This window comes from Muntiacus reevesi, chromosome 5 (genome assembly GCF_963930625.1).
Source record: "Muntiacus reevesi chromosome 5, mMunRee1.1, whole genome shotgun sequence".
Classification (NCBI taxonomy): Eukaryota; Metazoa; Chordata; class Mammalia; order Artiodactyla; family Cervidae; genus Muntiacus; species Muntiacus reevesi.
In genome coordinates this window covers 94,353,483-94,497,661 of record NC_089253.1, presented here as the reverse complement: position 1 = coordinate 94,497,661, position 144,179 = coordinate 94,353,483, and positions in this window count along the sequence as shown.

Genomic DNA, 144,179 nt, shown 5'->3' with positions numbered 1-144,179 from the left:
CAGACCTATACTCTCAGTCCTGTGAGGGCGTGCAGTGGTCACCAGTGACTCAGAGACATTAAGCATTTCATATGAGGTGAAATTTCACCCTCAGTGAGAATAAAAGGGCATCTGGAGGGCCCGATCCTGAAGATTGATGAGGATCTGAAGGATGGTTCTCCTCAGTCCTGCGCTTGGAGCAGCTCGCTGACACCCGTTTGGTCATTTAGGAAAGGCATCAGTCAGGGTTTGACCAGAGAACTGGAACCCACCGGAGGTAGAGCTTCATCTCCATCCACACCTGCACCTGCATCTGTCTCTCTATCCAGCCCTGCATCCGTATCCGTGCAGACGTCAGTGTGTGCATTCTTATCTATATACAGATAATAGAAGTATATACAGGTATGGATATGGGCATGAAGATGTATTTTATAGCTCTAAAAATGATAGATAGGGGACTTTCCTGGCAGTCCAGTGGTTAAGACTTCACCTTCCATTGTAGGGGGTGTAGGTTGGATCCCTGGTCAAGGAGTGAAGATCCCACATATCTCATGGCCAAAAAGCCAGAACATAAACAACAGAAAGAAGCAATATTGTAAGGAATTAAAAAAGAGTTTAAAATGGCCCACATTAAAAAATACATGGACAAGTAGGTAGATAGATAGATATTTATATTTTTGGGTTAGTCAGTTTAGATAACTATAACAAAATACCACAGACTGGGTGGTCTATATACAACAGAAATGTATGTCTCACATCTCTGGAGACTGGGCCACCAGGATTAGGCCCCAGAGAGGCTGGGCTCTGGTGAAGCCCTCTTCCGGGCTGCAGACAGCTGTCCTCTCCTGCATCCTCACATGGTGGAAGGTGGGAGGAGGCTCTTTGGAGTCCTTTTCATGACAGCACTGACCCCATTCATGAAGGCTGCACCCTCATAACCTAATCACCTCCCTAGTCCCCACTCCTATCCATACCATCACACTGGAGGATAAACAGGTATTGTATCCCTATAGCTGTATCATATCATCTATCTATATCTATAAGATATACATATCTATAATCTGTAAGATATATCTTGTGTATCTATAAGATATAGATATAGAGATCTAGATAGATACAGGCATATTACATCTCTGTGTCCACATCTATATATCATATTTCTATACATATATCCATATCAATATCACTATATCATATCTCTAGATCTATATCCACATTCATATAGATATATATCTCTCGACTCTAAGTATCTTTATCTATATATGATTTTTAAATTATCAGATACATATATCATATATGTACATCTCTATATCCATCTATCTCTATCTCTATATATGTATATTGTGCTATGATTAGTCACTCAGTCATGTCCAACTCTTTGTGACCCCATGGACTGTAGCCCGTCAGGCTCCTCTGGCCATGTAACTCTCCAGGCAAGACTACTGGAGTGGGTTGCCATTTCCTCCTCCAGTGGGATCTTCCCAACCCAAGGGTTGAGTTGAACCCAGGTCTCCCACATAGCAGGCACGTTCTTTACTATTTGATCCACCACCTTGGATATACATATCATATCTATTTATACAAATTGGCAGCAGGAAGGGCAGGTGGGGGTTTCACATGGGAGTTTCAGTCCAGAGGCAGAGCTGCCTCTTGCTCAGGGAGAGTCTGGTTCTGGTCATGAAGACTTTCAGCTGATGGAACCAGGCCCACCCAGAGCACAGGGCAATCTCCCTGACCGAGAGTCACCTCACTGAGAGGTCAGTCACACCTGCAAGACGCCTTCTGAGCAGCACTCTGATTAGTGTTGGGTTGAATCACTGGGAACCTCCACTGGAAACTGACCATCAGACTGCCCATCACAGGAATGAATAGATCCCTCTTTAGGCTGGAGAGAGTGGTAGGTGTCTTGGAAAGTTAATTATGAGAAGACAATTTGGGGAGGAATATCTATTAACTTTACAGAGTATTGTGTGTGTTATAGACATCTCACTAAATCAACATCACCTACCCAGGAGCACAGACCCATGCATTAGTCCATGCATCATGACTACCCATGCACCAGGCGCTAGTTCATACATCCACAAACTAGCCCATGAACCACACATTAACAGGTGAACCACACTTGTTAGTACCCGTGCGATATGTACTAGCCTATGCACCCACACACTAGCCTGCTCACCCTACACTCACCCATGCACTATGCACTAAGCCACGAACTTACATACCACACACTCGCCTGTGGACCACACGTTGGCCCATGTACCTAGGTGCTAGCCCATGAACCACACAGTCCTGTGCACCACTGGCTCCATCCTCCCCTGTGCTGGGCTTGTCTTGCTGAATAACCCACAACTCTAGGAGGGTGACCCCCTTTCATCCCCATTTTCCTGATGAGTAAACACAGGTACTGTTCATACTGTTCATGGGGTTCTCAAGGCAGGAATAAAGTGGGGTCCTGCTGAGGTCCTACGTTTAACTCATGACAGAGACAGGACTCGAGTCCAGTGTTTAATCCCCCTTTCTAGAGGCTTCCCAGTGATCTCTGTATTTTGAGTCAATCCTGAATTGTTCTTGAGAGGTGGTAAGAGTCAGCACCGACTTTGCCAACATCCACCTGTGAAGTCTGAACATGTCAGTTTGCCTCTCAAAGCCTGTTGCATCATATGGAAAATGGGGGTGCACACCCCATTTTAGGCAGTGCCTATTTGCTAGCGTGAAATTCTAGAAGGCATCTCATATGCAGATATATTTCTGTAAACTGTACAAAATGGGAGGGATTCATTTTCCTTATTTCTCTTCTGAATAATTTTACTAACTACTACATCTGTGTTCAGCTTTGCTTGATGAATTGCCCCGTGTAACAGGCGGCAAGAGTTCCACGGCACACGAGCAAAATTTTAAAAATGCCATCTCTAAAATGCCTTTATTTTCAGCTAAGGTTAGAGAGAAAACCTCTGCCATGCACTTTTGGGCTCTTTCCCTCTCTCCCATGTGTCCTATAACAAGAGGCTCTGGGAGACTCCTGAGCAGAGCCTGATGGCCTTTATTACTTCTTGCCCTGGCTCAGAGCCTAGTTCCCAGGAATCTTTCCTGCCTGAGCTCAACCACCGGCATCTTGCAGAGACCCCTGTTCAGAACCTCACCATCAACAGGACTTGTGGGACTCTTGTCCCCACCATGTCTCAGGGAGCTGGCCACCCTTGGGTTTCCCTCTCCTGGGCGTGGAGCATCCCATGTCCAAGGTTTGGGACATTCTCTTATCGCTCTAGTCATAGTCTACAGCATCTTCCCTTCCTTCCAGGAGAATACAGACCCACTGGGCTTCCACCTTCAAGCCTGCTCATGCTAGCATCCTCCACTGCCCTTCTTCACAGGACTGCTCCTCAGGAGGAGAGGAGCCGGCATCCTTGGAAAAGAAAGGGATGCTTTCTCCTCCTGTTCCCTTTCCTCCTTTTTCTCTTTTCTTGCTTAGTCCACAACACCTCTTCTTTTCTTCAGCGGGCAGCCCACCCTGTCACGTCTCTTGGCTTAGACACACAGGCATAGAGAGCTGCAGAGGAGGCAAGGTCTGCTCACACGCACCATCTCTCACCCACGACGTTTGGGGTGGAACCTGAAAGTGAGGATCAAGTCCAACTGAGGAGTTCTCTGAGGAAGCCTGTTACTATGGAAACTCCAGCTTGGCTTCGTATGCAAATACCTGTCTCCCTTGAAATCTGCCTGACAGTGATGCTCAGCAGAAAATGTGAAACACGGTGAAACGGCTTTTTAACTTTTATGGAGGGACCGTGCGAGCCGTGCCTGCTAATTATGCACAAGCACTCACAGGCGCACCTGGTAGACACGTCTGCAGGTAATGGCCTTTTGACAAATCCCCTTCAACTCTTAATTCTTTTCAAGGGAAGCTTTCTTTTTTTTTTTTTTCAGTAAATAGACTAAGAGGAGGAGAGGCAGTTCATTTAGAGCTGGCTGCTCTGGGCACCCATTAGTGGAGCCCTCACTGCAAAACTTCTTTCTCCTCCTCATTAGTGTGACGGCAACAAGACCTCGGGTGCCACCTGGCCTGCCTCCTGGGCTCGGGTAAATTCCTTGGGGCCGTCTCTAATCAGTGAAAGGCATGTCAGGAGCCCCTGTGTTAGTACGAGCCACTCTCCCCGGGGGGCTGCCATCTGAGACCACCTGGGGGCTTGCCAGGAGGGAGGGACCAGATCCCCGTTCAGTCCCTGGAAGCGAATCTCTGCAGAGCTCAGAGACGTGGGATGTGGAGTGTAGGTCCTGAGCCCCCCAAGGCTTCCAAGGAGACAGAGGAGAAGCATCCGGGGCCAGGTGGCCTCCCTGTGCAAGGTCACCGAAGTCTGTCACTGCGCTAGAGGAGGAGACCAGTGAAGGGGGCGCGAAACTTTTGGGAACAGAGTGGAAATCAGCCAAAGGGAATGACATAAACAGAGAAGCTCTGAGGGCCTGTCCAGACGGAGGTGGCTCTGTCACCAGGACCCTGGGCACGCCCTGGTGAGAAAGCCTCCAGAAGCAGGCTGGGATGCACTGGGCCCTTTAGGCCAACCCTCTAGGGTCTGGGTCCTTCCCACTGGGTGAGCAGAATGTGAAGGCACAGCCTGCGGGGACCCAGAGGCTGAGGCAGTGCAGAAGTCGGGCAGATGGGCGGGATGTGTGGAGGAGGCTGTGGGGTGGATGGCACAGGGATCTGGGGGAGGGGGCCAGGGAGGGAGTCTGCCTGGAGACCAGGAGGCAGGTCCCGGCAGTTCCGGGAGTCTGTCATTTGTGCCCTGACTCCCTGCGGTGGTTCCAGATCCCTTTATGGATGAACAGACTCAGGCTGGAGGAGGTGGGGGACCTGCCCTGGATGGAAGAGAGCAAACAGCAGCAGCTCGGGCACCTCCCTAGTCCTTTCCTGAAATCCCCTGGGGCAAAGCAAGTGGGTGCTAATGCCTGGGAAGGGAGGGGGCGGCCCTTTGGGAAGCAGTTAGCTAGATCGGAGCCATTTGCTGTTGTTCAGTCACCAAGTCGTGTCCAACTCTTTTCGACCCCATGGACTGCAGCGCACCAGGCTCCCCTGTCCTTCACCATTTCCAGGAGTTTGCTCAAACTCATGTCCATCGAGTCAGTGATGCCACCCAACCATCTCATCCTCTGTCAGCCCCTTCTCCTGCCCGCAATCTTTCCCAGCATCAGAGTATTTTACAGTGAGTCAGCTCTTTGTCAAATGTGTCCCCCTCCCACATGGGTCCTAAGCCTGCCCAGGCTCCTCTGTGGTGAATGAAGTGGGAGGGGGTGGGTTACCTTGTGGGTGGAATTGTGTCCCCCCTGAAAACTCATATATTGGAGTTCTGACTCTGAGGACCTCAGAATGTGACCTGCCTCAGAGAAAAGGTCCTTGCCGATGTAACTGGTTGAGTTAAGATGAGGTCGTACTGAAGTCAGAGGCTCTGATCCAGTGGGACTGGGGTCCCCATGAAAAGGGGGGGCTGGAACACAGATGCTCACACAGGGAGATGCCACGGGAATGTGACGGCAGACACGGGGTGTTGTATCCACATGCCAAGAAGCACCAAGAATGCTGGCAGAGCCCTGGGAACTGGTTGGGGGTTGGGCACAGATCCTCCCTCACAGGCTCAGGGGAGCAACCCTGGATCTCAGGCTTCCAGCCCCCAGAGCTGGGAGATGAGTTTTTCAGGTTTGAGCCACCCATCTGGGACTGTGCTGATAGGGCTGACATGAGACCTGGAATGAACCCAACGTTTCAAGGTTGGTGGACCACAGCTGCGGAAGAACACACTGGCATCACTACCCATCCCTGCCCCCCGGTTTCCATGGGGCTAGGAGAGGCAGTGAGGTCACAGGCTGGGCGCCGGGAGGAAGTGGGCAGCCAGGTTGCACATTGCTCTCTGGGCCCCCGGGACTCCACAGGTGACCATGGACCATGGTGCTCCATGGGGCTACGGGCTCTCTCCCAGCATTTCCCCTTTGGTTCTCACCACAGTGTGGCAATGCTGGGAAAGACTGAGGGCAGGAGAAGGGGGTGGCAGAGGATGAGATGGCTGGATAGCATCACTGATTCAGTGGACATGAATTTGAGCAACCTCCAGTAAAAACAGAGGAGCCTGGTGGACTGTGGTCTGTGAAGTCCAAAGAGTTGACTTGGCGACTGAACAACAGCAAGATGGCAAAGAAAACAGAAAAAAAAGCAATATTATGAAGACTTGAGGGCCTTGCTCCCACAGCCACAGAGCAGAGAAGGGATCCTGCCTTCTAGGGGTGCAACAGCCACCCCCGGCACATCACACCTGCCACTCCGCTCTCCCCAAGTCTCTATTGGAAGGTGAGAGCCTTAGTCAGTGACATTTCTCCAGGGGAATTTCGACTGACAACTGTTTAGTAGGTGAAATTCACTTCCTCCATAATTGAAAACCCAAACAGAAGTGATTATAGGCTGATTTGTAGCAATTTGGCAAATTTAAGGAGTGCGCCATTCTGCTGGAACAGAGGCTGGCGCTGGGGGCTCTGCCTGCTTGTGATGGACTCAGGGGCTGCGCCAGGGCAGCCTGGGTGAGAGAGGTGGATTCGTGGAGGGAGCTGTGCGGGCCAGTCGTGACCTGGCTGCAGGATCCCACGGTTAGGGAGGGGCGTTAGAGCTAAGACTCAAGACTGTGGCTACCACGGACACACAAAGGAGCTATCTTGAACCACATTGAACACCAGGAGCTATCTTGAACCACACTGAACACCCAGGGTTGGTTGTTCATACCTCTCTCTACCCCAAAACACACACACACTCACCTGTGCACAGTCACACACACGTGACACACATATGAAAGCCCACATCATGTACAAGCATGTACCACACCCCCACCATGCACACACACACCACTGCACATATCATATACATGCACACAGACACACATGCACACACACACACATACACAAACCCCATCACACACACACTCATGCACACACACCTCTTCTGCCTCCCTGCTCTTGCTCCATGTTGTTCCCCCATGATATTCACTCAGCTCTGTGGGGTCACAGAGAAGGCCATGGCAACCCACTCCAGTACTCTTGCCTGGAAAATTCCATGGACGGAGGAACCTGGTAGGCTGCAGTCCATGGGGTTGCGAAGAGTTGGACACGACTGAGTAACTTCACTTTCACTGTTCACTTTCATGCATTGAAGAAGGAAATGGCAACCCACTCCAGTGTTCTTGCCTGGAGAATCCCAGGGACAGGGGAGCCTGGTGGGCTGCCGTCTACAGGGTTGCACAGAGTCGGACACGACTTAAGCGACTTAGCAGCAGCAGCAGCAGCTGTGGGGTCAGGACCCCCATGCAATCCCAGGGATGCAGGATGCTGGCGGCATGGCCTCTATTTACTGGGTGTTCCTTACATGGCCAGGACTATGTCACATCACCCTGTTTCAGCCTTTCTCCAGGAAGACAGAGGAATCTGTGCTTTTGAGATGCAAAGTGGCCTATCCACGGTCTTGCAGGGTCGTTCAAGGTCAGGTAAGGTGTGCATCTCCTTGGCCCAGTGCCAGTATCTATGTCCCATCAGCCTACCTTGGAGCGCCCTTACCCTCCAGCCTTGCTGAGTCCCCAAGTCCATCCTTCCACTTGTTCTTTCAGTTTTCTAAGAAAAGTTGATGGGGAAGCCAATTTCCTCTTGGGGCTTGGGTGTTTGGTCCCTACTGGGTCCCATTCCAACTCTTGGACGGAGGGGTCACTAAAGGCTTACATCCCTGCCTTGCCGACCCCAGTGAACTCGGCCTGTGGCATTACTTCTGCAGTATTTACAAGTGTGACGCAGAGGCCATGGTCTAAAACCGAGGAATTAATCTGTAAGGGGAGAATTCCAAGTTCTGAGAAGCCTGGCCATAAAGTCTGGAAGATAATATCTGATATAACGACTGTTGGCCTTCCTGTCTAGCTCCCAATATCAGAATACCCCCTGCCCAAGCCACTGACTTCCCTTCTCGTGACTTAAAACCAATGCCTCTCCCGCTCCCCTCCAGCTCACTCCCCACTCCCCAGGCCTGTGTCTCTTGGTCACAAGAGGAGGGAGTCAGCTGGTGGCTCCTTAGGGACCCTTCCAGCTCAGGGATTCTCATATGGACACTCTCACTCCAAATGGTCCTCCTTCTGGGCCCGCAAAGGTGCCAGGCTCAGTACTGTCCCCACATGCTCACCTGCTGAGAGGCTCCCCGGCATTCCCCCAATATGACAGCCTGCATCCTTCTCCTTTTTCAACCCCAGAATGCCACAAGGAACTAGTCCCACGGAGATTAGACCCTACCTATCACATATTTGGACAACAGTATACTAAGCATGTGCCAATCGAAGGTGCAGAAGTGATTAAGAAGAGAAATCGAAGTGAGAATGATTTTTAAGAGCTCTGCATTGCTGAAGTCTTGGTCTTCAGTTTGGTCTCCTCCGGTATATATTATGCAAATCTCTCCCTCTCTCTGTCCCTCTAATGGAAGAGTCTGGCTGGGTTTGCCTGGATTTTTAAAGTGGAAATTTAAATACAATATCTGAAGCTTTTAGCCTTACTTATGGCAACACAAAAAAATTCAATTATCAATTAGAACTGATAATGCTTTATAGACTGTTCTCTTTATTAGAGCCATATTGCAGCTAATTCGAGAGAACGATTTCTCGGAAATGTCCCTGGGTTATGGTTTCACTGACTCCATTTTGCAGAAGATTTAAGATTTCGGTGAAAGCCAGCCTGAGCACGCAGCAGGGCCCTCCACCGCCATCCCTGGGTGGCCTGGACAGCTCCTGTCTGGGGCTTGAAAGGCGACCGCAGACAGGCCCTGAGGATAAGACTGGCCCTAGTTAGGCAGTTCACCAGCCCCTTTATGTGTTTGGTTTAGGTCTTCCATCACTAAAAGGTGCACCCCTAAGTATCTGCCAAGAGTCTGCAGAAACAAGAGGAAGCAGCACCCTTCCTGGCTTTCCCAACAACATCTAGGACACCAGATAACTATACCCAAGCTCTGGGTGGGACACATCAGCAAACCCACCATTCCCAGCCCCTCTGCCAGGCCCATGAGAGTCAGTCTCACAACATGTGGTGCTGCCTCTGAACATATCCCAGCTATGCTTGTCTAACTTGGCTCTGGGGCCAGCAGCATCTGCTCTGCACAGGGTCATCCTTTTAGGATGAAGCCATCAGGGAGAATGGCCGGTTTACACCCCAAATGCAAACCCTGCTGGACCAGAGGACAGGAGCAGTAGGAAAGGAACTTGTCTGGAAGCCAGGCCTTTTGGGAAGACCTCCCCCCCTCCTCCGTCCATGTCGGCATCTGACACATCCCTGGCAGCACCCAGGGGTACATCATTCCTGGTTTCTGGTGGAGGAACCCTTGGGAAGGCTCAGAGCTTGCTTCAGATGTCAGAGCAGGACTCAGACTCGCATTTTCTCTGCATGGAGTCTGGACTCTCCCAGGAGGCCCAGATGCTGGCAGAGATGATTCCCTTTCTGAATGGAGTGTTCTGCTCATGGCATCTCTGTTCCAGCCCCAAGGTCTTGGCTGAGCTCTTGGGTGACCCAGAGTCACGTCCACATATCTATAATCATCAGCGCTGATGGCTTTGTCCCCACTGTCGTTACATGACTGATTGGTAATTAGGACTGAGCTTAAATTAACTCACTGTCCCCAAAGCCTAGCACAGCCACCCCTCTCCCCCTCCCAGCCAGCCTGGGCTCATTGGCTGGTGGGTGGTGGGTGAGTCATCCTCCGAGGGAAGACAAAGCTTAGTTCATTCACTCACTCATTCATTCAACACACTGTCACTGCGTTCTAGGTCGATATAACCTCTGTCATTAGGACCCTTAGAAGGTATGAAGTGTCATCCCACCCATGAGGTATAAGAGGGGCTGAATCTTGATCTGGGGTTCTCCCACCTCCCTGGGTTCCCCACCAACCCTCATGCAGGACACTCAGTGGTGGTGGCTGTGAGGATGGTAGAAAACCTGATCTCCTTCAGCGGAAAGGGGAAGCTGTTAAATCCAGCCAGCCAACACTGGCATGGTGTGCTGGGTGTGGCAAAGCCAAGATCAAGACCACCCCCACCTCCCAAAGCGATAGGCTGAGGAGGGGGCCCGTGAAGACTGTTACCCAGCAAATTCCATGGTCGCCCAAGTCCAGGGTTGTTTCCTGTGCAGCCCTGCAGTGGGTGTTCCACCAAGGGGAGGTCTAAAGGCCATGCCCCCTCTTCCTGGGTAGTCTCTGGTGTGGTTCTCTCCTTGATGGGGGGCCCGGGGAAGACACTCAGACTTTGATTGCTGGCAGTCTTATAAGGCAGGAGTGAGAAGGAGTTTGTTATTAAATAAAGTTGCAATCTTAGGCAAGTCCCAAGGAATCTGAGAGAGGAAGGAGGGGAAAATAGGGAGTCTGGGTGACAAACTGCAGGACGGGAGTGGTCGACCAGGAGGCGGCAGTCCTCTGCTGCCACAGATGTGAGTGCCCCTCCCCACCCTGTCCTCAGAGCTGGCAGGGCTGGTGTCCCTGTGATCAGGGTCAGCTCACTAACCAAGGCCAAAGGGGAAAATAGACTTAGGCCTTGGGAAGTGTAGTGAGAGGACACATACTTCTTGATCATGCACCAGTCACACACCTGGCCTCTTATAGAGCAGATGGAGAAAGCTTCTGCATGTGGAATGGAGGCTCAAGTCCTAAGGGAATTTGCTCTAGGGACCAGCCAGTGTCACTCCTCCAGCCTCTGGAACTTTCCTTGGAAAGTGGAGAGCAGAAGGAAGCCCTATGCAAATCCTGCTGTGTTTCTGCTCAAGGCAACGAAAACTGAACTTGCATCTTAGTGAATAAATTAGTGGTGAGGAAGGAAGTTGGAACCTGAGAACTTGCCTTCAGTTGATGGAGAGCTTCATGCATGTTCTGAAAACTCCAGAGGTGAAGCTGTTCCATATGAATTTTCTTTGTGAATTTTCCACAGACCTCCCTGGCTGATCTTAATCAGGCTCTATCCCAATGAATTTCAGGTAGATCTTCAACTGCCCAAGTTCTCTGAGCTGAGAGAACCTTGAGGGCTTTTATAAGACGGCAGGTCACAGGAGGACCAGCGAATGAAGCCCTGGTCTGTGAGAAGTTGGGTTTTTTCTCTCTTTAACCCAGGGGTCTGTCCTGCTACAATGTTACCATGTCCATCAAAGCTTCTCCTCTGAGTAAACACACACCACTTAATAAAGAAAATGTGGTACATATATACAATGGAATATTGTTGCTGAATATTGTCATGTCTCTCTTTGTGACCCCATGAACTGCAGCCTGCCAGGCTCCTCTGTCCTCCATTATCTCCCAGAGTTTGCTCAAATTCATATTCTTTGTGTTGGTGATGCCATCCAACCATCTCGTCCTCTGTCGTACCCTTCTCCTCCTGCCTTCAATCTTTGCCAGCATCAGGGTCTTTTCCAATGAGCTGGCTCTTCACATCAGGTGGTCAAAGTATTGGGGATTCAGCTTCAGTATCAGCCCTTACAAAGAATATTCAGGGTTGATTTCCTTTAAGATTGACTGCTTTGATCTCCTCGCTGTTCAAGGGATTCGCAAGAGTCTTCTCCAGCACCACAATTTGAAAGCATCAATTCTTAGTTGCTCAGCCTTCTTCACAGTCCAACTCTCACATCCATACATGACTCCTGGAAAAACCATAGCTTTGACTATACAAACCTTTGTCAGCAAAGTGATGTGTCTGCTATAACATACACTGTCTATGTATGTTATAGCTCTCCTTCCAATGAGCAAGTGTCTTTTAATTTCATGACTGAAGTCCCCATCTGCAGTGACTTTGGAGCCCAAGTCACTGTTTTCACTTTTTCCCCTTATGTTTGCTATGAAATGATGGAATCGGATGCCATCATCTTAGTATTTTTAATGCTGAGTTAAACGGAATATTATTCAGCCATAAAAAGAACAAAATATTGCAGCAATATGGATGGACCTAGAGATAATCACACTAAGTGAAGTAAGACAGAGAAAGACAAATATCAGATGATATCACTTATATGTAGAATCTGATTTTTAAAAAATGATACAAATAAACTTATTTATAAAGCAGAAACAAGCTTACAGATTTTGAAAACTAACTTATGGTTACCAAAGGGGAATTGTGGGAGGCCAGGATAAATAAGAGCCTGGGTTGAACCCACACACACTACTCTATATGAGATAATCAACAAAGCCTTACTATATAGCCCAGGGAGCTCTACTCAATATTCTGCGATAACCTATATGAGAAAAGAATCTGAAAAAGAGTGGATATATGTATACATACAGCTGAATCACTGTGCTGCACGCCAGAAACTGACACAACATTGTAAATCAACTATACTCCAATAAAATTAAAAATAAAACCCAAATTGAAAAGAAGAAAAAAAGAGCCTGAAATTGCAAGCTCATGGCTTTCAGGTACCACAGAGGGCCTGGGGGAACTTCTGGGCATGGTGAATTGTGGGAGGAGCCTAAATGGACACAGACCCTCCAGGCAAACAGGAGGGCCATGGAACACACCACATCTGGGAAGGGACCCACACGTGGCCCAGAAACTGTGGTCAGAAGAGTAAGGGAGCCATGTTCAAATCGACTCATCACTTGTAGTTGCAATGGCAGCTCTCACATCAGCCAGTAGAGGATGAATAAATAACCCAGGGATGCAGAAATTCTGCATGGAGACCTAGTGGGGGTTTCATTGCCTCAGGATTGAGGGTAGAGGTTCAAGGAAGGTAGAGAGCAGGGTGTCTCTACCTTAATTATCGTCCCCAGGGCCCCAAGGTCACAGAGGTCACATCCACCCATTTTCATCTAGAGACAGTTCCAGAAGCCAGATCCTAACAGCTGAGTAGGGAAGATGCCTTTGAAGGGTTCCCTAATGAAGACTCCTGGAGCTGTTTTTATTTAGAAGTGCAATTCATCTGATCAGGCCAAGGAGGGCCTGGAGGCGGGCAGGCAGGGCATCATTGCTCCCAATTACTGCATTTGTTCCTTTTAAGCTGGTGCTGGGACCCTGACTTCAAGTGAAGGTCAGAACCTTCAGTCCTAAGAACCTCCCAAGACATGCCTGGCAGGACAGGAAACTCTAATGAGCTTGTGCTGTTGTGTCTTATTAACCAGGAACAGAAGGCATTTCATTCTCTCGCTCAGGATCAGGATAATTTGAACCCCATCTCTTGCTCCCATGTCCCTCCTGGGGGTTCAGAGAAGCACTGAGGACTGGCTTCCTGATGTGGAGATGTGGGGTTATTGGTTAACCTTCTCTCCATGTAATGTGTTCCTTTGTGTTGAGCCTGGGCAATCTGAAGAGCACATGGGCAGGACTTTCTCTGCATGACTGTTTGCAAGCTAGGTGACCATAGGGAGGGTCAATGGAGGCTCTTCCTCAGAGTCAGCATGAAAGCATCAAGGAGGCAGCATGGAGGTGGGGGCTGGGCAGTGAGACCTCAATTTGACTCAAAGGCCTGGGTAGAGATGTGGAAAAGCCAGTGCATCCCCCACACAGACACCCTCATGCTGGCTATTTCTAGACACCTGGCAGGAAAGAAGGTTAGAAAGCACCCCCCTTCCAAAGCTGTGGTTTTTTACAGTAGTCATATATGGATGTGAGAGTTGGACCATAAAGAAGGCTGAGCACCAAAAAACTGATGCTTTCAAATTGTGGAGCTGGAGGACTCTTGAGAGTCCCGTGGACTGGAGATTAAACCAGTCAATCCTAAAGGAAATCAGCCCTGAATATTCATTGGAAGGACTGATGCTGATGCTGATGCTCCGATTCTTTGGCTACCTGATATGAAGAGCCAGCTCATTGGAAAAGACCTTGATGCTGGGAAAGATTGATGGGACAAGGGGAAGGGGGTGACAGAAGATGAGACAATTAGACAGCTTCACCAACTCAATGCGTATGAATTTGAGCAAACTCCAGGAGATAGTGAAAGACAGGGAAGCCTGGCGTCCTGCAGTTTGTGGGGTCACAAAGAGTCTGTTGTTAGTGGCTGTACAACAACAACTCTTTCCAATATTGCTGGCCAAAGGGGTCTAGGCAGGAAGCCAGAAACAGGACGCTGAGACCTCGAGGCACGGGGCAAGCCTGGGGCCTCTGTGCCTTATGGAGTTTTGAGGCTAAAATGCTTGATCTCCAAGCAAATGGATTAGCTGTGCCTTTCTTATTGTCTTAATTTCACTTTATTTAAAATATGGACTGATGGGCCCAAAACATACTACTCTAAGGTATGGCACCTTGAGATATTGAAAATTTTAACTGAAGAAATTTGAGAAACACCAGGGATAGGAAGGACTCCCTGACCTCCCCTTGAAGCAGGTCAGGAGGTCCTTCTGTGCAATGTGTTCTCCCAGGCTGAGACTGGCGTGTCCTCTTCTCCAAGAGAAAGAGATGTCAGGAGGAATCTGAAGGTGCAGGACTCCCTAAGGCCCCCAGCTGGTTCCCTCCCCTGAGCTCAGAGCCGTTCATGTTTTCAATGACTTCTTAGCCTTCATCAAACCTGGTATTTTATGCTTGGCGGTCACTATGCACATGGGTCCTCCTTTCCTCACGGAAGCTGTCATGTTACATAATACTAATATTATGCATACTTGCATGCTTTTCTCTTGTCAATCTTCATTCAGACCTCAGCCAAGAACCAGTCTAAGAGGATAGAAGGAATTTTTTTTTTCCTCCCCTGGGAATGTGAAGTCAAGTGGATCTTAGGAAGCATCACTATGAACAAAGCTAGGCTAGTGGAGGTGATGGAATTCCAGTTGAGCTATTTCAAATCCTAAAAGATGATGCTATAAAAGTGCTGCACTCAATATGCCAGCAAATTTGGAAAACTCAGCAGTGGCCACAGGACTGGAAAAGGTCAGTTTTCATTCCAATCCCAAAGAAAGGCAATGCCAAAGAATGCTCAAACTACCCCACAATTGCACTCATCTCACATGCTAGTAAAGTGATCCTTAAAATTCTCCAAGCCAAACTTCAGCAATACATGAATCGTGAACTTCCAGATGTTCAAGCTGATTTTAGAAAAGGCAGAGGAATCAGAGATCAAATTGCCAACATCCGCTGGGTCATCGAAAAGGCAAGAGAGTTCCAGAAAAACATCTATTTCTGCTTTATTGACTATGCCAAAGCCTTTGACTCTGTGGATCACAATAAACTGTGGAAAATTCTGAAAGAGATGGGCATACCAGACCACCTGACCTGCTTCTTGAGAAACCTGTATGCAGGTCAGGAAGCAACAGTTAGAACTGGACCTGGAACAACAGACTGGTTCCAAATAGGAAAAGGAGTTCGTCAAGGCTGTATATTGTCACCCTACTTATTTAACTTATATGCAGAGTACATCATGAGAAACGCTGGGCTGGATGAAGCACAAGCTGGAATCAAGATTGCCGGGAGAAATATCAATAACCTCAGATATGCAGATGACCCCACCCTTGTGGCAGAAAGTGAAGAATAGAAACTAAAGAGCCTCTTGATGAAAGTGAAAAAGGAGAGTGAAAAAGTTGGCTTAAAGTTCAACATTCAGAAAACTAAGATCATAGCATCTGGTCCCATCACTTCATGGCAAATAGATGGGGAAACAGTAGAAACAGTGGCTGACTTTATTTTTCTGGACTCCAAAATCACTGCAGATAGTGATTGCAGCCATGAAGTTAAAAAATGCTTACTCCTTGGAAGGAAAGTTATGACCAACTTAAACAGCGTATCAAAAAGCAGAGATATTACTTTGTCAACAAAGGTCTGTCTAGTCAAGGCTATGGTTTTTCCAGTGGCCATGTATGAATGTGAGAGTTGGACTATAAAGAAAGCTGAGCATAGAAGAATTGATGCTTTTGAACTGTGGTATTTGAGAAGACTCTTGAGAGTCCCTTGGACTGCAAGGAGATCGAACCAGTCCATCCTAAAGGAGATCAGTCCTAGGTGTTCATTGGAAGGACTGATGATGAAGCTGAAATACTTTGGCCACCTGATGCAAAGAGCTGACTCATTTGAAAAGACCCTGATGGTGGGAAAGATTGAAGGTAGGAGGAGAAGGGGACAACAGAGGATGAGATGGTTGGATGGCATCACTGACTCAATGGGTATGGGTTTGGGTGGACTCAGGGAGTTGGTGATGGACAGGGAGGCCTGGCATGTTGCAGTTCATGGGGTCGCAAAGAGTCGGACACATCTGAGCGACTGAACTGAATTGAACTGAACTGATAGGGCTACATGTTTTCCTCAGCCAAGAACGTATCTAAAAGGATAGAAAGAAATACATATATTTCTTCCTCCCCTGTAGGGCTACATATTTCCCTCTCATTGGGAAACATGACCTCTCATTGGTCATTTATTTTCTCTTTCTCTCTCTCTCTCTGTTACTTTTTACTGCCCAAGAATCAAACCTGGGCCCCCTGACTTGGAAGCACAGACTCTTAGCCACTAGACCCCCAGGGAAGTCCCAGGGTTATTTATCCTCTTAAATAGTATTTTTGGCTCTGTCCTTCCTATAGCTGGGATGGATGCCACTTTTTCTTAAGGAGAAGGATCACACTTCCTGCTCAGTAGGAGGTGGCCATCGTGCACAGACGAGGCCACACACACCTTGAGAAGCCAAGGTTACCATCACAATAGGCTCCTCACTCAAGTGGGGGCTGCGGGAGCATTACTAAGTTCCTCTGTCCCTTGTGATCTCACGCACACTGTGGACATAATAACATTAACCTGCATCTCACGGAGCTATGTGGAATTAATGAGTTAATGTACAGAAAGTATTGAGATGGGGCCTGGTGAGAAGGAGGTTTGTGTTTTTGATTATTGCCCTAAGATTGGACAACATTTAATTAGCTATTTTAGAAACAATTGATAGAAGATTGATAAAAGAATTGATAAAATTTATCAATTGATAAATGAAATATTTATCAAACTGATAAAACAAATCAATTGATAAAAGAGATAAAGAAAAAGATTATTCTGACATGAGTTAAACCCATAAGGCAGACTTTATCCAGAATCATTGAGAGATAGGTCTAGGGAGCCCTGCACTGGGGGAACTGAACTCAACTTGTAACACAGGAACCAGATGGGGGCAGTGGGTGGTGGGGTCGATGGTGGAAACTTACTAAGAGGGAAGGGTAATTCTCTGCAGAATTCACCTAACAGGATTCTTGCTGAAGGCAGGCCAGGGTGAGCAGACACCGCTGGGGGATGAAGAATGTGGTCAGATGTAGAGGGTGGGGGGCCTAGCTAACCCAACTTGGGATTTTTGCTGAAATTGGGTGGGTCCTGCACATCTTGTCATATATATGACATTCTTTGAAACAATTTGATGGCTTCCTAAAGTCCTTGTAATAAAGATTAATAACTCACCTGCCAATACTGGAGACATAGTGACATGGGTTCGATCCTTGAGTTGGGAAGATCCTCTGGAGAAGGGCATGGCAACCAACTCCAGTATTCTTGCCTGGAGAACCTCATGGACAGAGGAGTCTGGTGGCTAAAGTCCACAGGCTCTCAAGGAATCAGTCATGAATAAAGCAACTGAGCGTGCAAGCACATACTGTTCAATATTTATGCTGTTTTGATTTTTTAAATAATATAATTAGTGTTTGAATGAGCATTGTTGTAGCTAAAAATTAAATAAAAAATAGAGTCCTACAAAGATAGGAAGTTCCCAAAGTTGTGACCTCATTGTGGGGAGGGAACAGAGGGGCCTACTGAGGCCTGATCAGAGGGACACTCTGTCAGACAGAAATCTAAGTAGTTATCATATATTTCAGAGCAGATACTTGGCATCAGCTCTGTGCAACTCTTAGCTTATTTTGTAGCTAATGATTCTTGAGTACCTTGTTGTTGTTCAGTTACTAAGTCAAGTGCTATTTTTTGCAACCCCATGGACCAAAGCACGCCAAGCTCCCCTGTCCTTCATTATCTCCAAGTTTGCTCAAATTCATGTCCATTGAGTTGGTGATGCTATCTAACCATCTCATCCTCTGCCAACACCTTTTCCTTTTGCCCTCAATCTTTCCCAGCATCAGGGTCTTTTCTAATGAGTCAGCTCTTTGTATCAGGCGGCCAAAGTATTGGAGCTTCAGCTTCAGCATCTGTCCCTTCAATGAATATTCAGGGTTGATTTGCCTTAGTATTGACTGATTTGATCTCCTTGCAGTAGAAGGGTTTCTACTTCAGTCTTCTCCAGCATCACAGTTCAAAAGCATCAGTTCTTTGCTACTCAGCTTTCTCTATGGTCCAACCCTCACATCCATACATGACTACTGGAAAAACCATAGTTTTGACTATATGTACTTTTGCTGGCAAAATGATGTTTCTGCTTTTAATACTTTGTCTAGGTTTGTCATAGCTTTCCTTCAAAAGAGCAAGAGTCCTAATTTCATGGCTACAGTCACAATCCACAGTAGTTTTGTAGCCCACGAAAATAAAACTAGCCACTGTTTCCACTTTTTCCCATTTATTTGTCATGAAGTGTTGGGACCGGATGCCATGATATTAGTTTTTTGAATGTTGAGTTTTAAGCCAACTTTTTCACTCTCCTCTTTCACCCTCATCAAGAGGCTCTCTGGTTCTTCTTTGCGTTATGCCAATAGAGTGGTATCAACTGTATACCTGAGTATCATCTGCATCTCTTGAGCACCCAGGGACAGGGGAGCGTGGTGGGCTGCTGTCTATGGGATCACACAGAGTCGGACATGACTGAAGTGACTTAGCAGCTTGAGCACCTACTGTGTGCCAAATCCTTGCTTGAGTGAAGCCTTGCTACACACATTGGCTGTTTGCTCCTCTCTGAACCCCTGGAGGCAAGTCCTGCATGGTGATGTCAGGGGACTAAAGTCTGAAAGGGTTAATTCACATTAGAAATAACCTGGATTCAAATATTTCTGATCTGAAGTCCTGACTTAGAAAATCAGACAACCCAGCAGCCCTTCCTCCTTCTGACCTGGTGGACATGAAAATAGGTCTCTGAGGACCTGCAGTGTGCAGGCCAGCTGGTGACTGCTGCAAGGAAACAGGTTTATGAGATCCCATCCTTTTGGCAAATGCTGGACTAAACAGAGCTCTTTGAACCACATGTGTATTCACCGTTACTGTCCTAAAGAGCCTGGGAGAGAGTTGAGGTGTGGGGTTTTCATATGGAGTTGACTACAGAACATTATTCTTATGGGATCATCTCCTCACTGACTTTCAAAGGAAAATGGTTGGAAAGTATTGTCCTGAATGCCCTCAAAGGCCCTCTGCAGCCATCAAGGATCTTTGATCCGGTAATTCCAGAGACTTAGTAGCACCATGTGCCTAAGGAAGTATACATTAAAAAAAGAAAAGGCCTTTCTTGCCTATCGACAGCATGTGTGTATGTGTGTGCTCAGTCACTCAGTCTTGTCTGACTCTTTCAGCCCCATAAACTGTAGGCCACTAAGCTCCTCTGTCCATGGGATTCTCCAGGCGAGCATACTGGAGTGGATTGTCATTTTCTTCTCCAGAGGATCTTCCTGACCCAGGGGTTGAACATGCATCTTCTGCACTGCAGACAGCTTCTTTACCACTGTACCACTTGGGAAGCATAGATGGCACAGGGAGGGTGAATGAATGATGGTCTTTCCTGGTCCCTTCGGCGTGTCTGAATCTGGGCAGACAATCAGTGCTGTGCCAACACCTCCTGTCACTCAGACGAGATCCATCATCCTTGGCATTTCGGCCTCTCTGCTGGGCCTTTGAAAAATTGGCCCTTGCTAATTGTCAGAGGCTATGGCTTCCCTCCTCTTCCCCCAAGCAGAAGACAAGGGCCATTGCCTTCACTTCACAGCAACAGTTGTCAGAAAGAAAGACAGCTCTCCCCCAGGATGGGGACTCTGCCTCTCAGGCCCCAGAGTTTTCCATCTACAGGAACCACGCAGAGCCATTTGACAGTTGAGTGCCTGGGATCTCAAAGAGAAAATCTGCTTGAGATATGCAGGATGGAAAGAAATTTATCATCTTGGCAGGAGCCTGACTATGTAAATCAGGAAGTGCTCTGCCCAGACCCTTTGTTGTTGTTCAGTTGTTAAGTCATGTCTCACTTTCTGTGACTCCATGAACTGCCACCTGCCAGGCTTCCCTGTCCTTCACTATCTCCTGGAGTTTGCTCAAATTCATATCCATTGAGTCAGTGATGCCATCCAACCATCTCATCCTGTGTTGCCCCCTTATTCTTTTGTCTTCCATCGTTCCCAGAATCTGGGTCTTTTCCAATGAGTTGGTTCTTCACATCAGGTGGCCAAAGTATTGGAGCTTCAACTTCAGCATCAGTCCTTCCAATGAATATTCCCGGTTGATTTCGTTTAGGATTGACTAGTTTGATTTCCTTGCAGTCCAAGGGACTCGTAAGAGTCTAGCAGCCTTGGCACACTACAGAAAAGTAGATGAAATGATGAGACACAAGGTATGTGTGTTAATGTGCATGTGTTTGTCGATCAAATTAGAAGTGATCACATACATTCCTAGTAACCAGTGAATGAAATAATGAATGGCCATATAAACTGATTTGGAGGGGAGCCAATTTATCAAAGATTTTATAAAACCTCGTAAAAAGAATAGTTAACATTTATCAAACACCAGGTTGAAATCTAAGTGTTGTAGACACTTTAAAGCAGGTACCCCCCCCCTAAAAATTTCTCTCCATGGTGGATATAGCATCATCTTTATCCTCATCTCATGGGTAGAGAGAAAAAAGGAAAAGTCTTCAAGTAATTGGTCTGAGGTTACACAGCTAGTAAGTGACAGACAAAATTTGAACTCAAGACATATAGCCCCATCCACCTCACTCTACTGCCCTGTGTGACTGACTCAGAGGTTCCACATTTATGAAGAAGCCTAAACACATATTCATATGGCCTCTTTGACACTAAGATGTTCATCGGCTTATCTATGAGAGTGAAAACTTGGAAGCAGGTCAATGAAATAATGCTCTGTCATTTTTTTAAAAATCAAGATTTCAGGTTATAGAAGTCAAAATGTACAAAACACAATCAACTCCAGTGCCTGCTTAAATCTTACCAAAAAGGACAGTAAGTGGAAACTCACAAGATCGTGAGGACAATGAGAAGAGAAAGGCAGACAATATATTATTCTGGATGCTGAGAGGCAGAAAGAAGTGTTTTTCAGCTCAGCCATCCAAGAAAGCAGAATCCAATTGCATTATAGGAGTCACATAAGATAACACAGAAGATGGATGGGCATTGAGGACCTTCAATGGATGCTGCTGAAATTGTGGGAGCAACATGGAGGTGTGTTGAAGATGAAGGTTGGCTGACGGTCCATTTGAAAGTGTTTGAACCACTCCCTTACGCAGCGTTGCCTCCCCCAGCTCAGTGTGCTGAAAGACTGGCCTCCACCACCCTGGCAGGAGGCTAGAGGTCTGTTTTTGAGATAGAAGCTCAATAAAAGCGTGAGGATTCAATGAATGGCCAAATTAAAAATGTGGTAGTTAACTGGATATTTTGCCCTGGTTGAGTTCCTGGGATCCTGATGGTCAGACCTCTCCCTCTCCAGGCAGAAGACTGGAAGATTATTCTTTGGGAAATCTGACCAACTGAAGAGAAAAACCCTAAAGACAGTAACAGCAGAGTCTCCTCAGTGAAATCCCAGGAAAATCATGCCATAGCAAGACCACAGTTGACAACTGCCACAATTACTTAGATTTGCCACTCAACTTTTGAAGGCTTATCTATTAAATATGAGAAAGCTTTCAAGATCACCAAATACTTGAGAAAATCTTGTAATGTAGACAGATACCAAACAAGTCAACAGTACCCCAGAAGGGAAACAATTGTGTAAGATGATGAAAACCAAAGCCAAATAAAGAGGAAACATGTCAATAATATCCCCAGGGTTATAAGAGAAGATGCTACATCTATGAAATATGGACAGGATGCTATTAAAAAGGAATATTTAGAAAAGAGAATGAAACAAAACAAACAGTGTTTAGGAGGACATTAAAAAGATAAAGGCAAAAATCAAAACTCAGGAAAAAACTTCTAAGATAAAGCTAAATAAATCTGCCAGAAATGAGCAAACTGACAAAGTGATTAAAAAGGAAAAAGAAATTGAAGACAAAGAAGTAGAAGGGGAAGAAGGAGGAGAAGGGAAAAGGGGAGGACAAGAGGTGGGGAAGGTGGAAGGGAAGGAAATAGAAGGTAGCAGGAGGAGAGAGGAAGAAGAGGTTAGAGAAAGAGAGGGCATAATCAAGGGGACACTAAATCATACAGAATAGCAAAGATACTGGTGATTATGTAGTAATTCTATGTGCCTAAAACTATTGCCAGAATTGCCTGTTAACTTAATAATTAAATGTTAACTCATATAATTGTCACAAAACTCTTGTAGTAGACACTATTTCTATCCTATTTTAGAAATTATGACACTAAAGCACAGAGAAGCAAGAAGACTGATTACCCAACGTCCCTCAGCTTATAAAAGTCAGAATGAGGATTTGAACTTGGGCAGACTTACTCTTTCATCTAAGCTCTTAACATCCCAATAAGGATGTCTCTCAGTAAAAGAACTTCATAAAATTCAAGAATTACTTAAAAGTTGTTTTCCAGATCTGATGTTTCCAAATTAAAAGGACCTTTAAGTGTTTGTGAAAATAGGTAAAAAATTATCCTTGATAATTTATAATATCATGGCACTGTGGGACTTCAGAACCCTGAAGAAAAAGTTGAGATCCTAAAAGCTATGACAGAAAAGTGAGAGGACAGAACAAACTGCCTGTATATCAAAGATTAGAATGACATCTGACTTCTGAAGGGCAATACTGGAAATGAGGAGAGAATGGAATAATGAAACATCTTTCAGTTCAGTTCAATTGCTCAGTTCTGTCCAACTCTGCAACCCCAGGGACTGCAGCACTACAGGAAGCCAGTCTTCCCTGTCTATCATCAGCTCCTGGAGCTTGCTCAAACTCATGTCTGTTGAATCCATTGATGCCATCCAGTCACCTCATCCTTTGTCATCCCCTTCTCCTGTCTTCAATCTTGTCCAGCATCAGAGTCTTTTCCAATGAGTCAGTTCTTCACATCAAGTGGCCAAAGTATGGGAGCTTCAGTTTCAGCATCAGTCCTTTCAATAAATATTCAGGACTGATTTCCTTTAGGATTGACTGATTTGATTTTTTGCTCTCCAAGGGATTCTCAAGAGTCTTCTCCAACACCACAGTTCAAAAGCATCAATTCTGCAACTCTCAGCTTTCTTTATGGTCCAACTCTCACATCCATACATGACTATTGGAAAAACCAGAGCTTTGACTAGATGGACCTTTGTTAGCAAAGTAATGTCTCTGCTTTTTAATATGCTATCTAAGTTGGTCATAACTTTTCTTCCAAGGAGCAAGCATCTTTTAATTCTGTGGCTGCAGTCAACATCTGCAGTCATTTTGAAGCTCAAGAAAATAAAATCTGTCCCTGTTTCCCCATCTATTTGCCAAGAAGAGATGGAACTGGATGCCATGATCTTTGTTTTTGAATGTTGAGTTTTAAGCCAACTTTTTCACTCTCCTCATCTATAATTCTTAGCAAAAAAAAAATCTTTAATTCTGAGCAGAAAATAGTAGAAGAGCAGTCTATACTCAGCCACATGGTCAAGAACGAGTATAGGGTGACATTTTTAGACACTGAGTCCCATGTCCCTTTTCTCTGAAATCTGCTGGTGGAGATCAACAGGAGGGAGTCAACCATACAGAAGAAGTCATGATGTCAGGAAATGGAGATGGACACAAGAGAGCTGGGTCCCTAGGGTGTTGTTTCCAGAAAGACAGATGTGTGTCAGGACAGTGTTAAGACCAGAGCACGTTGGAAAACTGGGAAGATGTCTCCAAGAAGATGAAGGTCACCAGATGCAGTTGAGCAAACTGGCAAGAGATTGTGAGAAATTTTCTATAAAAGAAGGTGGAAAAGTAGACAAACCACAGGAACCAAGAGACAACATGGAAGATAATTAACTCTGTTGAGAACAAACAGTTGTTTAGGAAAAGAAAAATCATCTTCTGGTGTTCAGTGTATTGGATTCATACCTTACCATTCACACTTGCCTGGATGTGAAAATGTAAATACTGAATGTGGATCTAACCAGACTGTAGACTCATGGTGAGATGATGGGTGATGGAGGGTGGGGAGTGGATGTGTGTGGAAGTTAGAAGGATGAGTGACTAAGCATTTCTTTTTTTAAAATTTATTTTTAATTGGAGGATAATTGCTTTACAATGTTGTGTTGGTTTCTGTAAAACAACAATGTGAAACAGCCGTAAGCATACATATGTCCCCTCGCTCTTGAAACTCACTCTCACCTCCCAGCTCATCCCACCCCTCTAGGTTGTCACAGAGCACCAAGCTGTGTTCCCTGTATTACGCAGCAACTTCCCACTAGCTATCTATTTCACATATGGTAATATATATGTTTCAATGCTGCTCTCTCAGTTTGACTCATCTTCTCCTTTTCCTGCTGTGTCCACAAGTCTGTTTTCTATGTCTGCATCTCTATTCCTGCCCTGCAAATATGGTCATCAGTACCATTTTTCTAGATTCCATATATGCATACATTAATATATGATATTTGTTTTCCTCTATCTGACTTACTTCACTCTGTGTAACAGGCCTGGTTCATCCCTCACTAAAACTGACTCAAATTCATTCATTTTTATGACTGAGTAATATTCCATTGTATACATGTACCATAACTTCTTTATCCATTTTTCTGTTGATGGACATCTAGGCTGCTTCCATGTCTTGGCTATTGTAAATAGTACTGCAATGAACATTAGGGTATATGTGTCTTTTTGAACTATGGTTTCATCAGGGTATACGCCCGGTAGTGGGATTGTGGGGTCACATGGTGTTTTATTTCTAGTTTTTAAGGAATTTCCATACTGCTATCCATAGTGGCTGTGTCAATTTACGTTCCCACCAATACTCAACAGGAATTGAGTATTTCTTGTTCTTAGTGGTAAGACAATCAATAATGACTCAAGTTGAAAAATCACCAAGTATAGATATGCTATTTATGAACATAGGAAAAAAAACTAAAAGAAATACTAAAAAATGAAAAGTAACCTTGGGAGTGGAAAGTGGGCAGGAATTTGATTATTGATTTTAATAATAAATCTTATGGAATTAATTGACACTACAGCTATGTGCCGGGTCACGACAACAATAAAACTCAATTAAAAAAAAAGAAATACTGATGAATATGAATACTGTGTAATAACATAAAAATATGTGATGTTGGGTGAAAAGCAAGATTCCAAAAGATGTGAGCAGTATGACTGCAACTGTGTGAAAAGTCATAGGAAAAGTGGTTGAAGGAAATGCACCAAATACTGGAGGTAGTTGCTGAGAGAGCGGAGTATTTTAAAGATTATTTTGTCAGTGATTTCCATATTTTCGGTACTGTAATGACATCCCTTTTATAATGGAAAGTGGAGAGGAGAATAAGTGGTGTCTGCCTACTTATCCACTGCTGGGTGTGGAGTAAACAAGGTCTCTGGATTTGCTTGGAGCCGGGAAAATCCTCTTCCTTATGAAATCTGATGATATCCATGGCAACTCACTGGCCAGAGGAGCCAGAACATAAACACCTGGGATGGTAGTCAGTACATAGACCTGAGAAGAGCTGGCAAAAGAAAAAGCTGTGACAAAGAATCAAAAGAGAATGCTATGGTAGGTTGCATATGCTGATGACACTTGGCTGGTACCAGCCTCCCCAACTCCCCCGCACTGCCTTGGACCAGCAGAAGCACCTGGATGTGAACTGTCCTCTTATGTTGCTTCTGGACACATCTTTACTGTGAGAGGACCAGTGTGGGGCAGTTCATAGTGAGTCGCCCCCTCCCTTCCCTTCATCCCACACTCCTGCATCTGAGAGGGGCTGAATCTAAGAAAGACACCTCATTATGGGATGTCCAAGGAGCCTCACCCTCATGGATACAGCTGAAAACTCCTCTTCCACTGCCATGTAATCAGCTCTACCTCCCTGTCTCCTCTGTTATGCTGTTAGCGTCTTGGGAGAAACCGGCTGAAGTTATACACATGGGAGAGACATTCAGTAAAGGAGCAGGTCTGACCTCAAGGCCAAATAGCTGATGGGAAGTTTCCAAAGCAGTGAATCTGGAGAAAGCAGATGCTCCCAGTGGCTGGGACGAGCTCACATCGGCCTGCAAGGACTGATGGTGAGCATCTCTTGATGTCATGTGGGTAACTTAGAATTAGCCAATTAACTGCTTGGTGGGAATATTTACACCAGTTTAATGGGGGAAACACTACAAGTAAGCTCCCAGCTCAACTGGATTGCTGGCTGGTAAGTGCTCACTCCTATATCACTGTGGATCTGGACCCACTTACTTGATGGCCATGAGCGTTTTTCTTGGAAGCAATCAACAGTCCAGTGATGCTGAAAATGGTTACATTGTTAGTCCAAAAAGTATGCCAGGGACTGGACTCAAGCATCCAGAAGGACTTCTCCAGCTGGGAATTGTTAAGATTCTTTATATGTGAGAGAATTGGAAAGGTAAGGAGGATTTTCATTCCCTGACCGTTCTGAGACTTACCTCTGAGTTTCTACGTGAATCTCAGCCACAAACATGGGTAAGGGTAGGGAGGAGTGTAGGGTCCACATCCATTGTCTAATTCAGTGGCAGGACCAAAAAACATTCCACAGCAGACTTTGGAATTTCTAGAGAGCAAGTTAAGCATTGAAATATTTCAGAATTCTTTTTTGTGAGTGTGCCTCGAAGGAAGCTGCAGATCACAGACTATCCATCTCTGCACCCCATTGCCTGGTTTAAAAATTTTTTTAATGTGGCAAATGAGTCCTGGGTGGAACTGCCAACACAGCATAATAAAGATTGATACCCTCTAGAAGTTGTCATCTCAGAATGCAAATGTTGTCTCTATGAATCCAAAGTATAATCACAGTAAGTGAATGGACAGGGCTAGGTGTAAGAAACAACAAGTCTTGGAGTCAGGAGTCACGGGGATCTGTGGGAGACTTTGTGTACTCAGGAGGGCCAACCCTGGTGCTTTTTGAACCCCAGAATTGAGGCATTGACTAGGTTTCTCAAGGTTTTCTCCTTTTTATTGACAGAGTTTCACAATAGTCACACCTTGCGATAACCTATCATTCATTCATTTTATTCAACCAACACTTAACTATCACCTACTTTTTGCCTAAATTTTGTGCTGGCTCTTTCCATAGCAATAGTCTTATTTAAACTGTTAACAGCTCCCTGAGATGGGTACCACACACTCGGGATGAGGAGATGGAGGCTTTGAGCATCACAGGGCAGCTGATTGACCTTCTTCCTCTCCCCAGGGCATCCTCACCTCCCTCTTCAGCCTCCAGACACACTCTTCTCTCTATACTTTGTGCTTCTGTGCTTCATCCATGTCTCAGGGCCTTGAGACAAGCTCTTCTTTCCTTCAGAGGCTATGATTTGGCACAGCTTCACAGAGCTGGCTCTCAGCAGAGCACTTGGCCCCGCCAGGCTCCTCCTCCTTCATAGACTTCCATTCACTTACTCTCTGACCCTGCCCTCCAGGGTATAGACCTTCCACTGACACACACCTCTGCCTCCCCAGACCCACCTGCAGGAGTTGATAAGGAGAACACATGTGACTCAGGCTATGTTGGGTGCATAGTCGTGTATGACTCTTTGCAGTCTCATGGACTGTAGCCTGCCAGGCTGTGCATGGAATTTTCCAGGCAAGAGTACTGGAGTGGGTTGCCAGTTCCTACTGAGGGGATCTTCTTGACCCAAGGAGTGCACTGGTGCCTCTTGGGTTTCCTGTATTGCAGGCAGATTCTTTACTGTTGAGCCCCTGGAGAGGCCCCGGGCCCTCGCTATCCCCTAGTAAAACAGGATATAGTCTCTCAAACCCCACCCCTCCTTGGGCATTCACCTCTTCCTATGCTGCCCCTGCACATGTCAGATTAAAAAATGAACAAATGTGCCTGCCTTTTCTCCCACTAAATCTGTCTGTTGTCAATCTTAATTTACAGGATCGCCAGCCACTGAGCCTAAGTAGGCAGAGAAGTTATTCCTCCCCTGTGAGCACCTATGTGTTGAGAAGTCAGCTACCGGCAGCAAGAAGAGAGAGTGTGTAGGATTAAGAAGCGGGGCCCAGAGGATTTTATTTGGTTTTGCTTGTAAATAATTCCAGGTTCAACTAAAAGCACTTTGCATCCACATCTGACTTCTCCCCAGTGAGAAGAATCCCTGTGTATCCGGCTCCCTTTCCTCCTCCAGCGGCTCACAAAAGCCAGAGCCTGTGATTTATAAGGACATGATGCTTAATGAGGCCAGAGGTGCTGAGAAGCCGCACTTGAACTGTTCGCACAGAGAGCAGGAGGCCAGTAGCGGGCGGTAGAGATGGCAGCTGCTGTTTTGACCATCAATATTAGTTAAATTTAATAGTAGAGTCTTATTGACTATAAGAGTCTTAATTATCAGGAAGAATGGCCCTGTCTGTTAACAACAGAAAAATGATCAGAAGTGAAACCACATGAATTAAATTGTTTGCTCATCCTTTTATAAATAAGATTAATTGGCTAAATGGATCCTATAGGTTAAAAAGGATAAGTGGCTGGTTTTTTCCTCCTGACAATTGCCTTCTTAACACTCTCAGATTTCTGCTCTGGAGGTTTGATAAGGAAACATTCATCAAAGAGTGTTATTGTTATTATGTTTTAATGTGTCTCTTATCTGAATTTCTCCCACCTCAGCGCTTTATCTGCTGCGGTTGGGTAGGGGGTAGGATGGGGTTTAATGGGCCTGTGGGCTATTAGAATAGGATATTCTGAGAAGGTGGGTGTTATGGACTTCTCCATGGAAGCTAGCCCTGCAGGTGTGCACACCCACATCCTTGTGTGCACACATCATAGCCTGCACACATCCTAGCTCACACACCTCCTGGCACACATCCTGCCCACGCCCTCGACCAGGATGGGTGGAGCCTGGAAAGATGTAAACCTTTTGTGTGAGCAGATCAGTGTCCGGCTGAAACATCCCCCAAAGAGGAAGCCACGCAATGCATTCCTCAGAACCTAAGAGCTGGGGACTTGCTATTGAGACCAAACTGGTACTTCTCACCCAAGAGAGATGATGTGGTGGGGCAAGAAATAAAGATACTGTTTGGAAAGGCAGAAGACTGAGAAGGCAGTGGACTAGTGTTCCAGAGACTTCTAGTTCCAGACAACTAGAATTCAGGTTTCTTTCATACTAAAAGGGAAGCGGGTGTGGTTAGGTTATTACAAACCTTTTGGTGTTGGAATTCTTTGTTCTCACAGCTCTCCACAGGTCAGGTCACCATGTTCCTTTAAACCTCCAACAAGACACATGTTATTCTCTATTTTTCAACTTTGTATCTCTCTATGAATGGAAGTGTTATACCTTTAAAAGTCAAAGGTCAGAGCTTTGTGGAGTGGCTGACCTATATATTTCAGGCTATAGACAACATTCTTAACTTGTAGCAAAATCAACAGATACAAATGTTTACGTAAAAGAGACAGATTAGCTATGGAGTCAGATTTGTTCTTCCCTATTACAGCATTAACTGTAACCATGCTGCTGGCCACTCAGGGATTCAGGTTTTCTGTTATTGCTCTTCCCCATGAGATATCATTGGAGAAGGGGACGACAGAGGGTGAGATGGTTGGATGGCATCACTGACTCAATGGACACGAGTTTTGAGCAAGTCCAGGAGTTGGTGATGGACAGGGAAGCCTGGCGTGCTGCAGCCTGTGGGGTTGCAGAGTCGGACACGACTAAATGACTGAACTGAACTGAATGAGACATCAGGTGTTATGAGTTGGATGGTGTTCCCCCAAATTTGTATGTTGACAGTTTCGGCCCCTCAGAATGTGACAGTATTTGAAGGACACTTAAGGAGGTAATCAAGTTAAAATCTGATGCCCTTTAAGAAAAGGAGATTAGGATTCTGACCCAGACAAAGGGAGGACCATGAGCAGACACAGGGAAAAGTCTGTTATCTATAAGCCAAGGACAGCCTGGCTCAAAAAACTAAGATCATGGCATCTGGTCCTATCACTTCATGGCAAATAGAAGGGGAAAAAATGGAAACAGTGACAGATTTTATTTTCTTGGGCTCCAAAATCACTACAGATGGTGACTGCAGCCATGAAATTAAAAGATGCTTGCTCTTTGGAAGGAAAGCTATGACAGACCTAAATAGCATATTAAAAAGCAGAGACATCATTTTGTCAACAAAGTTCCATATAGTGAAAGCTATGGTTTTTCCAGCAGACATTTAAGGATGTGAGAGTTGGGCCATAAAGAAGGCTGAGTGCCGAAGAACTGATGCTTTCGAACTATGGTGAGGCAGAAGACTCTTGAGATTCCCTTGGACTGCAAGGAGATCAAACCAGTCAATCCTAAAGGAAATCAGTCCTGAATATTAATTGGAAGGACTGATGCTGAAACTGAAGCTCCAATACTTTGGCCACCTGATGAGTCATTGGGAAAGACCCTGATGCTGAGAAAGATGGAAGGCAGAGGAGAAGGGGGCAACAGAGGATGAGATGGTTATATGGTATCACCTTCAATGGACGTGAATCTGAGCAAACTCCAGGAGATAGTGAAGGACAGTAAGCCTGGCATATTGGGATTGCAATGAGTTGAACATGACTTACCCACTGAACAACAACAACATAAGCCAAGTAGAAAGACTTCAGAAGGAAACACCTCTGCTGACACTTTGATCTCAGACTTCCAGCCTCCAGACTGTGAGAAATAAATGTCTGTTGTTTTAGGCTCCTGGTCTGTGGTGTTTTGTTGCAACAGACTGAGTCCACTAGGACAGCAGGTCCCTTCTGACCTCTGCAGGTTTTCTGAAGCAGAACTGCTGGGTCCAGAGGTGAGGAGGAAAGCAGGTGGGCCCTGCCTGCTTCTTGTCCTACAGACTGTCTCCTGTGGTCTTAAATCACAAGGCATTTTTAAGGCATAGAAAACATTCTTGCCCTTAAATCAAAGCATTATATTTCAAAGGCAATTTAATAAAGCTTGCTTTTGCTGCCTCATGGAAATGTGTCTATGCAAACATAGGAGATCCTTGTCTGAAAGTAATTCTCTCCTGGCTCCTTCAGCCACCAAGGGAATGAAATCAAAAGCTGGGCAGTGGTTCCGAGCTCATCATTTGTCAAAGCAAGGTAGAGTTCAAAGTGGCAGGCTTCTGTGTCCCAGGCTAAATTTAGCTAGTCACCCCTCTGAATTCTGTTCTCCATCAAGGACCCCAGGCATCCCTGTGAAAGGATTCATCATGCTGTCAGCAATAATGATAGTTTGTGCTTTTAGTTCCTTGCTCCAGACGATTTTCAAAGGACTCATCCACCCCACTCTGCTCAGGTAACAGTGTTGATGCGGAACACAGCTGATTTGCAGGCTCCTGACCCATCATCACCAACTTTGCTGAAATGACTCACAGGTAATGCCCAGGGGTCTGTATATGTGGTAATGATGGTGATGGACAGGGAGGCCTGGTGTGCTGCAGTCCATGGGGTCGAAAAGAGTCGGACAATAGGCATCACTAGAAAGCAGGTAACATGACAACTGAAGGCAAAGAGAAAGTAGATCTTAATAGCATTAACTATCTAAGTCAATCAATACAAAGTGACCCACAGCAGCTACATTAGTTTCAGAGAGTGGGGCAGCCTTTTCTTTGCTACTTTTCCTTCCATTCTGGGTGTGTATTTTGCAGGGGAGTATGGAAATTTCTTCTCTCCTGATGTTCCCTTACATGGTGACAGGTAGAAGTGACCTTCTCCAATATGGACTCAACCTTAATCCTAACACTGCTTTTTAATTGTTTTAATCATTTAAACCATTTCTTAAATGACTCAGAATATAGGCAGGGAGAAATATGATATTCAGTGCTCCCCCCACCACCAAACACACACTCTGTCATTCTGCCCCACGCATCTCGACTCCTATTGGAAGTAAATGTGGAATCTGAACTCTGGTTCTAGATATGTTTAATTATCCGTGTGTTTGCAATGATTCTGGCCAAAAGAAAAGTGTTTTACAGCCTTAAAATCTGAAGTAAATGCTTCCAGGGACTGGACGATGTGAGCTGAGGCCTTGAGGGAGACTCGGGTAACCTGGGGGAGTGGGTCAAGGAAGTCTCTGGAGCTGCTGCCCAACCTGTGACCCCACCTCCTCTGCCCCCACATTGTGGCAACACACACCAGAATGATATGCAAGGGCAATGGAGAAGCCTGTGAAAGGGCATATACAGGTCCTGCATGTGGCTCATGTTCAATCCATCAAAGACTCTTGTCTGTCTGGGAACCTGCCAGCCCCCAGCTCTACCAGCTCTGAGTCCTCAAGGTCACGGTGACTGGGGCCATACCAGCCGGCCCACACAGGAACCCTCTGCAAGGGGCCACCATCCATTTGCCAGCTTCTTCTCTCAGTGGTCCTCAGCTCCTGCATGGTTCTGGGGATGTCAGGATGCTGGAGATTCCATCTCCATTCTCAAGAAGCTCAGCGACCCATGTGGGGGAGGAAGGACGCATGTCAGGGGCATGATCGTGGCTCCATGGGTGTGTCTCGAGGTCCAACCTGGCTAGGCTCTGCCCCTCTGCTCCCCTGTGGTCCCCCGGCTCCCTCTCTGCAGCCACTGGCCTCCTCCCTACTGTCCCAGGTAATTCTTGCTCCCTCGGTCCCCAGATGGGCTCCTGGCCAGCTCCCTCCCTTCCTCTAGTCTTGGGTTAGATGTTCTCTTCTCAATGACCATGATGCAGCTCAAGCTGTCATAACAAAGCATCACACACTGAGCTGCTTCAACAACAGAAATTTATTTTCTCAGTTTTAGAGGCTGGGAGTTTGAGATTCAAGTGTGGTCAGGGTTAGTTTCTTCTGAGGCCTCTCTCCTGGGGGTGTAGATGGCTGTCTTCTCCCTGTGTCCTCACATGGTCATCTTCCTGTGCATGTCTGTGTCCTGATCTACTCTTCTCATAAGGACACTGGTCCTGTTGGATCAGGACCCACTCATATGCCCTCATTTTGCTCATTGTTGTTGTTCAGTCTCTCAGTCGTGTCTGACTCTTTGTAACTCCATGGACTGAGAATGGCAGGCTTCCCTGTACTTCACTGTTTCCCCGAGTTTGCTCAAACTCAGGTCCATTGAGTTGATGATGCCATCCAACCATCTCATCCTTTGTCATCCCCTTCTTCTTCTGCCTTCAATCTTTCCCAGCAATAGAGTCTTTTCCAATGAGTTATCTCTTCGAATCAAATGGCCAAAGTATCGGAGCTTCAGCTTCAGCATCATTCTACTTTAATCATCACTTAAAGACCCCATCTCCAAATGTGATCATGCTGGGGGTTAAGTTTTTGCTATAAGGATTTGGGGGAGACACAAGTCCATCCGTTACAACCACACGATGCACAGATAGAGCATCACTGCTCAGGCACCCCACTCTCTCATCCTAGTCCCCCTGCCCCACTGTGGCCATCACCCCTGACCTGCCATACGACTCCCTCATTTGGTATGTCCTGTTCACTGTCAATCTCCCCATGTGTGTGAGCTCCAAGAGGGTAGAGGTATTGCCTTTTTTGTTTGTTTGTTTCCCCACTGTGTTTATTAAGCCTTTCTCCAGGGTTTGGCTTGTAGCTGGAGCTTAAAGAATGAGATAAATACACAAACTCTTCCTGGAGAGAGGAGGCAGGCTTACTGGGAAGCAGACTCAGAAGAGGCTCCTTGGCCTGAGTATCCTTGAAGTCCTACAGACACCTGCCAGAGGAATCATAAGCATTTAGAACAAGAGGGCAAATTGACCCTGGGAGGAAGGATTGTAGCCAACGTGCTGGGAATGTGGGGTTGGCACAGAGACAACACAGGGGCCCTGGGGACCTCGTCAGCAACAGCCTTGCACCCCTCTCCTGTCCACTCCTCTCCATCTGCAACTACAGCCCTTTAGAGCTGGGGAAGGACTATGTGTGGAATTCCAGCAGAAACCCTGCAGCACAAGTCCTGATCCTGTGAGCAAGCCAGGCTTTCCCCTCGTTGTCTGACATCTCAGTGAAAGCGAGTAGGACCCTGCAGGGCTCTTGGGCACAAAAGTCTTTGTGCCTAATATTTCTTTTGATTACAGGAAATAGGCTTCTGTCTTCATGACCTTCCCTGAGTCCCAAAGGGCAGTTTAAAACAGTTGTTAATTAGGGAAGGGAGAGGATGCAGAGACAAGGGAGGAGCAGTCAGGAAACACTAGTGCAGCCTTGGTGCAGAACCTGGTTCCCCCTCAAGGGAAGCACACAACAATATCTTTGTGCTGTTTTGCAGATACTGAAACCCCCATCAGATGAGAGAAGTCACAGACCCCAGGCCAGTTGGAACCAAAAGGTTAATTATGCTGACTCCTGACTACCTCACCTTCAACCCATCTGAAGAATGTCCACAAGCTGATTATGCCCTCTTTAACCATGACCATAAAGCTCCTCACTACCCTTTCCAGGTCGGGACTCACAGTTTTGAGGGTGTTAGATCTCTATGACTCCATTTTCTTGGCAAAGCAATAAAACTATCTTTTCTACTTCACCCAAAACTCTGAGTCCAGGAATTATTTCAGGGTTGGGGTACAGAGGCTGGATTCAGCTTCAGCAGGAGACACCACTGTCCCTCTGCAGAGGGCCGCCAACTGGGATCTCTTGCGGAGAATTAGCTGGGTTGATGAGAAGAGAGAAATGAAACTGGAGTCCAAAGCCTGGGAGAAATGAGGCCACATATCTACTTACTAGCCTGGCAAATCTTTTGAAGCCTCAATTTTCTCATCTTTAAAATGGGGATATATTTCCAATTGAGGCTTTGAATTGCAAAGCCTGGAGAAGACTCTTGAGAGTCCCTTGGACAGCAAGGAGATCAAACAAGTCAATTCTAAAGGAAGTCAACCCTGAACATTCATCGGAAGCTGAAGCTGAAGCTGAAGCTCCAGTACCTGATAGTCACCTGATGTGAAGAGCTGACTCACTGGAAAAGACCCTGATGCTGGGAAAGATGGAAGACAAAAGGAGAAGAGGGTGGCAGAGGATGAGATGATTGGATGGCATCATTGCCACAGTGGACATAAACTTGGGCAAACTCTGGCAGATAGTGAGAGACAGGGAGGCCTGGTGTGCTGCAGTCCATGGGACTGCAAAGAGTCGGACATGACTTAGTTACCAAACAACATTTCCACTCATCAGTTATCCATTAAAAATGAATGACATGAGTAACATGGAGATTTACAATACCATATGTAAAATAGATAGCCAACGGGAACTGGCTGCATGGCTCAGGGAACTCAAACAGGGGCTCTGTAACAAGCTAAAGGGTGGGATGGGGAGGGAGATGGGAGGGAGGTTTGGGAGGGAGGGGACTTGGGTGTACCGATGACTGATTCTTGTTGATGTATGATGGAAAACTACAAAATTCTGTAAAACAATTATCCTTTAATAAAAAAGTTTAAAAAAATGGGTGACATGTGAACATGGCTGACACTTAGGAGGCACTTAATGAAATGAAACACTCGTCATCGTTAATAAAATTTGTGGCTGAGTCAATACATGGATCAAAGAGTCTAGCCATAGGGGGTGACATTGAAATTCAGACAGGCAGGTGGGTCAGATGGTCCCCTGGTGTCACAGAGGAGGGGATTCATGAAGGTTGACATTCAGTTGTTTTAGATCACAAAGTAACTGCTGCTCACTCCCTCCCAATCTAGAGTTAAGAGGACGAGTGAGCCAGGAATTTAGGACACATTTTGCTAAAAATAGGGGATTATTTTTTTAAAAAACACAAAACAATAAAAAATCTGTCTAACACATTTTAAGGATGACTGCACACCACTGAAATTATTTAGAACAGTAATTTTCTTTCTTCTTTCCTTTCATATCTCCTATTGTGTAGACATAGTTTTCTTTATTCCTCTTTTTTCCCCTGCCCATTGGTTTTATACTTACATTTTCTAGTGCTTTTTAATTTTTTCTTTAGTGGTTTCTAATATTAAATTTTAGCATGTCTATTACCAAAGCCTAATAACACTAAACAACATTTCTATATGTCACCATGAGTTAGAATACTTCAGTTCCAAACTATCTTAACATCCCACTTTGTGTTTCTGTTGGCTAATATTTCAGTATCATCTTGTTTGTAAACCCTCCATTTATTCTTTAATATTATTCTTTATGTAGAGTTACCAGTGTGTTCACAACTTTATTTACACAGGTTTTTGTGCATTCTTACTGCTTTCTTTGGCTTTAGTTTCCTACTTGTTTAGGTGTATCCCTTAATACTTCTTTCCAAAAGGGTTACTGACCCACAAACAATGAATAGTAAACTCTTACAATCTGCCTCTGAAATTGTCTGAAGGATATATAACAAGATGTAGGATTTCTAGGTTAATAGTTATTTCCTTCCTTGTTTAAGGACTTGTTTTATTGCATTCCACCATGCTGCTAATGAGAAGTCTTCCCTTCAGTATTATTATTGTTCTTTTGTTATTTTTTTCTTGCCTCTGGTAGAGTTTAGGATTTTTCCCTTTTTCTATGAAGATATGAGGATTTTGCAGTTTTCTGTTGATCACTGAGGTTTGATAGTGTCAACTACAAATTGGAACTTGCCATCTACGTAACTCTATGGCCTTCCCTGGTGGCTCAGTGGTAGAGAATCCACCTGCCAGTGTAGGAGATGTGGGTTTGATCCCTGGGTTGGGAAGATCCCCTGGAGAAGGAAATGGCAACCTATTCCAGTGTTCTTGCCTGGGAAATTCCATGGACAGAGGAACCTGGTGGGCTACAGTCCATGTGGTTGAAAAAGAGTCAGGCATGACTCAGTGACTAAACAACAATGATCTACCTTTATAAGGATTGAATCAGGTGCTTCTGCAACTGCTGATTTTCAGCAACTCCTGAAAGGAGTTCAGGGTGGAGAACAGAAACGAGGCCCCTCTGCGCTCTGGAAAATTGGCAGATATATCTTCAGGTAGATATTTTTAAAAGCCAATTTTATGAGCCCGATTCTTGCATTTCCTCATATCCAGAAAAGCAGGAATTTCCTTCATGGTGACATATGCTCCTCGTGACCAGCAAAGAATTTCTGCAAAAAATATGTGTTTGATTGCATGTAGCCCCTTCACCAAAATCACATATATACTAACCTCCCCCTGTCTCTTTAGAGCAGTTTCTAGGAGCTATGTGAGGTGCTGTCCCCAGGCTATAGAACTGTTTTTGCCCCAAAGAAAACTTCACTCATGATACTCGTGTTGTGCAGTTTTGCTTTTTTAAAAAAGTCAGCAGTGGTTTCACTATAACGTGTGCATCTGTCTTATCTCTTTTGCTCGGGATGTTTGGGTTTCATAAATCTGAGTTCTCACTTCTTCCTTCACTTTTGAAAACAGGCAGTGATTTTTTTACTTCAAATAGTTTCTCTCCTTCATATATCTTTAGATAAATGCAAGAGTCTCTCATCCTGTCCTCCCCCATTTCCTAGCAGGTTCTGTTTCTCTCTCTCTGTCTCTGAGCTGCCATCTCTCTAATTGCCCTGTTTGCTGTCAGCTGAGTCAGTCTGTCTGCCAGAGTCTCTTTCCAGAGGTAACAGTCTGTGGCTACTCAACCTGTAGCTACGTTTGCTTTCTTCGGTTCTCCCCACTTCTTATACCCTCTGGAATTACACAGCATCCTGAAATCGCTTCCTCTTTTCTTATCATCTCCACTTCCCATTGCGGATTCTGTGCTTGCCGGACCCACAGACTTTGGTCTTGGACTGGAGTCTCTTCTTTCTGGGGATGTTTTCCCCAGAGTTTGGTGGGGCTGCTGGGTTCCCCTTCTCTTCTCTTTACCAGCAGAAGCTTGGTTGTGATCTGCTGGCATTCAGCTCAGGCAAACACATTCATTCCCAGACAGCCAGCGACTGGCAGTGACTGGGCCACACAGAGGCAGACAGTATGGGTGGGCGAGGGACATCTGTGAGTGGGCTCTCGTCTTGTTGGGTTCTTGATGACCCACTGTGGCCACCCCTGCCCCACTGATGGATGTGTGACACAAACAAATCCCTTACCCATTCAAACCCAAAGAGAGAGTTCTATTAATTTCTCCCTGGGCGTCTGCAACAGAACCAAGTATGCACATGAACACCACACCCTGTGTGACCATGGTCTGGGGTCTCAGTGTTCGCTGGTGATGCTTTTTCCGGCTACTGTCCAGTCCCAGCACCTTCCTCATCCTTCCCCAGGCTAGCAGGCTGCCAGGCTCCAGGCCAAACTCAGGAGCCCCTCTCCTGTCCCCAACAGCACAAAGTCTTCGATGCTCCTGTCAACTACACATGGCACTTGTCATCTACCTCTACAAGGATTAAATCAGGTGCAGCGGCAACTGCTGATTTTCAATACCCCCTGAAGGAGTTCTGGGTGGGCACCAGAAATGAGGAACTCTGTGCTCTGGGAAAACTGGCAGGACAGGCCTTCAGATAGTTAGATCTCTCAGGAGCTGATTTTATGAGCCCAATTCTTGTATCGCCTCATATCTAGAAAGGCACTAGAATCCATCATGGTGACACTGTTCCTTGTGACTAGTGAAGGCTTCACGAGACTAGTAGAAACTTTCTGGAAAAAGATGTGCTTAATTGAATGTACCCCCCCCCCTCACCAAAATCAGATATATTCTGACTGTTCTCCCCTGCCTCTTTTGCAGTTTCTCAGAGATATGTGAAAGGTGCTGTCTCCTGGGCTGTTCTGCATTTTGCACCAAATAAAACTTGCAGCTCTCACGTTGTGCATTTTTCCTAAGTTGACACTCCCTGAGGATGCCAAATGCCAGCCCTCAGGCTCTGGTCCTAGCCCCACAAAAGGCACCCTCTCACCCTCCCTGTTCCCTTGGACTTCCTTCCCCATTTCTCACCTGTGATTTTATTTTACTTTCTGTCATGGGCCCTGGTTGGTATTTAGCAATTTCTTTGCTGTTATTATTAATTTAATTTTTATTGAAGTATGATACTGCATTAGTTTCAGGTACACAGCATAGTGAGTCAGTTTTTTTTTTTTTTTTTTGCAGGTGATATTCCATTACAGGTTATTAGACGACACTGGACATAATTTCCTGTGTTGTACGGTAAACACCTGTTGGTTATTTTTGTTATTTTTAACCTGTGAGTAAGTACTTCCTACATCTCTGCTATTAGGTATGTTCACCTGAAGTCTCAACAGTAAGGGCCTTTATAGTCCAGTGAAAGCTGGAGAGCATCCCCCCAGAAAATTGTGTTTATCGCCATGGGTATTCAGGGTGACTCCCCTGGGAGAAGAATCAGTATGAAAGAGACTAGACCATGTGGTCCAGCAATCCCACTTCTGGGTATTCACCTACAAGAACCAAAGTCACTGTCTCTGAGGTAAGTGTCCATCATAAGTGACCATCAACCGATGATTAGGTAGGGAAAACGTGGTCTCTATATATGATACATTATTTTCATTGTTTAGTCACTAAGTTGTGTCTGACTCTTTTGCAACCCCATGACTGTAACCCACCAGGCTCCTCTGCCCATGGGATTTCTCAGGCAACAATACTTTAGTCGGTTGCCATTTCCTTCTCCAGGGGGATCTTCCTGACCCAGGGATCAAGCTCACATCTCCAGTTTGGCAGGTGAATTCCTTACCACAGAATTACCACGAAAGCCCAAAAGAATATTATTCATATTATTACTCCATATTATCCCATAAAAGAAGGAAATTCTGCCATTTGCACAACATGGATGGACCTTGAGGGCATTATGCTAAGTGCAATAAGTCAGAGAAAGACAAATACTATATGGTGTCACTTATGCATGGAATAAAAGAGCTGAACTCATAGAAACAGAGAGTAAAGTGGCGCTTACCAGGGTCTGAGCGGGTGGGGATATTGGGTTATGCTGGGCAAATGTGCCAATCTCCAGTTATAAGATGAAAATGTTCTGGGGGTTTGAGGTACAGTGTGGTGATTATAGTTAATAATACTGTATAAGATACTTGAAAGTTGCTATTTAATAGACGTGAAAGTGAAAGTCGTTCAGTCCTGTCCGACTCTTTGCAACCCCATGGACTATAGCCTGCCATGCTTCAACCCAGGTCTCCTGCATTGCAGGCAGATTCTTTACCTTTTGAGTCACTAGGGAAGTCCAAGAATACTGGAGTGGGTGATCTATCCCTTCTCCAGGGGATCTTTATGACCCAGGAATCAAACCAGGGTCTCTTGCATTGCAGGCAGATTCTTTACCAGCTGAGCTACCAGCGAAGTCCTTTTAATAGAAGAAGCGATCTTGAATGTTCTTGCTACAAAGAGAAAGATTGTTATGCGAATAAAAGGAGTTGGCTAACTTTATTGTGGTAAACATTTTGCAATGTATATACATATCAAATCTTCATGTTGTACATATACATATCAAATCTTCATATTGTACATATACATATCAAATCTTCATATTATACACCTTAAACTTAGGCGATGTTACATGTCAATCATATTTCAGTAAAACTGGGGGAATATTTATTAGTAAGGGCAGATCATCATTTCATATCATGTTTTTGAAAGGTAGATCACAAATCTATTCAGGGGGCCATGATCCCACAGTTGAGCACATACCTGTAACTACAAATAATAACTTTTCCAGGTGTGACCAACTTCCTTCCATTATGTAAATGTGCTTGCTGGAATTTCATGATAAACATTTACGTATTTTGAAGTATGAAAAACTGGACTTCTTGAACATTTGTGAGCAGGTATTGGAAGCAGGAAGTCTCCAAGACAAGAACAAATCCCACTTTTTAGACGAATAGGACTGATTTGCCCAACACGCAGTGGCTACTCTCAGAAGGGTCCTAGGTCTGGGCTGACTATTTCATCAACCCTGAAAACTAGGCCGGCGTGCTCTCTTCGGAACGTACATTTTGACTCACTATATGGGACTCCTACATGTAAGCCAGGGACCCACTACCCACTCCTCCCCATAATCAGCCTGGATGTCTTGGCCTAATTTCACAAGACCAGCGTGAAAATCTGAAGCTCTGTTGTCTTGGAAACTGCATCCAAGGAAAGGGTACATGACCTCTGGGGGAAATTCCCAAAGACGGGACCTCCTGCCTGAACCACAGCTGACATCATTCTTCTGAATCCCCATGGAAGTGTTTCGCTGGACTTGCTCTGGTCCATTCCCAGGGGAATGCAAATCCCACCGGGTGGCCCCCTGGCCAGGCCTTTTCTAGCACAGGTATCCAGCAGAGGGTGGGGGCTATGCTCTCTGAGCTGCAAGGTTGGAGGACCCAACTGGAGAACCCATCAAGCTCCTGGGCTGTGAATCCAGGCTCCTTCTAGCTCATCAGCTCTCACACGCCTCCTTACCCATCTTCCTGTGTGGATAGTTTGAGTTTCCGTTTGCCCCAGTCATTACAGATGGTGATCACAAGCCCATCACAGGCCAATTTAGATTCAGAAGGCTGACCCAAGGCCACCATGGGCCCATTAGAACAATGATCTGACTATAGATGGTTTGTTTGACCACGTGAAGGGTCCTTGGGACTCATTCTGTCTCAGCTAATGAGGTCTTTTTTGATTTCCTGGCACTGCTTTTTCTTGATGGATGATAGATTTATGATTCATAGAGGGTTTTAATATTAATGTTGGCCCGATGGAAGATAAATCGGACACAGAATTTATTGATGTAGTAAAGAATTAGATGTTCCCTCCCCTGTGACTGTGAAGGAATTCATGAACTGGCCACCCTGGCCTGTGGTTCAGGAATCCTCAGGTGGCAGTTCTTCCGAAGAAGCTAAGTCCCCACCCAGAAAGAAGAGGTCAAGTGAGGAAGCTACCTGGGCTTCAGGGCTGAAACCAGAGGCGGAGAGGGGAGCTGCCAGGGAACTGGTTAAGTCCGCACCTGTTGCCGCGGCCTCCATTTCTGTCAGCTTTTATTGGACCCGTAAATATCGCCTTGCAGCTCAAACGGCGGGTGTATTATGCGGAGTATTCGTGCAAGAATTCGGAGAGGGAGTAAAATTGATGGATGTCCTCAATGTCTCCCGCCGGCAGTGGGAAGTCGTGTGGGAACCAGCAGCCCATTTCCTGGAGCTCTCTGTGCTCTGCTGGCGTGCTCTGTATTTCAGCTACAAGTTCCGTAGCTGAACATTGAGATGCAGAGTTGGATGGCCATATGGCCTTCCTGGTTTAAATACAAAGATAAAGCAAGCAAAGCATCTAGCGAGTGCTTACTACATGTCAGGCCAGTTCTGAAACTTTCTCTTGTCATCTCAAACCATCTTGGAAACAACACTACTTAGTAAGAGATGCTATTACTGACTACATTGTAGCTATTAGATATGGCCTGCCCCCTACCCCACCCTGAGGTTCAGAGATGGACCCAAGGTCACCAGCAACAAAAGAGCAAAGCTTAGATTCGAAGCTGCCTGGCTCCAGCCTTAGACACAATGGCTGTCAGGAATAAGCCCCCTCCCATTCACCTCTTGGGCTTCGACCCAGCTGTAAGCAATGAGCTGCCCCTATGCAGTGGTGGATGTGGTGGGGAATTTGTTCTTTAAAATTCTATACGAAATCCTCAGGCAAGCACTTATTGTCTGTACTCCCAAACCCTCAGGAACAAATGTCATCCAGGCATTCAGCTACCAGGGCCAATGAGGACCACTGGCTGGTAGACACAGACTCTCTTTGTCCCGCCTCCTGCCTTCAGTGGCAGAGCTGGTTTTGCAGGACTGTTTCTTCGTGAAGATGGTTTGAGGACTTCCCTGCCCTCCAATGGCACGGCTCAGACAAGGGGGAAATGCAAAGGCTGACGACTTCCTAAATGGCAGAGAGGCAACCCCGCCCTCTCTGCAGAGCGAAGACCCCCAAGCGGGAGGGCAGCAGCCCCTCAGAGCAGTCAAGCCCTTCCGTGTTTTATGCCCACACAGCTTTCTTTCTTCCTTTGTTCTCTGAGTCTGTACTGTTTCCACCCCTACTGGGTGGAGTGCAACACAGTTCCGACTCCAACCATCCAGCTTAGCGTAGACCCCACAGATGACGGGCTGGGTTTCTCCAGCTTCAAATGCACCTCCAAGAGAATTCCCCAAGCCACTTGCTCCTCTGACCGACTGGTTATGAGTTCAAAGGGCTTCTGAGACCCCTCCTCAGAGGAGATTGGATAATTCACTAGTGGAAGAACTCAAGAAATCACTGCACTGCATTGTAAAGGACACACAGAGGGACAAGCATACTAAAGCGGCCTAGAGGGCAAGGGATGGGGACAGAGTTCAGAGCTTCTGGACCCTCTCCCTGGGGAGTCCAAGTGTGCCCCCCCAGCTGGTGCATCAATGTGTCCATCAACTAAGAAGCTGCCTGGAGTCTGAGTGTCCCAGAGGTTTGATTGATGTTTTGTTACATAGAACAGATGGATTAAATAATTGGCTCCGTGATTAGATGCAATCCCCAGGACCATTCACTCCTGGAAGCCGGGCTGATTCAAAACCCCAATCCTTTAATCACTTGGTTGTCCTTTCTGGTGACCAGTCCCTATGTGAAACTATCCAGGGGCCAACCTCCATCACCTCATTATTATAAACCCAAACTTCTGACACTTAAGACAGTCCAGAGATTTCTAAAGTGCTTGCCAAGAACCAAAGGCAAACGTGAAATATATTTTTTATTTCATCATAGAATCCTGTCTGGAGAACAGAATGGCTACGCTCCAGTATTCTTGCCTGGAGGCTTCTATGGACAGAGGAGTCTGGTGGGCTACAGCCTATGGGATTGCAAAGAATTGGGCATGACTGAGTGACTAACACTTTCACTTTTCAGAGCCCCATACTCAGGCAACTCTGTGTCCTGGCCTTGGTATTAAGATAGAATTACTGATGCTAACTATTGTCTTCCCTGCAGGTAAAACTCTAAGCCACACCTGCCCCATGGACTTAGTCCTGATGGGTGAGATGCTGCAGGGCCGGAATGGGTTCTCAGCCTCCATCATCAGTAAGACTCTCATCAAAGAGCCCTGATCACACAAGAGCTCAAGATCTGGGCTCAGAACAAGGAAGACTTGTGCTGAAGCAGGAGTTTCTATTACATTTACTTTGTTCTCATTTTTCTGCTGGTGAGTAGGTCAAGGGGGTCACTGTCCCTGAACATACTCTGCATTTTTAAACTGCAGCCAGAGGAGGGTGAATCACAGGCATTATTAACTATTCAGGACAGACCAAGCCTTAGCCCACAGCATCGCTTTCCTGCATAATTACAGAAAAGATGAAATGTAGAAAGAGCCCGGCAGCCCTCATGCCCTTTCAGTTCTGCTTCCTTCCTTGTTGACTTTTTGACTCTCTGGGCTTAAACAAACTCCTTTCAGAGGAATGGAAGGGCATTTCCTGGAGGCCAGCCCACTTCAATATTCAGTCAAATGGGGAGAAGGTGTATACCAATGAAAGGAGACACAGAGGTCCTGGGATATGCTAAGCCTGGCTTGAATTGTGGAATCTCATCCCACCATCTGTGTCTACTGGGGGCTTCTGCTTGCTGCAGGGTCTCAGAATGAGGTCCGGGATGGAGCTCAAGGATGGCCAGGCATGCTGTCGGAATTAAAGCCAGTTTCTGGTAGGTGGGAACTAAGGAAGGAGCCATGGGCCTGAGCTGGTATCACTCAGTCTGCTCTGGCTGCCCTAATAAAATGTCACAGACCAGAGGCTTAAACAACAGACTTTTATTTCTCACAGTTTGGGAGTCTGGAAATCCAAGACCAAGGCGCTGGTAGGGAGAACTTTCTTCTTGGCTTGCAGATAGCTTGTCTTCTCACTGTGTCCTCACATACGGGCAGATAGAGATGACTGTCTGGGATCTCTCCTTTTCTTTTCAAGACTTTTTCTTGATGTGGACCATCTTTAAAATCTTCAAGTTCACACTTAGGGGTTAGCACTTGATTATATAAACTTGGGGAGATAGGGTTCTGTCCATAGCACCTCTTCATGGGCAGGGTCATAGGAACCGTGTAGAAACCCTTTTTAACCTCTTCCTTATTCTTCCTTCTATATTATAAGAAAAAACCACTTTTTGCCCTTCCTCTCAGTTCTCCTGACACCGGCTATGTGTGGGGTTTTCCCACACCAGGGCATCCTCTGATGCCAGTGGATACCAGTCTCTGCAGCTGGCTCACCCCCATCCCCTCATTCAGTCTTGTACTGAGTTAAGAGAACACGTCTTTCTAACCAAATGTGCATCATTTCCACTTTCAGCTTGAAGGGCTGCTTCAGGACATGATTTACATAGACTTTCAGGTTTTCAGAAGTAGAAGAAATCCGCGACACGCTTTTGCTGGAAAATACACGAGAGTCTTCTAAGGGTTTTTAAGCGCCCAGAACATAAAAGGGAAATTGGCCCGACAGAGGCACAGCGGTTGATTCGGCCAATAATACATATAATATTGCCTTCCCGAAATGCTAGCGCCTCCCGGGCTATCTCATCAATAGGCACGACTTTAAATAAGACGCTTTGTTATTAAATAAAGCCTTCTCACAGACAGGGACCATAGGGCTGCAGGTCAGTCATTGGGGTTTGAAATCTCCTTTAATATGAATTTCCAGAGGATATTACAAAAGGGCCTACACGGGCAATAAAACACATTGTGCGCAGCAGTTAAATATGCATTTCTGCAACGGGCTCTTTCACGTCCGTGAATACAAATGCACAAAGACATAAAACCGCCGCCTGTTCCTGCTCTGGGAAGGAGGCTCAGGGAGACACAGTGATAAGCCTTGTCCTCTGCATCCGGCTGGCAGCCTTACCGAGGCCAGCTCCAGTGTTCAAGGGGGAACAGACAGGTCTTGTCTCACAGGCTGGAGGCCCAGGGTCCTGGAGACAGTGGACAGACCCCTGGTCTTCTGGAAGGAAGTGGCCCTGGGCCCCCAGTGACCCGGTCAGCCTTCTATTCCAGACCAGCTCTGTTTTCATTTCCATCTCTTGGTAGGAACTTCAGAGATGGGACTTCCTGCCCTGATTCTTGTGGTCCCCTCCCAGCACCCCAAAGCAGTCATGGCCTTCTTGTTCCCAAATACGTGTGTACATGGTCATTTGAGGGAGGATGGTATGAAAGTCCTAGGGAAGCCCTAACAAACATCAACTAGTTGGCTGGAAACAACAGAAATGTATCATCTCAGAGCTCAGGAGGTCAGGAGTCCATCTGAAAGCCTCTCCCAGCTTCTTGGCATCTCTGGGCTGGTAGAGGCATCACTCCAGGCTCTGCCCCATCGTCACATGACCATCTTCCCTCCAAGGGTCTGTTTTCTCTTCTCATGAGGACATCAGTCAAACTGGATTATGCTCACCTTGGTCTGGGATGATCTCATCTTAACTGGTTGCATCCTCCGTCTCCAAGTAAGGTCATATTCTGAGGTCCTGGGGGTAAAGACCCCAACATATCTTTTGGGGGGACCAATTCAACCCATAAGAGATGCCTTTTCCTCCTGGTAGCTGAGGACATTTCAACCACGTATTCAAGGCCAGAAATCCATTTACTTATCTGCTAATTAAACTCACCAATAGGAGTGAAGCACCTGCCAGGTATCAAGCTGAGCTTGAGGACTGAGTGGGGTGTTAACCTGAGAGTGGACATGTAATGCAGGCAGCACTGGACCGGAAGCCAGGATGGAGTCAGGGACGTGGTGGGGGAGGGGGAACGAGCCTGGAGGGAGGGGAGGGGTATGACGGGTGGGTTGAAGAAAAGAAGGAGTGAGAAGGGAGGGGGCACTTGACTGCAGGACCACGAGGACACATGAGGATTCATCTTCACCCCAGGAGCAAAGGGGAATCATTGCTGATTGCAGCGGCTTGTAAATGCTATCAGATTTGTGTTTTAGGGAGACAACTGGGCAGTGGGGGAGGGGAAAGCTGCTCTGAGAGCCAGCGTGATGGATGCGGGCACTTAGATAAGGAAGCATGGCAGAGGTCCAGGTGAAGGGCAGAGGGGGCTTGAGCCAAAGAGATCTCAGTGACTTGGCCAGAGAGCAGAAAATGTAGTCCAGAACCCTCAAGCAACATGAAGATGTGGAGATGCTGTACAGGACCTAGAAGGTGCCAGAATGCTTGAGAACGCCTAGCACTGCCCGAGGGCATCCGGCACACCTGGCGTTCACCCAGCCACTGGGAGAGGAGCTGGTCAGCTGTGAGACAGAGGACAGCAAAGCAGGGGTCAGTCACTGAGTCCTGTGAACTCCTGAAAGGCTGCAGGAATGTAAGTGAGAAAACACCGAATCTTCACTTACATTGGCCAAAACAAACAAACCAAAAAAGGAAAATAGTATTCAGTGCTGAAGAGCCTGGGTGAGATATCACAGCCATGCCCTGCTGGTGGGAATGGAAATTAGCGAACGCTTTGGAGAAGACCATTTGGCAGGAAGATCTCCTCTGGCAGGTTACTGCTGGAATCCATCCTGAAGCCATGTTCTTATCTGTGCAAAGACTTACACCGGTGGGTTCTCACAGCAGCTTCCTTTGGGAGAACAAAACACCCACTACTCACCTGTGTAATCAGCGATAGGGAAACAGCTTAAAATTTCAGTGATGTCTCCATTTAAACTGTGGTTTGAAAACTATCTATTAGGGAAACTAACACAATAGTAAATAAAAGATGCTAAATGCCAAACTATAATACACTATAGTATGCTTCCATTCCAATTTATGGGGAAAGGTGTGTAACATAGTGTGTGTGTGTGTGTATGTGTGTGTGTGTGTGTGTGTGTGTGACTCTGCCACTCAGTCACTCAGTCGTGGCCAACTCTCTGCAGCCCCATGGATTGTAGCCCACCAGGCTCCTCTGTCTGTGGGGTTCTCCAGGCAAGAATATTAGAGTCAGGTTGCCAATTCCTCCTCCAGGGAATCTTCCTGACCTGAGGATCAAACCTATGTCTTGCATCTCCTGCATTGGCAGGCAGATTCTTTACCACTAGCACCACCTGGGAAGCAACTGGCAAATGCTGACAAAGAAATTATGTACAACATGATCTCATTTGAAAGCATGAACTTGTATGTTCGTGTGTGAGTTACGCAAATGTGTGTCTACTTAGAAAACAGAGTGAAACAAAATATATCAAATGTCTAACAGTAGTTATTTCTGTCTGGTGGGGTTTGGGGTCAAATTTTAAAAATTCATTTTAGTTTTATATATTTATAACTGGAGAATACTCTTGAGGGTACCATGGTAAGCAAGGAGATCAAGCCAGTCAATTCTGAAGGAAATCAACCGTGAATGTTCATTGGAAGGAGTGATGCTGAAACTGAAACTTCAATACTTTGGCCATCTGATGCAAAGACCTAACTCATTGAAAAAGACCCTGATGCTGGGGAAAGATCGAGGGCAGGAGGAGAAGGGGGCGACAGAGGATGAGATGGTCAGATGGCATCACTGACTCGATGGACATGAGTTTGAGCAAAGAATCCCTAAGGTTGTAAGAAGCAGGTATAGAGCACATGCACAGTAGCTCATGACCCCTTGCTTAACCATACCCTCAGGGAGATAATAAAGAACAGCGAAGCCTGGCGTGCTGCAGTTCATGGAGTTGCAAAGAGTCAGACATGACTTAGTGACTGAACAACAGCAACAATATTTATAACATGGATGCATCATAGAACATGAAGACGATACAGGAAAAGATGTATAATTTTAGAGCATCTAGAGTAACAGAGATTGCTGGATAGGGTCCTTCTTAGACAATTTTGCAGAGTCCTACATCTTAATTCTTCCTCTGGGAGACAGCCTTCCCACTTTTTCTCCCCCAGGAGCCAGTTCTCCTCTAAGAATCCTGAGAAGGCACACTCCAAGGACAGTCTCCTTGGCTCCACTGGCTTCTTGCTTTTGCTCTGTGGGATCACCTCTGGCATTTGCTGGCACCTGCCCAGGTGAGCAGACATGACAGAGCAAAGAAATTGAGAATGAAAAGTGGGAACACAGAAGAGGCATCGTTCCTCCGTGTCTGTATGAGAGAGAGAGAGACAGCGAAAGAGAGAGAAAGAGAGAGAGAGAAAGGGGATGTGAATCAGATCAGGAACTGGGTTCAGGCTGATTCATCTGGACAGAAGGAGAGCATCTTTTATCTCCAAGGACCATCAATCTGGCTATTTTCACAGACACTTAATTCCCCTGAGAGCAAGGCAAATATTTTACCATTCTTTTAAATATGTTTTATATATATATATATATATATATATATATATATATATATATAAGGTTTGGCTTTAAAACCTGGAAGCCAGGAAACCTAAGCTCAGGCTTAAATTCCCTTTGCAAGCAGGTCTGGGGCCGTGCAAATGACATGAATTATACCCACCATTACCTCAAGACACACTGCTCCGAGTTGGCATAAAATTGCCCATTTCCTGCAGTGATATAAGGGGCCTTATTCTGGACGCTGGGTCGATACCTGGAGCTCCTATTTCGTGCCTGACACATTGGTCATTCTAATCACCGGCCCCTGCATCTGGGCCATGCCCCCCCTCTTCTTTGGCCATATTTTTGACTCTGTCTGCAGTTTTCACCACCTGGGTCCTTTGGAGGGATGCATATTATCCAGAAAAGTCGAGGGCCTCATCCCTCTAGGGCATGTCAAGAAGTGGAGGAAACTTTATAAGCAGACAGAATAAATAACAGAATGATAAGGGCAGTGGTGAGGGGGTGAGGGCTTGGGAGATGTAACTGAGCGAGGACCTGTGTGCGTGCACATGAGTGTGTGTGTGTGTGTGTGTGTGTGTGCATGCACCCCCTGCCTCCCGCCCAGCACACAACGAGCCCTGCTTTTCTCCTGCTGCCTGACAGCCAGTGGATTCTCCAGGCAAGAATACTGGAGTGGGTTTCCTCCTCCAAGGGATCTTCCCCACCCAGGGATGGAGTCCACATTTCCGGTGTCTCCTGCATTGGCAGGTGGACTTTTTACCCCTGAGGCACTGGGGAAACCCACAAAAGGAGAATTTGTTCCACTTCGGTTGATATAATAGGAACCCATCTTAGCCTGATGTGGTGCTAGAGGTAAAGAATCTGTCTGCCAATGTAGAAGACACAAGAGATGTGGGTTTGATCCCTGGGTTAGGAAGACCCCCTAGAGATGGGAATGGCACCCACTCCAGTATTCTCACCTGTAATATCCCAGAGGAGCCTGGTGGGCTACAGTCTGTGGGGTTACAAAGAGTGGGACACGACTGAGAGGCTGAGCACCCAAACTTGTCTGGAAGAGACAGAGGAACAGAACAGGAGATGGACGTTCGTGAATGCAGTGAGCACTCTGCAACCCACACACGCCCCTCAAACACCTTACTCAGTGCACCGTGCCCTCTGAGTCACACCCATCCGATCAGGTGTTCGAACTTCTCATCTGATTCCAGACCACCTTCCTTCCAGCCCCACCACGGCTGGGGAGCTGCAGTCCTCCCACATCCACATCCACGGCAAATTGCAGGGCTTCTCCAGGGTGAGGAGCCATATCTGTTGTAGTGTGTGAGGAAGAGCCCCTGAAGAAGGAAATGGCAACCCACTCCAGTATCCTTGCCTGGAGAATCCCATGGACAGAGCAGCCTGGTGGGCTACAGTCCACAAACTTGCAAAGAGTCAGACACGGCTGAGCGACTAAGTACAGCACTCATGCATTTCCCAGCCACTTGACACGGTTAACAGGCACTGCCCTGTTTATTATTTTATTGCTTGCTTCTCCATTGAGGTTTGGGCTGTCAGGCCCCTGCCCCATCTCTACTCCCACCCGGTCACAGCAGGTGAGTTAGTCCAAGCCATGGCTTTTAGGGGCATGTATATTGCACAACAGCAAGACTGACTATGCTCTGAAAATTCTTCAACCTGGGAGAGGTTACAGGCGAAGCTTCAAATTACTGTGGCCATTTTATCCCCCAGGAAGAGCTGGGGGTGGTGCTGAGAGGAGATTGACGGTCGCTAGCAAAGTGTGGGTCACTTGTTGCGCTGGGCTGAGGGATGCCCCTCAGTGGTCCCCACATCCGAATCCCCCAAATCTGTGTTACTTTATGTGGCAAAAGGAATTTTGCAGATGTGATTAAAGGATGCAAAAGTATTCAGAAGGATCTTTGGAAGATGGAGATAGAGGCTGAAATGATAGCGGAAGAAGGTGGAGAAAGATCTGAAGCAGGTTATGACTCTGCTGGCTTTGGAGATGGCAGGAGAGGCCATACAGCTCGGAACTCGGCTCTAGAAGCTGGAAAAGTCTGGGAACAGCCTCCCCTGCCCCCAGCTGAGCCTGAGGAGGGAATGTGGCCCAGCTGACATCTTGATTTGGGGTCAGTGAAAGGGATTTTGGATTGATGACCTCTGGAACTGTAAGAGAACAAATGTGTGTTGTTTTAAGCCACCAAGTTTGGGATGATCTATTATAGCAGCCATGGGGAAAGGAACTCACAAGCTTTTTTGGAGGAGGTACAGCCTTGGAAACAGCCTGGGGCTGGAGACGGGGCTACTGGCACCTCCGGATAGTTTTTGTGTCTCCCTGCTTCCTGGATGTCACCGTGGTAGAACGGCTCTGGCAGCGGGTGTAGCTACTCCGTGACAATCTGGTCTCTTTGGGATACTCAAAGCATTATAAGGAAAAGCATCAGGGGAGGCAACGTCCCCACATCTGACCCAGAGCAGGCGGGTGATGCAGTTGGCTTTTTCCAGCATCTGAGACGTGACCAATTTCCTTTCTTCTCAACTTCCCTAAGCCTGGATCTCTCCTGCCTTCACTGCACCCTTCACCTACAGGTCAGGGCCACAGAAGGAAAGCCTTTCACGCACTCCGTCTCCACCCAGCATCCAGACACCAGCATCCTGTGCCCCTCCTGCCCCCTTCCCAAGCACACTTCTGACTGCCCACTTGGGCATGCCTGTTGCTTCTCGGTAACCCCTTTAGTGTAACTCAGAAAAGCATCTCAGAATGTAGGTTGCTGGAGAGACATCATCTGAGATAAAGTCTGATGGCATCAGACTGCTTTTTCCAGCATTCATCTTCCAAATGCCATTAATCAACCTGCTGTCCTCAGGAGTGCAGACGGCACATGGGCGCTCGCTTCCATTAACCACGTTACCACCTGCCCGGGCTACTTCCTGGGGCTGCAGCATGGCTTTAATTCCACTAGATCTAATTTGGGGGGATGTCTTGTACCCCTGAACTCTGCCTCAGAAGGCTCTAAGCACTTGGTCTGCTTGCTCTCAGATGACTTGGAAGCTGTGGGATGGGGTCACACAAGGTCCTTGGACGGAGAACAAGGTCTGGCCTGGACAGACAGCAGGGGACAAGCCAGGCATGGCCTATGGACTCCATACTCTCACCGGGGTGCTGAGTTCCAGGAAGAGCAAATTTCCCTAACTGATTAACCCTGGGAATGGATTCATCAGTCAGTTTACCCTTTGCCCAGACAATGCCAGGTGCTATCTGTGGAGGTAAGACAACTTTTGGGAGCCAGCACCCCTAATCTGGAGGCAGAGGGGGCCGTGCAAACAGACAGATCACCAGGAAATTGTCCTTCCATCGGGAGACAGCGGCCATGTATCCAGAATCTCACAAAGAACCCCATGGGAATGGGGACTTCTGGGATCTCATCATTCTGAACCACCGAGTCCTGGAGGAGGACCCATGAGCCAGAGTGACTCAATCAGTGCTGGTCTCAGATGCATCCAGAGTACGAACAAGAGAATCTGTTGGCATAAAAGGAAGAGGCGGAGGAATTTGGGGCTTTGTTGGTGGCTTAAGCGGTAAAGAATCAATCCCTGGGTCAGGAAGATCTCCTGGAGAAGGGAAAGGTAACCTACTCCAGTATTCTTGCCTGGAGAATCCCGTGGACAGAGGAGCCTGGTGGGCTATAGTCCATGGGGTTGCAGAGAGTTGGACACGACTGAGCGACTAATGCTTTCACTTTTCAGAGGAATTCAACTTATTATTAGTGTTGTTGTTAAAGTTATTATTGTTGTTTGTTGTTGTTAGTATTGTGTATAATTATTCCTGGCATACAGCCTCACGATTTTGAGTACCACGTGCTGCTGTGGAAATCTTTTAAAGGTGACTTTACAATATAGTACAGTGAGTAGGACCATTCGTATTCCCCTGCAGGGGATGAAGACAAAAACCACCCTCATGTTATCAGAGGAGCCTGTGGCTTCATACATGATTTCCAGTGATAGGCAAATCAGAATCCCCAAATCTCCAAGGCTCCACTGCTCAGACAGGAAATGGTTAGATTCCCAAGGAATGGCTTCGCTCCAAAGATGCCACGTGTTGTTTCTGAATATGACTGCCTGATGAATTATGAGCAGGGGTAAAAAACAATGATTATGATTAATACATTGTTTAATTCTACATATGGATTATAAAGAAGAAATTTAGTAAGCAGGCATTTCATTATTTAATCTTCATCCAGAAATAGTAAATATTTAAGATGCCCACAGACTTATTTCCTTGTCTGGAAGACCAGGTCACTTACAGGTGGACATGTATCCTGGACACTGTGTGCAGTGTCAGAGGTCAAGTGATGTCAGGGTTGGCTGAGGCCAGAACCTTACGGGGGCACCAGGGTGGGAAGGGAAAATGAGTACAGATCAGGAAAGGGTTTCTGGAAGAAATGATCTCTGAGCTGGGACTGGAGACGAGGCTGGGTAAAGAAAGGAGCAAAGAGAGAGTTCCCCCATGAATCAAGGCAGGGGATTCCACATCCTCTGAGAGTCTGGGATTCTAACTCAGGGATGACCCAAAGCATAAGCTTGCAGAGACTGACGGAGCAGGTGTGAGGAGTCTTGCAGGCTGGACGGAGGCATGTGGGATGTTTTCGCTGGACAAGGGTGGTTGACAGAACACTCTGTAGCTCCTCCTCCCTCCAGGATGTCCCACTTGTGGTTTTGGGTTCTTCTTCTCTGAAAATTACACTGAGGTGGAAACTTTCAGATGAACAATGATGAAAATGCTCAACATAAAATGCCCCAGGAATTGTCTGGGCTCACACACCACCTCTGTGAGATGGTTTAAACAGGTCAGTTTCAGGTTTTAGGGAGAAGTTTGGATTTGAAGCACAGCAGGGTGGGTTTGGGAACAACAGAGTTAGGTGGGGTGGCGGAGGAGAGAAAGTGACTTTAGGGCACTGGACACCTTGAAGAGGGGGGTGAGTGAAGGCTCATGGCAGGGGAGCTGCAGGGAAGTGGGAGGAAGGGGTGTAAGAGGCCTGGTGGCAGGAAAGGGTGAAGTCCTCATACTTGACATGCACAAGCCTCACCTTGATGGTTCTGGGGCTTCCTGTCCATTACAGCATCTGTTTACCCAGGGCCTTGGACCAGGCCAGAGAGTGGGATTCTTAGTGGGGGCCTTGGGTCAGAGGATATCAGTTTGGCCCCTGGGGTCCTGGGTACTGGGCAGTTCAGGTCAGCCATGTGTGTGCTCTATGCCTACAAGATAGACCCCCAGGATAACCCCCAACACCAAGGCACCGAGGGCTTTTCTGGCTGTTGACCTGGCTTCTTACGTGTGGTCACACTTCCTTCCTGGGCAGAGGCAGCTCTGTCCACACACCACCACTGGGAGAGGCCAACCAGAAGCCTGTGTCTGCTTTCTCTCCAACTCCATCCTGCATGCCTCTGCTCCTTGCTGATTTCAACCTGTATCCTTTCTCTGTAACTGTAAGCATCATGGCTTTGTTTGAATTCCATGAGGCCTTCTGGGGAATCATGGAACCGGGGGGTACAGTGGACCCTCTCTGCAAAGGACAGTCCCAGAGGCATAGTTCTCTTGAGGTCACACCATAAATTACTAGACGTGGGAGAAAGCTGAGTGGTTTTGGAGGAAACCTAGAAAGGACATGGCAGAAGACACGGCTGCAGAAACAACGAAGCTTGGCATGACCAAGGTCCCCTTCCAACTCCTCTTTTCTGCCCCCAGGGGTCTTGCTGCTGCACCTGTTTCTGGACAAGCCCTGGTCTTTCTCACCTGAATCACTGCTTCCTTGTTTCTATTCTCTTGAGTCTTCTCCTCCCCTCTTCTTTGGCCAAAGAATTTCTGCTCCTGCCTCAAGAGTCGACTTACACATTCCACTGTGAATGTTTCTCTGACCCACCAACCCCCAGAAAAATAATTTACACTTAATTCTATGATAGCATCTTCCCTTGCTTCCATGCATCTTAAAGAGTGGGCTTAATCACATCTTATTCATCTCTGTAATCCTATCATCTAGCCTACTGCCAGGCACAACAGAGGTCTGGATTCTTATGTGGTCAGCTAAACAATTTCCAAAATCCCAGAACAATTTCCTTTACTCACAATTTCAAGACTATATTAAACAACAACCTTGGTTTTGGTGTTTTAATCATGAAAAGCCGAAGTGTGAATGTAATAGAAGGGCCATTACAAGTTGAGAGCTTGAATATAAATGCTATCCAAATTGCAGGGCACCTATTTGTCATTTCCCCATTCTGGCCACCAGTTTCTATTAGAGATTTCCATCAGGCCAGGATTGGGAGTTATAAGATCTAAGTGCTACCATTCTCATCCTGCTTATGGCAGGCATCACTAATCATGTCATGATTAACCACCTACCCTCATGTCTTTTCAAGCAGGAGAAACACACTTGGTGTGGAAATAAAACCTCTTTGCCAGCCCAGGGTTAGACCATCCCCAAGGTTTTTGCCTTCAGTTTTTCAATCCACTGTGTATGTTTCCCTGAATTTAGCAATGATACTGAAAATGGAAAAGCAGTGGGTAACTTGGGCTCCATTTGAGTCAATAAACAGTAAGAACTCTGCCAGAAAATTCCCCATGGTTATGTCAGGAGGTCAATAATGTTGATCTACAATTCATCTAGTCATCACTGGGCAGGATGTCAGACCATGGAATAAATCACATCTGAGCAGGAAATTCCACAGTCCTGCCCGCACCTGTTATGGGCTGACTTGTGTTCCCTCTGATTTATATACTGAAGACCTAACAGCCAGGATCCCAGCATGTGACTGTATTAGGCGATAGAGCCTTTAAGAGATGATTAAATAAGAATGAGGTTCTGTGGGTGAGCCCTAGTGCAAGCCGACTGGTGTCCTTACAAGAGCAGGTTGGGACAGAGACCCTGAGGGATGACTATGTGGGCCCCTGGGGAGGAGACAGCTGTCTACATGCCAAGGAGAGAGGCCTCAGGAGAAACCAACCCTGCAACACCTTGATCTTGGACTTCCAGCCTCTAGGATGGGGAGAAAATAAATTTCTGTTGTTTAAGCCTTTCGGCTTCCCAGGTGGCGCTAGTGGTAAAGAACCTCCAAGCTAATTCAGGAGACTTAAGAGATAAGGGTTTAATCCCTGAGTCAGGAAGATCCCCAGGAGAAGGGCATGACAACTCACTCCAATATCCTTGCCTGGAGAACCCCATGGACAGAGGAGCCTGGTGGGCTACATTCCAGGGGGTCACAGAGGGTCAGACATGACTGAAGTGACTTAGCACCCAAGCCTTTCAGTTGGGAAGTCACAGGCAGCAAATACAGAACTCATTTCCATGATGGAATAACACCATCATGGGTGGTGTCTGGGTAGAAAATGTGCCAGGGGCTGTCTTCTCTTTCTCTGCCACTGTTTCCAAATCCCACCTTCTGTCATGAAGGACTGTCTCAGCAGGATGGGGAGGGACACAGGTGGGCTCCTGGATCACACCTTGAGGGTTTTTGCTGGAGGTTTCTTATCATTCAACACCTCATGCTCACCTACATCACTCTGAGCTGGAACAGGAGGCCTGATGCCTTCACCAGTGAACGGTCATGTCAACTTAGCTCAGTTTCCTGAGCTAAGAAAGTTTTCGAGTGACTCCTGAGCAGAGTAATTTCATTTGCTGTGAAGTAAAGTTAGAAGTAAATGGCACTAAATTAATATTGATTCAAATTAAGCCATTTATCTCTTTATGCATTTCAACTCCACAGCAAATACAATCATTGCTCAAGCTCCTCCACGGCAAATAAAATTACACGTTAAATTGCATCTCGCAGTGGTTTTCCTTTTCTGGGAAATAAACAAAAAATACACATGTATGCATGCAGCCCAAAGCTTACAGCTGAACCAGCCGTGGTTTTCCAGCTGACTGAAAGCGGAGGGGAAGAGAAAGCTCACTCGAGCTGTTCACAGTGATGAGAGTTGCAAGGTGGCTGGATCATTTCACCTTAAGATGGAATGCCTGCCTTAATTGCTCCGAGAATGGCTCCCCTAGTTCCAGCGAGGCTGCAGGAGCTGTGAGTTTGTTTCCAGACTCAGGCAGCAGTATGCTGAGTGCACACCTTCTGTGGATGTGTCTCCCAGGTGGCCAGTCTCTGCTTCCCCTGCCCTCCTGTTGGTGTGCTAGTTTCATTTGCTTCTCGATTCCTCTTCAGGGCAGAAAGGAAGAACAGCTCTGCAGGGGATCCTGGAGGCCGAGACCAAAACCACAGGTAGGAGGCAAGTCCCAATGCCGGTTTCCAGAGTTGGGCACCAGAAATGCACACATGGGCACACACACATGTACGTGCTGGCCTGGCCTCTGCCCATCTGAAACCTGGGATGATACCAGTCGGTGTGGGATGCTGGTGGCCATGCAGGGTGTCCCTGCTACCCAAAGCCCAGCCAACTGTGACATCCCCACCCTCTCCTCCTTGCTGATGAACAAGTGTTTGTGACTTATGGTAAATAAATATCAGGGGCATGTCTGAGTGAGAGGCTTCCAGTTCTTCAAGGAATAAAAATATGATCCTCCCAAAGAAACCTGTGGATCCCTGAGTCATGCTCTCAGTGAGTTTGTCCCCTCACCCAGGACTCTAGCCTATAAATTCCCTGCCTTGATGCCCCTGGAGGGAAACTGAACCCTCCTTTCTGGTAGCTATGGCAACAGGAGGCTGGTCTGGGTCCATTCAGGCAGCTGTAAAAGGGCACCTGAGGCTGGGGACTTATGCAGGGGCCTTATAAACAAGATATTTATTTCTCACAGCTCTGGAGACCGAGGTCCAAGATGAAGGAGCCATAGGACAACATGTCCCCATCTGGTGGAAGGGATGAGGGAGCTCTCTGGGGTCTCCTAGGCACCTGTCACCTCCCTAAGGCCCCACTTTCTGATACCATCACCCTAGGGCTTAGGTTTCAACACATGCCTTTAGGGGGACACAGTTGTTCCGTCCACTGCCAGGTGAAACTGGGGGGCCCTGAGGCTCCGCCAGGACCTACCAAGCTGAGAGCCCATCTCCAAGGAGGTGCATCCAATTTCCATCAGAATCAGGATCTTTTGGTTAAAGAGGGTAACTCATTTCCTAAGATGGGTGTTTGAGGTGGTTACTCTTCTTTACAGATCAGGGGAAAAGGACACGCAGAATCCGGATAAATACACAGGAGCAAACGCCAAGATTTCTGCCTCGTTCTTTAGCCAGCAGGGCTGAATGGACAGATGGCCTGACCTGCTGGCCACAACTGGGGTCTCTTAGAGGCGTCCGTCAGGCAGGAAACCCGGCACGGGCGTCAGTCCTGGGTCCCGCTGCCCTCCTGGGGAGAGAGAGGCTCAGTTAGGGGAGGTTTCCCTTTGTGTACACCTGCCTGTCTTTTTCTTTCCTTTCTATCTTTTGATTTTTGGCTCTTTCAAATTTTTCTTTAAAAGACTGCTTTGGCTTTTTTTCCCCCTCTTAATAATTTTAATAAATTACTTAATTTTTGGCTGTGCTGGGTCTTCACTGCTGTGCAGGCTTTTCTGTAGTTGTGGTGAGTGGGGGCTACTCTCTAGCTGCAGTGTGCAGGCTTCTCACCGTGGTGGTTTCTCTTACTGAGGAGTACGGGCTTTACGGTATGCATGCTTAGGAGTTGCAGCTTGAGAGCTCAAGCGCACAGATTCAGTAGTTGCGGTGCATGGGCTCTCAGCTTGGTAGGTCCTGGCGGAGCCTCAGGGCCCCCCAGTTTCACCTGGCAGTGGACGGAACAACTGTGTCCCCCTAAAGGCATGTAGGATCTTCCCGGATCAGGGATCGAACTCCTGTCTGCATTGGCAGGGGTTGCTGTTATAATTGCAATTGTCCCCCATTGGCAGGCAGACTCTTTACCACTGAGCCACCAGGGAAGCTCTGGCTCTTGTTTTTAAAACTGAACTTTGCCAATAGCAATAGGAGAGAAATTCATCAAGTGTGAGTGACTTGGTTGAATTTATTTCTCTCCCACAAGACTCAGGGAAGGGCGTTGTGGAGACCTGAGAGGAAGTTTCCAGAAGAGTGGGAGGGGTAGCTGGAGGAGGTGGAAGCAAGGGAGACACACCTGGTGGTTGCCCAGGACAGTGAAATCCCTTTCTCCTTCAGACCAGGCTTCAGCCCACTAACTTCTCAGAGACCCCTTCTCTGGGGGTGTGACCTCATCCCCTGGGTGTGTGATGCCGATACCAGCAAACAGTCACAGCACAGTCACCACGGGTTGGAAGCTGGGCTCCCTCCTCTCTGTCCCTTTGGAAGAGCCCTGGATTAGTCGCTGAGCCCCATCCCCAATCCCCACACACAGGGCGCCTTAGGCAACAGAGCACACCCTCCCTGTTCTGAAGGCTGGAGGTCTGAGATCCCAGTGCAAAAGAGCTGGTTCCTTCTAATGCCTCCCTCCTGGGGGTCAGATAGCCCACAGCATCTGGTGATAACTCCTCCAGATGAGGGACTTGACTCTTCCTCCAGGGGAGGGAGCTGGACTGGGAGGGGAGAGATCTGATGTCACTCTCAAATGCTAAGATGGGATCTGAACAGCTCACAGAGCCAGCCACAGACCCACTTTCTATCCCTGAGGAAGGACATCAATCTCGTGGGCTGCCCACATGGGACCCCATAAGGCCACGGGAACACAGAGCAGTGGTGACCGCATAGAGGTGCTGGAGGGTCAGGCTTGCTGATCTCTCTCTGCCCTCCAGAGAACGCTCCTCAGAAGTGCCATCTCCATGCTCACACTTGAATGAAAGAGTGAGCTGCCCATATATCCTAGGTAAGTGGCCATGGAAGAACAACAAAGATGTTTCTATCTTCTACTTGCAAGTTCTTCCCATGAATGGAAGCCTTCCACCACCAGAAAAACATGAGACATCAAACCCAGTCCTCCAGGAGCCCTTTCTCAGAGCAAGACCTGTTGGACAAGAAAGCTAGCAATGGGGTCATTTTTGTTTCATCAAAAATGAGTCACATTGGAGTGACTCTTTACCTATTGAAATACCTGCTTGATTGTTTCAGGTTTTATCTGTTGACACAAGCGCTCTGCAGGTCACACATCCATGATGCTCAGATTCTCAGCCTTAAGGGAGGGATGATGCAGAGTGCTCAGGAGTCCAGGTGTCACAGAGGTCCATGCAGGGCACGTGATCTCACGGAAGCTGTCAGCAAGTGTGTCTCTTCCGGGTCTTCCTGTAAGTGCTCACACACAGGAGATGGGGGGACACTCTGAAACTATAGAGGTGCTGGACATAGGGGCTCCTCCATGACCGAGCAACAAGGAACCCACGAGATTGCCCACCACCCAATGCCACCTGAGTGCGAGGATGGAGTGACCTTTACAATGTAAAGTAACCAGCTCATAATAAAGGTCAGTTCACACCATTGACTCATGATTCCAGGCCTCGAGGAATCCGTTACCCCTTTCATGTCAGTTCTGCTGGTTTATTCCACCCCCTCACTGGCCTCTGAGCTCTTCCCTGAATACATCCAGGGGTTGGTGGGAGACGTTCATCCTCCAGGTATTTTCTCTGGCATTTTCTCAGAGTCTCCCTGGGCCCTGCATACTAACTTGCAACCTCCGGGCCTCTGGCACCTCCCTGCTTGACTGCTCTTGTCTCCTCCTTAGCGCACATCACCGTTTAACCTCCTATGTATTCTGTGTCCTTATCTTGCTTAATACATCCATCTGCCTTACTAGAGGGCTTCCCTGGTGGCTCAGATGGTAAAGAATCTGCCTGCAGTGCAGGAGGCCTGGGTTTGATCCCTGGGTTGCGAAAATCCCCTGGAGGAGGGCATGGCAACCCACTCCAGTATTCTTGCCTAGAGAATCCCCATGGACAGAGGAGCCTGGAGGGCTGCAGTCCATGGGGTCACAAAGAGTCAGACAGGACTGAGCGACTAAGCACAGCATAGCCCTAATAGAATGTAAGCAAAGGAGGGCAGGAAGTTTTGTCTGATTCCCCACAGCTGTGTCCCTGGAACAGTGCCCGTCACAGGGTGGGCGTCTGTTAACCCCTAAAAAGGACTGAAAGTACCGGTGAAAAGGTAAATAGAGAGATGCCCCGGGAATAACATAGGATACGGTTGCTGACAGATGCAGTGAGGGAACCCTCGTCTGCCAGGCCTACTGGAGACATTGCTTTTCCCTTGAGGAAATATATTCTGCTTTTCATCGCATAGGTGAGTTGGAAAATATGATTTTTAAATACAGATGCTCAGTTTATAGCCAACTTTATTGGAATATTTCTGTTCAGTAAATTAATTTGCATCACAGAGCATTTTAGTGGCTGGATGGGATTTCTGAGAATACTTAGAATTCTGTGGGCGGTCTTGTACTTGCTTAGATGTACATTGATGGCTATATTTTTCTTTTGATGGGAGAGATCGTTGTAATCACAGCTTGGCCATGTACAGACAAGAACGTTGGTATAATTGGGCTTCATCAGCCATTGTGGAGGATTTGGGATTAGACTGGAGATTGAGGAGATGTCTGGGGTCCATCAGTGTCTCTCCCAGGTCGATTTGTCCAATGTTAATTGGCATCGAGAGAATCACAGCCCTTAAAGAGCCTGATGAGAGTGTATAAACTATTTCCTCCTAATATTTTATGCCGAAAGTTGATGGTGCAAAATTTAAGCTCCCCGAAGCCTGACAACTCGTTTGCAATAAATTCTAGAAGGAGAAAAATAATGACTCCAGGGTGTTACCTCATCCCATTTCAGCGTAATTTCTTTGCTCTTCCAAACCATGGCTGCGGGGATATATGTACAAGGCCAGGGATGGTCAGCAGGGCATCTCCTGGACCACAAACTGAGTCCCACGTCCTTTTTCCTAATGTTGAACTGACTTCCTGGGAACAAGAGCTTCATCTTCTGGGGGCCCAGATCAACACTGCCCAGCATCTGTTCGTGGGCACATCCTCTGCATTAATGGCTGTGACCAGGAGGGGCAGGACAAAGGGATGGACTGTCATTTGGAGCCTTGTGATATGAAGTCTCTGCAGCCAGATCACTGCATTGGCAGACAACCCACAGAAAATGGGCTTTCTAAATTATTCCACACAACTGGTATTGTCACACTTTTTTCAAATGTAATTTCAAAATTAAATTAGGCTGGAGGCAGACTGGAATGCGGTGGGCACTGCTCCCCATGGACTGCAGCCAGGTTCTTCTCAGGCCATATAGAAGGGAAGGAAACTCATTAACTTTCTAGAACCCCAGAACTGGGCCCGTGTGAGCTGATCCACTCCCAACTGCCTCCCTGCTGGAACTTTCCTGCCTTTCCCAAGGACACAGTCAGGCAGCATTGGTAGGGTTCCCAGGGAATCGATCCTCTCCTGGTGGTCACAGTTTGCAGGGGCAGGAGGGCAGGGACAGGTGTCCGGGGAAGGGGGAGCCGAAGGCTGTCTGGTTCTGAGCCTAGATTCCCTTGACTGACCCTCTCAGCCTTTACTTTCCTTACAGGGTCTTGCCTACTTGCTTAGACTTTGTCTTAGGAAAAGAAAATCTTTACAAAGAGGTAGCGTGTCTCCTCAAAGCCTGCATGTGTTATCTCCTTGGTGACCCTTGTCCACCTTGCGTGTTATGAGTCTGAGCACATAGTGGGAACTTTGTGTGTTAAAGGTCATTCCACAGACAGCCTGTGAGCTCTTCCTCTGTAGACAGGAGTGCTGGAATGTGTGGGCGAAGGAAAATTCACCCCTTATAGATCCTGAGCCCAGGAAGCTTCCAGCAAAGAGGGAGATATAATACAGGGGCTCTTCAGTTCTCAGCCCGAGGCAGAGTACCAAACACAAGGCTAAGCATCCAGCTGAGGACATGGTACCCAGAAAGGACAAAGTACCCAGCTCAGGACAAAGTACCTAGCACAGAGCAGCATACTTGGCACAGGGCAGAGTCCCAAATACAAGGCTAAGCACCCAGAAGAGGACACAGCACCCAGCTCAGAACATAGTACCCAGCTCAGAACAGATACCCAGCAGAGGGCATAGCAGCCACCAATCAGGACAGTCTCTGCATCCCAATAGGGGACAGAAGCTGCGCCCAAAGTGCTCAGAAGATACTGCTGACTCTTGAAGACAGCCATCTGCAAGGCAGGGAGAGAGGCCTCAGAGGGACAGCGCTGCCCACACCTTGATTCCCAAAGCCCAGCCTCCAGGTCTCTGGGAAAACAAATGTCTGTTGTTGCTGCCACCTCGGCTGCGGTACTTGTTACTGCAGTCCCAGAAAACGAATACAGTGAGTTATACGTGGGTGTCAGTTCCCACTGGTTTCCCTTCCAAGAACCATCTAATAACTTCATCAAGGCCAAGAGTGACCCACTGAGGGCAGCCAAGATTTGGTGGAGAGTGAGGTCAGAGGGCATGTGGAGTCCTCTAACCACCTAACCGTGGATCGTAAATTACTTATCTTAAAGTGGCTCCATCACTGCTCTTTTCAGCAAATTCCCCCTGGCCTATGGGCAAGTGCAGTGTAACTTTCACCCAAGTCTTCATCTCTACTGTTGACTCTTAGGACACTGCCTGGGGATTGAAAGGGGCTTTACTCTCATTTTACAGGGAGGGAGCTGGCCCACGGAGTGCCCAGGGATGTACCCCGAGGTCATGGAGCATCCTTCAGCAGGTCTGGATGGAGCTGAGTGAGGAGAGTGCCAGTGAGGATAGTGCCAGGACACAGAGAATGCTCCAGAATCACTCAGGCAGCAAGAACCAGGCCGGGAGGGAGGGAGGAGGGAAAGAAGAAGGAAGGAGGGAAGGGAGTACTCTCCCCCCAGCTCCAAGTTATCAGCTATGCATTTGCATTGCTGACTTGGAAGAAAGACTAAGGTTTTTGCAGAGACCTTAGAGGCAGTTAAGGGCCTGGTCTCCAACTTCATTAGCTGTGCTGGGTTAGCGGGAAACACAAAGTGCCCTCCTAGGCAAAACAGAGGGCTGGCCCCTTTTCCCACCACCTCCGCTCGCAGGACACAATGCGCGCGCGCGCGCGCGCACACACACACACACACACACACACACACACACACACACACACACACACACACACACACACACACACACACACACACCCCATGCTGCCCCTTCCAAACCACAATCTTCCAGACTGGCTTCTTTCCAGATACTGAGTCTACCTTCCCTGTTGACACAGGTGATGCTATGAAGACGCGTGTCAGCTGTGATCTATATGAATTACAGCTACATCTGCTTTCCTTACTGGTCAAAGGGATGAAAACCCCTGTTCTGTTCATTTTTAGTGCCTGCCTAGCATCCACCTCATTTCCCAACATGCAGTAGGCAAATTACAAGGACACGTGTAGTTTAAATTGAATGAAAACTTTTTCCAATGTTCATCAGCATCACCAAGGGATCCCGACACTGGGAATTCCATGAGTCAGGGGTGGAGAGGACTCTGGTTTCAGAATATCAGCGTAGGGGAGCCTTGGCAGCTCATAGACCTCCAACCTCCTCGGAATCACTAGCCTGTTCCTGGGGTTCCTGCTCCCCACTTAATTCTCCTTTTTGACTAATAATTTATCAACAGGCTTGAATAGGGTTCGACTGCCACCTGGTTTCTAGCAGCAATGGGTTCTTAAACAGCATCCAGTGCTTATCTTTGTGGGAAAAAAAAAATGGATAAGGGCTTTGAACATTGATTTCTGCCTTCAGGCTAAGGTTATTTCTTTGAGGAAACAATGGTAGAATAAAGGATATTTTGATCTGTTTTGCATTCTCCTTAAAAAATAAAAATCACTCCCAAGGCTTGACAGCTCATTCATTACACCCACCCCTGTCCTCGTGAGGCGGATACCCAAATGAAGGAAGTCTCTCTGCTATGCAATGCACTCCCCTCACTCTGCAAAGGCTCTGGGGAGGAGGGTGCCTGGAATCCTAGTGACCAGGACATGTCAGGATGGGGGAACACAAAGCTGCAAAACAGGCAGACCTGGTGGAAACCCTCAGTCTGCTGTTTCCAACTATGGAACCTCAGTTCAGAGCTTAACTTCTTCCCTGGTTTCTGTTTGTGTGTGTGCATGTTACTCACTCAGTCATGCCCAACTCTTTGCGACCCCATGGACTGTAGCTAACCAGTCTCCTCTGTCCATGGGTTTCTCCAGGCAAGAATACTGGAGTGGGTTGCCATTTCCTCCTCCAGGGGACCTTGCCAACCCAAGGATTGAACCCAAGTCTCCTGCATTGCAGGTAGATTCTTTCCTGTCTCAACCACCAGGGAAGCTTAGCTTCTGTTTATTGAGGCCAAAATGAGCAGGTGCTTGGACCAGCCCAGCAAGGCTGCTAAGACCACATTTATGGAAGAGCCTGGAACAGAGCAAGTTGCTCTTCATACTGTTGTTATATTACTATTTTTAACCTTTAAGACACTGGGGCAGAGCTAAGAGGCTGATACACTTGAGGTTTTGGGCCATATCAGAGGTTTGGGTGCAAGAGGCAGGTGCTGGGGCAAGCTTAGAGAAAGGGTTTGGATTCATTATTTAAATGAGTTGGTGTGAAATGCATATGAAGTCCCCTGGCCGTTGTCCCAGTTAAGCAGACATGCTGTTTATTAAGGGAGCAGTGATTATGTGGATCCTACTGTATTAATAACAATAAATCTGAGCCTTACCCTCCTTCCCAATGCACCCAGTCTGCACCACCCTGTGCACAGAATACCGCAGTTCAGTTCAGTCGCTCAGTCGTGTCCGACTCTTTGCGACCCCATGAACCGCAGCTCGCCAGGCCTCCCGGTCCATCATCAACTCCCGGAGTCTAAGCAAACTCATGTCCATTGAGTTGGTGATGCCACCCAACCATCTCATCCTCTGCTGCCCCCTTCTCCTCCTGCCCTCAATCTTTGCCAGCACCAGGGTCTTTTCCAATGAGTCAGCTCTTTTCATCAGGTGGCCAAAGTATTGGAGTTACAGCTTCAACATCAGTCCTTCTAATGAACACCCAGGACTGATCTCCTTTAGGATGGACTGGTTGGATCGCCTTGCAGTCCAAGGGACTCGCAAGAGTCTTCTCCAACACCACAATTCAAAAGCATCAATTCTTCGATGCTCAGCTTTCTTTATAGTCCAACTCTCACATCCATACATGACCACTGGAAAAACCATAGCCTTGACTAAATGGACCTTTGTTGGCAAAGTAAGGTCTCTGCTTTATAATATGCTGTCTAGATTAGATCCCCATCAACAAATTCCTTCTATCTCAGCCAGGAAACCGTGCCTCTCTGTTCACAACCAGTGGCACTGTCAGCTTGGGATCAAAAAGCAACAAGCCAGTCTATTTCTGATGACATTTAAAGGTGAGCTTGGACCAGCTCATTATGGAAACGAGACAAAGAGGGAGGGTGGAGGCAAGATTGGGCGCCGACTCCTTTCCAAAAGTTGGACTGCCTTTCATCTGCCTCCCAGCCACACTTCCATCAAACCCAGAAGTGTAGGAACTGATTTGTGTTTTGAATCAAAACAGTAAATGCTTTATGGCAGACACTTACTTGCTTATTCATTAGATTTTCATTTACATAAAGAACATTTCTCTCAAAAAAAAAAAAAAAAGCAGAACTCTTCCCTATTAAAATAAAAAAAAAAAAAAAAGTGGCAGCAAGTATAGATATAAAAGAAGGCTGTGTTGTGTCCTATCCTTAGGAGAGAAACTATGCAGGAAAGCATTCTGACCAGAGGAGAGTAAGATGACCAGAGGCTGGTCCAGGGATAAGGATTCAGTGAACAGAGGTGCTAGAACCACCTCTACCGGAGTGCTTTATTGTGGCTAAATGACAAATGGGAATCTCCACAATATGACTCAGCTGCCCATGCCCAGCCCCAGAAATGGAAAACCCTGGAAAAACTGGGTATGGGCGAGAAAGAAAGGTCAGAGACTTCCCTGGCAGTCTAGTGGCCAACACCTATGCTCCCAGTGCAAGGGGCCCAGGTTTGATCCCTGCTGGAAGAACTAGATCCCATGTGCCAAAACTAAAGATCCCATACGCCAGTTAGACTCGGCATAGTCAAATAAATGAAATAAATTTTTTTTTAAAAGAAAGAGATCAAAGGGAGTATGCCAAGATTTCCACCCCTCCTTTTCTCCTTCCTCTTTCTTTCTTTCTTTCTTTTTTTTAAATTTTGGATTTAGAGTAGGAGTTGGAGCTGCCATTGGTGCAGGTAGAGGAAGGGGTGGGACCCTGAGTGGAAATGTCCAGAGGTCAGGGTGGGACCCAGGAGGAGAGGATGAGGTGGACACCTGTCTCTGGGATGCCTTCACCAAGGGTTACAGCCGAAGATGCCACTTTAGGAGAGAGAAGATGGCGGTGATGTTGCAACTCCTGGGGCCCTGGGTTTCCAAGGAAAGGTCTGTAACAACCTTGTAAAAGCAGAGAAGTAGGAGAGGTAGAGAGGTTGTGGGAGTCCCATCCCTGAGCCTGCTCTGCTGACCCACGTGGGTGCTGGGCGGGCCCCTTTTATATATACGGAGCAGGGTTGAGCGCATGTGTAAGAAGGAAAGGTAAACCTCGGAAGACTGACAGACCCTTAGTTCACTTTGCCTTAGACCATTCATCTTAAAGGTGACTCTGAACAGAGAGCAATTGGGAAGTAGACAGAAGGAAGTTAAGCAAAAGATTTGCTGTTTTTTAAAATAATGATCAGTTTATTATCATAAGTCTTAATAAATTCTCGACAAGTGTCACGAAGACTAAAGCAAGATAGCTGGACAAATATATTGTTTATATACTTCAGTAAAGCCTCCAGTCACAGGTAGCCAGTGGGATTGGAGCATGAATAGGAAGTGGGTGAGTAGGACAGGAGAAGTTGGGAGAAGGGGTATCCAGAGGGGGTCATCAGGAGTGGCATTTGAGAGGAAACCCCAAAATAAGAAGACTGTCATGGAAAGGACCTTCCAGAAAGAGGTGACAGCATGTGCTAAGGCTCTGGGGCAGAGGGAGCTGGGCTTGTTAAAGTGGAAGGAAAATGGGCAAAGGAATAGAGTAGACATTCCTCCAAAAAATTCGTAGGAATGGCCATCGGGCACAGAAAGAAATGCTGAACATGACTAATCATCAGGGAAATGCAGATCAGGACCACAATAAGATGTCACTTCCCACCTGTTGCGATGACTATCATTAAAAATCAAAAGATAGCAAGTGCTGGGGAGGAGGTGGAGAAAAGGGAGCCCTCATGCACTGTTGGTGGGCATCAAAATCAGTGCAGCTGCTCTGGAACACAGCATGGAGATTCCTCAAAAAATTAAAAATAAAACTGTGGTATGATTTATCAATTCCACTTTTAGGTATATATCCAAAACAATTAAAATCAGGATCTCAAAGAGTTGTCTACATTGCAGCACTATTCACAATAGTGAAAACATGGAAATAGCCCCAATGCCCACTGACAGATGAATGTATAAAGGAAATGTGATATGCAATGGAATATTATTCAGCCTTTAAAAAATGAGAAATCCTGATGTTTGTGACAATATGGGTGACCCTGGAGGGCATTATGCTAAGTGGAATAAGCCAAATAGAAAAAGACAAATACAGTAAGATCTCACTTGTATTTGGAATCTAAAACAGTCAAACCCATAGAAGCAAGAGAGTGAAATGGTGATTGCCAGGAGCTGGGGGGAGGTGATGGCCAAGGGGTACCAAGTTCTAGTTATGCGAGATGAGAAGTCCTAGAGATTTATAACACTGTGTCTAGAGTTACCAATACTGTATTGTTGACTTCAAAATATATTAGAGGGCTAGATCTCATGCTGGCTGAAACTCCCATATTTTAGCCACCTGATGCAAAGAGCCTAATCATTGGTAAAGACCCTGATGCTGGGAAAGATTGAGGGCAGGAGGAGAAGGGGATGACAGAGGATGAGATGGTTGGTTGACGTCACTGGCTCAATGGACATGAGTTTGAGCAAACTCTGGGAGATAGTGGAGGTCGGGGGAGCTGCAGTCCATGGGGTCACAGAGTCAGACATGACTTAGTGACTGAACAACAACAAAGATCTCATATTAAATGTTCCTACCCACAACAAAAACAAAAGCTATAAATAAGGAACACAAAAAAATTTTTGAAGTGATGGGTGTGTTTGGTACCTTGATTGTGGAGGTGGTATCCCAGGTGTTTGCTTGTGTCCAAACACATCAAGGTGTATGCAATTGTATATCCTTCTTTTTGTATACTTTCATTTGTACACTTCAATAAATTGTATGATTCAGTAAAGCTAAAGGCCCCCAATCACAGGCACCCAGTGGGACTGGAGCATGAATAGGAAGTGAATGAGTAGGAGAGATGAAGTTGGGGGAGGGACACGCTCCCCAATTCCTATGAGGAGTGTGGATTCAGGTCTAAACTTGCGTTGGTGGGAGGAATCGCTGACTGTGGTTGAAGAACAGGAGCCGCCAGCCGGAGGAGGAGATAATGAAGACACGAAGACTGCTGTGGGCCAGGAAGAAGAAATCTCTGGAAAGGCAATTAGGAATTTCATGGCCTCTCGGTAAATGGGCGATCATCCCTTCCTTTCAAAGCAATCGCTCATAAAATTAAACCTAAAAGAAAGCGGGAGAGATGGAATGCAAATTGGTTTTCAGAGGGTGAAACCTTGCAGTTCTGGTGCAGAGAGGTGCTGCAAGGATGGGTCTTCAGCAGGAAGCGGCCACGGGTTATGCCAGCAGCACATTTGCGATTCTGACCCCCCGCTTTGCTGCTCTGCACTAAATTCTTCACATGGAACTCCACCTCATGCTCCAAGATGGACTTTTATTACCTCCAAACAGGCAATGCATAACAATCCAGCTTTTCAACGTGAGCTGCACAGCCCTACAGGTAACAAACAAGCTGCTACCTGGAGTCACTCTGCATATATGTGACAGAGATAGGATTGCTTAGTCAAGGTCAGGGCACGGTCAGCCTTAAGTATTCAAGGCCAGGAAGACAAGCGCAAGGAGAATAGGAAGGCATCTCTGGGGAGACAAAGTGATGCCATCAACATTCTGCCCCGAGTCCCTGGGGACACCTGCTTGCTCACAAGGAGGAATTCCATCCCTGGACACTTGCAGGGCACTGACCACTCCTTTTGTCGCTTTTAACAGCCTGGGAGAACCACCCCTCACCCTTGCAGCCTCGCCCTTAGGAAGGATTGGAGGGACCTGGGGCCCATGAATAGGGGATCTTTCAAAAAAATTACTCTCCTGCTGAAGCCTGGAATGCTACCACCAGCCCTCTGTGCCTTGAGGCAAGAGTTCTGTCTCTTAACTGCCTGCAGTCAGAGGAAGGGTGGTCTGTTAAGTCTTTGACACCTCCGTGTAAATGCTTTTATCCAGTGGAACACAGCCTTGAAGGTGGTGCTTGAGAGTCCTCTTTGCCTAATCAATTGTTCTTCAAGGATAAATTGCTGACACTTAAAAGAAGTTAGATCCCAAGCAGATACATATTGCCATGCATAAAGTAGACAAGCAAGAAGGATATATTGTATCAATACAGCATGGGGAATACAGCCTTAACACTCTACACAAACACTGGATCCCTACACCCTATACCTGAAACTAACACAATGTTGCAAATCAACTAAACTTCAATTTTTTTTTTTAAAAATTGTTCTTGCATCCTGGTAGTCAGCCCTGTTTCATGCTTCGGGTCTTCCACTTGCCTGGTCACTGAGGAGTATATGAAGATATCCCCTTCTTACAGATGGCACAACTAGGAGGGATGCAGCCTGGACAGACTCAGGTGTAGGGGGCTCGCAAGCTCAGGGTCTCCTCAGCTCCAGCAGGCATCTTCCAGGCCCCATCATTGCATCCACAGTGTCAGGGGGCTCGATTCCAGCCACTCACTCCCCCTTTGCTGGTCTCAGGGCGTAGTGTTACTTCCAGGACCCGCCCTACCAGCTACTGCACCAAATGGTCCCTGACTTTCTCTTCCATCAGCACCCCATAATAGCACCCTCTTTATTTAACAGGGGCATTTGTCCCTGATAAGTCATGGAGCAGTGCCGGGGCACCTGTTGGAGGGGACACAGGCGAGGCACATATTCCCCTTTTGTGAAGGAAATTTGCTGATGTTAATCTAACCCTAACCCTAACCCTAACCACAGGGTTAATCTAATCTAACCACAGGGTTAATCTAACCATAACCCTGAGGAGTTTGCAGGACAGTGAGGCAAAGCCTCCAGAAAACAGGGACAGAATAAATGCAGAAGCAGCCACAAAGCCTCTGAGGATTTGAGAAGTACCAGCATTTGCCACTCTAAAATATAACTCTTTGGCACATGGACAACTTTGAGCTAAAAGCCAACGAGAACCAGCAGACACTAACAGCAGTCCATAGATTCCCGCTTTTGTAAAGAAATCTTGCTTAAGTAAAGGACATCGCCGATTGTGGAGATATGTCCCCTCTGCACCTGGACCAGGAGGGCCCTTCACAACTCTTATCCTGGAGAAAGCACCTGCTTTATCTGGTGCCTCACTGAATGAATCTCACTGAAGAGCCCTTGTTTACCAAACTTTCCCCAGTCACCCTACTGCAGCTTGACTCCCCTGTCCAGAAGCCCCAAACTCTTTTTATTTTGTTAGTTTAAAGTCCAAGTTCTATCTGTCCCTTTAGGTCACTTATTGGTGGGTGCTCCTGGATGCTTAGGCCAAAGGCACATGTTAATATACTTCTGCTTGTTTTTCTCTTATTGATCTGACTTTGGTCCACCCTTTGGTTTGGTCCTCAGTAGGAGAGCCTAAGATATGTAGACTAAAAAGTATTTTCCACCTTCAACTCCTTCTGCACAGACTCACATCCCCACTTCCTTTCTCTGCAAGGCATCCTTGACATAAGGTGCACACGTTGAGCTGATGTGTCCAAGATAAAAATACCTTGCATCTCTGTAAGATGCATCTCTGCATCTCTGGGATGTACCCACAAGAGTCCTTCGATCTCCTTGACTTCTCCCAACAATCTCATGAGGAATTATTTGCCCCATTTGAGAGGTGACAGAGGATCCAAGTGATTATATACCTTATCCCTCTCTTGAGACCCTTGAAAATGAGACAGAGCCAAATGTAACTTCCTTTCCAACCAGCTCCAAAGTGACTCATCCAGGTTCACCCAGCTCATACGTGGCTGAGCAGAGACACCCCTGGGATGTTTGAACTTTTGTTGCCCTGCAGTCCTGCAGCCTCTGGACACTCCACTCTCCCTGGGAGTGACGGCCCCTTTGCAAGAGGTGACCAGGCACTGTCTGCAGTGAGCACACAGACTTGTCTTTACCTTGGCATCCCTTCCCACCCCACAGTGGCTCCATGACCCCCACATGCCATGGTCTTTCTCCTCTGGCAGAAGAATCGAAGGCTCAGATGAGCTGTGATTTGTGACTGGACATGTTTCAACAACATAGTTCCAAATCAGATGTTTCATTTACTCCATTTATCCTGAATTCCATGATGTTCAGAGCCTAACAGTCTTCAGCTTGGGCAATTGACACATCTAAATGGACTATTTGGAAGGAAGCTTCCATATGACCAAGTACAGCCAGAGCACCAGCAAATGGAATACGCAAACATATGGCAGAAGGAGAGGAGCAGATTTCCAGGCATATTACAAGCTCTGTGACAAATGGAGCTCTTGCAGGGGACAAAACATTGATCGTTTTTGTTCATGGTGGACAGCCTTTGGGGCAGAATACTGATAACTGTTCCTGGAATATTGATTCAAGTTAACTCTTCCAGGTGGTGCAGTGGTAAAGAATCTACCTGCTAATGCAGAGGATGCAGGAGACACAGGTTCGATCCCTGGTTTGGGAAGATCCCCTGGAGGAGGGCATGGCAACCCACTCCAGTGTTCTTGCCTGGAGAACCCCATGGCAAGCTACAGCTCCTCCTACAGAGGAGCCTGGCAGCTACAGTCCACGGGATTGCAGAGAGTCAGACACAACTGAGAGAATGAGCACACAGCACACAGCTCTTAAACTAGCAAAGCTCTTGAATATCAACATTTCACATTTATTTTCACATAGACTTCTTTTTAAATGAAACACTGCTGGAAGTTGTGTTTCAATACTTTGGCCTGATGTGAAGAGCCAACTCATTGGAAAAGACCCCGATGCTAGGAAGGATTGCAGACAGGAGGAGAAGGGGACGACAGAGGATGAGATGGTTGGATGGCATCACTGACTCAGTGGGCACAAACTTGAGCAAACTCTAGGAGATAGTGAGGGAGAGGGAAACCTGGCGTGCTGCAGTCCGTGGGGTCGCAAAGAGTCAGACACAACTGAGCGACTGAACAACAACAGTATTAGTTGTATGTTTGGTAAAAATCATGAGCCTGGGCATAGTTCTGGCTGCAGGAAAGCCCAGCTCTACTGACGACAGCATCAGCAGAAAGATGATGGTAGAAGCCAGGGGTGAAGTGCCCTGTGCTACCAACACCATGCCCATGTGTCCTACAGGTCCTCTCTCTGGTTGCAGACATCCTTGGATTTCTGAGCAGTTGAGGGAGAAACATGATAGAATTGGGTTTTAGGATGATTTCAGAACCAACAGATGGTATTCTGGGGGGCGGGGGGCAGTGCCTCCTTCAGAGCCTCCTGCTGTTGTCAGAGGTCTGTTCAGAACACAGAGGCATTCCACAGCCAGAGCAAACTTCACCAAGATGGGAGTGAAAGCTGTCTGAGGGCTGGTGCGGGGAGACCAGGATGTGGCTGTGGGGTCTGTATCAGTCAGAGTCCCCCTAATAAACACTAACAGTAGGGTGTCTGTATCAGCTCTGTATCTGTATCTCCAAATCCGTCTCCTTCTATCATCTCTCTGACATTCTGAGATGGGCAAGTCCTAAATCTTCATGGCAAGCAGGCAGACCAAAGACCCAAGGAACACTGAAAATGTGCTGTTGTTCCAAAGGCCATCTGAAAACTGTAATTCAAAAAGATACATGCAGTCCTATGTTCATTGCAGCAGTATTCACCATAGCTAGGACAAGGAAGCAGCCCAAATGTCTGTTGACAGAGGAATGGATAAAGAAGGTGTTGTACAAATACACAATGGAACATTGCACAGCCATAAAAAAGAAATAAGTGATGCCATTCTCAGCAACATGGATATTTCCAAATTCAGACTTAAATTGAAGAAAGTAGGGAAAACCACTAGACCATTCAGGTATTACCTAAAGTAAATCCCTTGTAATTACACAGTGGAAGTGACAAAAAGATTCAAGGGATTAGACCTGATAGACAGAGTGCCTGAAGAACTATGGACAGAGGTTTGTGACATTGTACAGGAGGCAGCAATCAAGACCATCCCAAAGGAAAAAAAATGCAAAATGGTTGTCTGAAGAGGCCTTACAAATAGCTGAGAAAAAAAGAGAAGCAAAAGGCAAAGGAGGAAAGGAAAGATACACACATTTGAATGTAGAGTTTCAAAGAATAGCAAGAAGAGATAAGAAAGCCTTCCTCAGTGATCAGTGCAAAGAAATAGAGGAAAACAATAGAATGGGGAAGACTATCGGTCTCTTCAAGAAAATTAGAGATACTGAGGGAACATTTCATGCAAAGATGGGCACAATAAAGGACAGAAATGGTATGAACTTAACAGAAGCAGAAGATATTAAGAAGAGGTAGAAAAAATACACAGAAGAACTAAAAAAAAAAATCTTCATGACCCAGATAACCATGATGGTGTGATCACCCATCTAGAGCCAGACATCCTGGAATGCAAAGTCAAGTGAGCCTTAGGAAGCATCACTATGAACAAAGCTAGTGGAGGTGAAGGAATTCCAGCTGAGCTATTTCAAATCCTAAAAGATGATGTGGTGAAAGGGCTGCACTCAATATGCCAGCAAATTTGGAAAACTCAGCAGTGGCCACAGGACTGGGATAGGTCAGTTTTCACTCTAATCCCAAAGAAAGGCAATGCCAAAGAATGCTCAAACTACCGCACAATTGCACTCATCTCACACACTAGGAAAGAAATGCTCAAAATTCTCCAAGCTAGGCTTCAACAGTACATGAATCACAAACTTCCAGATGTTCAAGCTGGATTTAGAAAAGGCAGAGGAACCAGAGCAAATTGGCCAACATCCGTTGGATCATCGAAAAAGCAAGAGAGTTCCAGAAAAAACATCTATTTCTGCTTCATTGACTATGCCAAAGCCTTTGACTGTGTAGATCACAACAAACTGTGGAAAATTCTTAAAGAGACGGCAATACCAGGCCACCTTACCTGCCTCCTGAAAAATCTGTATGCAGGTCAAAAAGCAAGTTAGAACTGGACATGGAGCAACAGATTGGTTCCAAATTGGGAAAGGAGAACATCAAGGCTGTATATTGTCACCCTGCTTATTTAACTTATATGCACAGTACATCATGACAAATGCTGGGCTGGATGAAGCACAAGCTGGAATCAAGATTGCAGGAAGAAATATCAATAACCTCAGATATGCAGATGGCACCACACTTGTGGCAGAAAGCAAAGAAGAACTAAAGAGTCACTTGATAAAAGTGAAAGAGGAGAGTGGAAAAGTTGGCTTAAAGCTCAACATTTAGAAAACTAGATCATGGCATCTGGTCCCATCACTTCATGGCAAATAGATGGGGAAACAATGGAAACAGTGACAGACTTTATTTTTGGGGGCTCCAAAATCACTGTAGATGGTGACTGCAGCCATGAAATTAAAAGAGGCTTGCTCCTTAGAAGAAAAGCTATGACCAACCTGGACAGTATGTTAAAAAGCAGAGACATTACTTTGCCAACAAAGGTTCTTCTAGTCAAAGCTCTGGTTTTTCCAGTCATGTATGGATGTGAGATTTGGACCATAAGAAAGCTGAGTGCTGAAGAATTGATGCTTTTGAACTGTGTTGTTGGAGAGGACTCTTGAGAGTCCCTTGGACTGCAAGGAGATTCAACCAGTCTATCCTAAAGGAGATCAGTCCTGGGTGTTCATTGGAAAGACTGATGTTGAAGTTGAAACTCCAATAGTTTGGCCACCTGATGCGAAGAGCTGAGTCATTGGAAAAGACGCTGATGCCAGGAAAGATTGAAGACAGGAGAAGGGGACGACAGAGGATGAGATGAATGGATGGCATCACCAACTTGATGGACATGAGTTTGAGTAAGCTCCAGGAATTGGTGATGGACAGGGAGGCCTGGTGTGCTGCAGTCCATGGGGTCACAAAGAGTCGGACATGACTGAGCAATGGAACTGAACTGATACTAAATGAAGTAAGTCAGAGAACAACGAATATCATATGATACCACTATATATGGAAGTTAAAATATGGCACAAATAAATTTATCTATGAAACAGAAACAGACTCACAGATATAGATAATAGACTTGTGGTTACCAAGAGAGAAAGTGATGTGGGAAGGATGAAGTGGGAATTTGGGGTTAGCAGATGCAAACTGGTTTATATAGAATGGATAAACAGTGAGGTCCTATTATATGGTACAGAGAACTATATCCAATATCCTGTGATAAATCATTAACAGAAAAGAATACAAAAAAGAATATATATTATATTCTATAACTGAATCACTTTGCCATACAGCAGAAATTGATGCAACTATAAATCAACTATGCTTCAATAATATTTTTAAAAGGCCATCTTCCTTGGGGGACCTGAGTCTTTTTCTCCCAAAGTCTTCAACAAATTGAACTAGGCCCACTCACCCACACTCTAAGGGATGTGTATTCTGAAAGTGAAAGTCGCTCAGTTATGTATGACTCGTTGCAATTCCCCTAACCCTAACATTTACAGTCCATAGACTTCTCCAGGTGAGAATACTGGCATGATTAGCCTTTCCCTTCTCCAGGGTATTCTTGCAACCCAGGGATCGAACCCAGGTCTCCCACATTCCAGGTGGATTCTTTACCAACTGAGCCACAAGGCAAATCCTAGGTGTGTTCTACTCAGAGGCTATTGATTTAAGTGTTAATAACTTTAAAAATACCTTCATCAAGACATCTAGATTACTGTTTGACTGAAAGTTGGGCATAGTGACCAGTCAAGTTGCCACCTGTAATTAACCATCATGGCGGTCTCAGGACTCCAGTGGACTCTCTTCTTCAACACAGAAGGCCCAAATGTGGCCAGTCAGCTTCACACCACTCTTGTTTCTGGGCCCAACATGGGAGTTCCCAGGGGACTAATTGGGCAATTCTACTGCTGGAGACAAGGGAGAAAATTTGCTCTAGTTCAACCACTGGGCACAAATTTCCTGATGCCACAGGATCCAATAGGATGACTCCTTTTCTTCTTCTACATTCCTCATCAACTGGACTATTAATCAGGCTGTGAAGGATGCAGGGCTATTCCAGTTCAACCATTATTATGGCCTGGGGCATGGTCTTAGAAGGATGCAAGACTATTCCTGTTCAACCATCATTAGGGTTCTGGGCACAGTCTTAACCTGGACCTCGGAGCTGTGGTGTTCCTGATACTTCATCAGCTTGGGGAATCTGTGTTTTCACAGAAATTAGATTTTGGTGGTATAACAATTACTCCTGGTTGTTATTAGGTGTTCATTTGTTAATTCCCAGAGAATAAGCATTTCCCTGCTTAGCATCGGTAGATCCTGAGCTGGTCAAAGTTGTACTAATTAGGACTTTGGAGGACATTTCATGGGCCTGCTGGCTGGCACCCAGGTGGTATCTGTGGGTCAGAGCTTGGCTGGGTTTACAAGTTGTGGTTCTCTGTACCTGGTGCCAAAACAGCAATTGCTATAGTGAAATAATTCTAGAGTGCGGTTTACTTTTTCCCTTGCTAGTCAGTTTTCATGGGGAAATTGACTTTAATTGATAAGTGTGTCTCACGAAAGGGTGGACTTCTTGCATTTACCTGAGCCTCCGATGGGGCATAGTCAGCATGTTTTGCTATATTCATGGGCCAGAGTTGCAGAACATGGATTTACATGTGTTTCCCAAGGAAACGTCTAAGTACATGGAAACTTCTAAGTTCTCTCCTGAGGAGCTTGATCTCAGCACAGTGAGGGTGGGGAGTCCCTCCCAGATCTGGGAGGAGAGGTAAATAGTGAAAACCTCAGAGGCTGGCTCACAGGTGGGCTCTAACGGACAAATCCCTGGCCCGGGAACAACACAGGCTGAGTTGGGCTCAGATCCAATCTCTTCTACCCTTTTTGTTCTTGTGTGTGTTTGCTTGTTCAGCTCAGAGAGTGCATTGTTGTTGTTGTTTAGTCGCTAAGCCACATCTGACTTTTTTTTGACGCCATGGACTGCAGCCCGCCAGGCTCCTTTGTCCAGGCAAGAATACTGGAGTGGTTTGCCATTTCATTCTCCAGAAGATCTTCTGGACCCAGGGATTGAACTCAGGTCTCCAGGGTTGGCAGGCAGATTCTTCACCACTGAGCCACCTGGGAAGCCTGAGAGAGTGCATAAAAATATTTCAACAAGAAGGAAAATTGACCAAATAACTCTGCTATCCTGTCTCGTTCCTCCCAACACTTAACGTCACTTTGATCAGATAAAGCCCAGGACACTCTGTCTCCCCCTAAGAACATTCACAATGATCACTAGGAACCAATTACATTGATAGTTATGAACTATAAAAAGTGCTTAAGAATAGAATACATGAGACACAATTTCATATTAAAGCACTCTCCTGCCTGGCCCATCCCATGGCTAAGCTAGCAATGTCCAGTTCTGATACATGGCTGAGGAAGCCAGATTTGGTCAAGGATGAACACCAAACTCAGATCTCTGGTTCCAGCTCTGGAGCCCATCCACAAGAACCGGGAGCTTCACAAAGACAAACAAGGGCAAGGGAGTGTCAGATTTAAAGCTCGCACATTCTAAGTCTCCTTGCTTTGTTCCACAGAAATAGAGTGTCAACCTGAAGATGGTTATCACTGATCACCACGGGGACCTGCCAAGGCATCCCACTGGGAACTAGCTCCAAGCTTATCTTTCATGCGTAATGAAGCCAGCAGGGTCATCTTAGACATCATAGGCACAGGTCTGTGACAAATAGCTTTTCCAAGACCTATGGGAAATGGTCTTGTGCAAGTTAATTTTGCACAAGGAAGAACCACGAGGAAAAAATTGTGGGTCAGGGAGGGAGCGAGCAGGCAGGGACTCAGACATCAGAGTGTTCTGAGAATATCTTCAGCACCTCGGGAGGGTGTGTGCATGCTGTAGGTGCAAGCTATGGGTACTTGCATGCTGGAGGTGCTTGTTATGGGTACGTGCACAAAGACTGAGGGCAAGAGGAGAAGGGGGCCACAGAGGATGAGATGGTTGGATGGCATCACCAACTCAGTGGACATGAGTTTGAGCAAACTCCGGGAGACAGTGAAGGACAGGGAAGCCTGCCATGCTGCAGTCCATGGGGTCACAAAGAGTCAGACTTAGTGGCTGAAAAACAATGTGCATGTGTTTCACTTCTCAGATCATGCAATGAACATTTGCAGTGACATCAGTTTAAATATGGTGCATAGAATGTGTATGTTTCATACTTCAGAGTCTGTCCCTTCTTGATATGAAAATGGAATCCACAGGTAGGATGCTGGTATGCTAACATCAATTTCCCAGAGCTCATCTGCAATTAGGAGAGTGGGGTGTGATGCAACTCTTAACTCTGTAACAAGGAAGGGTGTCATGGAGTTGGTGACTCATGTGATTGGTCAGGTGGCTCTTAGGTCTGTCTTCCATTCAGCTAGTGACAAAGATTGCAATCAAGACTTGACCTTCATCTTAAATTTCAATAGGAAAAACCTTGGGAGTGTACCCTCCAGGTTGATTTGAACAGACATTCGAGTTTTCCAGCAGGGCTTCCCAGATGACTCAGTGGTAGGGAATCTGCTTGCAATGCAGGAGACATGGGTTTGATCCCTGGGAGAAGGAAATGGCCATCTGCTCCAGTATTCTTGCCTAGGAAATCCCAAGGATGAGGAGTCTTGTGGGCTACAGTTCATGGAGTCGCAAACAGTCGGACAGGACTTAGTGACTAAATCAAACATAGCACATCTCCCGAGAGCTTCTTGGTCTACCCCTGGGACACTCTCTTACCTGTAAAAGCGGGTCCTACAATTAATCCCACATGCCACAAATGCTAAGTCTGTGCTCTGGAGCCCAGGAGCCTCACTACTGAGCCCATGTGCCACACCTACTAAAGCCCAATTGCCCTAGAACCCATACTCTGCAAGAGAAGCCACCACAATGTGAAGCCTGAACACCACAACAAGAGAGTAGCCCCTGCTCGCTCCAACTAGAGAACGGCCCAGGCAGCAGTGAAAACCCAGCGCAGCCAAAAGTAAATAAATAAATAAATAAAATCATTTTAAAAAGCAGGTCCAAATATATTGGTGAAATTTAATTGGAGAGTGGGCTTGTGGAATCAAACCATCTGACTGAAGCAGAGACATGAACGTCAGCCACACGGTCAGCCGAAGATGCCTTTATCCCTTCTGGGTCGTTAACCCTGGTGTAAGATGAGAGAAAGCATGTGTTTTTCCTCTGGTGAGATAAGAAGGATGTGTTAATTTAAATAAGGAATTAACTTTGTCAAACGATGTGCATGGGGCCAGCCAGGGTAAGATAGGAATTTTATTATGTTCTGTGGCCCAAGGTCATAGCACATTCAACTCCTCAAGAGAAGCTTTGTGGTTCTCTATTCAGATGGGACTTCTGCTTCTTCCCGTGTTTCGGGATCCACTCCCTGCAGTCACCACTGGGAGCTATAGTTTTGGCTCGCTCCTGAATGATGCTATGACTCAACAGAATCATGACCGTTGTGGTTTGTTTTCCTCCCCTGGCTTTTTATTATTCCCAAGATGGCTAAGTGGATTAAGTTCTAAAAGCTTTTGAAAAGGAAAGAAGAAGAGTTTGTTTTCTGGCCAAGACCAACAGGAAATGATTTAGGCCCCAAAGACACTTTCAGAGTGAGTTATATCGATCAAAAAGAAACTTATAATAGAAACTGTTTTCCCACTATTACTATAATGTGAGCTACTAGGAATGCAATTGTCCTTATATATGGAGATGTGTTTTTTATTTTAGAAAAATGCCTATAATTCTCTTGCATGCAATCTGGTTGGAATTGGATTGTAAACTTGCATTTGACCACAAGGCAAAGGCCCAAGGACAGTGTGGGGAGACAAACAGCACAATCAGGATGCCTAAGTTACAGCCTCAGCAGTTGTCTGAATCCATGGAAAATACTTGCTTTGCTGCTGCCCTTGTAGCTGTAATTAAATGGAAACGCACACTCTCCTATGGGCGATGCCACATCTGCTCTGCGGTTTAACCAGTGCTTTCCCAGAAAGACTGCCTTAATTAAAGACATAAATCCGTCCAGTGATCTGCACAAACACTGAATTGTGAGAGCCTGAGGAGTCTCCTCCTCCAGGTGCCACATCACGGATAGGATGAAAATGATGAATTGGAACATTCACAAAGCAAGGGCTATAAGGAAGAGATAAAGTAAGAAAAAAGTGTGGATTTGGGGATGTGTTAGAAAACCAGGAGGCCTTTTTTTTTTTTTTTTCCCCTCAACATGTTTCCTCTTCCATCATTCTAAAGTTTCTTTATCAGGGACTCCCCTGCTGGTCCAGTGGCTGAGACTCCAGGACCCCAGTGCAGGGGGCCCGGGTTCCATCCCTGGTCAGGGAACTAGATACCACATGCTACAACTAAAGATACCATGTGTTAGAACGAAGATGCCACAGCTAAGGCCTGGTGCAAACAAATGAATACTAAATAAATGCATGTTCTTTATCAAAGTGTGGGTTCCTAGGACATGAATGTGGCCTGGGAGATCAAAGTCCCTTCCTTGTAAAGTAGTGAGGGGACCCTCTGGAGTGCTCCTGGTCACTGTACTCCACACCCTCCTACACCCTGACTGCTAAACATCCCAGAGAGATGCTCAAAGCTTCCCCCTGGAAAGGCTACCTTCCCCTCCTATGAGTGGGTTTAGAGAGGGGAGCCTAGAGGATGCTGGAAGCTGTGTAGGACCTCAGAGAATGACAGTTCTAGAAGGAGTAAGGCCTCCTGGTCTGTTTTTGGAGGCAGCTGCCAGTCTCAGCCAGGCTTGTGCTGTACCACCCAGCTTCCTAGAAGATCTTGGCCTGGTGGTGGAGACCCTCTTTTGGAACCCCTCCTTTCTCCTTTGCACAGTTCTCCCTCCCCTATCACTGTTTCTTTCTTGGGAGTTCTATTTCCATTTCAGAAAACAGAGTAACTTGATACATGAGAGGCTCAATGGACTCTGGTCAAGGGAAATGAGACTTTTTCTTCCTTTGAGATGAAAGTGAATGACCTGGGCTGAGGGACCAAGGGGGTTAGGACAGGGAACCTGAGAGGGACATTGATGCTAGTTTGTGTTGGCCGGGGCCTCGAGGGGGAATGTGTAGATAGAGGGCTGGGCCTAATGTTCCCTCCTCTGCTGATAGAGGCTCCTGTTTGCACAGAAGGACCAGTGCATCCCCATCACTAGGAATAGAGGAAGTCTTCATGACCCTCCTCCACCAGACCTCTGCCTCAACCCACATCATTACCATGCAAGAGAAAGGCAGGACAGTGTGGCTCGTTTTGTGAAATGGCCCGCAGCAGCTCTGCCCGGCCCCAGCTTTCTTGGCAGAAGAGGTGACATCCCATGGATGTCTCTACAAACGTGAGTTGCTGTGCACTTAGCTGGATGCCCACAGTTACCGCTCAGCACATGACCCCGTGACCACTCACAAGATGGACCCTCTTGTTATAGTATCGTGAGTTCATATCAGAAGTTGTAGGTGAAGCAGAACCTTCTTCTCTTGGCTTCACATTTCCCTGGGAAGGGACAGTAACACCCATGGCCTCCCCCGACCTCTAGACAAGAATCACTGGTGAGTTTGGGAAAGGGAAGTGGCTCAGATGGCTTAGTTCTGTCTTCATCTTGTTCCGTTTACAGCCTGCCTGTGGTGACCCAGGGGTAGGTAAGTCTCACTTGGAGGCTGAAAATCCAGATGTCCCCTGTGGCTGTAACCCTAAACCACATTCTCCAGTTTCTGGCTTATCAGTGATGTTATTGCTGTTCAGTCACTTAGTCATGTCTGACTCTCTGGAACCCCATGGACTGCAGCACCCCAGGCTTCCCTGTCCTTCACTACCTCCTGGAGTTTGCTCAAATTAATGTGCATTGAGTCAGTGATTCTATCTAACCACCTCACCCTCCACTGCCCCCTTCTCCTTTTGCCTTCAATCTTCCCCAACATCAGGATCTTTACCAATGAGTTGTCTCTTTGCATCAGGTGGCCAAAGTACAAGAGTTTCAGCTTCAGCATCAGTCTTTCCAGTGAATAAAAAGTTTTATTTTCGTTGGCTGTTTTTTTTTTTTTTTTTGTCTTATTACCTGATTGCACCAGCACACATGTGAATTCTGAACCCAGCAATGACTGCCCCCAAACATGCCTGACTGGGTACCTGTGGCAAGAGGCCTTGGGCTGGGAGAGGGAAAGGCAGAGGGAAGAAGTGTCTTCACCTGCTCAGAGTCCCCTTCATGGCTTCAACCTGGATTTGAGCTGCTTCATTTTAAAACTTTTTCATCTCAGCCAGAGGGTGGGGAGAGCATGGCCCTCAGGAGCATGGCATGGATAGAAGGCACCGTGGATTGTGGCCCCTAGGAGCCAACCAGTGTGTGGGCAAGACTTTCACACTCTGTGCCAACAGGGAGGAGCATTCTGTACAGTTAGTCTCAATGTGGGAAAAGAAAGAAGGGAGTCCTGGTGAGAAAAGAGAGACACAACTTCTGATCAGTGTTGTTAATGTGTCAGGGTCCAGATATAGTAAATGATCAAAGAAAAATGAGGCAAGGTTTTTATAATGCCTCTTTTTTTCTGGATGATAATAATATTATATTGACATGTGATACTCTGTCTATAAGACAGCTAAACTGGTTTGTCCATGAATCTCCATTGGACTTTCTCATTTTGCTATTGACTTTAGGTTAAGAACAAAGGGATGCATGGATGCTTGTCTATAAATCACCACCTATCTTTCTGCTGAAGAACTAATTATGCTGACACCCCCATCTTTTTCACTGCATTTATTACAGTGGTTGTGCTCTGGGATGAGCAGTGGATGAAAGAGAACACTGCGAGCTTTGTCTGTATCTCTATCCTAGGCCATCAATCTTCTCAACAAAACAAGGCAGGAGGTGTCAGCCTTCCAGAAGGGATGGGATAAAGGATGTGCTGCTGAAACAACTGATTATTATGCATTTGCATATGAGAACTTGCAATTTGTACCCATCAAACTTGCTTCTCCTGTGCTTGCTTTGGCACTTTGTTTTAAAGTTAATTTTCAGTAAACCCACATCCATGGAGGGAACTTTAGAATGATCTAGAAGGGTCTGGTGCTGTGGATATGTGTGTGTTTAGTACATGTTTAGTTGCATTTTTTTAAGTACAAAATAAATATGCCTCCATTACAGAAAGTATAGAAAAAAACAAGCATTGCTTTTCCTGTTGGGAGTTACACAGGTTTCTAAGACTCCAATTGGAGACCCTCCAAATGAGTGAGATGGTCCAATGGATGGCTGCAGGAGAAAACCCTCGATTAGGGGTTCTCAATGTGTGGAAACTGGCCAGTAGCAGCACAGAAGCTTCTAGAATTGCAAGTTCTTGGGCCCCACTCCAGACTTATTGAATCAGCAACTCTGAGAGTTGAGTTGGCAATTTCTGTATGAACAAATCTTCCAGGTGATTTTGAACCTCTGCTCGAGATGAGACTTGAAAAACAAGTGGTGACTTAATACTTTGTGGAAGACATTCCCAATGAGATAGGCCTAGGAATGGTCACATCTCACAGTAGAATGCCGGTCCTCTCCTGTGGGTGTGCACAGCCTAAAGACAGACACAATAAGACATGCAGAATGTCAAAAAGGTATTGAAATTATGCCCAGTTTTTCCCAAATACTAGCAGTGTGTGTGTGTGTGTGTGTGTGAATATGTGTGTGTGTGGCAGTGGCATGGGGTGGGGAGATGGTACAAGATAATTCAGTTTTCTTCTTAATTTGGAAGAAGTCTTGGAAACTCAACCTGATATCCATTCAGAAGACAACAAATATTTAATGAACTGCTACTATGTGCCAGAGACTGCTGTATATGATGAGGAAACATTGGTGAATAACTCGGGAGAAGTCCTCCCCTTCTACACTTTATTTCCTATGGATCCTACAACCTTGTAGGATCACTTTTAAACCATGATATTGTGTAATGGGTGATAAGAAAGTGTGAGCAGAGAGAAACAGACCAAAGTTTCATTTGGAATTATCTGAAATGTGATACATTACTGGTTTTTTGTCAATGACATCACACTCATAATTACATTTCCCTTTAATGTTCAGTCAAGGATGATGACAATGAGAAATGGAGAGATACTCTCGGGAGCCTTTCTGCTACAAAACAATCGGTTCTTGCATAAAACATAATTTTTATTGCCTCACTGGGTTTGCATGGAAAACTTGAAGAGGACTTAAAAGGGGGAGCTAGAAAAGCAAAACCCTTGAGCTGTGAACCACATGTATAGCAAAGCTTCCTTGCAGGAAGCCAAGAGCAAGGAGAAAAATTAACTCCAAGATGCCACATAAAGTCTGGAGTTGTGGAAGGAAGATAGAGTAACCATGAGTGGTGGCTTCCACAGACTTAGGGCCGAAGTGAATAAAAATCCTCTTTTGAGGAAAATATTCTCCATTTATGTACCTACAGGAAGGTTCACTGTTTTGAGCTCATGATCAAAAATCACCAGGACAATCTACCAAGAGTGAAAATCTGCAGAAATAATACATCCAGATTTATTTTCCCAAGAGATGAAATGCTAAAATTATTATGAGAAGAATACCAAAATAATAGTGTGAGGAACATTTGAAGAAAAAATGAAAATAGAATTGCAAAATGAGGAAGCAGCAACAGGCAGACTGAGCAAAAAAAACAGAACTTTTTGAAAATGAGGGTAAAATTATTTAAATGAAAAATTTAGTGTCTATGTTAAAAAGCAAACTGGGCACAACTAAGGAAAGAATTAAAGAACAGGAAGATAGACCTCAAGCAATAACCCATCACATACCATGGAGAATTAAAAATAAGAGAAACAAGAAAGATTAAAAGGTATGGACAATTGAGTGAAAGATTCCAGCATAAATCTATCTGGAGTTCCAGAAGAGGAAAAAACCTCAAAATGAGAAGAGATAATATGTTAAGATGCAATAGCCAAGGATTTTACAGCATTGATGGAAGATATGAATCCACAGATGTAAGAAGCACACTGCCTCCCAAGAATAAGTGGAAAAAAATCCACTCTCTTTGGCGTCTTGTGGTAAAAAGTGCAGATAACCAAACAGAAAGGTGCAAAACGTAAGGAGACACACAAAGAGAAAAAAAAATCTGTAAAGGGGCGACAATTTGTTTGACAGAAAATATCTCAAAATGCAAAATGGAAACTGGAAGAAAGTGGAGTCAAACCTTCAAACCCTTGAGAAAAGTTGAATATTAGACTAGAACTATGATTTCAGCAAAAGACAAAATAAAGATACATTGTTGTTTAGTCACTAAATCATGTCAGACTCTTGGGATCCCATGGACTGTAGTCCACCAGGTTCCTCTGTCCATGGCATTTCCCAGGCAAGAATACGGAAATGGGTTGCCATTTCCTTCTCCAGGGAATGTTCCTGACCTAGGATTGAACTGATGTCTCTTGCATTGGCAGGCAGCTTCTTTACCACTGAGCCACCAGGGAAGCCCAACGATATTTTAGATAAATAAAAATAAAGTGAATTTACCACCCTTCCACTTAACATTAGTAAGTAATTATACTGTAAGGAGAAGAAAAATGACTCCAGAAAGAAGGTGTGAACACCAAAAGGGATGGTGAAGAATGAAATGGGTAAATTCAAAGAGATTTATCTATACCCTCAGAGCCCAGAACACTGTCTGGCACAGAGTTGGTGCACAATTATTTTTAATAGGAAAAGTATTTGCATAAAATAATATTTTCTAATTCATGAGAATTTTGAGTAGAAATATCAAGGTCAGAAGTTGCACTGTTTTTAGGCTCTTGCTTTGGTTACCTGGGTGTTGTAATGTTGCCTTAGGTTTTACTAAGTATTCATGATGAATTTCCAAGGAAAACTACTGAAAGGGTAGAAATGGTACATAAATTCTAAGCTAAAAAAAAAAGTAAAAAGAGAAATAAAAAACTAAAGTGCAAAGACTATGCTAATGATACTAGGTGCTATTCTAAAATTTTTCATATAGTAACTCATTTAATCCTTATGTGGGCCACTATTACCACGTTTACTTTTATAGATAAGGGCACTGAGAGATTGAGTGATTTGCCCAAAGTCACACAGCTAGAAAAAAATAAACTCATAAAAGGAGAGGCAAGAAAGGATGGAAATGTAGTAAAAGTACACAAATAGTAGAAGGTAAAATTGTGGAAATGAATGCTATATATCTGTAATTACAATAAATGTAAATGGACTAAATTTGCAAGACATAGATTGTGAGATCCAATTTTTAAAAAGACATTCAAACTTATGCTTATAAGAAACCCACCTTAAAAATGAGGATAAATGTTTAGAAACAAAAGGATGGAAAAAGACTATGCAATTAAGAACCAGTAGAATGTATAAATTAATGTCAGGAAAAAGTAGCATATAATACCAACATGTTTTAAAAGAAATAAAGTTAATACATTATGATATATTGGTCAATTTCCCAGGAAGACATAACAATTGCACTTTGTATTCACCTAATAAAATTGCTGCAAACCATATAAAGCAGTACCTGATGGAATTATAGGGAGAGATAGATAAATCCATAATCTTATTGATCTTTACCAAAATTATGACTAAAGCAGGCAAAATTTCCAAAGGAAGAAAAAATTAAATAGCAGCATTGATGAATGGGGTACATGGAGTGCATACCCAACAAACAGAGTAGGTGCTTTCTTCCCAAGCGCATACAGAACATTTACCAAAATCAGTCCTGTAATGAGAAGCTCCTAGTAGCCTTTTCTCTGTTGATGGTACATTAAAAGGCAAGTGTTATCAACTGGATGAAGAGGGCACATCTGCCAGGTAACCATGTCCCTAACCTGACACAGGGCCAGATTGGGTGCTATGTACAAGATTTCTGAAGTTGCCGTGTTGTCTTGGGGGACTGAGAGGTTGAGTCTGCCAGACGTGTACTAGGTTTTGAGCTTTGCATGGATTATCTCATTTAAACCTCATCACAACTCTGCCAAGAGAGTACGATTACCATTTCCTTTTTCACATGAGGAGGCTGAGGCTTAGGAATATAGGAATCATATCACTAAGAACAATGCTGCATCTTAGGTCTCCCTGGCTGACTCCATCCATGGCGCTAAAGTCTTTCTTCTTCCTGAAGGGAGGAGAGGGCCAAGGGTTGGACATTTGAGTTTCATGGGGCTGTTCCTCACTGTTCTTAGGACTTTGTGGGATCATTTCACTATGCTAATGATTAAAGTGTAGCTAATGCTCTCTTCCCCAGGTCTACCTGTACAGTGCATCACAAAGCATTTGGACTGAATCCCAGCTAAGGAGGAAATCATGCAAGATAAAGTGAGGGATAAGTGTTTACCATTTAGGGTTTTCCAAAGTGGCAGGAGGCTTAGATAAAGAATGAAAACTGTGAGAATATCAGCACCAGTCTTCTTCTTCTTTCTTGAAGGCAAAAACGTTTGTCCCCCATCCCCAAGGTCCTTGGGCTCAGCTTTGAGCGTATTGTCTAGAGGAACTGGGGGAGGCAAGGCTGTGAAACCCCTCACTCACACTCTTGGCCCATCCACTAACTATTCAGTAAAAAGCCCCAAGTGAGACATTAGTAATAGAACTTCTGTCAAGACCCTGGACTCCTAATGTGCTGGGAGTCAGGGATGAGATTCTGCTTAATTATGGGGCTAAGATTTGAACTCAGGTCTTCAGAGCCATAGACCCTGTTGTGCTATGAAGCCTCCCCACTGGCCAACCTCCACTGCAAGATGTGAAAGTCCTGGGTTAACCTACAGTTCCCCATAAAACACTTCCTCAGCCATCCTTCCCTTGGTGGCAGGGCTCCCCCTCTGCACTCCCAAAGTCCCAGCTGTGTATCCCTAGCACATCCCTCTCTACACTGGGAATTGCAGGGTTCTGCTTGTCCCCCACTAAGACCATGGATAAGATTGTGACTCATTCATATCTGTATCTCCTGCTCCTGGAACAGTGACTGTCAGTAAAGGCTTTTGTTGATCAATGAAGAAAAGTGACTTTCATTTTGCAGTGGGATTTGCAGGGGAAGCAAACATATTTCAGATTAAAGAATGAACATTATAACGTAAAATAGCTTATCACAACCATTTACTGTCTCTGCCACAGACAGGATGACAGGAGGGATCACAAGAAGGTCACAGAGGGTGAGTTTCGCCATCAAAAGTCATATCGACCAAAGTCCATTATGACAAGTGGGGAGGGTGAGAGTGGGTGGGCTCCAATGCATTAGTGATTGTCCCAAATATGAGAAAATTGATTGGTGACAAATTAATCCTGGCAGCTTTCATTTTTGATTTCCTTTTTGAATTATATGGAATGATTAAAGTGTACCCAAATAGAAAAGAATAAGACAGGACAAAGAGAGATACATGTGCCATGTATTGATTTCTTACAAAAATAGTTGAAGAGTAGATTTAATTTAACTAAATGGTAGTAGTAATATTGACAGAGTAATCATACTTCTAACAGCATTGCTGCTTCTTAGGGCTCCCAGGCTGACCCTGTCCAGTGGGCTGAGGTCCTTCTTCTGCCTGAGGGCAAGGGAGGGTCAACAGATGGATACTTGAGTTGCATGAGACTGTCCTTGCTGTCTTTAGGACTTTATGAGATTATGTTTTTACTCTAATGAGTAAAGTGGAGCTGATGCTCTCCTCCCCAGGTCTATCTAGAACTACATTGAGCCTAAATCTCATCTAAGAAGAAATAATTCAAGAAAAGGCAAGGGAGAAGTCAGTACCCAATTCTGGTTTTCCAAAATGGCAGGAGACTTGGATAAGGAGAGAAAAATGTGGGAATATCAGCACCAGTCAACTTTCTTGAAGGTGAAGACATTGGTTCCCCTCCCCAAGGTCCCTGAGCCCAGCATTGAGCCTGTTTTCTAGAGGAGCCAGGGGAGTCAAGGCTGGGAAACTCCTCACCCACACTGTTGGCCCATCCCCCAGTCATTCATCAAAGAGTTGTGAGTAAGGAGTTGGTGATATTGCTGGGACCAGGATCATGTACTCCCAGCATGCTCCAGGTCCTGGAGGAGATTCTCTTCCTCCAACTGCTTAATGAGAAGACTGGACGAGAACAGTGGTTCTCAAGCTCAGGTCCATGGACAGCCTATGTAAGAATCATCAGGGAGCCTTAAAAAATGATGGGATTCCTTAAAAGCTAACTCAACAGTGGGGTGCAAGAACGTGCATTCCAAAGCCACCTCAGCAGTCCTGATGCCACTAGTTCACATCTATATCTGTATTCTTGTCCTAGGGCCATTGTGACAATGTCTCACAAATCAGGGGGCTTTGAAAAAATGCAAATTTGTTCTGTCAAAATTCTGGAGAGAAAAAATACACAATCCAGGTGCTGGCAGACACCTTCCCTCCAGAGGCTCTAAGAAGAGTCCACTCCTCACTTCTGGTTCCTGGTGATCCAGGTGTTCCTTGGCCTGTAGCTGCATCCCTCCATCCTCTGCCTCCATCTCCACATGGCCTCCTCCTTTTTCTGTGTATTTCTACTGTGTCTCTTATAAGGACACTTGCCATTAGATTTAGGGCTAGATTCTTGAGAGTCCCTTGGACTGCAAGGAGATAAAACTAGTCAATCCTAAAGGAAATCAACCCTGAATATACATTGGGAGAACTGATGCTGAAGCTGAAGTTCTGATACTTTGTCCACCTGCTCAGACACTACCTTGCAGTGGCTTCACCTGTGACCTGGCAAGGGGACACTCTGCTCTCTCCCCTGCTCTGTGTTTCCTCATAGCCACCACATAAGACACATCACCTAATCACTCAGCTGGTTCTGCTGAGTGGGTGCTCAGGCCTGGGGGTCGGGTGGCACTGGGGAATAGTGAGTGTCTTCCCCTAGCTGATCCTTGGGGGAGAATGTGTTCCTCCTCCACCCCAAACCAGTGCCTTGATGACTTCGGCTGGGTAGCTTCACCTCCAACCTGAGTCCACAGGAGTTTTCATGGGAAAATGCCAGTGAGAAGGTGGCAGGATGACCAGAGCCATCCTGGCTCCTTGTCCTGCAGTGGACTCTGAGAAGCCTCGCCCACCTCCTGTCCTGCAGCATCAGCATTTTCCTAGAACTGTTTCCACCACACTGCTCATCCCAGAAACCAGAAACTCAGGGGCTTCTTGCTGAAATGATCTGACTAGCTTCCCCTGGCTGACTTCCTGAGCTCTGCCTGGCCCACCTGCCCCTGAGGCCAGGAGGGCTCCTGCTCATCCATGTCCTTACTTCCGCCCTCGGCAAACACCCTTTCCTCCCAGGTATGCTCTTCCTGCCCTGGAGATTTTGTTGTTTAGTCTCTCAGCTGTGTCCAATTCTTTGTGACCCCATGGACTGCAGCATGCCAGGTTTCCCTATCCTTCACTAACTCTTGGAGTTTACTCAAAGTTATGTCCAATGAGCCAATGATGCCATCCAATCATCTCATCCTCTGTTGACCCCTTCTCCTTCTGCCCTCAATCTTCCCCAGCATCAGGGTCTTTCCCAATCAGTAGTCTCTTCCCATCAGGGGGCCAAAGTATTGGAGCTTCAGCTTCAGTATCAGTCTTTCCAATGAATATTCAGGGTAGATTTCCTTTAGGATTGACTGCTTTGATCTCCTTGCAGTCCAGTGGACTCTCAAGAGTCTTTTTCAGCACCACAGTTCAAAAGCATCAGTTCTTCGGTGCTCAGCCTTCTTTATGGTCCAACTCTCACATCCATACATGACTACTGGAAAAATCACAGGTTTGACTAGATGGACCTTTGTCAGCAAAGTGATGTCTTTGTTTGTGAATATGCTGTCTAAGTTTGTCATAACTTTTCTTCCCTAGAGACCCACCAGCATCCTGTCCTTCTGAGGGTCCCATCAGCTAGCTGCCTCCTTGATGGCCTTCCAGGCTTCCCCTGCCTTTTGCAGCCACAAGAAGTGGCCTCTTTTATTCTCTCTCAGCTTGCTGTTCTATTTTAATGCTGTTTGATGTTGTGCTGATGTCCATGGCTGACAACACACCCATATCTGAGCCTCCTCTGTAGGCAGCCAAGGTCAAGGTCACGGCTGGCTGTGCTCATGGTGACACATGTGTCTCCACGGTGACAGTGGCACATGACCCTCGGGCAGCCCACAGTGACAGTGGAGGGGACAGAAAGGCATGGGTCCCTCTCATGTTCTCGGCACCATTCTGGGCATTTCCCTGGTGTTGTTGCTTCTAGCTCATGGAATGGGGAAGGGTGCTTGCTTAGGGACCTTGGTTACTGGAACGCTTTGAGCTTTCAAGTGAGATTAAGCTCTTCCAAAAGCAAGACATTTTCACCAAGAAGTATTGCAACAAAACCCAGGGAGCCAGGACAGAGGGCAGGAGCCCGGACAACTGACTGGAGGGTGATGGTGTTCTGGGTCCCTGTGGTCCTTGAAGAAGGAACCCGTCCTTTCCTGTGGTTAGAACCAGGATGGAGTCCTGGAGATGTTTAGTTTAACTCCTCCAGAGGCTGCGGATGACTCTAGGAGCAACCATTTTCAAAGTTCTTTGGAATTATTTTAGGTGTGACCCTTCTATCATGTCTCTGACAAAAGGGAAGAGAAAACTCAAGCCTCCTGATACCTGACAGATGCTTCATAGGTGTTGCTGGTTCCAGGAATCCAGTAAGATATACCTGTGTGAATGAAAAGTGGAGCTGCCGTATCAGCAGACAAAGGATGCTGCAGCCATCCAGGCACTGCCACCACCCACCGCCCGCGCCCTGCCCCCCCCACCCCCCAACACATCTCCCTCCCTGCTACCATGATGAGCCCTGAGGGGACTCAGAATGGAGACAAAGAAGCTCTCAGCTGCCAAGCCCTCAGCTGCTGCAACCACCACTCACAGTGCACCCTGTGGGGACTCAGGATGGAGAAAGAACAGGACACTGGCCCTAGAGAGCTAAGATGCATATCAAAGGAGTGATTTCAATGAGCCCAGACTCTTGCAACTTCCCTATACAAAGAAAAGCACTGGGACTTCCCAGATGATTCAGTGTTAAAGAATCCACCTGCAATGCAGGAGACACAGGTTCGATCCCTGGGTCATGAAGATCCTCTGGAGTAGGAAATGGCAACCCACTTCAGTATTCCTGCCTGGGAAATTCCATGGACCAAGGAGCCTGGTGGGGGCTACAGTCCATGGGGTTGCAAAGTCAGACACAACTGAACAAAAACAACAACAACAAGTGATATATCCCATCAATCAAGTGACTAGCATAGTTTACCTCCTGAAAATATAACTGTTCTCTCTCTTAAAAATAAAAACAAAAACTAAAAATAAACAAACAAAAACTTTTAAAAAAGAAAACACTAAACTCATTAATCTGAGATGTCTAGTTTTCTTTAGCTAGCAGTAACCTTTTGATGTTCTGACTAGCTGGTCTTTGTTGCAAAAACTCCTGTGTATCCTGGCTCCTTCCTTACCTCTCTGGAACAGTCCCTCAGAGCTATTTTTGAGAGGTTGCCTCCTGGGCTTAAACCCTCAGAAAATCAACCAGATAAAACATAATTCTCAACTTTCAGATTGTGTACTTTTTTCCCTCAGTTGATACCTGGGTGCCAAGAAGAAGCAAGCCTGGTGCAGGTGCATAAGAGTGTCCACTTTGACAGCTGCTTGTCCATCCACCCATCCACCTTTTCAGAAAAACTTTGGTTCATAGGGTAAGTTTCTGGAGACGTGCTAGAATCCTGACTTATAGGCAAACCCTGGCACCCATCCCAATCCAAGCATCTGCCCAGGGGGGCTGCTGGCTAAGCACAGCTGACAAACAAACACATCAGGAAGGGAGAGGATCAACAGGAGGGCTCGCCTGCAATCACTAGTTGCTGCTAGGCTGGAAGAAGAGAGTGTCGACAGTGGAGATGGAGATCCTCAGTTAATGAAATAACGCAGCCTCTGATCCCTAGGATCACTGGTGGTAGCCAATTAAAGCAAAACCACTCTAGAAAGCAATTAGAGAAGGGAGCCCTGGGGAATCCCCAGCCTGTGCCCCTGGGAACCACCTGTCAAGACCCCAGATGATGTGCTGTCCTTCCGAGAAACCCTAGAAAGAAAATGAGCTTTAATCATCCAACCCCTTAACATTAATCACCACCCGTGAACAGGACAGACCCTGCCAAAGTGGAGTCACTCTCAATCACACAGGCTAAATAAACGAATAATTATAGGAATAAATGCTGTGATTAATGCCAGTGTGTTAAGCACACGATGGCTCCCCTCTGCTCCCCAGTCTGACTGCAGAGTCCCCGGGACTCCCATGGGGCCGCCGGGAGATGACACAAGCTCACCCACCAGGCTCGCCCTGGAAGGTCCTTATCACATTCTGCCAAGACGTCTGAACCATGCTGCGTGTCCTAGTGAATCAGGGGAGGCCGTGTCCCTCCTAAGAGGCTGAGAGGACCTCGAGGGCAGCTGGAGGGCCTCCCATGACCAGGGACACAAGAGAAATAGGGTGTAGCAGCACCCTCTGTGTGGTCCAGGGAACTGATGCTCTCCTGGAGAGAGCATCCCAGCATCCAGCATCCCAGGCCGCTGGATTCACCTCTGGGAGACCGAGCCCTGGAGAGCCACGGTGCCTCTTCAGGGAATGGGGGTGTCAGTGGGGCCCACGGATGTGCCTTCACAACAACTGAAATCTCCTGTGTCTGCTGCCACCTGCACTTGCTCGATCCAGACCCACTACAGCCATCATGTAAAGATGAAAACAAGGGTGATTTTCTTCTCCTGCTCTTTCTTATTGAAGTAATCAAGGGGTGGTGTGTTCAAGCCACTGTTTACCCAAAGGAATGAGCAGCGATCAATATTAATACCTGGACACCTACACACTAATCTTTTCAAAATGTCACACAAAAACAAGGAATCAAGAAACTTTATTCTAGGTGTTTGCCAGCCAAGGGGGTGAATCTCAATCTCTCTCTCTCTCTCTCTCTCTCGTCTCACACACACACACACACACACACACACACACACACACACACACTCCTCTTAACACCCCCCCACACACACCTCTTAACACCCACATACTTCTGAAGATGGCACCTGCACAGATGCCAACAATTCATGTGGAATTCCAGATTCTTTTCACTTGGAAAGACCAGTGTGAATCCACAGTTAGGACCTGAGGGCAGAGGACGGAAAATGCAGAGGGAGTCAGACCCTCCCCATCTGGTGTTGGGCGGGCCACGGCCACAGCACCAAGCCACCTGCTGTCAACACTTTTTAAGGTGCCTTCTCCAAACTCCACACTGCTGTTTTTGTTATTAATTGATTGGAAGCTCAGATCTAAACACAGGCGTCCTTGTCTGAGCTGGCAAGCAGTTTGTGAGTCGTGTTCAGTGTCCACACCTAGAAGGTCAGTCTGGAATTGGGGTCCAGTGCACACCTGGAGGCCCCAGAGCTGATGCCCTGGGAGGCACGAGTCTTGTGAGCGATTTGTGTCCCTTTTGGAAGCCCCCAAACACAGCCTCAGGGGATCAGCTCTCTACTTCCTTGGCCTGATTTCATTCATCAAATACCAGGTGCTTCCAAGAGCCCCAAGGAGAAACCTTGGAGATGGACATTATTCCTGCAGCATCCTCATCCAGGACTGATGTTCCTGAACTCTAGGAGCTCAGGACTTAATGGGTAAATACGCCCTCTGCTGACCCTCCGTTTCTGTCAACGGCGTCACACTCACCAGCCTGGGGCCACAGAGGCTGTGAGGTCTTGGACTCCTGGGAGCCACAGTTTTCTCATCTGAGAAGCAGGAGGATGCAGTCATTTCCAGGTGAACATGCAGGCTAGGGATGTGAACCGCAGCCTGTGAGCTGCCCACCACCTCTCCTGGGATATAATAAGCCCTAGGAGATGCCAGCGGCCTCTTTGGTTGTCAAGAGCCCTAAAAATATCCATCATTAATAGTGCCATGCGTCTTTATTGATTCTTCTCTCCTTGTTATTGCCATCCACACATCTCGGCTGACTGCTTTGCAGACTGGATGGGTCAAGGTGAAGGGTGTCTTCTCTTTGCCATCTGCCTTTATCTCCCTTGACTGCACCCCAAAAACCCAGCCTCTCAGCCTCCAACAACAGAGGGCAGAGTGAGGGCCCAGCTCTCTCAGCTTAGCTGTGGGGTCTCGGTGAAAACCTTCCATGTGAACATTCAAATTCCTGTGATCCTGACTCCTTCCTGCACCTTGTGCAAGAGGATGAAACAGATAGGGAAGCAGGCTAATGGCCATACACCTGATGTAGGGACCACATGCTGTCCTTGGTCCCTCTCTCGCCTCTGTAACTCACACGGGAATTCCACTTCCTTCAAGACAATGGAAAACAAATCCAAAATGCACCTCTGAGAAAATGATAGTCAGAGCCAGAGCTGATTAGCAGTGAAGCACGAAGGAATCCTTGTCAAACCACTTTCAAACCAGCAGAGCTCTTTCCTCAAGGAAATCATGCATGGAAACAAAACAAGGCTGATGTTCTATTAGTACCAGTCTATTCTACAAGTCTCAAATTATTCTGTCTCACTGTCTTCAAGCAAAATCAATAAGAATTGAGAATCAGGAACATCAAAATCACAACTGAAATCTGTAGAAGAAAAAAAAAACATCTTACAGAAACCTTAGTTTTCAATATTTTGGGGGCAAAAACCTGAATTTTTTATTTCTGTATATAAGTTGTTATAAATAGAGACAATTTTTAGCCTCTCATTTTCAAGTTATTTCTCCTATAGGCTGATCTAGAAACTTGAAAGAGGAAAAGCAGAAAATGTGGGTCTAGTGTTGAATCACTGAGTCATAACAGCTTGCAAGCTTTATCATGAACTCTAAAAAGAATTAGGCAAGAGGCATCCACAATTTATGACAAGCTCTAAGACAATGAGTCATCAGTCCCCTGTGACTCCTGGGCTCAGCACACCCCCTGTCTCTTGTAATTCCCAGTGCCCCTGGCGGGGCTGCAGATCCAGGGTGAGATGGAGAAGAATCTTCCTGGCACAGTTTTACGAGGCTGAGTTTGTATCATCCTGATTCAGAGATACAACTTCCTAATCACTGACATTGCATACACAATTCAGATGCATGCACAGGCAAAAGAAAGTTCATCCCCAATCTGCAGAAAAGGTATTCATCAGTGCCAATAGTTTCCATCATATTAATAATACAACATGTAGGAAAGAATGTCTGTGGTTTAAAATGTCTATGTGGCTTAAAGACCTTCTTGAGTACTCTGTAGCTCAGTCATGTCCAACTCTGCAATCCCATGGACTGTAGACTTCCAAACTCCTCTGTCTATGGGATTCTCCAGGCAAGAATACTGGAGTGTGTTGCCATTACCTTCTCTAAGGGATCTTCCTGGCCCAGGGATCAAATCTACATCTCCTGATCTCCTGCATCTCCTACATTGGAAATCGGATTCCTTACCAGTGGGAAGCTCTGGCTTAAAGACCATTTCACTCAAAATGTAAAAGGCTCTAAAAGCTCTTCTGAGTCCCAGACAGAAGCAATGAAGATCAAATAGTCCCCTTGTAGTGAGTGACTCCCAGTCTTGAGAGTGCCAGGGGTCTAGGTTAAATCCCACTGCCATCATCCAAGGTTGTTTGCATCTGACTTTGTAGTTAAGGAAACCAAGACCGAGAGACACACAGTGAGGGTGCAGGAGAGCTAAGGCTCATCTGTCTCCCAAGTCCTCATTCCTTTCAATGTGATGAACATATGGAGAAACAAAGAGGCTTCTAGGGGCTCTCAAGCTGGCCCTAAAGACTTCTTCCACTCCCATTTCCACCATCGTCCCTTGCATCTCCCTGCTTTTCCTTCCCTCACACCCAAAGTCCTTACCCCTGAGTATCTACCTGGCTTTCTCAGTTGGCCCCTTCCGCCTGGGCTCATATGTACCTTTTCAAGGAGACTGACCCTTGCCACACTATTTGAAGTCACCCCTTCCCACTTACTGCCTAACACACAGCATTACTGTTAATCATCTATCTACACCACAGTCAAGGAAGCTCTGTTTGTGGCCTGGAATAGCTTGGCATGGTTCAGTTTATGTCAGTTGACTGGGCCAAGGCACCACCGATGTGGTCAAACATTATTCTGGATGTTTCTAGAAGGATGTTCGTGGATGAGATGAGCATTTTAATCTGTGGACTCAGAGTGAAGCAAGTTGCCCCCCCAGCCCCCCTCCCACCACCCAGTGTGTGTGGGCCTCAACTAATCAGTTGAAGATTTAAGCATACCAAAAGACTGATCCCCCACAAACAAGAGGGAATTCTGCATCGGGCAGCCTTTGAATTCAAACTACAATGTCAATTCTTTCCTGAGTCTCTATCCTGATGACCAGTCCTGCAGTTGTTGGAACTTGCCAGCATCCATAATCATTTAAGCCAATTCCTTACAATAGATCTCTCTATATGTAGGCATGTTCTGTTGATTCTGTTTATCTGGAGAACTCTGGCTACACAGAGCTCACAATTGTTTGGTGAATGAAGGCGTGAAGAAATGAATGAGTGACCTTGCAGGAAAAGCTGGACCTGATGACTGCATCATGGGCAGTCCTAGAGGGAGATAGCCAGCATCCTTGTGGGCCTCTTGGTCCTTTCCTGTTAACTATGTGAGGACTTCCCCAAACACTGAATACCACAAATTTCAGGAGTTCATCACCCAAAGCAACCACCTTCCCTCTTTCCTCTGGAGAAGCATTTGAGCTTCAGGATGTCAAGTCTCATGTGATCTGACTCTCCAGGGTCAGTAAATCTCCGGGGTCTGAGGGGAGTCTCAGGAGCCTGAGTTCCCTAAGTCTGCCATCCTGATGTGATTGACATTGACTAAGAGTGGCTGTGCTTTATTATGTTCTATCTGATTATTTCAAAATGGTGCAGCTACCTTTAAACTTTTTGTGTTTCCTGTTCTGGGTCTCTGTGTTTATCCTTTGAGACGACCTGGCTAAAAACTCTTATTTCACCTCCCTCTTTCCTTTTAGAAAAAATGTATCTCATAAAAATCACCAGACTGGTGACTGAGCAAACTCATTGGCATCATAAAATTTTGATTTAGAGGTTTAGCAAATGTGATGGAACATTTTTCTGTGCCCTTCTGATGTGTGCAAACTATTTTTGGCGTGTGGGCATTTACATAATATTGCCAGACACAGGCTTATTCAGCCCCCCCTCTTTTGAAATGGGAAGTGATGAGTCAAGTCAGGATGGAACAGGTTCTGAGTCAGAAGACACGGGTTCACCAAGTCAAGCAATTCAAGATGATATTCAGGCACAAAATATTATAATCAGGTGTCAAGACCAGAGTGAAATATGGTCTTCACCCAGAAAAGAAATATGGTTGTGCCCATCACCTGGAAGTTGGCTACCCCCAGCTGAATGGAGCAAACTTTGATCATCATTTGAGTGGCAGTAAACATCAAAGTCATGGTTTTTCCAGTAGTCTTGTATGGCTGTGAGATGTGGACCATAAAGAAAGCTGAGCACTGAAGAATTGATGCTTTTGAAATGTGATGCTGTAGAAGATTCTTGAGGGTTCCTTGAACTGCAAGGAGATCAAACCAGTCAATTATAAAGGAAATCAACCCTGATTATTCAATGGAAGGACTGATGCTGAAGCTGAAGCCCCAATACTTTGTGGTCATCTGGTGTGAAGAGCTGACTCGTTGAAAAAGACACGCTGGGAAAGATTGAAGGCAACTGGAGAAGCGGGCAGCAGAAGATGAGATGGTTGGGTGGCATCACTGACTCAGTGAACATGAATTTGAGCAAACTCTGGGAGACAGTGGAGGGCAGAGGAGTCTGGTATGCTGCAGTCCATGGGGTTGCAAAGAGTGGGACAAGACTTAGCAATTGAACAACAACAAAAATGCCTTGAAGTGGGGTGATGGGTACCCAGTGGATCATGGGAGGCTGCAGGCTGCTGGTGGGGCTGTGGGGACCCACTCTTTGTCCCCTCCATAAGCCCTGGGAGGGGATGCATGCACCATGGGACACATTCTGGGAAATGACTAGTTGAAAATTTCTGCCCAAATTGTGTGAAGCACATCCAGAAATGCAGATTCAAGCAACTGGTATAAAAAAGCCCCAGAATGCCCAGAATGAGAATCATCTCAAGATGAAGGGAGCCGACCACCACCCCGAACTGGAAGATATGATCTAGGATTTGTGGGAAAGAAGAAAATGACATTTGTGTGGGTTCCATGAGAGCAAACCTGGAATGGGGTTGGATGTTTGTAACCTGTTTAGGTACAATAAGCTTCTAATGAACTGTGAACTCTGTTTATTTTGTTGTGTTTTTTTGTTTGTTTGTTTGTTATTTATTTTTGTTTGTTATTTTGTTTGCTATGTGCCATGGTTAGCTGTTGACTTGTATTATTTCACTCACATCAACCCATTTTGCAGATGGGGAACTGAGGCAAAGCCAGGTCTTTGCTACTTGCCTAAGGCCAACCAAGAGGTAGAGCTCAAGTCCAGAGTCAGAGACTCTGCATTTCATGCTGTGTAGGCTGGTTCTAATTTCTAAATCACGGCTGTGTTCTGCAGATGGAAACTGGGGCTCAGAAGGTCCAGTACATTGTTTGCAGCTTTGCAATAACAGTGAGTAGTAGTGTAGTTGCTCAGTCCTGTCCAACTCTCTGCGACCCCATGGACTGTAGCCCGTCAGGCACCTCTGTCCATGGATTCTCCAAGCAAGAGTACTGGAGTGGGTAGCCATTCCCTTCTCCAGGGGAATCTTCCCAACCTAGGGATTGAACCCAGGTCTCCCACATTGCAGGCAGATTCTTCACCATTTGAACCACCAGGGAAGCCCTGCAATGACAGTGAGGGAGACTAGGTTCACACTCCAACTGGCTGACTCCACCATTGCTGCTGTTCCTGGGGTACCTTCGTCCTCCCCACCCCAGGCATCTGTCATACACTGTCTGATGGCCTCCCCTGAGGGCTGGTTGGGTAGCTGTTTGAGTGGGAAGGCATCCTGTTGGCATGGACACCACCCTAACCATGCTGTCTGCTACCCGCTTCACTGCAGGGCCCCTCAGCTGCCCTTACAAGCATCCTGCCTTCTTGCTATCATGTTCATTTTCTCCGTTATACTTCAAATTGCATGATCCACATTGTACTGTCTCACCATTGATTCAGTGGTTAAATTAGCTGCTATTTCTCTCTCCTGCATTACAGGCTCAGAATAATTTGTTTATGAATCAAATGTTCTGTGGGCTCGAAAGGAAAGCTTAATATGCATTCATTACAGCCGAGCCATAATCACCTTAAATCACAGGAATCTTGGTCCCAGGCAAGGCGCGAGTCTTGCTTGGTGCAGAAACCCATCTTTTACCTTCCGAAGCACGCTGCTCAGGCATGAATTTTCATCGGAATTCATGGAAGGGTGTGCAAAGGGGGAGCAATAAGTTTTAAAAATCTTCAGAGTAATTTCAAACTGATGCAAAATTTTTTTTTTTATATATTTCACCCTCTACATGGTCTTCAGAGGGCACCAACCACAGGTCTACCCACCTAACCTCCAGCCTGGGTCAGTATCATCAGGCATCTCACGTAGAGGTAAAGATAAATGTGGGTGAGCTCAGAACAGTGGTCGGTAAGATGCTCCACACCTCTCCTCCATCTGGGGCCTCGTCCCAGCCCCAGGAAACGCACATGCAGGTTCACACCATGACACTGCACCCAACTAAATCTTTTTCAGAAGACCCTTCAGGCTCCCCACAGCAGATACTGGCACATCCACCCCAGGGCTCTGCTCCCAGTGGATGGCAGTGCTCAGAGGACTGAGTCCAGACCCAGAGGGCCCCTCACATCAGACCCTGCCTTCAGGAGGTGCAGGGCCTCTGCCCCACAGGCCTGCTTTTCCTCATCCCCTGTGGTCCTCACCCTAACCATCACCACTCAAGTCAGAGATGGGATAGCAAGTGGCGGAAAGCACACTTCCTGGTCACTTGACATTTTAACAGGACAATTCTAGGCTCCCAGTTATGGTCCCTGCAATGGACTGAAAGCTTGTGTCCCCCCAGTATTCATATGTTGAAACCTAATCCCCAAAGTGATGTATGGACATGAGGTCTTGGGGAGGTGCTGAGGTCATGAGGGTGGGGACTTCGGCATGGGGTTAGTGACCTCATAAAAAAGACCCCAGAGAGCTCTTTTGCCCCTTGCATCACATGGGCAGACACAGTGAGAAGGCAACCGTGTGGATAAGGGTTCTGACCAAACACTGAATGTGTCCACACCTTGGTCTTGGACTTCCAGCCTCCAGAACTGTTGATAAATAAATCAGATTTATTAAATATTTATTATCAGATAAATATATATCTGTTGTTTTTAGAGAATGAACTTATGGTTGCCAAGGGGAATAGATGGAGGAAAGGGATAGTTTGGGATTTGGGATTGATGTGTAGACACTGCTATGATTAAAATGAATAAGCTATACAGGACCTACTGTAGAGCACAGGGAACTCTGCTCCATGTGTGGAACTCTGGATGGGAGGAGAGTTTGGGGGAGAAAGGACATATGTATATGTATGACTGAGTCCCTTCACTGTTCATCCGAAGCTATCACAATATTATTAATTGGCTATGCCACGATACAAGATAAAATGTTTTAAAAATAAATAATTGCCTGTTGTTAATAGGGCACCCAGTCAGTGGTGTTCTATTAGAGCAGCCAGGATGGACCAAGACAGTGCCCTTACCCTCCAGTGGGTCTCAAACAGGAGACGGTGGACTCAGAGGTAGATGAATGAGGGAGATTTCTAGGTGACCTGGCCTTGGGGAGATCCTAAGGTGCGTCTCGTGCTACCTTTCCTTAAGGTGGGTTCGGATTTATCCCCAGGAGCATTAGGATGCTGGCATAGGGTGGACCTCTCCAAGGATCTGTAAGTCTATATCAGTCTCTTCTCTCCTAAAATGCCAGACTCCAATGCTGAGACAGGGGCTAGTGACTTAGATGGGGCTGACTCATTGGAAAGGGTGGAAGATTAAAGGAAGCTGAGCTTACCAGGAGGGCCTCTGTCTGTGGATGGTGATCCCACAGCTGAGATGGGCCTGCACCACTGGGCACCCAGATCTTCCTGTGTGTTCTCCAGAGTGTTTTTCCTTCCCAATCGGAAAGAGACGAAAGCATCTCAAACCACACTGTTGGGAAAACCAAGGGTAAAATTGCCAAAGCCAGAAGCTAAGGAAATTTCCACTCTGCAAGGCAAACACTCCCCATCAGAAATTTTATTTGCAGATTTTATTACAAACTAGTTTATGACACAAATGATGCAATGCCAAGGAAGTATAAATGAATCAGAACCTAGTTATGTGTTTCAATGGTGAAATCCATGCTGTGCCCATCTTTATTGCCATCCATTTAAAACAAAGCTGGATCCATTATGGTCTTACAGAAACACACTTTTCTCCTAATCCCATGGACAATATTCTACTTAATGAAATGTCTGAGCTAACTACATCATCAGATTCTTGACTGTGACTTTGTGTGGAGAGACCAAGTCTTCATCTGTCTTTGAAAATCATAATAGAAACTCTGGAGTCAATGTTCCAACCATTATGGTGAGCAGTAGGCACAGAGGCCGTGCTGGCCAAAGATATGGGACTCTTGGGGCTAAGGATCAAGGTAAAGCAGCTTAAAAAAAATTATTCTCCTGGAGGCCAAAGCAGAAACGTTCTCACCCTCATCCCCAGCCAGGCCATTCCTCTCCCCGAGCTGAATGCCTCCACGTCTCTGTGGGCTGTGATTCACGGCCAGGGCTGACACTCAGGGGTGAGTCACCTTCAGATTATGGGGGTGTGACAGGGTGACATATTTGTATACAACACCCAAGTGCCCCTGGCTGAAGCAGAGTTTTCCTAATTACTATCCTCCCGATCCCATTAAAAAATGTAATGAGGGTGATTACAGAAAACTCTTTAAGGTAAACCTAAATGAATGAATTTGTTTAAACTGTTAATGAACTTTCAACTCTCCAAACCGGTGAGCTCTGGGGCTGGAATCACTAATTGCAGCGTTGGCGGGAGCTGAGGATGGGTGGCTGTTCTGACAACCAGACACTTAGCTTGGGGCACCAGCTCATTTATTATCTGCATCCCTGGGAAGCAGTGACCAATTACTCCATCTGCTCAACACCTCTCTTCCCCAAACAGACAAATTAAGCCCTAGACCAAAGTCCCAAGCATCAAACCCAGGTGGGATGCAAGGTGCCCACCTACTTAGAAAGGGTCTTCAAATGCAAAAGCAACCAGAAAGTGGTACCTTGAGGAAAGGGTTGGAGGGTGGAGGGGATGCACCATGGCTTGTTGGCAGGGAGGAGGCCCAAAGTGCTCTCTTTTGTTCAAAGAGACTTGCTCTTGCCAGTGGCCAAACTGTGGATGTACTGGATGGCTGCCCTTGAGGCTGGTGTTCTGGGACCCCTCTGGGTGCCCCTTGGAGCCAGCATCATTTATGCTCCATAGTCTCCACTAAGAGCAAATGTCCATTATTTCCTTGATCCTGTTCTGCCCCATTTTTACACACAAGGATTTTCAATACTCTCCGAAGCACTCAAGTCTACAAACATGATCCTTGACCTTCCAGAGATGGGATTCTATTTTACCAGAATTTGGGTCAAGGGTAATTTGCTTTCCTGCTTCTTCCCCTTAGATTCCTCTTTCCCCAAACTTACCCCACCCATTCTGGACCTTGGAGTCACCACCGTCCCTATTGTCCCCATGAGCACATCCATCCATCTCATAGAGGGCCTCAGCTCTCCATCTGTCTGTCTGTCTGCAGGGCTCGGCATGCACGGAGTGTTCAGTGAGGACTCATGAATGAAAACTGTCTGGATTCCTTAGGAAAGGCATCATCAAGAAGCTTAGAAATGCTAACTTTTAGTGGCCCCTAAACCATTTCTGAAGTTTAATGTGTCAAGAAGTATGGACAGAACTGGGAGTAACTTAATTGTCTATCCAAAGGACTCTCAACTTGACATGGGTTGAGTCCCCAGCGTGCTCTTGGTTTCTGGTCACCTTGAAGGAGTCTGCTTGAGCCGACTAATGGGTCATCAAGATTAATAAATACAGAGGTTTTGGCTGATGCTCAGTCACGTCACCTGGAGATGCTCTTTCGTGACTGATTAATTAGGGAAAACTTGGGGGTGCTAATTAGCCGTTGAGTGTTTTCCAAGCGTTAACATTCATGGTATGCAAGTGTATCAATTTCTAACAATATCTAACAAGATCATTTGAAAGTGAGATTCTCCTGAGAAATGCAATCATGGTGTGGGGAAAGTGCAGGGGCTCCTTCAGTTTTGTACAAACTCATACAAATCAACAGAAAGTTTGTCACCAATTGTACTAATGTTCTTCAGTAAACGAACAGATTGGCCAATAAATATGCATTAGATGTAATTATATCTACCTGTTGCATTTCATCCCAGAAGCAAGGACCATTACATTATGGAAGTTTGATGAATGTTTTCTCGTGCTCATATGACTTGGAAATGAGGGAGTTTGCCCAGTTGTGGGGAGGGAGCTACACACGAGGCTCGCGGCTTCCACGTGGAAAGCTCTAAATTGAAATCTGTACCTTTAGGGATTGTGAGACCAAAAGGAAACCGTTGGGCCCCCAAGGAACCATTTCCCACCATAATGAGAATTTTAAGTGGCAGGTTTAAATTCTTTGAAAAGTCTTTCAGAAATGTGTGCAAATGATGGTTTCTGAATTACCAGCAGAGATGCAATTAAATTAGAGAGAGAATATCTCCTCATTCTAATTTCCCAGCCTGAAGACCCTTCTCCCTACCCCGGGAGGAGGAGGGCACATCCCAGGTATAAGCAGCCCAGGAACCTAATCAAAGGATTCTTCAAGCGGCCCCAGATGCTGAATTGAAGCCCAGAAGGGAGAGATGCACTGTGGGAGAGACCATGTAAAGATGGCATGGAACCTAAGAATAAAGGGTCCAAGGATCCACCTTCCAATGCAGGGTTTGCAGGTTCAATCCCTGGTTGGGGAATTAAGATATCACATGCTGTGGGGCAACAGAACCTGCTTGCCACCATTACTGAGCCCAGGAGCTCTAGAGCCCACAGGCCACAACTAAAGCCCACATGCAACAAAGATCCTGTGTGCCATGCCTAAGACCCAACAGAACAAAAAAAAAAAAAAAAAGGAGAGAAAGAAATATCTTTATAAAAAGAATCCAGAGAGAGATTCCCCTGGACATTTCCTTCCCAATGCATTTGCCTCTTCTTCACCTAGTTACAAGCTAACTAACCCTGGGGAAATGTCGAACGTTAGCAGAACCCCCTCACCCTACCCACAAAAATGGGTAGTTACAAAACTATTCATTGCTCATGTACCAGTGTGGGGCTCCCTCTCAGTCCTACCCGGGTCACCTACTTGCATCTTCAGACCCCCCTGGGCAGTGCATACTTTGAGTTCCCCATGAGATGGAAGGTGCTGAATCTGAGAGGCTGTACTTAGAGCCTGCTGGTTAAGAAAGCAGGAGGCAGTCTGCCTCTTGGGTTAGCTTCCTGCCTCCATCAATTCCCCACTATGAGGATGGGTTACCTACCTGAGTCTCCTTCACTTCACCTGTAAGTTGGGGATAATAGGATTACCTGTCCCAGAGGGTTGTTGTGAGAATGAAATGTGTTCCTCCATGCCTTGCGTGGACTCCACAAAAGCGATCATTTTTATGGAGGTTAAGTGATGTGACCATTACAGAAAATCCCATACTTACAAACCTTCAAGTTGTGAACTTTCAAACATGCAAACATGTGTTCCATCAACGGCTGGTGTGAGTGAAATTGCAGCTTGCCCTCCATCTCCTATTGCTGATGATCCTTCAGCTCTACCATCTCCCCACCTCCTCTCTCTCCTCCAGTCACTAACTCTTCTTGCCTCTTCACTTGATGCCAGCCCTGTATGCCAGCTGTTGGACTGTACTGCTGTACTTTTTGAGGTACTGTACTATAAAATTAAAAATATTTTGTGTGCACTTGTTTTTCATGTATTATCTGCGTGAAAAGTATTATAAACCTGTTAATGTACAGGACTATACAGCCGACTGTGTTAGTTGGGTACCTAGGCTAATTTTGTTGGGCTCACAATTTGGATTAAGGAATGTGCTCTCAGAATGGAACTCATTCATATAGAGGGGACTTATTGTGCAAGTAAGCGGGGAAGCTGGGTTCTATCAGATGTGAATCCACTTCATGCTGTACATTGAGAAAGGGAAAGTTGAGAGAAAAATGTTTCCTGACTTAAAAAACCTTTGCTGGATGACTAGCTGAAGGATGGTTGAAAATGTGGATGACTAGCTGCAAAGCTGTTGGTAGTTAGAAAAAAAAAAAAAAAACTCTTTATTTTGCATTGGAGTATAGCCAGATAACAATGTTGTGATAGTTTCAGATGGACAGTGAAGAGACTCAGTCATGCATATACATGTATCCATTCTTCCCCAAACCCTGCTCCCATCCAGGTTGCCATATAACATGTTCCATGTGCTATACAGTAGGACCTTGTTGGTTTTTCATTTTGATTATAGCAGTGTGTACATGTCCATCCCAAACTCCCTAACTATCCATTCCCCTTATCATACCGCAGCAACCATAAGCTCATTCTCTAAGTCTGCGGCTGCTGCTGCTGCTGTCGCTTCAGTCGTATCCGACTCTGTACGACCCCATAGACGGCAGCCCACCAGGCTCCGCCGTCCCTGGAATTGTCCAGGCAAGAACACTGGAGTGGGTTGCCATTTCCTTCTCCAATGCGTGAAAGTGAAAAGTGAAAGTGAAGTGGCTCAGGCGTGCCCGACTCTTAGCGACCCCATGGACTGCAGCCTACCAGGCTCCTCCATCCATGGGGTTTTCCAGGCAAGAGTACTAGAGTGGGGTGCCATTGCCTTCTCCAATGTATGAAAGTGAAAAGTGAAAGTGAAGTGGCTCAGTCGTGCCTGACTCTTAGCAACCCCATGGACTGCAGCCTACCAGGCTCCTCCGTCCATGGGGTTTTCCAGGCAAGAGTACTGGAGCGGGTTGCCATTGCTTTCTCCCTCTAAGTCTGCAAGCCTATTTATGTTTTGTAAGTAAGTTTATGTGTATCATTTCTTTTTAGATTCTGCATATAAGGGATATCATACAACATTTCTCCTTCTATCTGACTTACTTCACTAAGTATAACAATTGCTAAGTCCATCCAAGTTGCTGCAAATGACATTATTTCATTCATTTTAATGGCTGGGTAATATTCCATTGCATATGTGTACCACATCTTCTTTATCCATTCCTCTATCTATGGACATTTAGGTTGCTTCCATGTCTTGGCTATTGTAAATAGTACTGCAATGAACTTTGGCCTGCATGTATCCTTTCAGATCATCTTTTTCTCTAGATACATGTCCAGGAGTGGAATGGGTGACTATCTACAGAACTGTTGGTTGTTTTTAACTTCCCAAAGCCCAGAGAGTGAAAGATATGGTCATGATAAAGGTAGTTGGTTCAATAAGTGTTTGGGAATCTGACCTGAGTTGAGACTCAGCAGAATGTACAAGTCTCCTTGTAGCCCAGTACCTGCCCTGCCTCTGATGCTACCATAATCCCTGCTCTGAGCTCCACTCATGCCAATCCAAACATCTGCCAGGTCCCATCCCCATGAAATGATGTGACAGGGGAATAACAGCCCCCAGGTTTAGGTTCTAATACCTAGAACCCGTGAATGCTACCTCACTTGCAAGAACGGTCTTTGCAGGAGTGATTTACTTAAGGATCTTGAGATGCAGTGATTATCACAGGTTATCTAAGTGGGTCCAAATGCCACACAGGTGTCCTCATAAGAGGGGACAAGAGGGAGGCTTGATACACGCACAGAGGAGGAGCCACATGATCATAGGCACAGAGATCGCCAGCAGCCATCGGGAGCTGGAAGACACAAGGAACGGATTCCCCTCTAGACCTTCCAGAGGGAGTGCAGCCCTGCTGACAACCTCATTTTCAACTTCTGGCCTCCTGTAAGCACAGAACTGTGTGCTGTTTTAAGCCACTCAGTTTGCAAGAATAAGTCACAGTAGCTCCAGGAAACTAACACACATGGGTCTTTCCACTTTTCTGCCTTTGATCAAACTGCCTTATTCTACCTGGAAATCACCTCCCATTCTCCTGTGTCTAACTGGTTCCTTCAAGTCCCTCAAGGCTCATCACCACCTCCTCCAGAAAGCCTTCTAAGACTGTGCCTTCCGCTCTTCATTCCTCTTCTCTTTCCCCATCACAGCAGCACTGGATGGCCATCATCTCTTTGCTTGTGTTTCTCCCTGACTAAACCAAGGGCTCTTTAAGATTGGGGATTATCCTTCCTGCCAGTGGCATGTGGCTGGGGAGGAATGATATGTTTTCTATTTGTTATTAAAAGTCCCCTCTCCAGGGGTAGGATGGTGAGGGAGATGGGAGGGAGGTTCAAAAAGGAGGGGATAAATGTATGCCTATGGCTGATTCATGTTGAGGTTTGACAGAAAACAACAAAATTCATAAAGCAATTATCTTTCAATAAAAAAAAATAAGTTAAGAAAAAGATCCCTTCTTCAAGATGGAGAGGTGCAACCACTCAAGAGGTGCACAAGATTTCCAGTGGTCTGTACCTCCCCTGCTCTGGGGTACTAGTAGGGTTAGGTTCCTTACAAAGAGACCACAGGTAGAGGTTAGCTTCTCAAAGCCACTGCCAACTATGAAGGCTGGGGTTGGGAGACACCACCAGTCACAATGGGAACCAGAGGAGCCCTGGAGAAGCTCCTAGGGGTCTTCTAGAGGGGCGTTCAGTGCTTCCTATTGAGAATGTAGGTTCAGCTCACCAAGGATCCACTGTAGCTTCTTCCTGTGCTGGGAATAAAACAAACATCCCCATCAGTGTGGAGGCTACAGAAAGGGGCCGGAATGGCCCTCACCATCACGGCCGCTCAGTAGGCATTGAATTGAGACTTGGATGAGTCACTCTGTGCCCCAGGCAAGGTCATTCAGGCTAGTTGGGCCTCAAATGCCCTGCTTCTAAATAAGGGCCTTGAACTTGGCGGTGTACACATCCTTTCCAACTCTTAAATGAGATGACATTTAATGAGGGCCTCCAGTGGAACAGTGCTGTATTGTTGACGGATCTGACCAGATGCCAGTAATATGTGGACTTGCTTCAGCATGTCCTGGCTGTTTCCTCCACTTGGCAGCTTCCAGACAAGAGACAGCAGTGTGTCCCAATGCATCGGATGTGGTTTTTTCTTCCAGCATAGAAAAGATTCTTGTCTGCATTGCTCTGCTGTCAGGGTGCCTGCCCTCACTCTGACCATCATGAATCTTTTTTCTGGTTTTTGGCCATGCCATGCAGCAAGCAGTATCTTAGCTCCTCCACCCTGACCAGGGATTGAACCTGTGACTCCAGCAGTGGAAGTGTGGAGTCCCAACCACTGAACCACCAGGGAAGTCCCTGACCATCATGAATCTTAACTCCATGGGGATGGTCTGGGCAGAAGGAGAATATCAGGGACCCATCAGAACATGATAACTGAGATCTCATTATGGAGGGACTCAGGGCTGGGGTGTTATTTGGTTTGGTTTTCTTGGCTCAGGCTGCATTCTTCACTGGCTGTTGGGTTCTGAAGACCCTTTAATGATGTTTTGATGCCATTGGAAGCAGATGAGACTTCAGCTGGACCTGAATAATTAGACTGTGGAATTAGACTAAGAATCAGAATTGTAGAATTAGAATAGAATGGGATTCCTCACCCTCTAAGATGACTGTGACAGGGTTATGACAGTGGTGGAGTATGTGGTCTGAGTCACTGGTTCTATTCCTCGCTGGCTGCGTGGCCTTGGGTGAGTTATCTCATTTCTGCAGAACTCAGTTCCCCAACTGAGATGTGCAATAAGCCATAGTAATTGCCTTATTGGGGTTGCGGCTAACCACAAAATGCCCCTTCTCCTGAAGATATTCACGTCAAAACCCTGAACGTTACTATATTTGCGAAGTCTTTGTAGATAGAAGTTTAGGATCTTGAGAGGAGATTATCTTATCACAGTGGGTCCTAAATGCAGTCGTAAGTGTCCTTACATTAATTAACAGACCCACAGAGGGAGACAGACAAGCAGACACAGAAGGCAGAGACTGGAGTGACATAGCCATAAGCCAAGGATGCTGGCAGCCACAAAAGCTGAAAGAGGTAGGAAGGATTCTCGCCTAGAGTCTCTAGAAAGAGTACAGCCCTTCAGATACCTTGACATTGTACTTTTGGGCTCCAGTACTGAGAATTTGTTGTAAAATGTGTTTTTAAAGCTACAGAGTTTGTGGTAATTTGTCATAGTATCCATAGGAAACTAATATAGCAGTTATGAGGATTAAGTAATTTAATACATGTCTAGTGCTCAGAATAAAATGAGAGCTCAATATATATCTATAATCATGCCATTAGAGTCTCCACTCTAATATGTGACCACCAGATAGAATGGGCTCAGCACACATGAGACTTTGCTGTGTGAAGATTTTTAGTAGTAGTCAGAAGTATAATACTAAGCATTTCCTCTAATAATTTATTCAGATAAAGTAGATGGAAATCACCAATGACCTCTTTCTTACTTTGCTAAATAAGTATATCAAATGTCTACTCAATGCCTAGTGAAAGTTGCTTAGTTGTGTCCGACTCTTTGTGACTCCATGGACTATACAGTTCATGGAATTCTCCAGGCCATAATACTGGAGTGGGTAGACTTTCCCTTCTCCAGGGAATCTTCCCAACCCAGGGATCAAACCCAGGTCTCCCACATTGCAGGCAAGTTCTTTACCCACTGAGCCAATGCCTAACACTGTGTTAATTTAATTTGTGATATAGTATTAGTTTTCCACAAGTCCATTCATTAATTTAATGAGTATTTTGTGAGCATTGACCATATGTAATTATAATTCTAGGTTTTGGGGGTGGAACAGCAAACAAAATACACAAAACTATATAAAGCTTCCCATGCTCAGGGAGTTGATTTTGTTCTGAGGAGAGAGGCAATAAGAAACACAAATGGGTAAAATAATAAAATGCATTAAATGTGGTGGTAATGAGTTATGGAGAGAATAAATAGAGATGGTAAGGCTTCCTTGGTGGCTCAGACAGTAAAGAATCCACTTGCAATATGGGAAACCTGGGTTCGATCCCTGGGTTGGGGAGATCCCCTGGAGGAGGGCATGGCAATCCACGCCAGTATTCTTGCCTGGAGGATCCCCATGGACAGAGGAGCCTGGAGGGCTACAGTCCGTGGGGTTGCGAAGAGTCAGACACAACTGAGTGACTGCACACTGAAGCACAGTGCGGGAAAGCCTCACCAGGATCGTGACCCCTGACCAAGGTGCTGAAAGTGACGGGCAAGGCATGAGGAGGCATCTGGGGGAGGGGCCACCCAGACTGAGGGAAAGGTGGGGGAGGCATAGAAAGCGCAAAGGTCGGCAGTGAGGTGGGTGAGGGGACTCAGATAGGGACGAAGTCAGGAAGGAAAATGGGCCATGGTGAGTCCTTGGGGTTTGATTCTGAGCTTTTGGGAACCATCTACAGGGTTCGGGCAGAAAGGGGACCGGACCCCACTGTGGTGACGAATGTGTGTTCATTTGGGATGAAACTAGAGGGAGGTAGTGGTGAGGGAAAAACCTGAAAAGGGGCCATGTGGGTGGTCTTGGGAGATGTGATGGGGGTTTGGCCTCAGGATACCAGAGTTGAACAAGGATGGATCCCTTTACCCTAGGACTGGGAGGAAGTAGCCAGGGAGTGGAAAGAAACTGAGGAAGATGTGGTATGAGTGAGCCAGCTGACAAGTGTGTTAGTAGGGACGGTAGGAGACTTATGAGGTCAAAGGCTGCCACAGGTCAAGGAAGGTTAGCCCAGGAACTGACCACCAATCAGTGTCCTTCGAGAACCTCAGAGAGGGACATGAAACTGAATGCCAATTCCCCTTTTTGGTAACAGCACCTGGATTTTCCTCGAAGGGAATTCCAGTTCCTTAAGACATGCAGCTCTGTGGAGTTGTCACATCAGTCAAAAGCCCCCTGTTCCCCTTGGCTAAGGCAGGGCATGGGGCCCAACTTAGACATACCTTCTCACCTTCTCTCTCCTGGAAATTCACATCTTCCACTAGCATGAAAGTGAGACTGTTATTTACTCAGTCGTGCCTGACTCTTTGCGACCCCATGAATGTATCCAGCCAGGCTACTCTGTCCATGGAGCTCTGCAGGCAAGAATCCTGGAGTGGGTTGCCATTCCCTTCTCCAGGGGATCTTCCCAACCTAGGGATTGAACCCGGGTCTCCCAAACTGCAGGCAGATTCTTTACCATCTGAGCAACCAGGAAGCCCACTGGCATAAGGGAAAACAAATCACATTACAAAAAGTCATACTTAATCCCATCAAGAAGCACATGAAGCTGTTAATATTTTCCATTTGTTCATCCTTCTACTTCCTTGAGTTTGAGTGAACTCCAGGAGGTAGTGAAGGACAGGGAAGCCTGGCATGCTGCAGTCCACGGGGTCACAAAGCATCAGATGCAACTGAGCAACTGAACAAAAACAACCACTGCTTCCTCAGGGCTGTCCTAATTCCTGGGTATTAGAAGATTTCTCCTTGATTCTACTGTACAGTGTCATTCCAATGAATGTTCTCCTTGAAGCTCAGACTTCTACCTAGACAAATAAGGAGAACTCTTAGATTGGTTGCATGCCTACTGATCATCCACCAAATACAAACATGGATTGGGAGTGAGATCCTGAAATTGGAAATTGCACCAGTGGCCACAGCAAAAGGACAATTCTGTTGAATAATCTGTGCAGTTTATTCTTATTAGCAAACCTGAAAAATCTTCTCATTTTGTTTCAGCTTTGGTTAAGGAACAAAAAGTAGAATGCTAAACCACATGTCCGTGCACTGGAGTGTTTACCCTGTCTTATTCATCCTTCAGGGACAACATTTTTCTATGATGGGTGAATTTACCCAACTGTAGTTTAAATAGTACCTCTCATCTACTATCAGTCTGTTCTACACTGAGAACCCCAAAAGAAGTTGTCTATCTCAGATTTCCTAATCATCCACGTTTATATGTACTCAAAACAATATTTGACTCACATCATCCTTATTTCTGTCTCTGAACACCACTAGCACACCCACAGGCACATACCGTGCACACGTGTGCGCACACACACACTCTTGCATCCACAAACACATGCACATGTACCACTACACAGCACACACACACCTGAGTTTTCTGATTATTCATTTACTTTTTTGGTGGGCTTTATTGTCTAAAACGGCTTCCCCTGTGGCTCAACTGGTAAAGAATCCGCCTGCAATGCAGGAAACCTGGGATTGATCCCTGGGTTGGGAAAATCCTCTGGAGAAGGGAAAGGCTAACCACTTCAGTATTCTGGCCTGGAGAACACGGACCATATAGACCATGAGGTTGCAGAGTCAGACTAAGCGACTTTCACTTTCATTGTCTGAAAGGTCCCAATTATCCCCTCACTTGATAAAGTTAGAATTCATGCCTTGAGTTGCCAACTTTGAAAGAAAGAATGGAAGACAAAACTTTTGATTTGGCTCTGTTCCTCTCCCAGTTTCATCATGCATGCTAAATTTTTAGTGCCGACATTCTCATTTAGGGGGAAAATCATTGGTTTGGCTTTTTAAAAACTATCAGATGTTTTATAGACCTTCTAATGGCATGTTTGGTGTGAAATTAATTATCAAAGATGCACAGAGTTTTAAATTAGATTTTCTCTGTTCTTCAAGGCAAACAACTGATTCTGTTTTTGTCACTAATATAAGGTTCTCGTTGCTGCCTTTTTCCCCTCTACAATGAAATGATAAAACAAATCTTCAACTTATTTTAATGTGCTAATTGGGGGTTATTACAGCTCATTTTATTTACATTGAAATAAAAAAGCACCGATTCATTTTCTTTGCACAAACAACTTAGAAAGGATTCTAATTGCCTCCTATACAAACACATATTTGTAAAGAGAAATGGTATATAAAACTAAAAGCCTGGGAAAAATTTTTGCTTGGGCAACAATCTAAATTGAATCCATGGTTTTCTAAATAGATATCTAATGCTTTTAATGGTTTCCTTTTCAAATGGCTGATTCATATGGGTGATGTTCCATACTTTGCAAGAAATAAATGCTGGTAGGAGGTAGAAAAATAAATGAATATGAAAGTATTTCAGAGCATTCTGGGTGTCCCACTCACTATTAAGGTGTTTTGGTTATTTTATTTTATTTTTTTGGTAGTAAGTGAACAAACCATTGTTAGTCACTCAGTTATGTGTGACTCTTTGTGACCGCATGGACTGTAGCCCAACAGGCTCCTCTGTTCATGGAATTCTCCAGGCAAGAATACTGGAGTGTGTAGCCATTCCCTTCTCCAGGGGATCCTTCTGACCCAGGGATCAAACCCGTGTCTCCTGCATTGCAGGCATATTCTTTACCATCTGAGCCATGAGAGAAACCTGGACACACCGGAGTGTAGATTAATTAGAAGCTGCAATTTATGCTATTGAGTCCCACACCCATGGAGATGACAAGATGCATGAATCCAGTCCTTTATGCTCACCTTTGACCCTCTTACAGATTCATCCCTCTCAATCTCCCTTCTGGTCCTTCAAGTCTCAGAATAATCTCTCAGGTTTTAAACATGTCATAGCTAATTATTGTGTGGGATGATGGATGCAAAGACATATAATCAGAAAATAATTATCAGATAACGCTTCTAATTAATACTTCAAGTCAAGCAAATACTTGTGGGAAACACTCAGAAGTCGCCAGCTTCTGCAATTACATTTTCTGCCCTTGGACTTATCCTTCCTACCTTTTGCCTCTTTCAGAATTAGAATCTTTATTTACAAGGCTGGGGGAAGTCCTGCTCCTTATGCTGTGCTTTATTTGTATAGAAAAGGAGGGAAATAACAATAACACACAAACATGGTCTTTGCAGACTCCCCAACCCTCCAGCTCCCTCTTTCCCATCCTGACTGCAGAGGACAGCAGATGACAAAGGGCTGCCACTGCCAGGGGCTCCTACTCCAGGCCAGCAACTAGTTACAATCTCTCATTCACTCCTTATGACTCATGACCCTGTGGGATGTATTTGAGTTTCTGACTTTTAAAAGCAGTGAATGGTTCCTGACTTTCCTTGTGGGAATGATTGGTTATAGATTTATGAAAGAAAACTTGTAGTGGACAGAGTCCAGTGGGCGAGGAAGACACGTGTTAACCCTGTTGCTGTGGGGGTCAAGGCTAACACAGTGAGGGTGAGAGATTGAACTCAGGTCAGGTTACAACAGGAGAGTGGAGAAGGGATTTACAGCCAACAGGAGGGCAAAGGGGTGACTGGATAAAAATATTACCAGGAGGACCTTGATTGGACCTTGAAGAAGAGGGTAAAACCACATTCCTTCTTGGGCAGGGCTCAAATTAAGACTCAGACCCACAATCCCTGATCAGGAGGCAACTCAAACACACTGCCTTTTAGTTAAAACTGCTCATCTGGTCTCAGGACTTACTGAAGCTCAGATTCTTCTGTCTGGTCACAGAAAGAATTCAGCATGAGGCAAAGTGATAGGCAAAGAGTAAGTCCATTAGCATGGGACATTTGTGAGATATACAAGCAGGGAGGCAAGAGAGTGCAGCCCTCAGAACAAAGAGGGTTACATTTTTACAATTAAAAAAAAAAAGGAAATGAGAGGAGAGAAGACTACCATGTTCCTCATTCTGGGGCAGATCTCAAGGCTTATATCATTAGGTCCTTGTTTGATGCTATATGGTTTAACTGGGACTATCATGGTGTGATTTAAATCATATGTGTATTAGCAAAAGGGTCTTCCCTGGTGGCTCAGTGGTGAAGAATCTACCTTCCAACGCTGGAGATATGAATTCAGCCTCTAGATGAGAAAGATCCCCTGGAGAAGGAAATGGCAACTCACTCCAGTACTCTTGCCTGGGAAATCCCAAGGACAGAGGAGCCTCAAGTGCTACAGTCCATGGAGTTTCCAGTCCTGGGACATGACTTAGTGACTAAATCACCACCACATCACTCTATCCCTATCACCGGGAGCTTCCTAGACTGACTAAGCAGGACTCCTGTTAAAACTAAAGTCTGATCAAGAGAGTTCCTTATCACTGTGCAGGGAAACTTAGAAGCTCGTTGGGGAGAAAGAGAAGGTTACTGGGAGATATTTTAGCAATATTCTTGCCTTGGCTCAATGAACAGGCAGAGCTTCATGTGGGAGAAGATGAGACATAAACTGACCTCCTCCTGGGATCACTAGAATATCTAGCAAGAAACAGGCTTGACTGACAGCCCTATTCTCTCAGATTGTCTTTCCTATAAACCTGGAGTTCCTGAGAATGGGATGCCAAGACCAGTGTTCACTCAGGTCCGCAGAGGAGGGGCTCTGATCCGCTATCCACACCTTTCCAAAGCCACTCTGTGGCTCACTCTCACAGTAATGAAAGGTGCTCCTGAGGATGTAAGCACCTTGCTAGGGATGGGTCACAAGGCACTGTGCTATGCTGTACTAAGTCACTTTAGTCGTGTCCGACGCTGTGACCCCATGGACCATAGCCGATCAGGCTTCTCTGTCCATGGGGTTTTCCAGGCAAGAATACTGGAGTGGGTTGCCACTTCCTCCTCCAGGGGATCTTCCCAACCCAGGGATTGAATCAGTGTCTCTTAGTTCTCCTGCATTGACAGCCAGGTTCTTTACCACTAGCACCACCTGGGAAGCCACAAGGCACTGCCAGGGTGGAATTTGGACGTGGTGTGGGCTTGGGTCCACCTTGTGAAGGATGGGTCTGCTCCCACACACAGTTCCCCACCTGACCTTGGCCCCCAGGATCACCCCCTATCTCTCAGTTCCCAGATACATGAGAAGTGTGACTATGAACATTCTAAAACAGACCTTAGATATTGGATAACAAAGTCTCTGTCTGGCTGACTTTCATTTCCTTCTCATCTTTCTTGAGACAATGGAACATTCCACACAGCTGGGACCCTGGATGCCCCCTGCTTGGAGCCAGCATCTGTGTGTTTCATCTCATTTCACAAGCATCCTGACATAGAGCCTGTAGTGTGCAGTTCCCCTGGGGCTCAGGAGGAGAGACGGCCTGGTGTGGGAGGATGGGAAGGACAGGAAGATTGACCATCGAGGCAATTAATCACACCCAGACTGAGCGGAGGGGCTGCAGGGGCCAGCTGCCTGTGGACTGGCTCAAAGGCTGCTGCCTCACTTGTGTGACACCAGATGCTATTCTCAATTCTACTGCTGGTGCTCCGCAGGAATGAGTGAGCAGTCAGTTTAGAACTTGAGGTTAGAGCTTCTTGTGCCATCATCCTGGGGGGAATTGAATCTGCCATCTCCTCTAGCTGGTTGGCCCCATCTGGTTGCATCTGCTCACAACCTACCTAGACACTGCAATTTCCTATGATCTCCCAAAGAGCACAAGCGTCCACCCAGGGGGTCCTTTGCATCCCCAGACATACCAGGTTTATGGCACCAGACACCCCCTAACTGAGTTCTGCCTGAATACCTCTATCTCCAAGGAGACACCCTCTCTTCGAACACTGAGTCCCATCTGAGATCCATGGAGCAGGCTTTGAAGCCATCTTATTTTGCAAATCCCTATGAAGGGTGGGAGAATATGATACTCCCAAATATGCCCTTTTGGCATAGGATTATTTTGAGCTAAAGGCATTTGAAAAATAGCAGGTGCAAGAAAGATGCTCTGAACCCCTTTTCTCCCTGAAAGCAGGACATAAAACTCCCAAATGGAAGATACACTGCCTGTATCAAGAGGAAAGAAACATTCTTATCATCAGAGATGGGAGTTGAGGATGAGAGAGAAGTCTGTACAAACAGACTTGTTAGAATGACTCCCACCATCCTTGAGTCTCCCCATCTGTTTCGATTTCTTTTCTGCAATCATCCTCTTTATTCAACCTGGTTTATGGGCACTAATGTTTCTCCTCTTCCTTGGGTCTCCATTTCCCTGTGGACACTCCCGTGTCAATGTGAACATCTGTATGCTTTTCTCTTGTTCATCTGCCTTATATCAAATAAAGTCCGAGGCCCAGCAGAGACCAGAGCGGGAGGAGGGCAATTTTCGCTGATCTTCTACCTTCCTTTGTCTTCTGGGGCATTCACTCCCACTTCCCCCATGTCCACCCCTTACACAGCCTGGGTTCTTCAAATGATTAAAATCTGTTTGAAAAGAAAGGCAACTTAAACATGGCCTGTGTCACTCTTATTGCTGAACACCTAATAGGTATTTTTAAAAATGTGTTACTCAAGTCTCATAGTCTTGGGAGAATAAAAAAATGATGCCTAAAGCTCCACATCTCTACATTCACGTGTCAAATCAAATGTCAGAGAGAGAGTTTCGGGTGAAGTAGAAAAGGGTAGCTTTATCACTTTGCCAGGCAGACAAGGTGGGCCACGGTGGACTCAGGCACTCAAAACCATGTGTCCCCTCTTGGGGAAGATAGTGAGAAGGTTTATATTAACTGTCCAAAGAGGGTATGATCAACTTGTGGACACTCTTCTGATGGTTTGTGGTGAGATAAATAGGGGGTCCATGTTGTCAGCCTTCAGGTCCCACTGGCCTGGGGTCTACATGCTTGTGGGCAGTATTCCATTGTTAATTGTTAATTTCTCCCAACTGGAGGGGATTTCAGTATCTGTAAAATAGCTCAAAGATACTGTTGTGTGTATCCATTGATGGGGAAACAGAACCTTGCCCCAAGACTGCTCTTGACTGCTTCTCCCTGGTCTCCCATCCACTCCCTTCCCTAATTAACAACTGTTTGAGTCTGCCTGTTGGAACTCAGGGAAGGTCATGGAGGCTGAATGAAGGCTGTTTCCTATAGTCAAAGAAATGGGGGACACAAAGGCCTTGTACCCAGGAGCCCCACAGGGCCCTGCATGCCTCCAAAAATACCCCAAAGTGCTAGTAATTCCGGGTTTCTTGATTATTGTCCTAGGACGCTGCACTGAACAGGGGAGCATGATCCCCTCCTTGGTCCATCTTGGTCCATCTGGGAAAGAATTTGGCTGTAGCTTGGCGAAAGGCTACTTCCATGGTCTGTGTGGCCCCAGCAGATAAGGGAGACTATTAGCAAAGAGCCCTGGCCTCCTCTGATTCTTACTGGTTGGAGAGACGGTAGCACTCAGAGCGGATGGCTGATGACTGGTGAGGGCCACAGATTCTAAGGAGATAAAAATAGCTCACTTCTCAAGCCCTCTCTTCTTCCTTCTCCTTCACCTAGCCCTGCTTGATCTCAGCACAAACCCATCCTTCATTGCCTGGATGAGAGATCTTATTAAGCACATAATGAGTCAACAGAGGTTACCTTGAGCAGAGACCAGAGACCACTGGCTGTATATCTTCATTTTAAAACTGCAGCCGTGGATACCAGCTATATCAAGAATGTGATTTTCTCCCCAGGACCCATAGGGAGAAAAGATGCTGATGATGTTCCAAATGTTGCTGGTGCTCTGGCCCCAGGAGACAGCCCGCAAGGAAGGGCCATTTACTTTACTTCAGGGAGCTGGGGATGGGGCAGCTTTCCGAAGTAGGAGCAGCTGTGTCTTCCACCAGATGTGAACTGTCATATTGTTTCCCCCACCCCACTTCGTTCCAGGGACCTCAGGCTATAATTAATTTCTGAATATGGCAATAAATCACAGCTTTGGAAATTACAGAAGACTTTCCTCTCTTTTCCAAATGGCTCTGCTGCTTTCCTTCCTGTTTCTCCCCGTTCACCGTGTTCTTCTAAGCACCTAAAATGTGTGCAGACATCCCAGGAATCAATGCCGAGAACAAATCCGTGTTTCAGTCTATAGCGTTTGGAGTCGGAAAATAAAAATAAAACCCAGAATAGCATCCATCATCCAATCTGGGTCATCTCGGTTTGTGTTGGATCTGACGTTCCCCTCGATGCTAAGATGCAGAGTCAGGAATGACTCTCCACTGCAAAGTCAAAGGCTTCACTCCAAGCAAAAGCTGTTTATTTCCATTTTTAAGAGGCACATTTTGCATATAAAAGCATCCACCGCACCATCTCTGCTCACTGTCGTCTCTTGCGAACGGGCCTTTGTAATTGATGAGGAATAATAATAATAAAAAGAGTGGGAGAGGCTATGCATAAAACCCTCTGCGTGGAAGCGAAAGATGAAAACAGAGAACAGCCTCTGGGCTAATCCACGCGCTTTCAAAATTGCTATTTCTTTTGTTTTCTCACCCATGTCCCCTCAGCACTCCCAGATTTAAATCTCTCGCCTCTGCAGCTTCAAGCAGGGGAACAAATATGCTTGGTTCTCTTAATGAGAGAGCCCCAGCTGAGGAGCAAGGCAAAGGGAAACAGAAAATTCCAGATTAAACCTGAGACGACAGTTGAACAAGAAGCTGGAGCGACTCTTGACTTGTCACCAACTCCTCTTCAAACCTTACCTTCATCTAAAATGTCTGGGGTGCCAGAGACAACAGGTAGCAAGTCAGGTAGGAGGACACCCTCTGAGGGAAGGTTCATTTGACACCAAGGTTGGAATCCTGGCTGCCTCTCATTGAAGAGCTGTGTGATTTGGGCAAATGGTTTTAGCTCCATGGGCCTTAGTTTCCTCATCTGTAAAATGGGCCTGAAAAAGAGCATCTCTCCAAAGAAATATTTTTGAGTGTGAGGATGAAAATAAATGACCCAGGTCAAGCATTCAGGGTCTGTGCTTTTATTATTTTAAGAAAAATGGTACAGATGAACCTATTTGGAGGGCAGGAATAGAGTGCAGATGTAGAGAACAAATTTGTGGACACAGGGCGGGGATTGCAGGAGAAGGAGAGGGGGGTGAATTGAGAGAGACATGTATACACCATGTGTGAAATAGATAACTAGTGGGAAGCTGCTGTATAGCACAGCGAGCTCAGCTCGGTGCCATGTGATGACCTAGGGGGTGGGGGGGGAGGGAGGCTCAAGAGGGAGGGGATATTTGCTCTGGTGGCTCAGTGGTAAATAAGCCATCTGCCAATGCAGGAGACTTGCAGGAGGCGCGGGTTTGATCCCTGAGTTGGGAAGATCCTCTGGAGAAGGAAATGGCAACCCAGTATTCTCGCCTGAAAAATCCCGTTGGCAGAGGAGACTGGCAGGCTGCAGTCTGTGGGGTCGCAAAGAGCTGAGCATGACTGAGCAAAAGGGCAATGAGCACATGGCTGATTCAAGTTGTTGTCCAACAGAAACTAACGCAACATTGTAAAGCCATTATGTTCCAATTAAAAAAATTAAAATACTACCAGCCCAATACTACTGACTCGTTGGAAAAGACCCTGATGCTGGGGAAAATTGAGGGCAGGAGGAGAAGGTGACAACAGAGGATTAGATTGTTGGATGGCATCACCGACCTGATGGACTTGAGTTTGAGCAAGCTCCGGGAGTTGGTGATGGACAGGGAAGCCTGGCGTGCTGCAGCCCATGGGGTCGCAAAGAGTTTGACATGACTGAGCAACTGGACTGAACTGAACTGAACCAGCCCTATGGGGTTGTGGCTCCAAAACATCACCATGGTAGATCTGGTCCCTCCTGGCCCTCCAGGGAACCGTGAACTTTGGTCAAGTTGGCAAGATCACCTGAAATAACAGTATGACAAAGGTGGACAAGGCAGGAGGCTCATACACTGTCGATTCTGGAAGCATGCATTATGGAAATTTGGATGAATATCGAGGGAAGCTTCCTAGAAGAGGCAGGTGCCTGATTTGGTCTAATTGAGGAAAGTGTTTTCTAGCTCTACTTAAACTGTGTTTCCGTGTTGATTTCTAAGCAGTACTTGGATAAGCGGGGACTCTCCCGGGGCGTTTCAGGAGACTCTCTCTTAAAATTATGAAACTGCTCAAAAAGTTAGTGGGGATAAAAATATCTGGAGGCACTCCCAGATGTGTGCTAAGTCACTGACAGCCCTTGGAAATTTTCTAGTTTGTTGTCCTTGCCTCCAGAAGATGATTGATGATTGCATGCCAGGAACTTACTCTTATGAGTATGGATAGTTCTGGAAGGTTACGGGTCTTAGCAGAAAGGCATAAACTGAGACATGTGGGTATGCATTCTGCATCCCATCTTTGCCAAGGACCAGCTGTGGAGCCTCAAGCATGAGGCTCCCTGTCTGCTGTTGGGGACCCACCTGCTCACTCAGAGGAGTAGTTGAGGGTTGAGACGGAGGATGCTTGAGAATCTGGCCCTCAACAGGATGGCTGTCACTTTGCTTCCTTCCCTGACATTTGTTAAAACACTCTCCCAGGTGTCCAGCCCTCCAGGACAAGAGAGAGCTCTGATGTTAACTCTCAATTACTGACATGATATAATGCAGTTAGTTTTCCTCTTGCTATGAATTCATCTCATGATTACAGGGCTGTTTAAAACAATGTGTGTATAATGAATGAACCTTACATTAGCGAGCATCTCTACTTAGTTGTAAATATTTGAAACACAGCTGCGTGAAATGGAAATTAAATGACGTCATTTTGGGTGAATTTGATGCTGGAAACTGGGAGATATGCTTCATCCACATCCAATAAGTTTTACTGAGGACCTACTATGTGCCAGACCACTCTCCCAGGGGCTGGAGATGCAGGGACAAATAGAAGCAACAACTCCTTGGCAGTATGGCATGCACGATGCACATATGTGAAGCCTGGTTCTTGACAGGTGTGCTGTCTTTGCTAGTGGACAGGGTGGCACCTTGCCTCTCCCCTCAGCCTCACATTACCCACTCCTAGCTGGCTTCCATCCCCAGCTGCACCATCCAGATGATTTTGGTTGAAGCCACTAGCTATCTTCAAATCTTAAATCCAAGGTATGTGTCTCAGACTTCATCTTACCCTACCTTTCTGCATTCATCACATTAAACTACCATCTTCTTCTGAACCTGACAACCCCTCTGGGCACTGGGCTGCCATACCCTGCAGGGTGTGTGTATATGGACTCAGTCTCAGACGACCTTCTCTTCTCACTGCCCCTAGCCCCCTGGCTCTCTCACCCACACTCGCGGATTTGCCAAAACTGCACATGGGCATTTCTGAAAGCTGCATCTCTAGCTCCCATGACTTTTTTGAGCACCAAAACCACTTGGCTGATGTCTCCTTGACCAAGAGCCTCCAATACACCACCAAGTCAAAAAGTTAAGAGCCCTTACTTATTCAAGAGGACAACTCACCATGAACCTAGGAAGTAAACCAGAAATCTACAAATCCTGGGACTTCTCTGGTGGTCCAGAGGCTAAGATTCCATGGCTCCCAATGCAGGGGACCCGAGTTCAATCCCTGGTTGGGAAACTAGAGCACACATGCAGCAATTAAGAGTTTGCATTCCACAACTAAAGATCATGTATGCCCCAAAGAAGATGGAAGATGCCAAGTGCTGCGACTAACACCCAGCACAGCCAAATAAATAAAGTGTTAAAAAAAAAAGTCTCAGAATCCTTCTGCCCAACTCTCTCCCCCTCACCCCCATATCTAATCCATCACTGAATCATCCCAATTTTGTCTCCAGACATCCTACTGTTCATACAGCTTCCTCTGTCACCAGTGCCTGCACCCAAAAGCCACTGACCTTGTGGTGGGCACCCTTCTCTGATGTTTTTCACCCACTCTTTCCTTTCAACCCTTGTTATTCTTTTCTTTTTAAGAATAATTACAAAGGGGGCAACTAGATACCCAAGAAACAGATCTTGGCCAGGGTCTTAGAGGGCCTGTCCCTCCTCCATGCCTTCCCCAACCATACTCTTGTTCCTTTGCAACAACAATTCTCTTGCTTTTATCTATTGCTTTGCCACCTACATACTGAGCCCTAAACCACAGAACATAGATTCTACTGGCTACTGATCATACATAAAAGGAGTTAGACCTCATGTGTTCTCTGTGGCTTGCTTCTGAAGCCTATCATTTCTTGGTGAGTGTTTTTAGCTGTAACAGTCATTTCCATTTCAAGTACTCCTTGATTCACTTCTCTGCTATACAACTGATAGACATCCAGGGTGGCGTCAGTTCGCTGCTCTGAAAATTCTCTTTGCGGGTCCCCTGTATAAAATATATTGCCCCCCAAGAGGAAATGGGAACCCCTGCAACTCCTCATCTTTGTCATCACCTCCTGTTGTCAGGTCTTTAAGTTTTTACCCTTCTGAGGTCTGCAGTGTATCTTATCGTGGTTTTACTTTGCATTTTCCCAATCATTAATGAGGTTCAGGGTCACCATGAATGATAGTCACTCAGTCTTGTCTGACCCTTTGCAACCCCATGGACTGTGGCCTGCCAGGCTTCTCTGTCCAGGGGATTTCCCAGGGAAGATTACTGGAGTGGGTAGCCATTTCCTTCTCCAGGGGATCTTCCCAACTCAGGGACTGAACCTGAATCTCCTGCATTGCAAGCAGATTCTTTACCAAATAAGCCACCAGGGAAGCTCGTGGTCATTGGGTTGGTGTCTTTTTATTTACTTTTATTGACCAACTGCATTTCATCATTTTTGGCATGCCTATATAATGCCTATGAGGCTTTTAATACTGGACATGCTTTTAATTTTCTGCGTATTAAGATGTTATAGCATCCTAAAAAAAAAAAATCAAGAGAACAATAACAAAAGAACCTTTCTAGCTGGGAAGAGACTGCCCCTTCTTGAGCCAGCAGATTCACAGAGAGAGCAAAGGACCCAGCAGGGAGCTGGCCTTTGATATGCAAAGTGACTAACCCAGAGCCAGACCTTCCTTCTCCCGCCCAACATCCCAGGAGGCAATATTCCTGCTCAACTGTAGTGCTTTAATCAAAGGAATATTGCTAGGCACCAGGTAACTAGAGACCACCCCTATAGCCCAAAGCTAGCCAGAATTATTCAGATGTAGCCAGTCCTAAGCTGTTCACCCTGTCCTGCCTTTTTTGCAGAAACCCCAATAAAGACCTTACCTAAGTGCTCCCCAGGGCTTCTCTGGTGGCTCAGGTGGTAAAGAATCTGCCTGTAATGCAGGAGACCAGGCTCCAGCCGTGGGTCAGGAAGATCCCCTGGAGAAGGGAATGGCAACCCACTTCAGCATTCTTGCCTGGAGAATCCCATGGACAGAGGAACCTGGCGGGCTACAGTTCATGAGACCACAAAGAGTCAGACACAACTGAGCCACTAACACTTTTTACTTTCAAAAAGCTCCCCACTCCCACTCTGCTCTTGCCTTCTGCCTCCTGACCACTTTGGTGCTTCCGCATGTGGCCCCACGTGGCATGCTAGCTCCTGCGTCTAGGACTCCTGAGTGTAATAAACTTTGTTTTTTTTCCCTGCATTTCTCCTCTGCCTCCTCTTGTGGCATATCCAACTGACCATCCCATAAAAGAAAACAGAACCGTGGCTGTGGATGAAGCTTGATGGGCTGTCCATCTTCTCTAGGTTGATTCATACAAGTCTCACTATCATCCCATCAACTACAGTTTGGCACATGCCATCTATTTCTACAAGGATTAAATCATGTGCTGCTGTAGCTGCTGATTTTTAACAACCCCTGAAAGGAGTTTAGGGTGGAGATCAGAAATGAGGCCCTGTGTGCTGGGGAAGCGGGGGAGTGGAGGTGGAACTGACAGAACAGGTCTTCAGACAGATATATTTAAGAGCTGATTTTATGAGCCCAATTCTTATATCTCCTCATATCAAAAACGCATTAAAGTCCTTCATGGTGACATCTGCTCCTTGTGGCTAGCAGAAACCTTCTGGAAAAAATATCTGCTTGATTGTATGAACTCTCCCTTCACCAAAATCACATGTATACTGACCTTCTCACCTGCCTCTTTGGAGCAGTTTCTCAGAGCTATCTGAGGTGTTATCTCCCTGGTTGCAGTCCTCATTTTGCCTCCAATGAAACGTGCATCTCTCATGTTGTGCAATTTTTTTTAAAGTTATTATCATCCCATAAAAGAATATAGAACAGAGGCTGTGGATGGATCCTGGTGGATCATCCATATTCTCTCAATCATCTGGACAAGCATGCTAAGACACTTCTGTCATGTCCAACTCTCTGGGGCCCTATGAACTGTAGCCCACCAGACTCCTCTGTTCATGGGATTCTCCAGGCAAGAATAATGGAGTGGGTTGCCATTTCCTCCTCCAGGGGATCTTCCTAACCCAGAGATCCAACTGGCATCTCTTGCATCTCCTGCATTGGCAGTCAAATTCTTTACCACTGAGCCACCTGAGAAGCCCCTGTCATCAGGACACTAGCTCTCTGTTGATGAAACAACAACAACAACAAAAACAAGCAAATGAAAAACCCTCCAGAAATATTATCTCTGATACCTAATTTTAATATTATCAAATTCATACATCCTTTATTTCATAGTTAGTGCTGTTGACGTCTTGTTTAAAAAAAGCAATCCTTTTTCATCATTTGTGATAATTCTTGGTAAGGCAAATTATCCCTCCTTGTTCTTCAATAGTTTCATCTGTTTCATCCTCCCCTGCTGTTGTTGTTGGCTTTTATGTGTTGCTTTTTTTATGCCTATGTCAATACAACACTATCTTACTCATTTTAAGATTGTTGTGGTAGATTGTGGGAGTAACAGTCCCCCGTAGATCAGACCACTGTTCACTTGTCTGTTTTCATCTCATGCTGTGGCTTGCTCTGGGCAATGGCTCATCAGCAAATGGGACAGAGAGACTAGATAAGTGCTCCTTCACTGGGGCTTAATCCCAGAGTGCTGCCCAAAGATGACCATGGCATGAAGGACCATGAAGAAGGAACGGTTGGGCCATGCCAGGCACTGCAGCTGACCCTTAGGTGAGCACCTCCAAATGCAGCCAATGTGATGAGGCAGGCCTAGCAACATTCGGGGATCATTTCACAGAGGCGAAAAAAAGTTTCTGTTGTTTTGGAGTGTCTGGTTGTCAGCAGGAGATAAGTGATACAGTGGCCTTGCTTTTCTTGGGTCTCTGTGCTTCTGTCTGGACCACCGCCTTCTCTCCAGGTCCGACCCTACCATCCTGGTGTGAACAACTGACATCTCTGCCGCAATCTCTCACTGCTGCCTTGGTGTCCACTCTGCCTCATCCAATCTATTGAAATTCAAAGCATAGGAAAATACATAGAAAAATGTCACAAACTCCTTTGTACTCAGCATATTTTTAGAATGTCATTTGCTGTTTCAATTCAAATTGTTTTGAACATAAAAGCAATAAAGTCCCTTTGATTCCCCTTGAATCCTTTTTCAGAATCATCCCCACCCTTCCTCTCCACAGGAAGCATTCCAGTAGGAACCATGATCCAACTCTTTGTAGTGATTAAGACTCTCCCCTTGACCAAACAGTGGGAAGCCTCTTTGAGTCCTGGTCTCATCTTCAGGCCCTGTCTTCAGTGTGCTGTGTGCGGTGGTAATAAGAATCCTGATGAATCAGTTAGGTGAGACTGCTCCCACCCTTGGTAGCTGATTACCTTAGTCTGCCTTCAGCAGAAATCCTGTTAATCCTCTAGCAAGAACCCCGCCACCCTGATGCTTTTGTTCTTCATAATTTTCCATCCACTGACACCTGCATCTGCATCTTAGCTATAAATCCCCACTTACCTCTTGTATTTGGGATTTAGTCCAACCTTTCTCCCATATTGCAATAGTCTTCCCTAAAATCTTCCTTACCACTGTAATGAGTCTCAGAATGAATGTTTCTTTAACAAATAACATCCTTTTAGTTCAAGTTTTTAGATGCCTACTATGCACACATACACATGTATAATGTTACAAGATGAAACATCTTTAGCAATGTTTTGTATAACATTTTTATAAGGTTGACAATTCTGTATGTGTCAGTCTATTAATATTATGCTTCCAAAAATTCAACTTCATTGTTTGAGCTGATTCAAGCAAAACAGTCATTTTTCCAAGGACTGGGTAGTACTCCATCATAAAACTGCACTATAATATACTTACATACTCCTCAGTTGGTGACATTAGGTTTCTTCACATTTTTCCCTCTAACTAACCTCATTGCAAAAGAGATCTTTGCGTACACCACCTGGTGCATGCAAGTGTTTCTTGTTCAGTTGCACAGTTGTGTCCAACTCTTTGCAACCCCATGGACTGAAGCATGCCAGGCTTCTCTGTCCTTCACCATCTCCCAGAGCTTGCTCAAACTCATGTCCACTGAGTCAGTGATGCCACCCAACCTTCTAGTCCTCTGTCACCCCCTTTTCCTCCTGCCTTCAATCTTTCCCAGCATCGGGGTTTTGTCCAATGAGTAGGTTATTTGTACCAGATGGCCAAAGTGTTGGAGCTTCAGTTTCAGCATCAGTTCCTACAATGAATTTTCAGGATTGATTTCCTTTAGGATTGACTGGTTTGATCTCCTTGCAGTCCAAGGGACTCTCAAGAGTCTTCTCCAACACAATTCAAACATATCAATTCTTTGGTGCTCAGCCTTTTTTATGGTCCAGCTCTCACATCCATATATGACTACTGGAAAAACCATAGCTTTGACTAGACGGACCTTTGTCAGCAAAGTGATGTCTGTACTTTTTAATATGCTGTCTAGGTGTTCTGTCATATCTTTTCTTTCAAGGAACAAGCATCTTTTAATTCAATGGCTGCAGTCACCATCTGCAGTGATTTTGGAGCCCAAGAAAATAAAGTCTCTCACTGTTTCCATTATTTCTCCATCTTTTTGCCATGAAGTGATGGAACTGGATGCCATGATCTTAGTTTTTTGAATGTTGAGCTTTAAGCCAGCTTTCCCACTCTCCTTTTCACTTTCATCAAGAGGCTCTTTAGTTCCTCTTCACTTTCTGCCATAAGGGTGGTACCATCTGCATATCTGAGGTTATTGATATTCCACCTTGTGCTTCATCCAGCTTCGCATTTGTCATGATGTACTCTGCATATAAGTTAGATAAGCAGGGTGACAATATACAGCCTTGACATACTCTTTTCCCAATTTTGAACCAGTCTGTTGTTCCATGTCCAGTTCTAACTGTTGCTTCTTGACCTGCATGCACATTTTTCAGGAGGTAGGTAAAGTGACCTGGTATTCCCATCTCTTGAGAATTTCCCACAGTTGTAATCCACACATTCAAAGTCTTTAGCATAGTTAATGAAGTAGAAATAGATGATTTTTTGAAATCCTCTTGCTTTTTCTATGATTCAATGGATGTTGACAATTTCATCTCTGTTTCTCTGCCCTTTCTAAATCCAGCTTGAACATCTAGAAGGTCTCTGTTCATGTACTGTTGAAACCTGGCTTAGAGAATTTTGAGCATTATTTTGCTAGCATGTGAAATGAGTGCAATTGTGTGGTAGTTTGAACATTCTTTGGCATTGTCTTTCTTTGGGATTGGAATGAAAACTGATATTTTCCAGTCCTGTGGCCATTGCTGAGTTTTCCAAATTTGCTGGCATATTGAGTGCAGCACTTTAGCAGCATCATCTTTTAGGATTTGAAATAGCTAAGCTGGAAGAGTTTCCAGTGTAGGATATAAAGGAAAAAATAGCATTTCTAGGTTTTGGAGTTATGTACCTCAGTCAATCCTAAGGATATTACAGGAATATATTATTATTATATTTATTGGAAGGACCAATGCTGAAGCTGAAGCTCCAATGTCTTGGCCACCAGATGTAAAGAACTGATTCGCTGGAAAAGACCCTGATGCTGGGAAAGATGGAAGACAAAAGGAGAAGGGAGGTGGCAGAGGATGAGATGGTTAGATAGCATCGACTCAATGAACATGAATTTGAACAATATCCAGGAGATGATGGAGGACAGAGGAGCTGCAGTCCATGGGGTTACAAAGAGTCAGACATGACTTAGCAATTGAACAACAGATCTCAGCTTTCCTAGGTGATGCCCAATGCTCTCCCAGAGGGTAATCACTATGTCACATCCTACCACTACAGATGAGAGTTCTTGTCTCAACATCATTGCCAACACTTGATATTTTATGCATTTATGCATTTTATTTTAGTTTACATGTGTTATTTTATAAAAATAACTTCATTTTGAATATAAAAATGTCTTGGTCTTTATATGACTGAAACACATGTATGAATATTTTTATTCAGCTTTCAAGCTTGAATCACAACTATTCCAACATCAAAATCCAGATCGATTATTATTTCCTTTATCTTTTGAAAATCTTTTACCTTTCCAAGATTTTATGGCATTTATGTACTCTCATTCTAATTGCTATTCATTTATAAATAATTTTCTTTTCTTTCTGGAAATTAAAAAAATTCCCTCTTCTGTTTTTCAGTCTCCTGCAATTTCATTACACTTTCTTGATTTGGATTTGTTTTTATGTCCTATCCCTACAGTACCTAAACTTTTTTCATGATCTCATTTTAAGCTTCTTTTAGAGTGTTAATCTTCATTGTCAATCTTTATTATCTCTTTGCTAGCATTCTCCTTTATCTCTTCCCTTTTTTTTACCATCTCTTCTGTGCAATATTTATCCATTTGTGTAGCTGATTTAATTAATGTTCTCTTCAGCTCTATCTAGTTTCTTGAATTCATTCATTGAATAGATTTTTCCCCCCATAGCTTTGTTTTTTAGAATTTCTCTTTGGTTACTTTCAGAATTATCTATCTAGGTTTCTCACTGTCTGATCTTGCCAGCAGCTGCTAGCTATTTCTCTTCATGTGTTATGTTCTCCAAAAAAATTCCTAGAGTGAATAGATGAGTTCATTATAGTGGCAAGATACAAAGTAAACATGTAGCCTTTAATTGTATTTTTATATATTAGCAATGTGTTATACATGGACACCAACATTTAAAATGCAATGCAATTTATAGTTACTTAAAATTAAATATTTAGTTGTAACTCTGGCAAACCACATAGAATTTGTTTACTTAAAACTACAAAATGCTGATGAAAGAAGTCAAATATCTAAATAAATGGAGAGACATACTGTGTTCACTAACTGGAAGATTAAAAACAGTAATATGTCCATCCTTCCTTAATTGATACATAAGTTTAGCATAATTCATATCAAAATCTAGCAGGATATTTTTGTAGATATAGAAAAATTATTTTAAAGTTTATACCCAAAGATAAAGGAGATTTTGTTGTTGTAGTCATTAAGTGGTGTCCAACTCTTTGTGACTCCATGGACCGCAGCACACCAGGCTCTTTTGTCCTCCACTATCTCCTAGAGTTTGTTCAAATTCATGTCCATTGAGTAGATGATGCTATATGACCATCTCATCCTTTGCCATCCCCTTCACATTTTGCCTTCAATCTTTCCCATCATCAAGATCTTTTCCAATGAATTGGTTTTTCTAATCAGGTGGCCAAAGTATTGGAGTTTCAGCTTCAGCATCAGTCCTTCCAGTGAATGTTCAGGGTTGGTTTCTTTTAGAATTGACTGATTTAGTCTCCTTGCAGTCCAAGTGACCCTCAAGAGCCTTCTCCAGCACCACAATCTGAAAGCATCACTTCTCCCTTGCCTTCCAATCCCAAAGAAAGGCAATGCCAAAGAATGATCATTTGCACTCATTTCACATGCCAGTGAGGTTATACTCAAAATCCTTCAAGCTAGGCTTCAGCAGCACATGAACCAAAAATTTCCATATGTACAACCTGGATTTAGAAAAGGCAGAGGAACCAGAGATCTAATTGCTAACATTCATTGGATCATGGAAGAGGCAAGAGAATTACAGAAAAACATCTAATTCTGCTTCATTGACTATGCTAAAGCCTTCGATTGCATGGATCACAACAAACTGTGGAAAATTCTTAAACAGATAGGAATGCCAGACAAAGGAAATATAATAGTTAACATAATGTTGAAAATGAATAATAATAAGGAAAGATTGTCTATCCAATGTCAAGACTTATTATATAGCTATAGTTATCTAGAGTAGGTGGTATTGTCAGGATAGACACATAGACCAATGGAACAAAAAAGAAAACCAGAAATAAATCCAGAAAAATATTTCAAATTGACTTTTGACAAGGGCGCAAAAGTAACTCAATGGAGGAAAGATAAACTTTTCATCAAATGGCATTTTCATGCATTGAATTGCATTTCCCCAATAAAGGTATGTGGCACTCTTCAAACTCAGTGCCTCTGACTGTGACCTTATCTGGGGAAAAGTTCTGTATATAAGTAACCCAACTAAAATTAGGTTACTAGGGTGATTTCTAATTCAATATAGCTGGTGTTATTATAATAAGGGACATCAGAACACGAGACAGCCAGACACAGAGAGACGAGAAAGTCAAGAAACAGGGAGAGACCATTTCTCTAAAGATACAGGCAGAGGTCAGGATGATGCTTTTATAATCTAAGGAACATAAGATCACCAACAACCCCCAGAGTCTGGGAGAGAAGCCTGGAGAAGTCTTTCTCATAGACTCAGAAGGAGTCTGCAACCTGGTTGCAACCTTACTCTTGGACTTCTGACTTCCAGAGCTGTGAGAGAATAAATGTCCATTGTTTAAGTCACCCAGGGAGGGGAACTTTGTTAACCACAGACCCTCCCCCTCCCAGGAAGCTAGTACAGTAGTGGAACAAGTAGACATCCACAGTAGAAAAAAATAAACCTCAACCCAAGTTTCACACCTTATACAAAAATAACTCAAAATGGATCATGAAATTAAATGTAAAACTGGACAGGGAGGTCTGGCGTGCTGTGGTTCATGGGGTTACAAAGAGTCGGACACGACTGAAAGACTGAACTGAACTGAACTGAATAAACCTTTTAGAGAAAAGCACAGGGAAGAACTTCAGTGTCTAGGGCAGCCAAAGAGTTCTTAGATTTGACACCAAAAGCATGATCCACAAAAGGAAAAATGGATAAATTAGACTTCATCAAAATTAAAATCTTTTGCTCTGTGAAATTCTCTGTTAAGAGGATGAAAAGGCAAGTTACAAACTGGCAGAAAATATTTGCAAACCACACATTTGACAAAGAGCTAGTATCTAAAATACACAAAGTATTCTCTAAAGTCAATAGTACTTGAAAAAAAAAAAGCAATTCAATTAGAAAATGAGTGCATGATATGAAGAAAGATTTCACCAAGGAAGATACACAGATGTCAAATTACCACATGAGAAGATGTTCAACATCATTAGCCATGAAAGGAATGCAAATTAAAATCTCAAGTTGATAACACTACACACCTTTCAGAATGGCTAAAAGAAAAAAAAAAAAAAAAAAAAGCCAAAACCCACAACTCCAAATACTGGCGAGGATGCAGAGAAACTTGATCACTCACATTGTTAGTGAAAATTGAAAACAGGACAGTCACTCTGAAAAATCTTGGAATTTTCTTTACAAACTAAACATGCAAATAGCATAAAATCTAGCAACTGCACTCCTGGGCATTTATCCCAAAGAAATTAAGACTATGTTCACACAAAAACATAGGCAGAAGTGTCTATTGCAGTTTTAATCCCCTAATAACCCCAAAACTGTAAGCAATCCAATGTCCAATCTCCTTCAAGAGGTAAATGGTGCAAAATCTGTAGTGCACCTACACCAGGTAACACTACAAGTAGCAGAAATGAACAGACTATTGAGACACTGAGCTGCCTGCCTGAATCTCTAATGAATTATGCTGAGTGAAGTAAGCCAGTCCCAAAGGTTACCTACTTTATGATTCCATGTATGTAATATTCTTGAAATGACTACATTATAAAATAGAGGGCAATGTCTGTGGTTGCCTGGGGTTGAGAAGGAGTTGGAGATCTGAGGGAGGTGGATGTGGTCATAAAAGGGCAACAGTATTAACATCCCTGTGGAGGTAGAATGTTCTGTATTTTGGTTTATCAACATCAATGTCCTGGTTGTGAGACTATCTCATAACTTTGCAGGATGTTACCATTGTGTAAAACATGGGATGTCTGTGTATTTGTTCTTACCTTCACAGGTCAATCTATAATTATGTCAAGATGAAAAGTTTAATTTTAAAAATGAGGATGTCTATGACTCTCCATTGGGTAAAATCATGTGTAGGCTTCCTACTTGTCTGGGCAAACATACCTGGCTATTATCATGACTCAAGATACCTGTGATCTTGTCTCTACCCACCTTCACCCCCTCTCAGGATTTCTGGTTGCTGTCCATGCTCTAACCACACTGCCCTTCCTCTCCCTCCATTCTCAAATGTGCCATGTCCTTCTTGCCTCAGAGTTTGCAATGCCCTCCCCTCTTCCTGAGAGCTTATGATGTGTTACACAGTTAATTATTCACTTTAGAGTGAGAAATTTTGAACAATGAACATCCAGGAGCACCTGCAATGTACCAGATCCTCTTCCATGAAAACAGGAAATAGCAGTGAGCAACACAGCTGAAATGCTTGTCACCACACAGCCCATCTTCTGTGTTGTCCATCTGTGTCTCTGAGGAGGGCAGAAGATGCAGGGCAGTGCAGGATAAATATATTCCATGCAATATTGGAGATATACTAAAAGTGATTTGTTATGTATCTGAAATTCAAATTCAGCTGGGTGTTCTGTATTTTATCTGGCAACTCTAAAAGGTAAGACCTTCTGAGAAACATCATGAAATGTGTCTCCTGACCCAGCTGCTCAGGAGCTGAATGGGAGCATTCATCCATCTCTTCCTATCCCCATTAGTGAAGGTTGCCTTGTGGTGTGTTAAGTCCTCCATATATCTAGCTGTCTACATGGTGCAAAATACTTATACCAAAAAACTTTGTTATTTCTTGTTCTCTTGTGAAAGTCTCTCATGCTTATCTGCACCTAGCAAGTCCATGGTCAGTATGTGTTCAGTGAACCAATAAATGAATCATTGAGACCTACGCCTGCTCTCTGTCCTTTCTATGGATCTGCGTGCATCAAACATCTCTTAGATCCTATATCAGACCCTCTTGGCTTCACTTTTCTTCCTGCTGCTGTGATGGGGACAAGTTTTGCCTTGTCTTGGCTGGCTTTATGAAAGTACCAGCACCTTGACTGAGGCCCATGGCACACCTTGCACTGCCATCCCCAAGGTTCTCTGATGCCTAGTGGGTGTGGGACCCGTGTGTAAACCTGATGAGTTCTCTCATATCAACAATCAGAAGTGTGGAGGAGATACCATGCCATATGGAACCCTTGTCTGATGAGGACAGATCCCCTCCTCTCAGCCCCTGACTAGGTGGTTTTAAGACCCAGCTCATCAGTTCAGCCCAGTCACTCAGTTCTGTCCAACTCTTTGAGACCCCATAGACTGCAGCACAGCAGTCTTCCCTGTTCATCACCAACTCCTGGGGCCTACTCAAACTAATGTCCATTGAGTCAGTGATGCCATCCAGCCATCTCATCCTCTGTCGATTCTTAGAAGATCCTATTTGTTGGGGTTGTCAGACAAAGTACAGCATAACTGGGTAAATTTGAATTTCAGTAAAAAAAAAAAAAAAAAGGTGTAATTATATCCTAAATATTGCATGGGATATACTTATGCTAAGAGATGTATCTGTTGTTCATTTGAAATTCAAAGTTTGCTGGACAGCCTGTTTTTTTATTTGCTGACTTTGATAACTAGCATATGTTTTGTGTTGGTTCTTCCTCCTTTCCTGGTCCTCTCTCCCTCTACCTGGAATCACAAACAAGTTACTCCCACTGAAGATGGTCAATACCAAAATAAGATTGATTATATGCTTTGCAGCCAAAGATGGAGAAGCTCTATACAGTCAGAAAAAATAAGATTGGGAGCTGACTATGGCTCAGATCATGAACTCCTTACTGCAAAATTCAGACTTAAATGAAGAAAGTAGAGAAAACCACTAGACCATTCATGTATGACCTAAATCAAATTCCTTATAATTATATAGTGAAAGTAACAAATAGATTCAAGGGATTACATCTGATAGACAGAGCGCCTGAAGAACTATGAAGGGAGGTTCATGACATTGTATAGGAGGCCGTGATCAAGACTACCCCCAAGAAAAAGAAATGCAAAAAGGCAAAACGGTTGTTGGAGGAGGCCTTATAAATAGCTGAGAAAAGAAGAGAAGCTAAAGGCAAAGGAGAAAAGAAAGATATACCCATTTGAATGTAGAGTCCCAAAGAATAGCTAGGAGAGATAAGAAAGCCTTCCTTCATGATCATTGCAAAGAAATAGAGGAAAACAATAGAATGGGGAAGACTACAGATCTCGTCAAGAAAATTAGAGATATCGAGAGAAAGTTTCATGCAAAGATGGGTACAATAAAGGACAGAAATGGTATGAATTTAACAGAAGCAGAAGATATTAAGAAGAGGTGGCAAAAATACACAGAAGAACTATACAAAAAAAAAAAAATCTTCATGACCCAGATAACCATGATGGTGTGATCACCCACCTAAAACCATACATCCTGGATGTGAACTCAAGTGGGCCTTAGGAAGCATTGCTATGAACAAAGCTAGTGGAGGTGATGGAATTCCAGTTGAGCTATTTCAAATCCTAAAAGATGATGCTATTAAAGTGTTGCACTCAATATGCTAGCAAATTTGGAAAACTCAGCAGTGGCCACAGGACTGGAAAAGGTCAGTTTTCATTCTAATCCCAAAGAAAGGCAGTGCCAAAAAATGTTCAAACTGCTGCACAATTGCACTCATCTCACATGCTAGCAAAGTAATACTCAAAATTTTCCAAGCCAGGCTTCCACAGTACGTGAACCATGAACTTCCAGATGTTCAAGACAGATTTAGAAAAGGCAGAGGAACCAGAGATCAAATTGCCAACATCCATTAGATTATTAAAATAAAACAAGAGAGTTTCAGAAAAACATCTACTTCTGCTTTATTGACTATTCAAAGCCTTTTACTGTGTGGATCACAACTAACTGGAAATTCTTCAAGAGATTGGAATAACAGCCCACATTACCTGCCTTCTGAGAAATCTGTATGCAGGTCAAGAAGCAACAATGAGAACTGGAAATAGAACAAGAGACTGGCTCCAAATAGGAAAAGGAGTACCTCAAGGATGTATATTCTCACCCTGCTTATCTAACTTATATGCAGGGTACATCATGAGAAATGCTGGACTGAATGAAGCACAAGCTGGAATTAAGATTGCTGGGAGAAATATCAATAACCTCAGATACGCAGATGACACCACCCTTATTGCAGAAAGAAAAGAAAAACTAAAAAGCCTCTTGATAAAACTGAAAGAGGCAAGTGGAAAAGTTGGCTTAAAACTCAACATTCAGAAAACGAAGATCATGGCATCTGGTCCCATCACTTCATGGCAAATAGATGGGGAGACAATGGAAACAGTGAGAGACTTTATTTTCTTGGGTTCCAAAATCACTGCAGATGGTGACCGCAGCCATGGAATTAAAAGACGCTTGCTCCTTGGAAGAAGAGCTATGACCAACCTAGCCAGCATATTAAAAAGCAGAGACATTACTTTGCCAACAAATGTCCATTTAATCAAAGCTATGGTTTCTCCAGTAGTCACGTATGGATGTGAGAGCTGGACCATAAAGATAGCTGAGTACCGAAGAACTGATCCTTTTGAACTATGATGTTGGAGAAGACTCTTGGGAGTCCCTTGGACTGCAAGGAGATCAAACCAGTCCATTCTAAAGGAAATAAGTCCTGAATATTCATTGGAAGGACAGATGTTGAAGCTGAAACTCCAATACTTTGGCCACCTGATGGGAAGAACTGACTCATTTGAAAAGACCCTGATGCTGGGAAAGATTGAAGGCAGGAGGAGAAGGGGATGACAGAGGATGAGATGCTTGGATGGCATCACCGACTCAATGGGGATGAGTTTGAGCAAGAAATGGCAGTTGGTGAAGGACAGGGAAGTCTGGTGTGCTGCAGTCCATGGTGTCACAAAGAGTTGGACACGGCTGAGCAACTGAATTGAACTGAACTAAAGCCTTTGTCTCAGGCTAAGACATTCTTTTTGTGTTTTCAAAAAAATACCTTTTTTTTTTTTTTAAAGTCAACCAATCCAAAAATGAAGAAAACACTATTTAATGATCTGGGTCACCATGGTCTAAGTTAAAGGAATGCTGCCCACCCCCAGTCCCCCCGAGTTCACCGAATTTCCTTCTGAATCTTTTTTTTTAATACCTTTTGAAGTCTGAGGGATATTAACTAAGAAGACTAGTACTTAAGTATAAGCCTTTAAAAAGTCATTTGACCTGGTTAAGTCACCTGTGCCCTACTTTGGCAAAATGTTTTTGAAGTCTTCAGCTCAATAGTAACAAATCTTCCCTTCAAAAAAAAAAAAAATGCCCCATGGAGAAGGAGAGGATAGTAAGGCATCACCCCCCTGGTGGGCTAGTTTCAGCTTCAACAACTTCCCTTATTAGTGATGGACTACCATGTGCTTACATAACGCAGCAATTACTCAAAGGGCTTGGTTCAGAGACAAATTCAGCTACAGACAGTCTCCCAGGTGAGAGGCCAGTCTTCAAACATCTGCTTTCAGATAAGTGATCTGCAAAACATGTGTGTGTGTGTGTGTGTGTGTGTGTGCATTTGCTGCAGGGGAGGGGGAATAATAGTTATTAGAAGCGATTTCCTGAACTAGAAGGTAAGTCAGATGTCTTAATAAGGAGCAGGATGGTCAGTCTTTCCTGTGTGTGTATTTTTGTTACTGTCTTTGTTAGCACACTAAAGAAATAGAAATCTTCTGGTAGACTCAGATAAAGCCCTTTCTACTTTACACTCATCATCTTGGGTGAGAATGTTTTGTTTTTGACAGATTCATGATGTTGTGCCCATTCTGCTGAAGTGCCAGGTGGAAACTCACAAAGCTATTTCAGTTTAATTGAAAGCCAGTTTTGAAGGGCTTCAGAATAAGGGGGCGTCATTGTCCACCCATGTAACATGGGCTGGTTCATATCCCAACACTGCTAAATGTGGTCTATACTCCAAAGGCTTCCATGCATCACTGTGTAGACACAGAAAACAGGGAAGGGGAGCAGGTTAGCTGCATGAGTCTCTGGGTGGTGACGAGGATGCACCCCCAGCCCTGAGACCTGTCCAAGCTCCTGGGTCAGGCTCTCCCAGAGTGGTCCATGACTCAGCATCTGGATCAACTCCTCAGAAGGACACTGTGTGCTGCACAGTTTGCTAATCACCCACTTAAAGGATAGAGACCTTCTCCTCATTCCTGTCTTCCTTCCCTTTGGAGTCACAGAGGCTAAAATGTCTTCTGTCCACATCTACCTTTATACCTGTCTCTTTAGGCTTCCAGTCTTTATATGAAAAGGATGGAAACTATTTCAGGTGGCTGACTGCCCCGATAGTTCCATCCTCAAAGACGCTCTACGTCAGCCAAAGCCTCCTCAGTTCCATTAGAGACAAGACTGCTCCTGATTGGGTCCCTTCTGTTTTCTGTCCCTCTGTCTGCAGCTTTCTTGGGTTAGGGTTAGCCTTCACACCAACCCAGCGCCTGGGGTTGAAGCCCATCAGCAAGTTCTCAGTTCTGTGTCTATCTAAAGCCTTGCTATCATTGCAGCTGTTACTATTTATAGCTTCTTTGCCCAAGTCTTTGGGTACCTCTGAGAGTAGAGTCACCAGGTGTGCCTCTAACTAGCAAAATTAGGAATCATTCAGTGCTTTGATGGTGCCAATTAGCTTCCCAGTATGAGCGCCAAGATTTTTTTCTAATTAAGGCAGGAATGTTTCTCAGTCTATAATAATCTCATTTAAAGTGTGTCTAAAACACCTAACATGCTTTTGTTTAGGAACCTCATTCATAGGCATTCTTTAACTGTGTGAAAAGAGATGGATCACTGGGATGCTCACTGGTTGTTCACCAGACATGTCTGGAGCACTGATGTGGGCCTGTGGCTCTGCAAGAAAAATGATCCATTCCAGTTGAGACTGCACATTTGTACACAAAAGCCCTGCTCATTTATAGAACGAGACTTACATCTTTAATGTCAAAGGAACAAAGACATCCCTTGGGCAAGTATAGTAGGTCTCTTTTTCTCAGACCTCTACCTCCCACCCACTATGGAGGCATAGATTCAAATTTGACAAATTGCAAAATCTAGGCTGAAGGCTCTCCCAAAGCCCAGAAAATGGAAGATCAGTGACTAAGGCTGTTCCTGAATCCCATTTTTAGCAGAGTTCCGTGCAATCCAAGACTCACCAGACCGTAAGAACCAACAGAGTGAGAAGTGGGGTATGCTGTGACCACTGCTGCATCATCCCCAGCAGCTGGGACAGCAACCAGTGCTTACTTGCTGGGGGCCGGAACACACTGCTGTGTTTATAATGGATAACCAACCAGGACCTACTGTAGAGCACCGGGAACTCTGCTCAGTGCTATGTGTCAGCCTGGATGGGAAGGGATGTGGGGGAAAATGGATGCATGTATATGTGTGCCTGTGTATACCCACTTCAGTATTCTTGGGCTTCCCTTGTGACTCAGCTGGTAAAGAATCCGCCTGCAATGCGGGAGACCTGGGTTCGATCCCTGAGTTGTGAAGATCCTCTGGAGAAGGGAAAGGCTACCCAATCCAGTATTCTGGCCTGGAGAATTCCATGGACAGTATAATCCATGGTGTCTCAAAGAGTCAGACACGACTGAGTGACTTTCCCTCACATATATATACATGTATATGAAGTCACTTGGATCTTCCTTGGTAGCTCAGATGGTAAAGAACCTGCCTCCAATGTGGGAGACCTGGGTTCAATCCCTGGGTAAGGAAGATCCCCTGAAGGAGAAAATGGCAAACCATTCCAATATTTTGCCCAGAGAATCCATGGACAGAGGAGCCTGGTGGGTTATAGCCCATGGGGTTGCAAAGAGTTGGGCATGACTGAGCAACTAACACACACACACACATACGTATGCCTGAGTCCCTTCGCTGTTCACCTAAAACCACCGACAACATTGTTAATCACCTAAAACTACTCCAATACAAAATAAAAAGTTTAAATAAAAAAGACTTATTTGAATGAAATTTTGATCGTTCCAGCAAAACACAAGACTAGTTCTTGTACTCTGTGGGTTACCTCATCACAAAACCTGTGACCCATGTTTCTGATTTCTTCCATGTTGTCCTTCAGTTGCTAACTTGTGTCTGACTCTTTGTGACCCCATGGACTGCAGCACGCCAGTCTTCCCTGTCCTTCACTGTCTCTTGGACTTTGCTCAAACTCATGTCCATCGAGTCAATGATGCCATTCAACCATTTCATCCTCTGTTGCCGCCTTCTCCTTCTGCTTTCTATCTTTCCCAGCATCAGGGTCTTTTCCAATGAGTTGGCACTTCGAATCAGCAGGCCAAATATTGGAGCTTTAGCTTCAGCATCAGTCCTTCCAATGAATATGCAGGGTTGATTTCCTTTAGGATTGACTGGTTTGATCTCCTTGCAGTCCAAGGGACTCTCAAGAGTCTTCTCCAGAACCACAGTTTGAAAGCATTAATTCTTCAGCACTCAGGCTTCTTTACAGTCCAACTCTCACATCTGTATGTAACTACTGGAAAAAACATAGCTTTGACTATATGGATCTTTGTCTGCAAAGTGATGTCTCTGCTTTTTAATATGCTGTCTAGGTTTGTCATCACTCTTCTTTGAAGGAGCAAGGATTTCTTACATAGAGCTTTCTAGCTCAAGAAAGCTAGAGCCCTTTGGAAGAGATGTAGCTTATCCTGTATGCAATAACCATTTTCAGTCTTTAAAACAATCTAATCTAACACTTTCTTTTTGTTCCCATCAATTCCATAGTTGTGGGAAGCTACAAAATCCAGGAAAGTCATCTTTCCTCTGGTAAGGGATATCCTATCCCCATTGTGAGCTCTCTTACACAGTGGAACAATTGTACATTTAGAGACATTTCACATCTGCCTCTTTCCTGACCAAACTATCATTTTAAACAAGTTCTATGGGCAAGGGGGGAGATGAGCTGGCCCGACTTACTCATTTCCTGCCCACATTTACCGAAGGAGGCAGTACTGATGAGTGGTCAGCAGGAAGTAAAGCAAAGGACCGGGGTTTGGCTCTCTGGTGTGAAGTCTCAGGTCATTCAAGGTGTTGGGAAGCAATTCTTTAGATGATGTCAGTGTCCATGCAGGGCTCATGTCTCACTTTTCTTTGCATCTCTGGGTCAAGGACTTTTTTGTTTTAGTAAATGTTGGTTGAATGAATGAAAAGGCTCCTCAGATGGTGTGTAATTAGAAAAGCCACCGTCTTCTCTCCTGTTGTCTATAAATATTCCATCAGTGAGAAAAGACATAGCCCCAGGGAACAACAAAATGAGCTGGCGTGGAAACCAAGCGGCACTTTTCCGAATTCAGTAGAGAGAAGCCAGAAGCCTCTTGCTCGGGCAGTCAACAGGAATACCTGAGAGCTTATGCCCTTTGCAACTTGGAAGACAAAACAGCAAAAACTCGGAGATTACAATAAGAATCCCTCTACAAATAACCACTGAGAACGCTAATGGGAGGGGAGTTTTGACTCCTGGTCTTGGACAGGAGGAGCAGGATGGGGGAAAGAAAGAGAGAACGAAACCCTCCTAGATCAGAAGGGCGTGTAGCCCAGAGGGCTGTCGTTTATAAGGAAACATTATCTCCTGATCCATATGTTCTGTTTTCTATTTAGAGCTAATTTGCTTCAGTGTGTACTGTGAAGCCCTGAGGGACCGGGCTAGCTTTGGGACACCTGCCAGTCAGCCCCTCGCTGCCCAGTTTACTGAATTCAGATCCACTGGTATGGATCTGAAGCAGCACAGTTGGGGTTGGTGGAAGTTCTCTGCAGTCTCCTGAGTTGCAGGCTACAACATACACCACTCTCAAGTGTTCTTGCCATGACACAGGGCTGCCTAGCTCCAGAGTCCCTTCTGAAGA